Below are 144,179 nucleotides of genomic sequence, written 5' to 3'. Positions count from 1 at the left end.
GGTCTAAGGAATAACACAATAAAATGCATTGAGCAATAATATACAAGGTGTTTAATAGTCAAGCCCTGGTTGATTGAAGATTATTTTTTTTGTTGATAAACAGGGTACCAACACAAGAGGTTGATAATCCTCAGACCCTTGTGGATGCAACATGTAGATTTGAATTAGTACAGTGAAAAGTATGTAGAAGTTGTATTTAAATTGAATATAGGTGTGATGTAGAGACAAAGCATTACCTTTTTGAAGGGCAATGATTATTTCTCTAATAAGTGGGATAAAGGGGATGAGGTTTGCACAAACTTATAGGGAATGATGAACTGCAGTAAGAAATATGTCCTGATAACACCGATATTTATGTAACATGAATATTATGTTTGTCTGTTTAGAATATCGATATGTATATTTGAGTTATTGATTTTTAGATATTTTGTACATATCTTTGTATCCTGAAGAAGGTGGGGTGACCCAACAAGAATACCCCCGAAATGCTGCATCAACTGTACTTGTAATAATAAGTGCTTTGACAGGCACCCTCAGATCACTTGAATATAGATTTTTATTGTATTTCTTTTATATTTATATGATGATGCATGTGGGGTATTTATGAAATAAATGAATGTTGATGGACCCAATGATATAGATATAAAAAAGAAAGGCCAAATTTGTATGTACTGTTTTATGGAAGATTAAATGAATTGTTGATTGTGTATTGGGGAATAAACACAGACTATATAGATATTTTATATTACAAGAATATCTGGTTGTTTTTTGGACATATATGTGTTTGGAATTGTTTGTGCATTTTCATCATTCGTTTTTTAAGTAAAGCAGATCCTAAAAATATTTCTAATAAGGGTGTGAGTACGAAAGGAAATTGTTATTTTATTTTTATATATTGACCCTGTCCCTTTTAGCTAAGAAGGGCGTCTCTCTTCCTGCTTTGGTTGATGCAAAGAAATGATTCCAGTCAAACATTCATACTTCCCAAACTAATCACGGGAGGCTGGACTATGTGATCTTTCTACAAAATATTCGTCAAGATAATCTTCCACTCTTTCGGGGATTCCCATTATCTTTTCTTCATTCTCCTCTAAACCCCATGTCACGTTCAACACCAGACGCCAAAACGTTTTTGAATGTTTTTGTTTTGGTTACAATTTTGATCTGTTTGCATGCCTTACTCCGGCCCGATCGTTTCTACTCATTTCTATCTCTAATTACATCTTTTAGTGTCCTTAGTTTGGCTTGATATCTATGTAAAACAGAAGACTTATTAGTTTTACGGTGACGGCGCAACTTTTGCCTCAAATCACTGTGCTTTAGTAGAGTTTGATTAAACTACATAACTAATATTTTTTTTAGTTTTCCTCCATTTAATGTCTGTATGTTATCATGGGATCAAGGTTCTTGTGAAATGTTACTTCTTTATGTTTAGGTACCATAGCCTTCACCTTGTGTTGGCTATTCTCTCAAACTAACTTGAAACAGATTGGTAAGTTGTCCCTACTGATCCATGATCGGACATTAAGGGCCATATTTATACTTTTTGACGCAAAACTGCGCTATCGCAGTTTTGCGCCAAAAAGATTAGCGCCGGCTAACGCCATTCTGAAGCGCCATGCGGGCGCCGTATTTATTGAATGGCGTTAACCGGCGCTAGCAGACCGGCGCTGCCTGGTGTGCGTGGAAAAAAACCACGTACACCAGGCAGCGCCGGCGTTGGGGAAAATGGCGTTAGGGCGTCTTAAAATGGGGCAAGTCAGGTTGAGGCAAAAAAATCGCCTCCACCCGATTTGCGCCATTTTTAACGACGCCCAGACGCCATTTACATGACTCCTGTCTTAGTAAAGACAGGAGTCATGCCCCCTTGCCCAATGGCCATGCCCAGGGGACTTATGTCCCTTGGGCATGGTCATTGGGCATTGTGGCATGTAGGGGGGCACAAATCAGGCCCCCCCTATGCCAAAAAAAAAAAAAAAAAAAAATTATACTTACCTGAACTTACGTGAATGTCCCTGGGATGGGTCCCTCCATCCTTGGGTGTCCTCCTGGGGTGGGCAAGGGTGGCAGGGGGGTCCCTGGGGGCATGGGAGGGCAGCTGTGGGCTCATTTTGAGCCCACAGGTCCCTTAACGCCTGCCCTGACCCAGGCGTTAAAAAGAGGTGCAAATGCGGTGTTTTTTGCCCCGCCCACTCCCGGGCGTGATTTTTGCCCGGGAGTATAAATACGACGCATTTGCGTCGGCGTCATTTTTTTAGACGGGAACGCCTACCTTGCATCTCACTAACGCAAGGAAGGCATTCACGAAAAAAAATGACGCTCATTCCTCATACTTTGGCGCTAGACGCGTCTAACGCCAAAGTATAAATATGGCGTTAGTTTTGCGCCTAATTTGCGTCGAAAAAAACGACGCAAATTCGGCGCAAAAGGAGTATAAATATGCCCCTAACTTCTCTACAAGCATCAAAGGCCTATATAGCAATAAGCATGTAATCTGAATACTCCCTTTTCCTTTCAGAAATATATTAGGTGCTAGCACGTCACCAGCTAAGCGGAATTTCAAAGTGAGCAGTACCACGTTCTTTTGCCACTGACATTATTTTTCCTCGTTTTCACGGATGGCCAACCTTACATAAAAAACGATGAATGTGATGGGAATTTTAATCCTTATTAGCGTTAGTATCATCTTCTCACTCCTGTGACTTGTATATACAGATTCTTCCTAAGATTTTCAATACTCCGTGGTAACTAAATTAGTCCTTATCTATATTGTCCTGTATTGTTTCCAATTCTTCCTTTATATATGATCTTTCATATCTGATTTCAAATACAAATTCAAAACAATAAATGATTTCACCTTTTCCCTACTTCAACTTTTGTCTTTTTCGTTTATAAATATTTCCATAGCTGGACTACTCCTTACCTTGATCTGTGTATAAATCCTTTTGTTTTTGTTTTTTCATGAAATGATTGCCAAGCCTCCGGATGGACAGCCTTTAACTCGTTTCTCTCCTAGCTTTGGAATGATGCTATTCACCTAATATCTCTGGAAACTCTATCAACAACATCTCTTACCACAGCACAATTTGACAAATCTCCTTTAGCTGTTCAAATCAAATCCATTGCCCATCTTTTGAAACCAATGTTTCAAGAGCTGATACAATTATTGGTGAGCAGACTGGCCAGAAGAGATCAAAGCATTTTTTGTGCCGCAGTTTCCCTTTCCTTTTCTCTTTCCTTACTGAAAAAGTAAATTTTCAATTCTCCTTTCTTGATCAATATTTCGACCTCCACTGTGAACAGCTACTTTTATGGATTTTCCCAAACGTATTGCACTCTTTCAGATAGCACATCCAAAATGGTATGGTTGAGGACTGACATAAAACCAATCTTATTTTTTATCCTTTTAACTCTTTTTTCCTCTTCCTAACATACAGCGGGACACCAAAGCAAGGGCTCATTTATCAAATCTGTTGTTTGCCTCTTGAATAGGCCATGCCTTGTATTCTGATGCAAACTCAGGCCCATATTTATACTTTTTTAGCGCTGCATTTGCGTCGCTTTTTGACGCAAATGCGGCACTAAAAAAGAATAAATATGGGCCTCAGTCTCCTACACTTCCACGCACTTTATCGTAATAATGAATTTAACTGAATTAAAGTCCAATGCTTTATAATTATGCAGTGCATGAATTTACCCCCAAATCTCGAGGAACAAACTCCTACTATTTAAAGGAACACATATACCATTTTTTAAGGGAAGGGCTCTCTTATTGTGGCACCGATTATCAGTAATGAAGAATGCCCTACAGAGTTTCCAGTTGGGCGAGATTACCCCTTACTGGCCCGAATCTGCGTTTTGAATTCCCACCATTATGATTATATCCCAAAGAATAGTAATAACTCCGGGGGCCTGCATTTTCTGGTCAGATTCTGGATGGAATTCCTTGTTCGGTGGGGTTTGACGCAGATATTTACCACTGGGCTGGGGGAAGTGGTGGGGTGAGAAAATGAAGATGTCGCCTTGGATGGAGGAGCATTCAGGCCAATAATTATACTTATTTAGTGCCGCATTTGCGTAATTTTTTGACGCAAATGCAGCGTTAAGTTACAAAATACAATTGTAATTTGTAAGTTTGCGCCGATTTTGCGTAAAAAAACTACGCAAATGCGGCGCTAAAAAAGTATGAATATGGGCCTCAATGTCTTGATTGAAGGCATTGAGAAATGGGTCCAATATGTAATGCAGCCATTTCCAGAAAGCAATTTGACTGGCTGGATTTTCTGGTTCGATGGTGACACACCTGCAAAATTCGGGTACTAGAACAACAGACCACTATAATAGTGAGAGTGGATAGCCACAAGGTAGTTCTGCAACTTGTAATCAGGCTTACGTAGTGATATATCTCTTTCAGTTTCACCTTTTTAGAAAGTCTCCATTACTTTAACTTGTTAGCCTAAACCTTTCCTCTCTTCAGCATCCACTACCTTATCCTTTACCTCATAATTACGTGAATACAAAGCTTATTTTCTTATTCATATATTTGTCTTTTATCCGACCTCTCTTCGTGTCCTCCACTTCCTTACCATCATGTTTTGATCCTTTCACCTTGCCAAATCGTATTGCTCCTGAGTGCATCTTTTTGGGTTTTCAACTTTATCTTGTGCATCTTCTTTACAGTTTTGCCCTGTATGCCATTTTTAAACCGTTTTACCACTCTTTCCTTCATATTTCCCCTCATTGCCATTGATGATCTACATAGATGTAAATATTCCCCTTTCCTCATATCATGGAATGCATATTCAAATGTTACCTTCTTTAAATGTTCTTAGGTATTCATCCTTCCCACCATCTTTAAGTAATATAAGCATTTTTTATTTCTGGTTAATTGTTGTCGACATTCAGCTTTCTTCAATTGCTTCTTTGTGGAACATAAAACTGTCTCAATTTCACAATGTAGTTTCAAGCCATAATGTTCTCTTAATCAGAGGAGAAAGAAAGGGAATCACTGGTCACTTCTGATGCAGAGTTATCAATAACTTGGGCAGGTACACCGTTGCTCTCTGAAACCGCTTCTCAATAACAGCTGCCCACTTCTTTGGACGTTAACAATTTGCACTGACTTGGTTCATCTTTTCACATTGGGATACTTCCCAAGTCTCCACTTCAAAGATCTCATTTAGTAAAGTTGTTAGAAATAGGGTCTCTAATTGGCACAAGCAGGCAGGCTTATCGCAGAGGCATTTGTACACACACGCACACACACACACACACACACACACGAAACTCTACAAAAGGACTCCACACCAGTTTCGAAAAAATAGCCACTATTTATCTGAATGAATCAAGACCAAAACAACAAAACTCCAACATACACAAGTAAAGATATCATTTTTTAAAAGTGGAAATGAGTCTTAATCCATAGGACCCAATGACTGTATCTTTTTAGCACAATGTACCTGTGATGTGTCACAAATAAAGACGATGCCGGCCGCAGGGGAGGTGAGGCGTCGAATAGCAAAGCAATCCATCAAATCCTTACTGGCAGGGGAGATAATGCGTCAATTCTTTCCTCGCAGGAAAGGCGATGATTTGATTTCTGGAGATTTAGCCTCTGTTCCTTCCTGCGGTCGATGAGAAATTGACACATGCTGTATTGATGGAGCCTTGGTGAAGCCGGCGCTGTAGCAATTCTGCCGCTGCAAGACAGACACTGCGTTCAGTTTTCTGTCGCTGTGCATCTGTGCGTGGACTTTCTCCTTCAGGTCACTAGCTTACACTTCCAAGGACCCAGTGACTGGAGTTGGCACCACTTGGCAAGTCAGGACTCTCAGCAGAAGAGCCCAGACACTGCCAGATGAAGTCTTTGATGTCCCTTAGACTTCCTAACAGGAGGCAAGCTCAGTTCAAAAACATGAAGAACCTTGGAAAGCAGGATGTAGAAAGCAAAGACCAGTCCTTTCACTTCCAGGTCAGAAGCAGTAAGTAGCAGGCTAGCACAACAGAGCAACAGGCAGAGTGGCAGTCTTGCCTATGGTATCTAGCTCTTCTTCCTGGCAGAATGTCCTCAATCCAGAAGTGTTCTTCCTTTGTGGGGTCAAAGGTCCAGTACTTATACCCATTTCTGCCTTTGAAGTAGGCGAACCTCAAAGAAAAGTCTTTATAGTGCAAATGACCCTGACTTTCCTGCCCTGGCCCCAGACACACTCCTGGGGGTTGGAAACTGCTTTGTTTAAGGACAGGCACAGCCCTATTCTGGTGCAAGTGTCAGCTCCTCTCACCACTCTAGCCCAGGAAGACCCATCAGGATTTGCAGGGCACACCTCAGATCCCTTTGTGTGACTGTCATCCTGAGCCAGACTTGTATTCCGCGGACAGAGAGAGGCACATAATGGTTAAGCAAAAAAAAAACCACTTTCTAAAAGTGGCATTTTTAAACTTACAATTAAAAAAACAGCTTCCCAAAAGATGTATCAGAGACCCCCAACTCCATATCTCTATCTGCTCCCAATTGGAAATTACACTTAAAATGTATTTCAAGGCAACCCCCATGTTATGCTATGAGAGAGACAGGTCTTGCAATACTAAAAACTGACTTTAGCAGTATTTCACTGTAAGGACATGTTAAACACACCAGTACATGCCCTACCTTTTAATTACACTGCACCCTGTCCATGGGGCTGCCTTGGCCTACCTTAGGGGTGACTTGCATGTAATAAAAGGGAAGGTTTGGGCCTGTCTTTGTGAAGTTTTATAGTCTGCAGGTTCAATTGTATTGTGTGTGAGAGTGTCTCAGGACCACCCTGAATGTTCCCATCTTCAGTAATGCCCACTGCAAAATACCATATAATATGTCCACGACATTATGTGGTTTCAAGACCACTCATATTGCCCATGAGGCTTGGACCATCGGACACCTACACATATTTGTATACCATTTGTAATGGTGACCTACTTGTTTCATATATTTGAGTTCACTCACTGACTTCAACCCCAAACATATTTTATCCATGGCTTCTTTCAAATAAGGATTCCTGATTTGTTTTTCAGGATTTCTGCTTCAAGAAATTCCATGAAAAAGTAAAAAGCCTCACAAATAAATCTCAAGCAGAAGAATTACAGCTAAAGAATATTGGCAAAATCATCACAGAAAACAGCCAGAAATAATAACAGGGAAGCCCTATCAGAAACCTGCTTGATGACAACTACAGAGTGAAACTCATTTATCACCACCTATACCCCCATTTCAAACAAACTGGAGTATGTTTCAAAAGACACTGAGGTAGTCTGACCATAGGTAAACACCACTGTGAAAAACACTTATTTGCCTTTAAAAAGCAAGCCCTGGAGGGACCATATAGTACACACATGATCATACAATTCTAATGAGAGAACATAAACTATATTATGGACACTAGCTAGGATTAAAGGCTATTTCTTCTGTGAGAACTACAGACTATGCAAATTCACCACTAACAGCAAAGAGTTTGAGATAGTCTTCAATGCAGTTTTGTAGCAACTAATCAACACCAACTCCAATAGTGAGTTTGTAGTATAACTCATCACATGCCCAGGTAAACAGTGGTACATAAGAATGATCACACTAAAACTTCATAAACAGAATAACAGAAAATCGCAGCAGTAGTCACTCTGGTGGACTTGGGGAAAAGACTGTAACATTTTCAGGAAAAAAACTATTCAGAAAATGATTTGACTGGGACAGTAATGTAGAAGTCAAAACTTGGCAATGCACATGCACTACTGCAGAGAAGAAGACATGGGCACTGTTAGACATTGGGTCTCTAGTTGGCAGAGGTATGATTCTGTCCAAGTTGGGACCACAATCCTAGTCAGAGTAAGTCAGATACACACTTTAAATTAATCTATGCTCACCCTCTGATAGCTTGGTACAGAGCAGGCAGGCAGGCAGGCTTAACTTAAGAGGCAAAGTGTAAAGATTTGTGTGAGACACACACAGTAACACAATATAAATGCCACAAAAGACTTCACACAGTTTAGGACAATAGAGAATATTTATCTGAGTAAAACAAGACCAAAAAAATAAAAATCCGATCAGTAGACGTCAAGATATTAATTTAAAAAAAATAAACTCGAAATAGTGCTTAGAAGTCACTAGCGGTGAAAGGTTGCTTGAAGTCGCGAGCGACTGGTGCAAATCCAAAGCTCAGCCCAACCACGATGGAGGGTAGGCCAGTTATAGGCCCCAAATAGGTCCAGCTGGTAAGAGTACTTTGTATGGAGCAAGTGTCGACATTGAAAACTCAATGCGAGAGTCGAAGATGTGCTGCGTCATCACGATCCCATTGATGGAGGCGAATCATTAGTGCAGATATGCACAGTCGATGAATGCTTCGGTGTGAACCCTTTTCGGATGCAAGTGTTGTGTGGATGTTGAGCCTTACTGTCTGTCAGCGTCCAGCCATGCAGTCTGTTGAGGCAATATCGTCGAGCCGCTGCTGCATCAGTATCGAGGGAGATGTGTCATCTCTAGTTGACATGAAGGCCCATATTTCTACTTTTTTAGCACTGCATTTGTGTCATTTTTTTACGCAAAAGCGGCGCAAACTCACAAAATACAATTGTATTTTGTAAGTTTGCGCCACTTTTGCGTTAAAAAGCAGCGCAAATGCGGCACTAAAAAATAATAAATACAGGCCGAAGTGCCTAATGCGTTGATGCAGAGGGCAGGACTCACAGATGGCAGAGTTCAGCAGCACCAGCAAAGTGAAGGCAGTCTTAGATGTTCCTGATAGTGCAGGAGAACAGGGGGCAAGCCAGCAAGCCCTTGAAGTCACTCTGGGTTCAAGAGAGATGGGTCCAGTCCTTGTCCTTAGCAGGGCAGAGATTAGCAGGCAGCAGGGCACATTAGCAAAGCAGAGAAGCAGTTCTTGGAACAGTCAGTCCAGGAAAAGTGACAATCCTTACAGCACAGCAGTCTTTACTCCAGCAGAGTTTTTCCTAGGTCCAGTAGTGTACTGATTGTGTAGGGTCAGAGACTCAATGCTTATGCCCAAATGTACCTTTGATGTGGGGGTGACTTCAAAGCATCTCCTTGAAAAGCAGATGTCCCACTTTCTGCCCAGCCCTAACTCTAGACTACCAGTAGGGGGTAATCAGCCCTTTGTGTGAAAACGGGCACTTCCTTATTCAAGTGTGTCATTACCCATCCACCCTTCCTGCCCAGGAAGGCACATCATAATATAGATGAATGCAGATGAGACCTTTAACACACCGACCCTTCCTGGGTTTGTGGTTGTCTAAACGGAATGCATAAAGTGTAGCTGTCACCTAGCCCAGGGGTGTATTAGAGACAGGCTGTAAGGCACATAGAGCAGTAAGAACAAGAAAATCCCCACTTTCTAAAGGTGGCATTTCTAAATTAGTAATGTTAAATCTGACTTTACCAGTGAAGAGGATTTATCATTATCATTCCAATGATATGAAGCATGATGTAGCAACTCCTTTCTGATCAGGAATTACAACTTAAAAATATAAATTCTCAATGCCGGCCTACGAGAGGAGTAGGCCTCACAGTAGTGAAAATGACTTTGGGAGCTTTTTTCTACCAGGATATGCAAAACTTAAAAGTTAATGTCCTGCCTTTTACTTACATAGCACCCTGCCCTGTGGACTACCTTGGGTCTAAACTAGGGATGACATATGTAATAAAATGGGAGTTTAAGGCTTGGCAAGAAGTTTTAAATGCCATGTCAAAGTGGCAGTGAAACTGCTCACAGGGGCTCTGTAGTGGCAGCCCTCAGACATGTGTACAGGGCTAAATACGTGGGTGGCACAATCAGTGCTACAGGCCCACTAGTAACATTTAATTTACAGGCCCATGTTATATGGTATACCACTTTACAAAGCACTTATAAATAATTTAAATATGCTTATTGTCGCTACACCAGTGTTACTATGCTTAGGGGAGAAGCACATGCACTTTAGCTCTGGTCAGCAGTGGTAAGCTGCTCAGAGTCCTAAGACCAACAAAAAGATACAGCAAAAACAGGAGGTAAAAAGGTAAAATGTCTACAGGAAGACCACCCTAAGGCTCTCAGGTCTAACATTTACAGAGGTTGTATACACAAAACACACAAATTAACTTATGATATTGAGTGGGGACAAATATAAGAAAGTTACTGGACAATAATAGCACATTATCAGAATATTATCATCTTTTCAACCTCATGCTACCCCATGGACAAGAGAATATGCACATGAGAATAGGATGACTGTTTATCACCTTAACATTTACCTACATAACTGTTAGTGTAGAATGATGCTATGATTTCTGCAGAGATCTCTGAAATTACTCAACATGAGATATCAGGGTGAGTAAGCCTTCCCCATTCTCTATCTTTGTATTTGATGGATATTCGACTAACACTATGTGCATTTATTAAGTTTCAATTGGACTTTACTATATCCAAATTTAGCATGCCCTTGATTTGTTGGTAATGGTTTTACTATTGAATATCAACACCGATAACATTGTGATACAAGAATATTGTGGACAGAATATCAAGAGACAAAATATGGAAAGGCAAGTGCATATAGGAAAGTATAGGTGTACTATTTCTAACTTCACTTTTATGTACTTTAGATATATGTATCATGGCAGTAGATATAGGTGGGAGCTAGGTATAGAAAATCTAGACTTACTTGCCCATCAATATTTTATTTTCATATTTCGATATTCTGCCTTTGATATTGTGTCCCATCAATGTTGTTGTTTCGATATTCAGGGAGCACACCGTTGGTAATACGTTATCCTTGCCCCATTAAATAAATGCTGTTGTCATGACTACACATCATTGCTTTTCATGATCTACGTGATGCCACAGCATATCACCACATCGTGCCACATCATGGAACCAGTTATATCATCACCATTCGTGCCAAGTCACATACACTGGACAGTAGAACAGTATGAACGCAGTCTATGACCTGCCTCCCCACTCTCTATTAAGAAATGCCAACCACTTCTCAGTGATCCGGCACTGTAAGTGGGGAGGTGGATACTCACTATGAATTTAAGGGTGTTACAGCCTATTAAGGTGGATCCTCTCTCCATGTGAGGCCCATACCTAATTATTGTTACAAATATTTGCCTACAATATCACACCAGAATGGCAAAATGCAACTTGATGACAACTGGCCTTAAATCCACTAGCGAGAGAAAGCTGTTGGGACACGTTTCTTTGCATGGTGTGAAGTGTTAAGAAATTATGGGCTTTGTTATATGCTTCATTTTTCATTAGGAGAGATTATACATGGCATACCACCCATAGACAACTATAAACTAACAACTCAGGACTAATTGAAAGTGCTGATGATTACAGTATCGCCTTCATGTGATAGACAAAAAATGTAAGTTAATCATGACACAAGTGGGGCCTGGTGTCAAATTTATTGTCCAGTCCGTGCCAATTTGTCTGCTATATCATATTGCAAGTAAAGCAACTGGTTCCTCACATAAATACTACTGAAATATAAGGGGTACGACATTTATTTGTTATTTTTCTCCATATCACATTTAGATTTAGGTCTCATAGTCAGTTGGAGGAGACCTAACAACGAGGAAACTGTGCTGACAAATGCGCTTGAATCAGAGAAGGCAATTGATAGGTTTAAAACATGTTGATGATCCAAAGGGGCTTAAAAACAAAACATTTCCATGCAGTTGATTTTAATTATGTGAAAGACAGGTAAGTATGAAGTCAGAAAACACGGCAAAGCCCCATTAGACATTTTTCACTTGGTACCCATTAGTCAACCTTGCCTATAGAGATGAATGCAAGTTCTGCCAAAACACTGTTCCAAATTTGATTTTTAAACTATATCCAGAAGTGTGACCTATGTTAGGGACACTTCAAACCCCTTCCTGAAAGAAGTCCACCATGAACCAAAAGTTTAGTTGCGATGAGGAGGACCCAATGATGAACCTTGCCACTAGACGTTAGTGAGATTTTCTGTCTTCTTACCTAAAGACTGCTATGGGTTTTGAAGAAGAAGACCGAATGGATTATAGCAGGGTTGTCCCTTTACCAGAATTAGGAAGGCCCATGCAAGTCTTTTACAAAAGTTTGTGGTATCTTTTGTTTTGTAACTTATGTTGCAAAGGTTGCATGAATGTCCCAAGCCTTAATAGTAGTGGCCTTTGTTCTATCATTGCTACCCACATCTATTTATAATTTACAGTCACATATTAACATATTAACATAATAAGATGTCTCCTGCCTTTAGTAGATCCACTTTGCTCCTTCCTAAACCCCGATGCAGAGAGAAATAATTAGTTTATCCAGCCGATGGCTCTCTTAAACAAACATAGTGTTAAAATATGTGCCAACACTATACTATTTGTAGAGTTCCTCTATTACGTGATTGTTATGTATGTCATAATTCACTGCTATGACATCACAACATTTGATAACAAACATGGTTACAAATGAGCTGCCCTGATTAAAGGCTCTCAAGTCCAGTGATAGAACTCTCTGAGAGCCTGTCTGTGCAGCTCTGCTTGTCTGCTTTGACTAAAAGCAGAAAGTACAACTGCAGGAGGGGGAAGGAAGGCAGGGAAGGTAGTGTGTTTTGGTTAAGGATCACAGGTGAGATATTTATTTTTCTCATTTGCATCAGGGAGGAGAGGGCATGTTATGTATAGTTGCCCTATTATCCTCTGCTCTGCACAGTATGTGAAGTCGGGGGCAGATGAGCTTGGGGGGCATACATATCATTAAATTATACATGGGTAAAAAGTGAATTACGGGGATGATTTTCACCTTGGGGTTCTGAATGACATCACAGACAATTTGAGTTTCGCTCTTGTCTAATTGATATCACTCAGAAACCCTCATTGAAAAACATCCATATAATTCACTGTTACCCATCTATAACTCTATATGTTGCAAGGATGCCATCAGAAGTATATACTGAGGTTATCTGTGGTCACTTTTGGGGCAAGAATGAACTCATGGGTGTTCTGAATATTGTGTCAAAGAGCTGTGCAGTGTGTGTCTGAATTATCTAGTAAGACACACTCTCAATATCTTTGTTTTTGTACTTTTGCCAACACATAATGAGCAACCAATATGAATGTCCCATTATGTGAATCTGAGGGTAATTTGAGTAAGTGGTGAAACATTGTTTAGCATCACATATCCACTTTATTTTGAGGTGCAAATGAATGGGACCTTTCTAGTACTCTGAGGCAAAGTTAAGAGTGATTTCCAGACTTTTTAGTTTGATTGCAAGTTATTGTAATAAACCATTAGATTTATATTGTGCCTCAATACTGTTAATTTTATTCTGAGTCTTCATACTGATACAGTGTATGCTTGTCAACCTTAATGATGTATTTCATTCATAGATGATAGATTGACCTGTGTATCAACTACTGTGTAGTTGACATGAGTTTAACTCCGGCCATTACAGCCTCCGAGTTCTCTCAAAGCAGATACATTTCAATGCTTGCATTAACCGTTGTGGTTTATGTTTACATCTTGAGTGGCATGATCCTGTTTCAAGTCATATAAATTATATTACACTTCAGTCAGCAGCCCAGTTTGCGTCTTAGATTAGTTAAGGTGGTATATCTTTTGAGATTGAAATAGACAAATGGTCACCTGTGGGTCATATGAATGGCTGTGCATGTGTGAGTCTGTGTAGCTGGTGGCCCCATAACAAGTGGGAAGCCACAGATGTTATAGAAACAATTCAGTGGTTGTCTTATCTGATGTTGCGAGAGTCAGAAGATGACATGGCTTACCACATGTGCCTTGCTTGACATCAGTGTCTTGCTATCTGGTCATGTTGATGGATTCTTGTGAAGTGGAAATTCTGTTTCTGATTACTCCAGTGGCAGGCTAGGAATTCAGTGGTGTGGTACCGTAGTGCAGGAGGCTGATCTTCATTTTGTGTCATGCAGGGGGGCATCAGGAGTAGGTCCCTGATAGTGTCCGTGTTGAGAATGAATGTCTGTACGCATTAATCATTATTACTTTATCCCCTTAATTTAGGAAAAGGTAGTGTAATCATAACCTTCCTGCCAGCTTACTTGGTGTGTACATCACTTCCTGTAAAGAAAGACAGAGATTTGTACTACTATGCTCAGCATGGCAACTCTATACTTTGTCATTTTGCACCTGCTCAATTAGAGCTCATACATGCAATATATTTGAGAACAAAGGCTTTTACTTTGAACTTTATCAGACGTTTTCATGCAAAAAACACGGGGGTGGAAACCAATTGTAACATTCTGCATCAAATATCTCATACACTGCATTAAAACAGAGGTTAGATTTAAAGTCCTAGAAGTCTCTTGAGCAAAGAAGATGCATTTTATTTCTTTATGCATTTTTTGTTTTATTTCCTTTTATGTTTATAGTGTTGGTCTGACTGCACATGAAGCAGAGTACTTACTACAATGATAATGCTCCATGGCTGCTTGAAATGAAAGAAATCTAGGCTGCTGCGCTTGGAAGAGTACAGTATTTGATAGTGTCTCAGAATAGATAACCTCGGGCCACATGTACAAAAGTTTTTAATTTTAGCATGCGCAAACAACAAATTGGGCCTCTTGCGACCGCTAAATGCCTTTTGACATGTACCAACCCTATTTCTTGATTTGGCAACCAATTACTGTCATTTATTTGATGCAGTGGCGTCACTGTGCTAGCTCCATATTAACAATGTGATGTCATTAGCCAAATGCATCACTTTTCCTGATGTTGCATCTAAAAAAGCTGCAGGAGATCCAGCTGCATCACATTTAATTTAATGTATGCAGAGTGGGCGTTACATTGGTAAAAGTCACTTACAACTCAGTCAGTTGTATTTACAAAATTTTCCTCATTTGGTGCATTTGTCAGATGTGTCACGCATAGCCTGCAATGAGTCAGAATTCCTACACCATCAAAATCCAGGTGTAAGGATTGATGCAGTGGCTTTACAATAGGAATCTGGCCATTTGAAGCCACATCACACAGTGGACAATATCTGTCTTGGACCTCCCCACTGGTTGTAGTAGGTCTACACATGTGCCAATCATGTTGAAGGATCCCTTAACCAACCTGGGCCATGGCACCTATGATACCATCATCCACTGCAGCAGGGCTATGTGACGTTGTGTACTTTTTCCGAGGGGCAGGCCAGGATTGTCACTTCTCCATGGAAGAAAGGGCCCCAGAGTTCAGGCCTGTGTACTCCAAAGGACAAAAGGTAAGTATACACACAAGGTAGTAAATACATGTTTTTCCACTTCACATTCCAACATATACTTGTATTCACTTACATTACACTGTCACTTACTATGTCACACATACTCAGAATTCTACATACACATCAGTAGACTATACCCACTGTAATGTCACACATAGCCATACTTCATACATTACCTCCTATCCAGGACCAATGTAAAAGTGTAGAAAATGCTATTCCAACATTTTACGGTCTTTTACATTGGTCCTCACACATTAGGCTCCATGCGCAGAGCTGAACCGAAGCATCGCCTCAGATTTTTGATGCAATGCTGAAGTTGCGTCAGTTCTGAAACCTTCAGCAATGTATCAGTTTTGGGGTGGATGCCTTGTAGCATCCTTCCCTTGGATCCATCAGTATTTCTGATGCATCACGGGAACCTACGACGTGGAGTGCCTTATCGTAAATACAACGCTTCCATGGCATTGTAAACTTTTTCCAGCAGCGCAAGTATTTCTGACGTATTGCTGCCACAACGCAGTGATGTGTCAGTTCTTTTAAATGAGGCCCTCAGTGTTTTCTCAATAACCTTGTTTTTCTTTTCAATTTCTTCCTCCTCTCCCTGTGGCATTTATATCTCATGCTGAGAAGAGCCTCTTTTTCTGTCTCCATCCAGGATAAGCTTCCAATCCTCCAAGATTCTTATGTGGCTATTTATATTTCTCAGTTTTATAGTATTATCATAGTATTAGGATTATCATCCACCAACATATTAGTAGATTCCTTCATTTTCCTGATATAATGCCACAATCGCCCTGTCCCCAATTCTTCCATCACCCCTGTGTTGTGGCCCTTTTCAGTGTTCCGACCCCCTCTGTCTTCCTCTGTGCTTCTCCCAAAGCCCAGCTATTAACCCCAATCATGCCAGAAACCTGATGAGAGCGCCAGCTGACAGTGGACAGCCAGTCCACATCATTTCCACATCCAGTCCTTCGGTTCTTCCAAAGTTTGTTGGCCCCTTGGATCTTCTGAATCTTCTTTCTGGTGTTGCTAGGGCATTTCTTGGAGTCTCCCGTAAACGGATCAGGTCAAGTCCCAGCAAGGCCCTGCTTTCTCTTTGAATTCCTTCTCCTTTTCAGTTTTACATTGACTCTATTCCCTCTGCAGGAAGACAAAATGTAGCGTAACTGTTGGGTCCCTCGTGCTCTCTGCTTTGTTCCTCGCGCGGTGGAACTAGAGAACGGGGAACCGTGGAATGGAATGTTGGGTGGGGGTTTGAGCCAAGGTGGCAGTTGCAGTCCGGGGTTTATAGAAGGAGGACAGAAGTATCGAGGATGTCATATTTCTTGTTACATAATAAAAGAAGTTCAACTTACCTGTGTGTGGAACTCCTCTACTCTTCAGTGGCGACGAGTGATTCCTCGTTTGTCAACGCGAGCAGGAGCTGGAATTTCCTGGTTCATTACGCGAAGAACTTTCCAGTTCACATCGTGAATAGTGGCAGAAACGCGAGCAAACCGACAGCTTCATCTTCCGTTTCCGTTTGGACTCCTTGAAGATTTTCTATATTTAAGTTTTTATATTTGTCAATTAACTCTGTGGTCTTAGAGCATAGTCAAACGTGGGTTGAAATCCTAACTAACTATTACACAACTATAGTGTTATAATCTCCTGACATTTCCCATTTTTAAGTACCCCCTTCTGGATAATACATATTAATTTTATTTAAGTGTATGTTATCAATGCAAGTGAACAAATATCAATGTTTTAAAAGTGCTTTTGTTAGAATACATTAATGTTTTATTTGAGTGTGACCTGAATTTTCCAGGTATTCTTTTTAAATAATAAAACAAGCTTTCAAAGATATTAATATTTTGATTTCTCAGGTTTTGTTTTTTACAACATATCAATGTTTCAAGGTATGTAAGTAGGTGAAATGTTACAAAATCTTCATTATTATGTGCAGACAGAGCATATATACTAAACCATCCTCTCATCCTGAAGGTTATAGAGAAAGCACAGTTAGTCTTTCACTCTTCTTATCTGCTAATTTGAGGACACAGCCATTGAAACACAAGGACAAGAACAGCAGCTGCTATTTCTTTACTGAAAATAGCTTCCATTGTCCGGATAAGGTATACAAGTTTGATTAATTTCTGGAATTCATGTAGGTCCCATTTTTGCTGCTGAGGTTACCTTTTTAGTTTAGGAAAAGGAGGGGTTGGTATATTGGTGTAAAGAAGCCCTATAACATTGCCAGAATGTTGCAATGTTTTTTATTATTTTGCCTTTTGACAAGAATCATTGCCCAGTCATATTTGATCTTATTGTAGAAACTATTCATATTGTGTGCACTAGTGTAGGATTTAAATTCCTAGTGTTTTTGATTGTGTCTTTTCATGACGAAATTGAGTTTGGATTACACTATCTATCCAAGTGAAGCCCTGCAGGAATGATTGTTACTTAAAATGTCTCTCTCACAAGTAAAGCTCAGTGTGTTGCGAGATGATTGCAGTCCACCAGGTTCTCTGTCTCATGTTAGTGCATTGACTAAGGGCCTGATTACGACCTTTGCGGAGTGGATTATTCCATCACAAACATGACTGATATTGCGTCTGCCATGTTACAAGTTCCATAGGATATACTTGAACTTGTAATACGCTGGTGAGATATATGTCAAATTTGTGATGGAGTAATCCCCTCCACCAATGTCATAATCAGGCCCTAAGTCTTTAGAGCCAGAGAATATACAAAATTAATTTCTGACCCATGATCTTAAGAGAGCAGTCAAGAAACCATATCAGCAGGAATAGTTTTGTGAAGTACCTGTGACCATCCTACTAGACATCAGGGATAGAAGTGATTTTTAATTTTCTTTATGAGACCAGAGTTAGACCTAGGGGCTGATTTATAGATAGGCAGCTGGTCCATTTCTCCACCAGGGTGATGGAATAAATTACTCTGTCACCCTGAAAGAGATGCCACCTGCTAAATTTAGAAACAACAGCCAAGCTGGTAGTCATTTCTAAAGCTTTGGCAGGAACCACCGTCACAGTGTTCCTTTTGGTGCTTTTCACAGTTTGGGACACGTCTTCGTCAACATGACACAGCCTTCCACCAAGCAGTTTTCATTTTTTATTTTCGAAAAGAAAATCCTGTAAGGCAGATTTATTTTGGGAAAATAAAAAAGAGAATGCCCCCCTTGCCATGAGAATCATGTTCCATGGCGAGGGGGGCACTTTTTAGTTTTTTACTGTCCGTTGCCACCAGAGTTTGTCTGGTGGTGACGGACAGTAAAAAAACAGCTGCGTGTTTGCCTATCAGAATTGGGCAGATGGACATATACCTAATTCTCTGATGGCCCCTACTCCATTGGGTCATAGGAAAAGTTTGGCTATGTCAGTAACGGAGTAGTCATTGCTGTAGCCAAACCTAGGGTCCATGCAGATTAAAATTGGGTGAACGGACCACTGTGCTCGTGGGGAGAGATCTCAGTTGCCATTGCGATAGAGCTTACTCTCTGACCACACCTAAATCCCCTGCTAACAAAAGTCATCAGCAGATAGGTCAGTGTTATCTAACTACAGACCTATTTCATTGTTACCTACAGCGTCAAAAATTCTTGAAAAAATTGTCAATGTTTAACTCTCAGATTATTTGGAGATTAATAAATTACTACATCTCTCTCTGTCCAACTCTGTACAGAATCAGCATTATTGGAAATGGCGGACTCATTTATGCTGATCATATATCAAGGCCACAATGCTGCCTTTATCCTCTTAGATCTCTTGATGGCTTTTGATACGGTTTCTCATGAGAATCGGCTGAACTGCCATGCTAATTTGGGAATAGGGTGGCAGCATGAAATTGGTTCAAGTCCTTTTTGGACCATAGAGAACAGGCGGTCTGGATTAATCATTTTTCCTCAGATGTAAAAATACTTAAATTAAGTGTTCCCCAAGGCTCATCATTAAGCCTGATGCTGTTTAATATTTATATGTCCGCACTGGATGAGCTGGTGGAATCTTTTGGCATCAAAATCCTGCCAAGTGCTAATGATTCAGAGATCTTACTATCTTATGAGGGTGGACTCAATAAAGTAGACTTTTGCTGCTGGCATGGGCTCTGATGGACTGGTTGAGAATCAATAGCCATCAATAGCCATCAGTGTAATCCTGACAAAACTGAGGTGCTATTATTTGGTGCTAACCCAATCAGTGGTTGGACTGGTTGTGGGCCTAGGGATATCACTGCTCTTCCATCTCCAGCTGTAGCTGCTAGAAATCTGGCCATTCAATGTGTTCATCTTCTCTCTTTTAAGTACCATATATGTTCAGTGGTAAAATCTTGTTTTTGGATTATGAAAATGCTAAAGAAGTTCCTTACAAGGGAAGCTCAGAGAGCAGTGTGCAGGCATTGGTCACCTTGAGGCTTGATTATTCCAAAGTTCTTTATTTAGCCAGCCAGATTATCTTCTTCAGTAGTTGCAACTGGTACAGAATGTGATAATTCACCTATTATTTAAGCTTTCCCGTGGCTTAGCCATTTCATCATTCCTACTGGAGTTGCATTGGTTACCAGTGAAAAATAGGATTTTGTTCAAGATGTTGGTTTTAGCCCATCATGCTTTGTACAGCACAATGCAACAGTATTTGTCTGCCAGACTGCAGTGATGCCTTCCATCTAGGATATTTCACTCAAGTGGGCTCAGTTAATGGTGGTATCTCGCTTTAATTGTGTTAGGATGGGGGGGGTCATATTTTATGGTTCAAGCTGTGAAAGCCTGCAATAACTCATCATTTCAGCTGAGGGCCCTGCAGGATTGTCATGGTCCCAGCTGTGAGTAGGGCTAGTCATGCCTAATCCTCTCTTTTATGAGTGATATCCGAGATGTTATTTTCTTTTCATCACAGTACCAGTTTGAATCATGTTATGCCTTTGAAACCTTGTGTAACTTGGAAACTCAGTAACTAACATAATGTCAATGTCTATATAAGATCTCGACAAATGCTTGTGCTCAGGATAACTTCTGAACACCTGGGCCTCACCCAGGTAATCCAGGAAGCACGTCAGCTGTTGACAACTGCTTGTTCTTTAATTGATACTCCTAATGTAAAAAAGACAGTTGAGAAATATGTGCAATTACAATAATGACTACTGCGTTCCCCTGTTTTCCCCATGTTTTAATTGCACCTGGTTCGGGCTGGCTATAAAAGCCGACGTTTCAGACTACATCCTGCTTAGCCTCGTTTATCTCAGAAGCAACGCTTTTCTGTCTCCAGTCCTTAGCAGCCTTCCTTTCAGCAAGGCAGTCCTCTCTCCACAATAGCATCCATACCTTCACAGGGACAGCTTTTCTTGCAGAGATGCACTTCATGAGAAATAATATTCAGATCAATCTTGTGACTGAAAAGACATTAGAGAAAAGTCATATTTTTGTCATAGCTGCACCTTCCTGGATCTTGTGCTCATATTTTGTTTTCAATCCGTGTTTTCTCAATCAGAATCAGATGTTGCTGTTTTAAATACTTTTGGGACAATTGAGAACTATAATCTGATTGCCATTGTATATTTACATATGAACCTTGAACTCTGAGACTCTTGAACTACTGATGAATGTGAAGTATTTGACCCAGTTATTTTCTCTCAGTGAAACCACTGTACATGATAATTCCAGTTGATGATCATTTCTGGATAATTCTTAAATAGCACTGGGGAATGTTTCTAGTGTGAATTATTGGTATGTTGATTGGACGTTAGTTAATGCCAAGGATTTGTTTAGTTTTTTTTCTGGTAAAGTGTGGTTTCATTACAGGGAAATCACAGTCCCAACCCTTGTATCTGGATAATCCTGATTGCCTGTATCCTGAATTCAGAACCAGAATCCAGATATCCTTGAGCCCATTAGTGCCCTAAGTAGAGAAATCTGAATAGGCAAAAGTCCTGGTATTTCTCTCTTTCTCTCTCATCCCGACCCTTCTTCCCCAGGGAAACTCCTAGAGTTGCAGTGTGTCCTTCATTGCTGCCCTGTCAGTTCTCATTGGGATTCAGGGATTATTGTTGCCTCATTGGAACCACCCGGAATGCAGGTGAATGGCTTGCAACAAGGTTGACACAGGCTTTCAGAAATAGCTTAAAACTCATCTGTTTAGAACATTATGCATTCTCCCTTCCCGAGGTTACCTGTTGGATCAGCGCTGGGACACTCTCTGAGGAGCTGTGCAGTAGAGAAGCCTTTTCCTTCACTCATTCATTCATAAATTGGCCCACCTAGATGTTGGTACTTGTTGATTGAGGCTCTAACTATAAATCAGCTCCAGGAAAAATAAAAATTATGAAGAATACACCAGAGAATTAACAAGTTACTGAATTAAATAAGAAATTCTATGGAAAAATTTGCAGTTATCCAACCTCTACATTAGGAGCACCAACCACTAATTTGGGCAGTGGGACATATGGTGGTTCTTCTGTCCAAGCAAATTCTCAGTGCCACCTGTGTAATTTGGTGTCATATTCTTTTAATCGCCACATTCAAAATTCATGGTGAAATTCTAGTGTGGCAAAGAACTCATGTAGTTGAGTAAAGCTGAAAAGGTGTGACGATATTACTTGGTAGATACTGCTTCTGACACCTGCAAAAATACAAATAAGTGGAAATTTAATATTTCATCCCTGTTTGCCATAATCTCTTATGTTTCTTTCTCAGAGTATTTTCATCTTCATCATAGCAAACATCTGCCAAACAGATAAAACCTGCAGACATCTTTTTGAACATCACTGGCAACGTGATCAGGCTCCAGAAAAGTTTGTTCCCAAAATCAGTTAGTAAGAGGACTGATCGGTGAAAGCCTGGAATGCAGTACTTTTTTAAGAGCATATGTCACGGAGAAATGATATCTATCCTGATTCAAAAATCACTAGCTCCCTCTCTTGATTTAAATGTGCTCCATAATTTGTTCTCAGTCCAAAGATCATTTTCATAATGTGCCAAATATCTTACTCATTCTAAGCTGGTCAACTCGTAATCCAGGCCCCTTAAAAATTTGAAAATACATATAGAAATAATACATTTTAAAGCTATTTTTCTTACTTGCCATGGGCTCCTATCACAATTTTACATTGAGACCCTACTTGGGATGTTTTAAGCGGTTAACTTTATGCATGCAAGTGGAATGAAGATAATGGGCCTCATTCTGACTTTGGCGGGCGGCGGAGGCCGCCCGCTAAAGTACCGCCGTCAGAATACCGCTGCGCGGTCAAAAGACCGCCGCGGTAATTCTGAATTTCCCGCTGGGCTGGCGGGCGACCGCCAGAAGGCCGCCCGCCAGCCCAGCGGGAAACCCCCTTCCATGAGGATGCCGGCTCCGAATGGAGCCGGCAGAGTGGAAGGGGTGAGACGGGTGCAGTTGCACCTGTCGCGATTTTCAGTGTCTGCTTGGCAGACACTGAAAATCTTGGTGGGGCCCTGTTAGGGGGCCCCGCGACACCCGTTACCGCCAGCCAGGTTCTGGCGGTCAAAACCGCCAGAGCCAGGCTGGGAGGATTCCCCAGGGCAGCGGGAAACCGACGGGACACCGCCGGTTTTCCGTCTCTGACCGCGGCGGTACCGCTGCGGTCAGAATGCCCATGGATGCACCGCCAGCCTGTTGGCGGTGCATCCGCGGTCGTTGGCCTGGCGGTAGTCTACCGCCAGGGTCAGAATGACCCCCAATATGTTTATAGTGTTTTAGAGAAACTTTTTCCTAGACGATGAGCTCTTTATTTATTAACAGTTTTACCCTATGATTGCTGTTTCTTACACTCCCTGCACTTCTTGCTGGATTACATCTTGTGTTCGATCAAGCTACAAAAAAGGACAGTCAAAGGGAACGTAGCTAGGGAATAGCAATTTTAGAGCTAATCTCAAATAGATAGAAGTAGACACCAATATTCTACAGGCCAACCTTCCCTGCAAATATGAGTTAGTGGGCATATGGAAGTCTTGTGACTGCAGGGGATATATCCCAGTTTTTTGGGCCCTTGAATTAAACTAACTATTTCCATCAGGAAGGGTTGGGGGTGATGAATGAGTTGATGTGGTAATGAGTTCCATGATGACTGTGGACTCTGAGCCTGAGAGCAAAACCAGATATGGTTTATCTTCTTTGGTCCACCCAAAGAAGGAGATTGGGGTGAGCATTGAGGCCATCTATTTTCCCATGAATAAATGTGTACACAGCCATTTGTAGGGTCTTTGTTCTCTTTATATTTTCCCCTGTATGGTCATGGACTTTGTAAATATATTCTAAGAGTGTCTGTTTTTTCCTTGGAGTGGATATACAACTGAGGCATGTTGAGGGTCCACAAACAAGAAGATAAGCACTTTGATACATCTCAATCTTGTTTGTGAAGCAACCACAGCACTGAGACCACCCTCCTCGCTGCTACAGATGACATCCGCTCCCTCCTCAACCAAGGCGAAACAGCAGCCCTCCTCCTCCTGGACACTGTCTCCCGTCGCATCCGATGCTCAAGACTCCATGGCGCCGGCACCCGCGACAAAACACTGGAATTGATCCGTTCCTTCCGCAAAGCCGGCTTCCAAGATTGAGAACGGGGCATTGTGATTCCCCTAGGCGAACTCCTGTGAGGAGCGCAATCCATGTGGAAGACCTCCTTACAAAGAGGGGCTGGTGTCATATGTCCACGATCTCTCAGTGTGACCTTGACTTGTTATAAGAATGAGTACATGCACTTACCAGCACTTTATCAGTGCCTTAATATTCTCATTAAGTGTAGGGACTGCACCAACCTGTGTTGGGGACTTCATGATTTCCCTTATTGTTTAGGAAATTCTACAGCACACACTGATTGTGTGCTTAGTAAGCCAGCTACTAAGGTATTGTGAATTGCAGTCCCACCTTTTTACCCAGGAGCATGGACGCAGGTGGTAACACTATTATTTGGCTGAAATGTCACACAGCAGCAGGGGGCTGCCATTTGAGCATGTTTATGAGTAAAAGGTCACCAAGCGCCCTTATTGGTACTATGGCTATTTTATGTTTGCCATTTTACAGTGGATTAGTAACCTGCCTTTTAGCCCAAAGGGTGTGAAATGTGCACCTTTGTATAATTCTTTTAATCTAATGGGTGTGGTAGGCATTTGTCACTTAGGGGGTCATTACAACCCTGGCGGTCCAAGACCGCCAGGGCTGTTGTGATGGAAGCACCGCCAACAGGCTGGCGGTGAATTCCGAGTCATTACGACCGCGGTTTTCCGCCACAATGGCCCCAGCGGTTCTAATCCGCCAGGGCAGCGCTGCTAGCAGCGCTGCCCAGGGGATTACGAGTCCCCCTACCGCCAGCCTTTTCCTGACGGTTTGAACCGCCAGGAAAAGGCTGGCGGTACGGGGAGTCGCGGGCCCCTGGGGGCCCCTGCACTGCCCATGCCACTGGCACGGGCAGTGCAGGGGCCCCCTGCCAGGGCCCCACGCAGCTTCTCACTGTCTGCTATGCAGACAGTGAAAAGCGCGACGGGTGCAACTACACCCGTCGCACGGCCGCAACACCTTCCGCTCCATTTGGAGCCGGCTCCTCTGTTGCGGCCCAGCGGGGATCTCAAAATGACTGCGGCAAGAGTGCGGCTGCATTGGCGCCCGCCCGGCGGTCAGATCTAATGAGGGCCTAATTGTGTTAAAATTAATTTACGTGCAAATAGTTCAGGAAATAATGACACAGCCATTAGCATATAATATAATAACCAAGTACATAAACACAAAATAAAGGCAACTCAGACAAGAGTAAAACAAACATCATTAATCTAATGATCAGAATGAATGCTGCTTCTCCTTGACTGTTAAGTGGAGCCCAGAAGACCCCAACATGGGTAGATCTAGTCTCAGAATCCAACTACTGCATTGTGGCTATCAGTGCACACGTGGACATTCTCTTATGGAACCTCATGCTTTGAATTTGTACATGTGCGCAATAAATGCCACGTGTAAGTGGACAAGAGAAATTTCCAAGAAGGAGACGTAGTAGTTCCCGTGCACCATCTTAATTGGTCTCTTGGGCTTTCAAGGAAACTAGTCTGTTGCCGCCTGAATTTCAACACATTCTCCTGTAAACCTATTTTCATGTACATTTGCTTGAGTGGTAAATTCATAACATAAGCAAAGTGATTTTCCTAATTTCCTTAAGGGTATGCCATGTGCAAATAAAGGACCACTCACTTCTGAATATGTGCACACTGCAAGATTTGGTGAAAATTTTACAAAAAGGGAGTAGAACTGGGTGAGGGGGTTGAAACCTTACTCAAGTAGTAAACACAATTTTTGTCAAGGTGAAACACAAGCAAATCTCAAATTAAACTGTGATTGACTTGTTGCGTAGGCTCGCATTATTTTAATGAGACTACTGGATTTTGAGTGGCAGAATCGCCTTCGGTGTGGGAGACTGAGTCTGACCCACTACAGGTGACACCTGTCACTCAACTCCGGGCTCCGATCCGGCTAACTAGCAGTGCCTCATCTCTACCCAAGGGCAGGGATGATTGAGCAGCCTAGCGCATGACATAACTGGTTTCTCAGGGAAGCCGTGGTCTCTCAGGTCTCGTCCGTTTCTCTCAGTTACATTAGTCTCACATACACAATGACAAACAGAGGCAGTATATATTTCAATAATGCTTTAATAAAGCCACTGCCTCTTAGATAGCAAAGCGTGGACTGCAATAACCAGGACTATACAGCATGATAAGTTTAAAATTGTGACAAGGAGAGTAAAACATAAAAATAATGCTACCATATTGTCACTAGTTTCAATAGACTAATTCCTACCTAGGCTATAATAGAGCACAGCGTGTTAAGCTCTAATTCTGCCCTTCAGGTTCCCCTGGGAAGACATCATCCCCCATACCTGAGCAAAGGCCTGAAGTCTGCAAAGGCAGCTCTAGCGAAGCATTCAGCAATCAGCACACAGTCGTGATTCTCTGGCTGGAATCTCCCTCTAACGTGTAAGGGACAGGGAAGTGTTTTTATAATAAAACAGCTGATGTTCTTAGAAAATGTCCCTGCGTAAGGTCCATGAATGTCAGTGACTAAACTTATACCACGTTCACCGGCAACCTATCGTACTGCAGCCTTGGAAGAAGCACAGAGTGAGCAAGAATGTCTTGTTTGAGAACAGAGTGCTGGCCTAGGTGAAAACAGTTTGATAGAAAGAAATAGAACAAGAACGTAAAAGTGGCTATTGTAACAATAATAAAGCAAAGCTGAATAAAATATATCTAGGTTAAAGTGCACAGCGGCAGGCCAAGTATGTTTAATAATGTGCATGGAGCTATAACTATAATGGCTACACAACAGACCCTATGGTAACCTGGCAGAAAAGCAGTCAGGCTTAGCTTAGAGGCAGTGAGTAAAGCATGTATGTAGCACACAAACCTTAATAAAGTGAAAACAGAAAACAAGAAAAATGCCATACCAATTTAGAAAAATGTTGTAAAATTTAATAAACTATTTGACAACAAAACAACCAAAAACCAGTTACTAGTACCAGAGATATGTAATTTTAAAGATTTAGGCAAAAGTAGTGCTTAAAAGCACAAACTGCCAACTGTGGCTATCTGGTTGCCCACGGACTGGGACAATGTCTCAAATTTTGCCCGACCATGAAGGAGCACGGCCAGATACAGGGACCAAGTTAGTCTCACTGAGAAATGTACCCAAACCCTGGTTGTGGACTGTTGCTTCATGCAGTGTTGGTCCTGAGAAGCAATGCAAGGTCCTTGTCAAAGATGCGTCACCCAGCTGTGGTTCTGATTAGCTGCAAGAGCTGTGATTCAGGCTTGCTTTGAGGATGTGTTGCACAGTGGCAGTTCCGATGAGGTTTGAGGGCTGGTATGTGGGCGTGATAAGGCTGAGTTGGTACCAATGAGAAGCTGTGAGGTCTGCGTTGAGGATGTGTTGTGCAGTGGCAGGTCCAATGAGCTGTGTCAAGGCTGCACCGAGCTGCATTGGTTTCCATGAGGTGGGGCGAAGAGCTGCATCAGGTTTGTGTCACACTGCATTGGCTCTGATGAGACTACAGCTGGGCTGGCGGAGCACCTCTAGTCCCACTTCCAAGAGTCCAGAACTGAAGGTGCACCAAAGGGGCAGGTTAAGACTAACAGTAGGCAGAGTCCAGGTCTGTGGGACCAAGATGATTGGAGCCTTTTTTTTTGGTCCCTGAGGCTCTGAAAAGGCACAGGCCAGCCAACTAGCCCTTGTAGTCCCTCTAGTGGTTCTGGGTTCAAGATGCTGAGCCAGTCCTCTTAGGCAGGCAGCAGGGAAGCAGAGTAGGAGGAAAGCAGGGCAGTCCTTATTGTAGCAGCACAGCAGTCCTCCTTCTGCATCTTCCACAGTTTCAGGAGTGTACTGAAGAGGTGGGCCTGCGGATCCCAATCAGAAGCTACCACTTATTAAATGTAACAAGGCAACCAAATGGTATCCTATGGGAGAGGTAGGCCTCACAGTAGTGAAAATAAATTTAGAATTTTTTTCACTATTAGGACATGTAAAACTTAAACGTACATGTGCACCTTTTTTAAATACACGACACTGAGCTGTGTAGGGCATACCCTAGGGGTCACTTATATAGGGTGTGTGCTGTTAGCGGTTCCTTGCCTCCTTTTTATCTATAAGGCTACTTTGTATATTCCCTGCCCCATTACAACTTTGCACATTCACTGTTGGTCTGGGGTGGGACTAAGTACCCCAGATTGCTGTGTGGTCAGGCGGGGCCCTTAGCGACATGCTCATAAGCGTCAATGGAGTCTCACAGCACCTGAACAGACCCGTCTTGGCATGTCATCATCTGGAGGAGGCTGGGCCAGCGCTTTTGGTTTTTACTGCTCTAACCTGTTTGGCTGCATCTGAGTGATCCTGCCCTGTTCTGTGTATTATCTTTGCTACGCTTGCTCCCCAGGAAAGTGTCCTCTCAGTTGATTATTGAGGATGGGCCAGCAAAAAGCTACCCCAGTGGTCTTGGGGTGTTCTGAAACACATTCTGGTACCCCCATTGATAGCTTTTTGATCCGTGCAGTTGATGTCAATGTCAAGGAGATCTAATTGGCTGAAAGAAGACTTTCTTCTCCTTCTTATTAGCCCCCCCATATAAATACTCCTGGGGACGGCCAATCCACACATCCAATTGTTCGCAGTGTTTATGCAGATAATATGGAACAAGTAGGTAAAGATCATAGGCCAAAGGGAGTGAGTACCCATTCCTGTGTAGCTCTGGATACATCTCTTCTCGACCCTGGCCCAGTAGGTAAATGCAGAAAGGGGGTAACAAAGACAAAGGCAAAGATGGGAAATACCAACTCTCCCTTAGCCAGTATTAACCGGCAGCCCACGCCATCAAGCTCCACGAATCCTGATACACCAATGTAGGATTCCGTTAGTGATCATTTGAGTGAGCTACCTGAACACAAACTTCGCCTCTTGCACTACTGCTTAACAGTCAGAGAGAATGCTTTGGGCAAATGGGCAAGGGCGGAAAGCTTTGTCTAAATGACACCTTTATGGTAAGGCATAGTATGGGCACAAGCTTAGCAACTCACGCCAGCATGGCGGATGCTCCCACTAGGCATAGTCCGAGTGATGCACATGTTATGGAGGCAACAACGTCACAGGTGTAGTTGTGTAGTGAATCCTAGTTTGTTTTAATGGGATAACAGGAGTTAGCTTAGCCTTTGGCTTACAGACTCGTGCCCCCGTCACCTAGTGACTTTTAACCTACTTAGCTTGCTCTGTCCCAGACCATTTATTTAATTAATTCTTCTAAGATGGCTGCCTTGTTTATAGTTAGGCTCTTTTGTTTAGAGTTATGTTATCAGTGTCACAAACAAACTGTAGGTGCTCACATTAGAAATTACCTTCCCAAGTATGCAGTGTTATCTATTGTTTTGGAACAACCTATGTCAGGGGTCCAAGTAGATCTGTATAAATACATTACACTTTAGACAGATAACCTGAGGGATTCCGACCAGATACCATTGCTGCTATCGATGCTGCATGTCGCCTTGACGCTGACCCGGACTTTGCATTCTTCCGAAGTCTGAGCTCGAGACCTCATTCAAGGTAACCAGGGTTGGGGGCTCCTTCCAGGGACATGGCATTGGCAGATTAGGTTTAACATACCCAGCTGTCCTCTAGGTAGAAGGCTAGGCCTATTACAACAGGGTACACGGACATATGATACCCTTTGGTGGTCATTACAACCTCGGCATTTTTTTTGAAAGACCGCTGAGCGACTGCCGTGCTGAAGACCGCCAGTGCAGGCGGTTTTCCGCTCGGCGAATTATGACTGCTGGCAGCCCTCCGTCCTTTTTCGGACGGAGAGCTGGCAGCAGCCATACTGGCGGTCGGCGGGGAAGTGGAGGTTGCTCCACCTCCACCGCCCCGTCATCAGAACACCGCCCACCGAATCACGTTCCGTTATTCGGCGTGGTGGTGTTCTGGTGACGGGGTGCTGGTGGCGGAGCAGCCCCCATGGATCCCGTCTCCTCCTGGAGGATCAACGGACCAGGTAAGATGATCGTCCGTTAGGGAAGGGGGGTGGGGGTGTTGTGTGCGTGCATCGAGGTGTACGTGTGAGTATGTAGAGGGGTGTGTGAGTACGTGAATGCATGTAGGGGGTGTAGTGTGTTCAGAAATGTGTGCGTGTATGTCTGTATGGATGTGTGCGTGCATGTCTGTATGTGGGTGTGCGTGTATGACTGTGTGTGTGTCTGTAGGCATATTTGTTGGTATGTGTGCGGGTTTGTGTGTTGGTGGTGTGTGCATGCGTGTACTGTGAGTGTGACTGTGTAGCAATGTTGGGGGTAGGGGTGGGGAGGGGGGTCCTGCCACCTTTGGGGGGTGGCAGGTGGTTGGGGGGTGCGGAGGGAGGACTCAGGGGTGGTGGTGGGGGGTGTTGGAGACCCCTATCAGTGCCAGGGAAGCAATTCCCTGGCACTGATAGTGCTTACTGCCATGGATTTCATGGCGGTTCCCAACCCCATGAAATCCATGGCGGTCAGCCGGGTCATGATACCGCCGGCGGTCTTGTGACGGCCGCCGGGCTGGAGACCCAAGTCTCCAGCCCAGCAGTCGGAACGGAGAAGTGGCGGATGACCATGGTGGTAAACGCCATGGTCATAATTCAATTTTTTTTTCCGCCAGCCTGTTGGCGGTAATTCCACCACTTCTCCGCCGACCGCCAGGGTCATAATGAGGGCCTTTATGTCTTTCTATGCTAACACAAGATGGTGGAGTCTTCATAATCATGACCCTCGTCATTACAATTCTATCTCTTGCACTGTTCATTATCCTAATCATTGCAGCCCATGCGATTTACCGTATTGTATTAAATAAAAATTATTGAAACATTACTGCATCTTCGTCATTGCCTGTGTTCGGTTGAGACATGACATATCTGTTAGAAAGGGGTAATCTCTGTTTAACCACGATAATCCCTGGGATGTCATACTTCTGAGTCCATGCGTAAAGGCTGCCACAAATCACCTTTAACTGTTTGGGTTGTTGGTGAGGTACTGCTAGTGAGCCGGAAGGGTTGGGACTACAGTTGCAATTTGTTGTAGGATAGGCATAGTTGCCTACAAACATAAGTACTGTCATCCTTGAACCAGCAGTCTTGCCCAAAGCAGGAGTCCAAACTATGACAGTTGTACACCCTGATCCCCCTCCTGCTCACAACTGTAATGGCTGCCCTAACATTGTGAAGTTCAAGAAAGTTAGGCCCATATTTATTCTGTTTTAGTTCCACATTTGCACCGCTTTTTGACGTAAAAGTGGGGCAAGCTTACAAAATACAGTTGTATTTTGTAGTTTGCGCTGCTTTTGCACAAAAAAATTACGCAAATGCAGTGCTAAAAAAGTATAAATATGGGCCTTAATTCTTCCCCTCCTGTGGTGGTGGTCCATGTTAGTGGCCTCCGTACTCCTGGTAATAAATTTACCTCCAGCTTCTTGTCCCTATGTGGCAATTTTAGCTAATGTCCCAAGACTGCTCCCTGATAGTACAGATTCCACCTGTGAACTGAAAAATAAAGTCACTCACTGCTTATACAGGAATGTGGGCAGCGGTTACAATTTTCAGGAGGAAATTATTTTTGATAGGAGAGTTGGGGGAATAGGGGCTCTACCCAGTCAATCCCATGGGAATTGTGTTATGATCAATTTTTGAAGGCTCTTGGTAGCATGGAAAGTTATTTTACAAGCCAAATGGGGTGCAGCCCAGCCTGGACAAGTAATTATTGTACAGCTGGGATGTTCTTATATGCATCTTGTTCCTAGAGCAAGACAGCAGGAAAAATTCCAACCTTTCTGCCAAACACAGTGTACAGAACAGCCCCTGTCTGAGAACAGGTTTAGGGTTTTCTCTGGGTTGGAGGATAATGATTGACAAGTGGACGAAGAGAAGTACTCAACTAAGATTGTGGGTAGCTGGGGTACCGTAAGTGCATTTACTAGCTTCCCCAGTACCGTCCCTGCCTTCGATGTGGCAGCCAGTGTGGCTTTTAAAGGGTTTAATCAATGTGCATTGAACCTTCCCTCTTTGCCTGATAGGACTGGTTCTGATTAAATTGCCTGTTCTAAGGGCGAATATACTGTTGCTCATAGGTCCCTTTCCTCTATGCAGAGTTACCCTGCCAAGATTGTTTGCTTTCTGAGTCATGACAGACCTTATTCTAATTTGGATACTTTGGATGTACTGGTTCATTTTCCGCACTTTCATTGTGGCAACCTGAGGGTCCCTCAGTTTGCCAGTAATGCTACCATTAGTTTAGAAGGTAATTGTTATGTAAGGTATTTGTTATGCACTAGAGAACTACCCATATGCTCACTTTCTACAATCAACCACAGTGGGTTTCTGGAATGTGGCTGGCCTTAGCACTAAGTTGTCACAACCCCTTTGGTGCAATTGTATTGATACTTATGACATATGCCTATTCCAAGAAATCTGGTCAACAGAACCTCTGTATAAAGTAGGGTACTTATCTTATGACATTCCCACCAAACCAAATAAGTGTGGGAGGTCTATGGGTGGCCTCTTAATCTGGGTGAGTTCTTCTTTAAACTGTAAAATGTGTCCACTGGTAGTTGATTGCCATGATATCCAAGGTATTGAATTAAGCAGGAGGTTGGGCACTAGTGTGCCATTTTTTATTATCTACACACATGGGGTTAAAGGTGGACAAACCTCAGAGACTATCCAACTTCTCAAAGTCCACATGGACAAGCTCCAGTCTTGTTATAACTTGATCTTAGCTAGGGACTTCAATACCACGTTTGAGCCCCTCGATAGGGAAGATATGGAAATTACCACAGAGGAGAATGAAGCATGGGGTAGTCCATCACTGGACCTTACCCCAATTAAAAGATGGACCCAGGCTGCTCTTCAAGCTGCTCTTAAAAATGCTCACCATAGAAATGGTGGTTAAGGCCACTAATGACTGTACTAAATCAGATCTTAAGGGGGCTTATACATTCAAAAATCATTCGAATAAGAGTCACATTGGTTACATCTTGGTTGACCTAAAACTGTGGCCCCGAATTTTGGATATGGTAGTTTCGGAAAGAGCGGAGAGCGACCACAATCCCTAACCCTAATCAATACTGATAATGTTACACATTTGTCAGATTACGCTTTAAATAGCGTCAGGCTGTTGCTCACAAGGAATTTTTTTTTTACAGATCAGGGAAACCCTAAAGGTGATGTTGAGAAGAATTTCACTGTGCAAGGCAAAGGAAAGTGACCTCCCTTATCTTAGTGTGGTGCCCAAAGAGTTTTTTCAGGAAATAGCTGCTCTTTTTGTAAATGCCCCTTCACCATGAAGAAGCGCCCCGCAAAAACTATTATATATTTCAATAAGGAGCGCAGGCACCTAAGGCATTCCCTGGCCAGGGCTATTAAGTTGAAAGATCCCTTGTTGATTTCAGCTGTCAGAACAGATTATACGCGCAGTATGTTGAAGGCTAAGGAGTGGGACAATAACAGATGGAGAAGTTTAGCCAATACATGTTCTAGTAAGGACTACTCATACTTCTGGAAGTTGTTTGCCAGTGGCACCAATCCCCAGGGATCTGTACCATAGAACCATGTCCCGTCCTCAGAAAGATTTACTTATTTTTGTTGTCTTTTTATGAGGATTATATTTTAGTTCTATTGAACATAATTGTGTTGGGCACTCCTATCCATGAACGGAGCAGAGGTTATTCCAGTCTATAAAAAGGGGGAATATGTCCTTACCAGCTAAATATAGGCCCATCAGCCTTATAGATGGCACACAAAATGTTTGTTGCTATATGGTCCTAGAAAACATCTGCCTGAGAATCAGAGAATGGCATTATGAGTTCACTACGAGAGAGTTTTAGAGTGAAAACATGAACGAATGACCAGGTCTTCTGGTTTGTTTTGATCTTCTGGAAGACGGTTTTGAATGACATGGGTGACTTGTATAATGCCTTTGTCAATTTTAAATGTGCCTTCAACTTGGTTTCGCATTTTAGTTTGTGGTGGGTCTTGAAGAAGATGGATATGCCCATGATGTACTCTCCTTAATGGTGAGGCTTTGTGACAAAAATTATGCCCGGATCAGATGGGGAGTCCAGGGCCAACTGAATGACTAGATTGATGTGGCGAAAGGTGTATGCCAGGGGTCTGTATTGGTCCCTACTCTCTTTTCCCTATCCCTAAATGGCTTGGTAGAGTATTTGTCGGAATGCTCTGTGGACGCTCCTATCTCCTACGCCAAAATTCCTATTTTGTTATTTGCAGATGACACCCTATTAATCTCAATAACTCAGAGTGGGTTGCAACAACTTCTTAATAAATCTGGTGCTTTATGCCAGGACCGTGGCTTAGAAATAAACATAGCCAAAACTAAATTTATGATATTTACATATCGCAAAAAGTCCAAGGAAACTTTAGCCTTGGGGGGAAGGCTCTAGAGAGGGTTGATTCATTGAACTACTTGGGGGATTAAACTCTCGCCATTCATGTCGTGGTGCCCTCACATCAACATGGTCATGCTGACACACAGGCAGATTGCTGGTGGTTTTTTAAAAGAACATCATGTTACTTTTACTAAAGCAATAGCCCCCCGCTCTGCAGGTCTATGTGCCGAAGGCCCTTGGTGCTGTGCTCTCTGGTGCTGAGCTGTGAGTTTTTTGAGATGTTTCCACTCTGGAGCGGAATTTTAAGATCACTAGTCTCCTTCCCTCCTGCTATCCTGTTACATGCACTTTTATTGATGTATGCATCAAAAAGGTAGCCCGACAGGCTTCTTTGTTGCCTCTACTTTTTTGGCAAAGGATATAAATCACCCCAGAGGTGGAACACTATGCTGCAGCCCTACAAGATATCACTAGGGTAGATAGATTCAATCAAATCCCTTGGTTGAAGGCTGTTAAAAAACTGTTGCTTTTTCTAGGTCTTGGTGATTGTTGGTTACATCCTACTGTTGCCCATATGCTGTCCAAGGGTACTTTGAAGAAGCAATACTGGGCACTTTTAATGAGCAGGGAGGAGAAAAAAGCAGCAGACACAATGACTGAGGATTTTTTTAATTTTGAGTCATCGTGTGATCTTGAGAAATGCTGGGATCTGATTACTGCCCCATTGGACAGTAAACTCTATCACCAATTCGGAGTTGGGACACTTCCCCTTAAGTCTTTCACTGTAAAATGGGCTGAATCTGAGTCTACACTGTGGTCCTTTTGTAGTGATCATGTTGAGTCTGTATCGCATGTGCTGTTTGTATGCCCTGCATTTGCCCAGTTCCACTCAGTATGGCTGGCACCTGTTTGCAGACAACTGGGAACTACCAACCATTCTGTTGCTTTGAGTCTTTTGGGAACTTTTATGGCTCAGGCCAAAATAAATTTACTTTTGAGTTGACTTATCTGTAATAAAAAGGAAGGTTTAGGCCTGGCAAAAGGTTTATTTTGCCAGGTCAAAATGGCAGTGCAAAACTGCACACACAGGCTGTGATTGCAGGATTGAGGCATACTTAAAAGGGCTACTTAAGTGGGTGGCACAATAAGTGCTGCAGGGCCACTAGCAGCATTTCATTTACCAGCCGTGGGTATATGCTATACCAGTTTACTAGGGACTTATAAGTAAATAAGTATGCCAATCAGGTGTAAACCAATTTTATCATGTTTTAAAGGAGGGAGCACAAGTATGTTAGCACTGGTTAGCAGTGGTAAAATGCCTATAGTCCCAAAAGCCAACAAAAACGGGTTCAGAAATCAGGAGGGTGAAGGCAAAAAGGTTTAGGGATGACTCTGCAGAGAGTGTCAAGGTCCACAGAAGGCTTTACTGTCTAGAGCTGTCGTACATGCTTCTGGATGTTTCATGTCAAGCACCAGAAAATATGACCACATCACATCAGTGTTAAAATCCTTAAATTGGCTGCCCAGATTCACCTATAAATTACCATGTAGTACCCACTCAACCATTTAATTAAACATTCCAGAGTCGCTGTGTTAAAGATCCATATTGCCTGAGGCAAACCATTGGTCAGAAGCATGAAAGATGCCAGCATTTCTCAAATAGAATTAATCTTCTTAAGTCCCCTCTAGCTTTGTTTTTTATATCTGGGCTGACGTGCCTCTGGGCTCTTGCAAGTGCCATTCCTTAAATGTTTAAAAAAGAATTCACAATGTTCATGCTCCAGACATTTTCCTTTAACGTAAACATGTCTAAGCCATATTTCTTGAAATACATCTTAAGTGCCTATCAGTATTGTGAAGAATGGGGTTCTGATCCAAATTTATGGCCCTAGAGTTTTGCTATTGGACTTCTGGGTTTTAGAAACTCTGTGCGTGAATCTTTCAAAGTGTCACTCGCTGTAAGATCTGGTGAAATAGACATAAGTACTAATTGCCAGTGCCCACCTTTTAAAATAAGGTCTGTTGTTGCATATTTGGGGTAAAAGACTCTGGGCTTGTCCACATGATCATGAATACAAGATTACTCATCTGTCTGCAAGCTGAGTTATGTTATCAGTGTCACCGCGCTAAGGCGTCAGAAGCGCTAAGGCGTCAACTCATGCGACAAAGACAAACAAACTGTAGGTGCTCACATTAGAAATTACCTTCCCAAGCATGCAGTGTTATATATTGTTTTGGAACAACCTATGTCAGGGGTCCAAGTAGATCTGTATAAGCGATGTGCATCTAATTTCTGACTCAGTCTACTATTTGTGAACATGAAACCTCTTGCAGATGTGACCTTTAATAAATTGACTATGGCTTCTGCTGACCTTTTAATTTATTAGGACTTTCAAAAAGAAGTATTAGTGCTAGAAAGTGGGTCTCTAGTTGGCAGTGGTATGCACCCTATCCAAGTAGGGGCCACAATCCTAGTCAGGGTAAGTCATTTACACATCATAAATTGACCTGGGTTCCCTCTCTGGTAGCTTGGCAGAGAGCAATCATGCGTAACTTCAGAGACAATGTGTAATGTATTTGGGCAACACTTCAAACAATAGCACAGTTGAAACACCACAAAAGACTCCATACTTAGTTAAAAAAAAAAACATTATGGCTGAAACAAGACTAAACCGATAAAAATCCAATAAGTAGAAATAGAGATTTGATTTTTTAAAGAATATCTGCAAATGTAGTGCTTAGAAGCTTAAAGTGTCAACCAGGGCAATCTGGTCTCGCTAGACTCAGGTAAATCCAAACGTTCAGGTCAACTGTGATCGTAGCGTGGGCGGGCTGTACTGCTGAAAATGTATCTTGTATGGAGGGTTGCATTGAGGTTGAAGGTCCGATACAAGGAGAAGGGGGGCCGATGCAAAGGCGATGAGCTGGGGCTTATCCATGCAGTCGAAAATACATCATTGTTGAGCCAAGCAGTTGTCGATGCAATGTCCTTGAGCAGTGGTGTGGCGTTGAACCCTTTTGCGATGAAGGTGATGCAACATCATCAAGCCGTGCGACCAGTGATGTGAAGGCGATGGGTGAGGGCTGTGTACAGGGTGTCGATCCTGAGCCGCACAGTTGGTGTTGCAATGTCCTCATCCTTAGCAGCGATGCACCAGCATCAAGGGGAGATGTGGCGGTTCTGATTGGTGCAGTGATGGCGATGCATGGATTTTGCTGGCCCAGCACAGGGAAACCCACGTCCAAGGGCCCAGGACTGGATTGGCACCACTTGGCAAGGAGGACTCACAGCTGTTGTAGAGTCGCTGGAAGTCTTTGATCTCTCTGAGACTTCAGAATAGTAGGCAAGCAAACAAGCCCTTGGAGTCAATCTGGTTTCAAGTGGTGTAGGTCCAAGCCTTCTCACCCAGTGAGAGAGGTCAGCAAGCAGCAGGCAGGTCAGCACAGCAGAAAAGCACTTCTTTCAGAGCAGCAGTCCAGCAGAGTAGCAGTCCTTGAAGCAGCACAGCAGTCCTTCCTTGCAGAGTATCCACAGGTCAAGAAGTGTACAGATTTGGTATGGTTAAATGTCCAGTACTTATATCCAGTTGTGTCTTTGAAGTGGGAGTGACTTCAAAGAAAGGCCTTTGAAGTGCACAGAGGTCCTTTCTTCCTGCCCTGGCTCCAGACTCGCTACAGGGGGTTAAGCATTCATTTCTGTGGGAGCAGGACACTGCTTATTCAAGTGTATGTGTTGGCTCCTCCCTCTCAGGATGACCCATCAACCTCCAAAAGGCCACCCAGTCACACCAACCCTTCCTTTGTGTGATGCTGTCTAGAGGGAATTCAGGAAAACCGCTGTAACCCCATCACAAACGTGTATTGGAGACAGGCTGCAGGCACACAGGGCTAAGAGCATGAAATTGCAAACTTTCTAAAAGTGTCATTTTCAAAACTGAAATAATAACTCTGACTTTACCATTAAACAGGATTTGTCATTACAATTCCATAGGTACTAAACATGATATGCTTACTCCGATTTCTCCTTTTCAACTAGGAATTACAGATTATTAAACTTACTAAGAAATACCCAATGTTAACCTGTACGAGAGGTAGGCCTCACAGCAGTGAAAACGACCTTGGAAGTTTTTCACTACCACCACACGTAAAACTTAAAAGTATATGTCCTACTTTTTAATTACATTGCGCCCTGTGTAATGTGCTACCTAAGGGATGCCCTACATGTAATAAAAAGGGAGTCTAAGGCTTGTCAAAGGGTTTTAAATGCCAAGCCAACATGGCAGCCAAACTGCACACACAGACTCTGCAGTGGCACACCTAAGAAATGTTTAAAGGGCTACTCAAGTGGGCAGCACAATCAGTGCTGCAGACCCACAAGTAACATTGAATTTACAGGCCCTGAGTACTTATATTGCACTTTACTAGGGACTTATAAGTAAATTAAATATGCCAGTTGTGGATACACCAATGTTACCATGGTTTTAGGAAGTGAGTATATGCACTTTAGCACTGGTTAGAAGTGGAAAAGTGCCCGGAGTCCTAAGGTCAACACAAGCAGATCAACAAAAATGAGGTAAAGCAGGTAAAATGTTTGCGGGAAGACCACTCTAAGGCTGACAAGCCTAACAACTACCATTTCACTTTTTACTACAGTCTGTAGTGCTTCATTGTAGGTCTGTGGAGTTTGCTATATTTACGTTGTAGACAAAAGCTGCACCAAAACAGCAATTTTGCATTGGCTCAACCTAAAGAAAGATTTAGGTTCTTCTCTGTCTTTATTAGGGTCTTGAGTACATATATATTAGTTTATCCACGTTTGCACTCCTGCCCAGACTTTGGGTTCTGGACATATTTCTTTGACTCCATCCTTAATTAGTTTTGGACTTTCTAATACCGTGCTAGCCCAAGTTAATGCCTCTGCTGGCCAGTCTTCCACACACTGTAGGTCCATTTGGAGGTGATTAAGCCTGTTCCTTGAAAAGAAAGAGAGTGGGGCAGCATCTGCATGGGCTAATTAATACCAAACACTGACATTAATTAGGCATGCCTTTCCCAAACAATAGTGTCATCCAGCTCTATAGCTCTCAGATAGCTCTGACTATGGAGCACTTGAAGTCATAATCTTTTGAAAAGTCCCAAGATACTGTACAGGGGGGTTTTAAGAGAGTTGTGGTGAACCTGTGTCATATTTGAATTGGGCAGCAGTATCTACTTTCTAGAAACGTTTCCATCTCACTTAAAAGCCGTGTACAAGAGAGAAACTTTTAGAAGCACTCAACCCCATTTTCTGTGCTTTGCTCTGGAGGGGATCCCCCTGTATCCTGCTGGACACGCAGACACCCTGCAAGTAGACAGGAGACTGAGGGGCATATTTATGAGAAAGTGGTGCACCGGTCCTGATGCACCACTTTTCTTGGTCGCTCTTACCCCACCTAATGACACCATGGTTGCCCCAAATTTACAATACAGCGCACCATGGCGATCATTACCACAACAGTGTACTAATTTTTGATGCCGTTGTACTAGCGTCAAAAATGTTGACGGTAGTGCAGCAAAGCGCAGGGAGGCCCATTGATTTTAATGGGTGCGTCATTTTAACATCTGCATTGAGCAGGCATTAAAAATGATGGAAAAAATGGTGCAGTGAAATCTAGTAAATTTACCAGCAGCATTTTTTCGGGCCTCCCTGTGTCGATGCTGGCATAATGTGGAGCAAAAGGTTGCAAAGTGGCGCAATGCATGCATTGCGCCACTTTGTAAATATGGCGCCGGGTAATGACCACCTTAATGCCACCTTAGCATCATAAAAATGACAATAATATGGTGTTAAGGTGACACAAGGGGCTTGCAAATCTGCCCCTTAGGGCCTTGGCTAGTACAGGAAGGGAGTGCAACAAGCCTTGACAGCCAGCAATGCTACTGGAGGAAGCCTCTTGGGTGAAGGAGATTACCAGGAGCAGGATGCTGGAGCTGCAGGAGAAACCTTCACATGCAGACTATAAGGAGCTGAGAGTGCAGGAAAGTATGGAAAGTATGCCCTAAGTTCTCTCTCATTGGAGGTAGAAATCAGCTCTGTGAAACCAGTAAAATAATTAAGGCCAGGAGGCCTGAAGCCAAGTCTACTCAGAGCTGGAGCATGCCACCAGGAGCTAAACACAGCTTTCCCCTGGGGAGTGCCTGCACCCCTGGAGCACTGCTGTGGCCCATGTCTTATGGGAGAAGGGAGCATGCAGCAAAACAGTACCTGCTCACCCCACCTGACATCAGATGGGAGCAAAGAAGCAGTCTTCTCCCCAGCCCAGTGGAAGAAAAGAACACACCGACTCCCCTGCTGGCAGAGTAGTGTACTGGTTGGGGAGCAAGTCATCTTGGCTTCATGCACTTGGGCTCCTTCACATTTTTCAACAAGGACACACATGCTGCACAGAAGGAGCAGAGACAGGTGCATCACAGTTGAAAAAGGATCATGCCGGATAAGACATTAAAAAAAAGGACAAAGGAAATCTTTTGCTGTGGGCATCCAATTTCATATAAAACGTCTACAGGCTAAAGGTATGCTCCAGAAGTGCCACCCTAATTTACACATTTCACTCAAGGTGCTCCAAGAGGCCTCAGTCACTGCAGGAGCCACACTGTAGTGTTGAGGACCATTCAGGAGCAGTAGTGGACCTTCTAGCCTTTCCACAGGAGCCTCTTCATTCATTTTGTGCCGCCCTTAGTCTCCCAAGTCATTGCAAGGGTGAACTGGGAGGGATGTTTGGACTATGTTAAGAGTTCCTGGAACACTACTATTCAGTTTTATGCTCTGGGACTCATGGACCTTTGTTTTTAAATTCTGTGGTTGTTTTGAATCTAATATAAAAGTAAGAGATAGATTCATACAACTTATAATGCTGAGTAATGTCAACTTTATGGGCAGCAGCAATATTAAAAGGCAAGTGTTGAATGTCACTGAAAGATGGTACTGTTATGCAAGGTTTTCAGTGTTGGTTGTCCTATGTGTTGGGTTTATGTATGTTTAATTATTGTGGTAATATCCTGACAGTGAGTAGGTCTAAATTGTATTAGCTGCATTCACTATGCTGTATTGGGCAAAGTGTTGGGGGGTGTAGTAAAATGCCTCTTTTGACATTCTAACCAGGCACCAGTGCATGTGCTTTGACGCTCAAAAATATGTTGAAATCATCTATCTTCCTAATTCTCATATTTAACTTACGTATACGTCACCACCGTAGCCTGCCTGTGCAGTTTTAAAACGCAGGAACTGCTGCAAATGTGTGTAGGGTTGCTCCTGGGAACATTTTTCTTATTGGTTAGGGAGGGGCAGGAGTCTCCCCCTGGGGACCCACTTCAGACCATTATGGACCAGTGGAAGACAGAAGAAGGAGACCTGAAAAGCTAGAACTTCTCCCACTTGTACCCACTAGAAAGAAGTTGTTGTTGAGTGCCATTTGGCTGAACTGTTAAGCTACAATGACACAACAAGCTGCTAGAAGCCCTTGTTCTGAAGAGCCCACTAGATTAGTTCCAACAGGACCTTCCCTAGACCCTCCTGATGACTTACTCTGGATTGAGCCTGACCCCCTAATGCTGTCCCTGAGGTCCTGGGACCCTTGGCTGTGCCAACGTGCATTCCTCCTAACATCCTGAGAAACCTGTGATTTAGAAACTTTTTGTTGTTCTTAAACATGCCTTCCCGTATCCTTCTATTACTTTCCTAAATTACAGGAATGGCTGGCTAAGAAATATCTTTATTCCTAGTTTTTTGAAACTCTGTAGACAGAAATGGTCATTGAATCAACACAATCTCTGAATTTGTAGAAAATCACATTTCAAATGCAAATTAATATTTTTTATTGCTACATAGTGTACCCACCCCTACAAGATGTTCCTCTTTAGCTAAATCAATGGGGTTTCCCATTTTCCATATTATTTGTGTAATTGCCCACCTCCTCACTACTGGAGGGTCCATTTCTATATGTGTTATCTCTTCTTCTTATAGAGTGAATCGCTGTATCCTAAATATTGACTTGACTGAATCTCAACTCCAAAAAATATATGTCTCAAATGAATATATTGGCTTTATCATTATCCCTGGTTTTCATAATGAATAAATTAGGTATGTTAGAATAAATATGTTAAAACATTTTTGTGCAGTTTTATTAAAAAATAATAATTATTCACTTTTTCATCACATCTACATATCTCATACATATACATTTGAGTGAAAAACACATTTTAAAGAAAACTTACTTGCGGACAGCACAAACATTGGTTAATATTTTTAGAACATTCTTCATAAAGAAATAATGTGTCATTTTTAAAAGAACATTTTGTTTTGGAAGAAATGGTCATCGAATACTCTGAAAACTTTCTTCCCATGGGTTACCTATTCTTAAACACATAGGGCCTGATTCACATATGTAAACTTACACTTTTGTGTAATTTTACGATTGTTTACTATTCACAAAGGTAGTTAACTAGTAGTATATTTAAGACTCCAGAGTTTGCACATATGAAAAGATAGGACTGTCCTTTGCTCAGGAAACGCCTATCATTTTATGTGGAGACTTCTCCGCCCCAACAGCGGAGTCTCTGCAGCCATAAACTTACTATTAAAATGCAGATTTGTGAATACCAAAAAAGAGTAAACTGACACAAAAGTGTAAGTTTACCTTGGAGACTCAGTCCCTGCATTCATGAAGCTCTACATGTACTGCTCATGCAAGAAACTGTTATGCCCTAGCGTCCCTAAGGATGTTTTATAATAGTCACTTATTTTGCAATTGCCTATGACCTTAGTGTTTTTCAAAAGCCTCCCACACTCCCCATATCCTCAAGAGCCACCGCGGAGGCCGGACATTTGGCACAGTGAAGAATACCAAAATACCAAGGCTTCAAGTGCTGCTGGTCTCCAAAATGTGAAAAGTTGCTGAAAGGTTTCATCTGTAACATCCTGTAATTATAGCCAGATGTCAGGCAATTTGTGCTGTGATTGTAGGTAATTGACTGACATTAAAAAAGGACAGTACTCCATTATTAGGAGCTTATTGACATATAGCTGAATCCTGTCAGGTAAAAAAGGTAAAATTAGGGTCTCTGGGAAGTCTGCCAAAGACAGCATTAGACAAAAATGACAAATATGCTAAAAAGTAAAACAAATCCCACATATTGCACTTAAAAGCAATAACTGTTGAGAAATAAATGGATACACTCTATTTATAGACCATTGTTTCCAAATGTCATGAAGAGTGTGTCATTTACAGTGTTCTAAAAAATCTGCATACAGCATGTCAATGTTAATGCATGATAATATGCTTGTTATGTTATTAAGTGTTTCTAAGTTTCACAAAATGTAGATTTCTGCTGGCCATGGCATAGATAAGGTTATCATCATTGGCACATCTTCAGTAACACTGTTTGTTAAAGCAGGGTCATTTTCTGAAAATTGCAGGCACATAAGTGGATAGTCATGAGCTCCCAAAGTAGGATCTGGCTCTTAAGGGTGAAACAACTTCAGTACATTCCCTCCTTATATGTTTACTTAGGAGATGCTAGTCACACCGTTCAGGTACTTTGTGGATTAAGGGGTCAGCTCCCTGGAGTTCTTCAAGCCACAAAATTCTGATGGGAGGTTAGCACTACCTGCACAGCCGAAACTAGTAACTTATTAGGCTTCAGAGTAGCATTATCTGATAGAATTTGCTGAATTCATTTTCCCACAACACTGTCCTTGAGGTGGAGAACAGGTCTCTGATGAATTTTCCTCCTTTAGTGCTTTCCCCACAATTCAGAGGAGTTCCCAATGCCACCTAACAGCCAATCAAATCAGATGTCAAATGATCTGGCCAAACTGAGGCAGTATGAATTTTAGGTACAGTTTCTCTTATACTGATGTACATTTGAAAACCAATGAAAAGAAGCATAAGAAGCAAGAAATATCTGTTTCACATTCTCAGTCATTAAATGTTTGGAAGTGTCTGATTGCTGAATTCAACTCAATACTCTAACTACATTGTTTGAAATGCTAATAAAAAATACAAATTAAGAAAGCATACATGCTAATAAACATTCATTTTAATAGCATGTTTAATTTAGTTTGTTCAATATGAATTACATTTGGAAAGAGATCCATTTATGCATAACACAAAAAATATATTGGTAATTTCATCTTAGAGTTGTATGTGTATAACTTATTCCTTTACTGTAGATTCAATACTGAAACCTACAAAGTCATGTTCCTCAATAAAAGTTTGAGTAGTTAACTTCTACTTATCTTTGTAAGTATGTCACTATGAGCCTGCATCAGTGACTAATTCTACTGTTCTGAAATCTATCTCCATGGTTCAAGTGAGCATCTTTGTCCCTTTCTTTCCTTCTTTCTTTCTTTCTTTCTTTCTTTCTTTCTTTCTTTCTTTCTTTCTTTCTTTCTTTCTTTCTTTCTTTCTCTCTCTCGTCCTTCATTTTTTTACTTTACAATGCTTGCCTGCCTTTTTTACTTCCTTGATTCATTAAATAACCCTCTTCGTTTTTTATTTATTCGCCATGTCGTTCCTTCTTCATTACCTTTGCCTCAAATTTCATACAGCAACATTTTCTTGTTATTGACTTATGGAGAATGTTAATTGGAGTACTTCTACCACAAAAAATGTAAAAGTGCATGTTTTTTTGCTTTGACATATTAAACATAGATACATACAAGTAGACATTGCTCCAGGCCTTTAATTCATTTGCAAATTATCAACGGAGTACCTGATACATACTGTACATATATTACACATTAGTTAATCTTTTTGCTTAACTGGGTCATACAAACTCTTCTGTTGGGGTGTTTATTGTCATTTCAGTACATATGTTGATATGCTCTGTATAAAAAGACGTAAATGAAAGCAATAGATTGTCTACTTTCTACTATAGGCAATCATTAACCGTTGAAGGCCAGTGAGAGTGGTTACATCTGCCATTTCTAAATGGAGTTGAAATGCTGTCAGTCACTTTGAAAAGGTTTGTTGCATTTATCAGCTTTGATGGCACTGAAAAGTTATAGCCATAGAATCCATAGGAAGGATGTAACGAACACGTAAGTGCTTCCCGTGCAATGGGACTTGAGGGGAAAATGTTTCCAGATGGCGGTAATCCATATAAAATTGGATGGGATGAAGTCGGTATTTGTATACAATGCGCATTTGAGTCTTCCAATTTTGTATTTTTAATATGAATGCCAAGAGAAGAGAGCATGGGCACATCTACAAGAAATGAAGGGGTACCCCCAGAACTGCAACTCCCTAGTTTCTCATGATTTGGAAAAACAAAAGACTGCTGTCTGACAATGTTCGTTGGGCAGATCTTGTAGCAATGGGGCAACTTGAGACTCTGCAAGTATGCTTCTGGGTCTGGCATTCCAATGTTGTGCCGCGGCAAGTGAAATGATGGTGGTGAGCATGATGGTGAGAGCAAAGAGTTCAGCGGAGAGGAAGCCCCGCCGCTGGAGGTTACAGGTGACGAGCTGCAGCTTCCACCTAAAATAACAACAGTATGAGTAAATAACGGGCATTTCAGAGAATACCTCATTACACCACACAAATCATGTTTTACTTCTTTTTATGTTCACATAATGCATTTTCAAGAAATGTATGCTGTGTTTAATGTACTTTTTATACACTCACTAGTTCTCTTTGAAGCATTTTGATAAGTCTTCTGTGATAACCATCATGTGCCAGAAACAAGACCTAAAATGCACACAGACCTCAGCTGCTGGGCATTCATATTGCATTGAGGAGAATTATTGATCTTGCTTCACATTTAACTTTCTGCTTAACATTATATTCACTAAACATTTTCATTTTTCTGCTTGTCATATCATTGAGGTGAATGGCATTTCCCTCACTTCATGCTGGGATAATTTTACTTGTGAGTAACTTAATTTCTAACTGCTTAGTCATGTTTTGTGAATATTAAAGTTGAATATGCAATCATACATGTTGCTATTTGTTTATCTAAAGGGCCAGTTAACAAAATTAATTGGAAATGTGCTCCTGTAAGTTCCCCACACCTGGAGTTACATCTAGATCAAGCCATTTGCCATTTGCCATTTGTTGGAATTATGTTTTGAGCCTTGGGCCAAGCGTGAGTCGTTTTTTGATTAAGCATTCTGATTATTGTGGTGCTTTGAGAACACACTTTTTTTTTTAAAAGCCCCAAAAATATTCTCTGTGCCAGAAAAAAATCTCTCTCATGGCAGTTTCCTAGTTACCGTCTCTGAAAAAGTTCTGAATAAAGTTTTGTTTTGTCCTTTAAATGCCATCAAGAGACAGCCACAGGTGTGGAAGGGCTTAGGTTTAATAACTGATGACCTTACTCTCAGTTGACAGCTGAGAATGGCTTCACAGTTCATTGTATTTCTGAAAATACTGGACATTTTACTACCATATTAATATAATGTATTCCTCCCAAGAGAACACTGCTGATTAAATTGTATTATACAGGATTATATTTATACTTATTCTGGTTACTGTAGATGATTGGTATAATTTCAGCTTGGGTAATTGTACATAAGAATCTTGAAAGGTATCTATTCATTAGTATATAGCTCATAATGTTGCCTTCATGATCTTGTGTTGTAGTATAGTCTAATTCATGTTGCCTTGGAGAAAGTGACTTGTTCTCAGTAGTTGTTCTCAGGTCTGAGCAATTTAAATATTTTGCTCAGTCTGAGTCTCTTTCAAAGCTCCACAGATTTGTAAATTTTCTTCCCTGTGAAATGGGGGAGTTATTACCACTTGATTTGTATGTGCAAACCATGAATAGATGACTTTTCACAAATGAATATATTTCAGGTACAAACAGACAAATTTTTGTCATAAACTGATTTGTTACAATAGTGAATATATTAATTGTACTATCATGAATTGATATTTCTCTTGCCATACATCATGTTTATTGAATTTGATTGGATGCAACCGTTTTGCCAAAATAACAGAATGCAGACTTATTGGGCATTGACCTATTTTGTTTTGGTGGAAATCATACACCCAGCCCTAATGTGCTTGATAATGGAACTTTACTATAAGTCTCACTGTTACCTGAACTTCCAAACTAACACCAATACATAACTTTCAATTCAACAATATTTACAAGTTTATTTACAGTGTCAATGAGAAAGGTGCTAGAACAAACCATTGATGGTAATGTTCTTTGGTGCTCAAAATCGTACTGCAAACAAAAGTGTGCCACACAATTATGAAGCAAGGCTTACAACAAGGTGTATTTTCAGTCCCAACCTCAGTACATAAACTGCCCTCATCACAGCCACCAATGAAATCCGCATGATTCTGGGTGGAGGGGACATGGCGGCCTTCAACCTCCTGGACTTTTCATTAGTGTTTGACATGGTTTCCACCCCATCCTTATCCAGCACCTATATTACTTCAGAATGCAAGGAGATTCACTTTGATGGATCTGCTCCTTCCTGACTGGAAGGCCCCAGTCAGTTAGCCTGGCACCATGAGGTCTGTGGCCTCATCAGCAGAGCTCTGCAAAAATCCTCCAATTCCGACCCCTTCAAAGCATACATGATCTCTCTAGCCAGCATCATCTTACAACATCAATATCCTCTCTTAAGGCAATGACACACAGCTTGTTTTCTTATGCATGGCAAGATGCATAATATCTGGCTCAAGTTCAAAGCCTGCATGACCAAAATTTCTCACTGGATGAAGACCAACTGTCTGAAGCTGAACACTAACAAGACCAAAACTGTGATATTTGGGAAGAGCATTTCACTGTGGGACCTCTACCTGGTGGCCAACAGAGTGAGGACCAACAAATGCCAAGAACCATGAACATTGCTGACCAAGATTTTCATATGGCTCCCAATCAGCACCCAGAAAACCATCACACACACCCTTGTCACTAGCAAGTTAGACGCAACTACCCTCTATGCTGGGATCAAACTCACCCAAGGCTGCAGACCATTCAGAACTTGGTGGCAGAAACACACTCAACCTCCTATGATGTACTCAAACCATACCACACCTAAAGGAGGTCCACTGGCTCCCCATACACAAATGTGCAGAATTCAAACTCCTCACCCACACTTTCAAGGCACTACATAACACTGGCCCAGCATACCTCAGCAGTTGTATCTGCTTTCACAAACCCTCAAGACATCTCCGCTTCTCTGGTCTCCTACTTGCCCACGCATACAGAAAACCAGATCCAGTGGTCAAGCCTTCTCCTACATTGTTTCTAAAGCACAGAATTACCTGCTGCTACACATAAGAGCCTCCTCCTCATATCTTAATTTCTTCAAAAAGCTAAAGACCAGGCTTTTCGAGTAATCCTACTAGTTTCTAGGTTTGGCTAGACTCACACCTTCTCAATGCCAGGATACCCTCACAGATGATAGTGTGCTCCACAAATCTGCATAAAATATAATAATGCTAAACAATTTGTTGGCTGTTTATAAAGTACATAAGGAAAGATGTGGGCCACTATCTAAAGAGAATAATGGCATTTTGGCTTGCTGTGATCCAAAGAATTACATTAATTCCATGTATCCTATAGCACATGCAGCAATTCACGTGTTGTTGGAGTCAAATGCAGTGACCACATAGAACTACATCTAATACAGCTCCGTTGGGATAAGGAATTGAAATTAAAATTTGATTTATTACTTGTACAGCATTATTTTCTAGTCTAATTTTATGATGAGCTGAGAAGTGCACAGGTTCTCACAATATGAGAATCTTGTGCAAATTAGGCTTTCACATCAAACCCCTCGGAATCTGTAACTTGCTGATGGACGATAAAGGTCTCTGTATCTCTGCTCTCACTAAATTCCAGACAGTGCTGAAAAAGTTCCTATGCAAACTGTCCTAAGCAAGGTTGACTTCTCATCTGAATTTAAGAGCTACTGTTCAGTCTTCACTCCTGTTCATATCCCTTTTCTCTATTGTGTGGTTTACCACCATATTTTTTGTAAACAAAACTCCAGTAACACCTGTCCAGGTCAGGTACACTAGCAATTTAGAATAATAACAAAATTAGTTATTGTGATGGAGGTTGTATGACAAACTATTGTACCTTCCCACACTATCTAGTTGAACGATTACTGTAGTACATTCTCATACTGCCCCAGCCCCAGGAACTGGTGATTGAAGCTATAGAATTTAGCGCTTGGGTTAAGGACTATTGCAATGCAATCAAAATTATTGGTGCTTCAACTATCTGACTTTTGTGGACCCCCGCTTTATCATTACTGGAACCCAGGGACACCCACGGAGTCATTATTGGAATCCAGGGACTCCCCACTGAGTCATTACTGGAAGCCGGGGACCGTGGTCTAAACACGGTCGATGATTTGGAACACAAAACAATGCACAAGGAATACAGAAACAAGCATTCATCAAACAAACACACAAATGATAACACATTTTATTAAATTTGCAAAGAAATATAAATACAAACATATAATTTTTATAGTAATTGATTGAAGCCATTCATCGCCCATACAATATTCTGTTTGATGCACCTGCACTGCCCCCACGAATCAATCTGAGGATACAAATCAAATTTTTCGCCTTCAATTTCAAATTCCTGGACACTTACAGTACATTTTAAATTTTTCAATTGTACATTTAGCCCCTTTATATCTTCTTTATTAATGTGTTAATATTATTTCATTTTCTAAGCAGTCACGGACCTATGAGGAGGCTTTGCAGACCCCCAGGGGTCACTGGACCACAGGATGGAAACCACTGGGCTAGAGTGAATTTGTGTAGTGCTATAAATATACAGCAAAGATTGAAGCCCTCTCAGTGGATCCTCTTGCTGTAGAAGAGGGCTTGGAAATACATTTGACAAGAATTTCTTTTGCACTCTCCTGACAGGACATATTGATTGGAAAACTATTGTGCAATATAGATTTAAAGAAGAAGGGATAAGGCAGTATTTAACTACAAAACCTGACTGAGTTGTATGTGTGGATCATCTAAAACTGTATTTGGGCTTAACTATTGAGAATCATGAGGGTCATGTTCTGTAGATAAAAAGAAGATATATTATGCTTGAAATCAATATAACTGTGCTACTTATAGGCCCGTGCATAATTTGTCACTGTTTTGTACAATCCTTTGACTGGTACCTCCATACGATGTTTCAGTACTAATTGGAAAAGGTGAAACCTACAGTTGATTGTACATCACAGAGTACAGAAAATCACTAGATCCAAGTTAAAGGACACCCAGTGACACAGGCATTTATTTTATATTTATGACAATAATTGACCAGGAATTCACTTTGTAGAATCACTTTCAATAAAAACTTACCATGACTTTGCCATGACTGTGCCTACTAAACAAGAATCATGACCATGTGAACAAGTAAATAAGCAGGCAAGACTGATATGATAACACCTTTACCAGAAGCCTTTTTCTGTATTTACATTTCTAAGAGATCCCAGTAATTATCAGGAGATCCACTGTATTATTTGTCATTTTCTAATATTATTTCTGCATCTAATGTTAATTAATAGATATGCATTGAAATATTTAGAGCATATTGCCTGACATTTTTCCATTCCACTTTTCCATTCCATTTTCCATTCCATTTTTCCATTTTTCAATTTTTCCATTTTTCCATTCCATTCCATGTACTGCCTACATCTTAATGAAGAGCTAAACGTGCAGCTTGTAAAAGAGCCACCCACAGAACTCTTTCATATAAAAAATGTGCGGAAGATTTATTATATATTTATTTTAATGAGAACAGTCCTCGTTAGTTTTTAAAGCCAATTCCTGAGACTTGGGAGATATTTATCATAGTTTTGCATTGGCCTTGTGCCTTGCAAGGGAAAGCAGGGCAAGGGAGGACCAAGATTCAGGCTTACCAAGCCACACAAGGCCACTATGCATTGCCCTGTGTGGCATGGTAAATCTGATATAAAGCAAGGCAGTACAAGTCACTGCATTGTGTTACACTACATGGTGGGGGTGTTACATGGATGGTGCATGAGTGTTCCACACATGTACCTGTGCATTCTGATGCATTCCCAAAATTACCAACACTTGCAGACTGGGAATGCATCAGAATGGTATGCCTTCCCATCAGAGGTGCAACAAGGAGAAATATCTTTATTTCTCCTTGTTGTTTCTTCTTTTAAAGTGTGCTGTATTCTGCAACACATTTAGAAAGAGGAAACTGCATCTGAGGATTGTTTTCATGCTGGAAGGTGCCCCTTCCTGCACAAAAGCAGTCCTGCCTACAATACAGACACCCTTGCACAATGGTGCATGGGTGCAGGAGATGACGCAAGACAGCACATTGTGCATCAACGCAAGGAGAGGACAGGAATGCACCATATCTTGGTAGATATGATACACTCCTGCCCTTTCCATTTGATGCAGAGCAGATATATCTGCCCTTTGGTATATTAAAGTCCAATGTGTTAAGGCGAGCCTGCGTGAACCTTGATTAGAACCAGCAATGGAATATGGAGTAATATGTCCCTGTGTTCTACATTGTGAATGTAGTGTGTGGAAACATGTTATTCTTCAGAATTGCACGGTATGCACATTCTTCATAGGAACTGTCAGTTGTCACACTGGGATGGGTCATGGATGAACAATGTTGCAAATTGTATAAAAAGTTGCAGCTTATTCTCAAACTCTAGTTATAACAGAAAATGAATGAAAAAACACAGACAGAAATTGGATCTAGCATATTTGTTCATGCCATGCAAGTGAAAATAAATGTGGTCCACTAAAACTTTATTTTGAGCTAGTGTAGTAATAAACATACATTATTAGAGTAAAAGTCGAATCCCATGTTATTACCACTGTACAGATCATACTCCTGTGCATCACACTTTAGGCCATTGTAATGAGATCATGCTCTGGTTTCTCTTAAATAGTTGTGTTTATATCTAATGCATAAGTACGATCACCATGGCATAAACCATACATATAGAGGGGAGTGGCAGGAGAATCAACTTGGGAGTTTACCTTTTGTGAGTCATGGTCACTTCTGACACACAAAAACAGTAAAATAAAAATACCATAATACAATTAATTGTATTTATATAGAGCTTACTACCCCAACTACATGTTAAAGTGCTTTTTGGCAAGTAGCATTCTACTCCTGTATGCAAAGCGAATTAGAGGTGGATTAGTATTGGGAAATATGAATTGTTAATTCGTGCAGTGTACATGTGAGTCTGTTAGTTGGATTTAATAGTAAAAAGGATAGCTAGAGGAGTGAAGAGTCTAGAAAGTATTATTATGGGTGATCATAGTAGTAATTTGTGGTTTGGAATGTGTCAAAGGAGGAAGAGAGGTGGAAAAATTTTACAAAGTGTTATTAGGGAGATAATAGCAAAATGAGGTTTAAGATTAGTCAAAGGAGGAGGGAGGGGAGATTCTGGAAACAGTTATTAGGGAGATCATAGTAGTACAATGATGTTTGGGATCAGTAAAACTTGAGGTTGAGAATGTATCAAGAGAGGTATAGGACAATGATACAGAGTAGTGCATTGGAGAGAGTTGAATGCCTTTTTTGTCTTTCTACAGTAGGCGTACGGAAGGAGTCAAGTACCAAGGGAAAAATGTGGCTGCCCGCACTGCATCATTTCAGAAACGCAGGAATGTGCTGTATTTAATACAATACAGTGCACCTCTGTGTTTTCCCTAGAGCTGGTGTTAAAATTAGCTGCCTAGCGGCAATGCATAGACCCTGGAACCATAGTGCAAAAGTGCCTGCATTGCAGGGAATTATTTTTTATATGCAGGAAGGGGTCCCTTCCTGCACATAAACAATCAATCAATTAATAATGGTGAACTGCAGGCCTGTGACTGCTGCACAATCCAGCACACAGAGGAGTAGCAAATAGTTATCATTTAATGATTGTTTCTGTGCAGGAAGTGACACCTTCCTGCACATAAACAATTCATAATGGCGTTTTGCTCTTCCTATGTGTGCTGCAGGATGTAGCACACATAGGGAAAAGCAAAATCGGGGAGAAATAAAAATATTTCTCCTTGTTGCACCATACTAACGCCATCCCTGGGGTGGTGTTAGTTTTTGACGCTGCCTCAGGTTTACGAATCCTGGTAAATACGGGCAGTGTCAAAATGTAATGGGGGTTGCAGTGGAATCCCCACAGCAACACCCATTGTATGTCCCTTTCATGTAAAGTGATGCGTGTAAAGGGGCGTATATACAAAGGTGTGTTAAGCTTAACGTTGTTTTGTAAATTTGAGGCAGAGCATTGCGCCAACAGAACATCAGTAAAAGTGATGTTCCGGTGGCATAATGCCCTTGGAAATGAGGCTTTAAATTTATAGATACATAACTACATAGAAAGGTAGACATGTATATATAAAATAATAGAGACATAACATTGTATTATATCAAGTCCCATGTGTGCATGTATGGCTAATTACTTACTGCTGTAAATAAAGTTAATTTATTTGTGTATTACTACTAATTTGTTTACATAATGTTATGCATTTTTTGTTTGTTTATTGACATTTATTTATTCTTATTTGATATTTTCCCCAATGGTTTGATAGTGAAGCATCTATTGATACAATTGTTATGATTATATTTAAACATTGTAATAGATAAAATAAAATAAAACAGAGACCCATAAGCATCTAATCTAATAACATATAACGTATCACACATTGTGATAGAGAAAACAAATAAAGCAGAGACACATAAGCATATAATCAAATAACATACATGTAAACTATGCAGTAACATATACACATGCTAAGCATAAACAACATATTTTATATTTCAACCATAAGTTATATATACTAAACCATACGTAGAATATATATATATTTGTCCAAAGAAATGCACATCTAAATACATGCATATAATCAAATTATACATGTTTTCATACACAGGCATATGCTGTACATTTGTGTTTTGAGTATGGTGGTCATGTAGGAAAGAGACAAATCTTGAGTATTCTTATGAAGATAAGATAGTTATCTGTGGATTTTATGTTTGGCAGTAATGAATTCCATAGTTTTGGCTGCTTGAACAAAGAAAGATGTATCAACTGTGTTTTCTTCTTGTATGCTGGGGTTGTGAGGAGAAGTGCACATCTGGAGTGGAGGTTCCTTTGTTCTATGCATTTGGTAATTTTATTCCTGATGAAAAGTGGTTCCTGTTTTATGTATTGCTTTGTGGGTGATACAAAACAGCTTGAAGGTGAATCTTCTGACAACTAGTAACCTATTAAGTGCCCTCAAAGCAGGGGAGGTGTGGGCTTGTGGCTTGCCATGTAAGAGAAGTCTGGCAGCAGAGTCCTGAATTCATTGAAGTCTTTTCATAGTTGAGAAATATGATCCGTGGTAGAGGCCATTGGTGTAAGTTTAGACAATACAAGAGAAATAGCAGCTTGGACCTTGTATGGAAATCCTATGTCGGGTAAGATACAGCACAGCGTTTTCATAGTAGTAAAGCCTAATTTTGCTAACTTATCCACTTAGGCATTCATCAATAACTTGAGTCAATGGTGATTCCAAGGTTTCTTTTGATACTTCAGGAGGTGGTTGCGGATTGTCTGGCCAGGCACAGGACGGGTCATAATTTTTCCAATCACCATATGTTAGTATTTTAGTTATGGGTGTATACAGATTGAGATGGCTCCATGTCATCCACTAATCAATGGCTCTGAGGCAACTGAAGATGTTTTAGTTTCTGATGTCTTTGGGGCTCTCCAGTTTAAGAAGTATTTGTGTGTCATCTGGGTAGCATGTTAACTGACATTGATTAATCATTGCCAGTAATTACTTTATGTAGATGTTGAAAAGCATAGGTTCTTTCGGTGCATTTAGGTTCAGGAAGTTATGTAAGAACTTTGTAAAATCCTTTGTTTGCACATTTAGCATTTTGAATGCTGTTTGAATAACACTTGTTTAGTTTTTTTTTATAGTTGACTTGCATATTCTGTTACGTTTGTGTTGGTGTCTTTATTGTTATTTGTTTTGAGCTAAGGGCCACATGTACTAAAGTCCGATATTGCAACTCGGAAATTGCGAGTCTGTCCGACTCGCAATTTCCGAGTCGCAATATCGGATGCAGAACAGTGTCTCAGACACCGTCTGCGACTCGCTATGGGGTCGCAAAGACCCACCTCATCAATATTAATGAAGTGGGTCGCATTTTGCGACCCCATAGCGAGTCCCTGCACTCACAGGGATGGTGGCCTGCTGAAGTCAGCAGACCTCCATGTCTGTGACTGCTTTTTAAATAAAGCAGTTTTTTTTTTCATTTTGCAGCCGTTTTCCTTAAAGGAAAACGAGTTGCAAAATGAAAAAAATGACGAAACCATAGGACCACTGCCTGCTCTGAAAAAACCTTTATGCCCACATTCACAAAGGGGAAGGGGTCGCATGGGGACCCCTTCCCTTTTGCGAATGAGTTACGACCAGTGTGACACTGGTGGTAACTGCGAGTTGCTTTGCGACCGCATTCGCGGTCACAAAGCAATTCTGAATTGCGATGCGAGTCGCAAATAGGAAGGGAACACCCGTTCCTATTTGCGAGTCGCATTCAAAAATTGCGTGTCGGTACCAACTCGCAATTTGTGAATGAGCATCGCGTTAGGCTGTTTGCATGGCGCAAACTGTGATTTTCGCAGTTTGCACCATGCAAACAGCTACCTACATCTGGCCCTAAGTGTGTTGCAGCTTTGAAATTTGTTGTTTTATCTTTTTTAACTCTGCATCATTCAAGGCGCTTGTTTTCTTTTGGCCTGTTTCGTTGTTCATAGTGGTATAGGATATCAAACGTTTCCTGGAGCCACTCATGATGTTTTTGAACTGAAGTTATTGTGTCGGAAGTTAATTATGTTTCTGGGTATTCAAAATTGATGTGGTCTATGGTCAATATGCGGTTGCATGTAAGGTGGCCTGAGGTTTAGAGATTTGTGGTCCTTTGTGTTGGAGAGCTACCACATGGTGGTATGACCGGGTGACTGGAGTTATTCTTTATAAGGTAACTAGTTCTGGATTTGCAGAAATGACAGCTGGAATGTGTCCAGTGATGTGTGTGGGTTTGTGGGTGATCTGATATAGGTTCCATGTGTTTTGGCCAGTGATGATACTTCTTGAGTGAGGAATAGTGGGTTTGTCAAACCATATGTTTAGGTCACTAACAATGCATAGGTTGGAGTGCAGTGTCATATGGTTTGAAACTGTGTCTAGAAATGTGTCTGGGAATGTTGCATGACTAGGTGGTGGCCAGTAAAGAAGGAGGAAGTTACCGGAGAAAGTTTGATTAGGGTTGCATCTGGTGATGAGGGTCTTACAACCTTGTATGGAAATGTTGTCAGCTTTAGTGAGATTTATTGTTCCTTGAATATATCAGGTAGTCTACCTCCTCTTTTACTTATGCACTTTTGTGTGACTATTTGATAGCCTGGGGGAATGGCTGAATGCAACACTAAGCCATGCCAACTCCCAACCATGATTCAGTTGTGAAGAGTAAGTCAGGTTTGTGTCAGTGAGAAGGTTGTAGATGTGGTGCTTGCTTTTAGAGTGGTTGAACAGTTATTAGTAGGTCATCTAGAAATTGTGTTTTGGTGGTGTGACTTTGTTTTCTAGAAGACTGAATAGCATACTTTGAACTAGTAGCAGGTGTATTATTAGTTCAGATATAAACTGTATCAGGATAGCAATTGTTTAGATCGCAATCCTCATCTAGCAGACTAAGAAGGCCTTTTGTTAGGTCTGTTTATGTAGGTGGTGAAGGCAGTGGCTGAGAGTGAATTGGTGAGCTGAGTGTTTATATTAGATTTGGTAGCAGGAATAGGTCATAAGTGTTGTGGAGTGGTAAAAAGAGGAGGGGGTGTTGCTTGTGGATGATATGAGAGGGTTGAGTATAGGGTTAGTAGTGATGGAAAGGGGTCTGTTAGGAGTAAGTAGAGGGTAGGACTAGGGTTTTGTGTGAAGGAGTGTGTGTAAAAGGCATTGAGGTATGTATAATGTTGGTTTGTGTTGTGTTGCTGATGTATGGGTTTGTTGGACCGGCCATTTTTGCAGGGTCACTCCAAAAATCTTCCGCCTCCTTCAATTTTTTCTGATCAGATTTTGTTGGCTTTAGGTCTCTGGACACTTTACCACTGCTAACCAGTGCTAATGTGCATATGCTCTATGTATAAAATGTATTGGTAATTTGCTTTTCCATGATTGGCATATTTGATTTACTAGTAAGTGTCTAGTAAAGTGCACTAGAGGTGCCCAGGGCCTGTAGGTTGTAGTAGGTCTCCAGCACTGGTTGTGCCACCTACATAAGTAGCCCTGTGAACATGGCTCAGACCTGCCACTGCAGTGTCTGTGTGTGCAGTTTTCAACTGCCAATTCGACATGACAAGTGCACCCACTTGCTAGGCCAAAACCCTCCCTTTTTATACATGTAAGGCACCCCTAAGGTAGGCCCTAGGTAGCCCCATGGGCAGGGTGCAATGTATGTTAAAGGGGGGACATGCACTAATGTGTTTTACATGTCCTAACAGTGAAATACTGCTAAATTTGGTTTTCACTGGTGCAAGGCCTATCTCTCTCATAGGTTAACATGGGGGCTGCTTTAAATAACTTTTAAGTTCAGTTTCCCTTTGGGAGCAAATAGAAATGTGGAGTTTGGTGTCTTTGAACTCACAATTTAAAACTACGTCTTTGGTAAAGTTGCTTTTTAAATTGTCAGTTTGAAAATGCTACTTTTAGAAAGTGGGCATTTGCTTGCTTAAACCATTCTGTGACTCTGCCTACTTGTGTATTCCCTATCTGGGTCAGACTGACAGTTGAGCTGTTTACGAATCTCCACTGCACAGTGAAACAAAGGAAGCTGGGGGGTAGCCTGCATATCCTGATGGGCCATCTCGGCTAGAGTGGAGGGAAGAGTGGTCACTTACACCTGAATGGGCTGTGCCTGCCCTCCCAAAATGCAGTCTCCAACCCCCTGTTGTGTTTCTGGGGCCAGGCCTGCGCAAGGCAGAATCTTGTGAACAACAGAGGCTTTCCTTTGAGGTTTGCCTACTTCAAAAGCAGAAAGTATAAGTAGGGGACCCAAACCCCCAGGTTCTCAGATTAATTCTGGATTCAAGAGGAACCTCTGCCAAAGAGAATAGCTAATGAGCTGGCGGAGGAGTACTGCCCCCTTGCCTGTTACTGTGCTTTGCTGCGTTGGCCTGCAGTTGCTGTTTCTGCCTGAAAGAGGACAAAGACTGGACTTTGTGGTATAATCTTGCTTGTGAAGAATCTCCAACGTCTTGGATTGAGCTTGCCTCCTGTTTTGAAGTGTCAGGGCCATCAAAGACTTCCTCTGCCAACACCTGGACTCTCTGCTGAGACTCCTGCCCTGCCAAATGGTACCCTATCCAGTCCGTGGGCTCTTCAAAAGTGGAGCTGCTAGAACAAGGCCTGAAATCCACGCATGCAAGAAAACGTTTGATGCTCCGCCTGCAACGCTGCTGTAAAACAACAGGCCACCTGCCTCATGGCTGATTTTGATGCACCACCTGCATCATGGCTGGGAAATCGATGCATCACCTGAATCGTGGCTGGAGAAACAACGCAACACCCACTCGCAGCTGCTGAAAGCGACGCAAACACTGGACAGTGCAGTTTTTCCATCACCATGCAGCCGAATTTCACACGCATCATTGCTGGGCGTCAAAATCAACGTAAACCTGCGCGGACCCGAGGTGCCCTGTCCAGAAAATGATGCACAGCCTCATTTGCGAGTGAGTAAACAACGCATCGCTGACTTTTTTGGTGCATGCTCGCCTGTGCAGCTTTATTTTTTATGCAAACCAGGTATTTTGTGTAAAAGCAACGTTTCCATTGTTTTCTATGGAGTAAGACTCTTTTTATTTAAAAATTCATAACTTGACTTGTATATGTTGGATTTTTGTTGTTTTGGTCTTGTTTGATTTAGATAAAGATTGCCTATTTGTCTAAACTGATGTGGTATCCATTTTGTAGTGTTTTCACTGTATTACTGTGTGTTTTGGTACAAATACCTTACACATTGCATTTGAGATAAGCCTGACTCCTTAAGTGTTTATCTCCAGTGCCCTGACTAGAGTGAGGGTCCCTGCTTGGACAGAGCAGTGGTATAGGACAGAGTGGTGGTTTTTGTGAGATTGAAAGTGCCATTGTGTGGCAGTAGGGATAGAAGGGGGTATAGGTGTAGTTTGTGGGGTTTAGTAGTGATTGTTGAGACACTGAAATGTGGATAGAGTTTGTTTGTTGTAAATGAGCAGTATGTGTCTGCTGAGACTGTGTTATTATGTTTGTACATGTTGATGGCTTAAGGTTGTGGCTGATAAATAGTAAAAAGGGCAGCATCTCCGGCCCTAGGCCCGACCTGGTCCAAGCTGTTCCCAACAGGCAACTGCCCTTCTCCTCTCCAACCTTAACCTCAATGCTAGGGCTGAGAAGCCCTGAGTCCTAAGGTAAAATAGTCCTAGTGATCAGGTGACCTTGGGCTAATCAGAACCATAGCCCTAAACCCTATAACCAATGGGAGCCTCTGCTCTATTAATCAATCACAGCCATAGCCCTAGCAACCAATCAAACCCCTAATCAAAGTCCTAGGTTCAACAGAAACCCTAGCCCTAGGAACCAATCAGAACACAGATGCAACAACCAATAGGAAACCTATTCAAGGAGCATGTGACCTTAAAACTTAAGGCATGGGCAGGGGGGAGTCGTCAAGCCTTCTCAGATGCTGCCTGTCCATCAATCACTAAATCACAAGGGGCAAGGAGGTACTTCTGAAGACAGAGGGCCTGATTACAACTTTGGAGGAGGTGTTAATCCGTCCCAAATGTGACGGATATACCACCAGCCGTATTACGAGTTCCATAGGATATAATGGACTCGTAATACGGCTGGTGGTATATCCGTCACTTTACCGTCACTTTTGGGATGGATTAACACCTCCTCCAAAGTTGTAATCAGGCCCTGAATCTCCTTGGATACGGACAAGCTCTGCAGGTAACACCCAAATCTAAAACCACTAAAATACTGCTTTTTGCACAGTTAAAAGCTCTTTTTCTAGCCAAAATTGAGTATAAATACACTTTCCAAACACAATATAAACCTCAAAACAGAGTAAACAGTCTCTTAAAAAATACCCTTCTTAGGCTAAAGGGTGTATTTTGTTTTTTTTGGTTTGTAAAGGGGGGTGGGCTGGCTTCATATTGACTATATTTATCACAAGCAAAACGTATAACACTCAACTGTGCCAGTGCCTGCTCTTGGTTGTACCAGTCCTGGAAAATATCTTTCACTATGCTGCTGACAGCAAACAGCAGCAGTCAAAATAGTTCAAATTTCATGATTTCATTTCAGGATAAAGAGCAATTGATATACAATGACCAACCAACTAGGTGTTGGTTAAAGTCTTTTTATTATTTTTCACCATTTAAAAATTGTAAGTGGCACAAAATCTCTTCTGTTCAATGTGACCTTCCCTTTGAATTCCAGACAATGTGACCTTCCTTGACTTCTGGGACCTGTATTGAACAGATGGGTCCATATTTTTATGTATATGTCAAAAAGAGTTCCATCCATAATGTGACATACATCTTATTTTATATGTCCTTTTAATTTGATTTTTTTTTATATAAATTAATTCTCTACTTTCATAAATTCTATAATTATTTCACATATGATAACGGGCACAATCAGTTTTGAAGAATTGATTCTGTTCTATTTAATTTTACCCTTTAGGGTGTTTTGTGCAAGTTATTCCTTGAATGCATTTTGTTGGGTGCCATCAAGTTTTTTTATTTTATTTTGCTTCTTTGTGACTTTGTCATACGATTGTTCATCCAAGCTAGCAAACCTTTTCATCTTTCGTACATATGTAGTTCTGCAAACAAATTCTAGGTCCACAAACATTTCTTCTTCCCAGTTATGACAAGTGTGAAATTTGTTTCAATTGTAAAAACTACCAAAAATGCAACAGCTTAAAGGCATGCAAAAAGGCATTATTAAAACAAATATGAAGTGAATGTCACACAGTGCCTGATTACAAAACAAATGTTAAACAAAAGTAAATTTGTAGTGTGCGTTTGAGAACTTTTCTTGTGAATAATATTATGTTCAGAGTGTCATATGACCATTATAAAAAATCAAAAAAATAGGGAATTCATAAAAGGAACTTTGGTGTATTAAATATTTTTGAATGAACGAAGGGGTGTTTTCATGAGAATTACACCAAAATAAATATGTAGTATAAGAAAAGAATACTAGGTATCATATAATATATTACTGCATTATCATCTCAGTTTTGATGGCATTTCCAAAACAGTCGTTGTTGTGGTTTATAATGTAATGAGAAACCCTCAACAAAAACATAAGACCATAGTATAAGACTACCCATTACGTACACTCTACATATATATTCATTTAACGTCAAATGGAGTACTTTAAATATAGTGCTAATCATCTGCAAAACTTTTAAAAATGGTCAACGTATCTTTGTTTGGAAGGTTTATAGGCATGTTGTGCATATTACAATCTCTACCCTTATCAATATTTAACTTACTAGTAGGTGTTTCTGCTCCAAATGTCTTGAAATCTAACGTGAAAGGTGGTCTCCAGGGATAGGTTTCCAAAAGTCCATCCAATACACCTCTAGAAAAAGCAAATACATTATCAAATATATTTAATAATATGTGCACCTTTTCCATTATTATCATTTTTGTATTTGAATGAATTTGGTGATGTGAACATTTGCCTGCACAATATCAGTTTTGCATTTAAAATCCTCAATTACAATAAATGGCATGCACTCCTCATCGGTTTAGCATGGAGTACTTTTGTATCCTTGTCCAAGTTGGCTAGGTTTTGCAATGCAAGAATTAGCCTCCTTCCTAAACTCTGATAAATCAGTAGATGTATGTCTGAAGTGAACTGTAAGTGTCCTTTTTAGTATCTTATTTTGAAAACCATGTGTTGTCACATTTACACTATTATGTCTCTGTATGCTTTTAAGTATTTTTCTTTATGTGATCTGCTGCAATTGATAGAATCTAGAATTAACCCCATTATCAGTTCCTTTATCACACATTGTGCCAATCTCTGGTTTCATTTCATAGTATTCTATGCTAGTCAGTCTCCTTGCAAGGGACTGAATGTGGCAATCGGTATTCCAATGACTCACTGGCTTTATGTTATTCAGTTTCAGGTGATGCATATTGTTTGTCCGCTACTGTTACAGGGTTGTGTCAGAATATCTCATCTTGAACAAATTTGGTATGGAGTAAAATAGAGAATGCATAACTGTTACACATGGACTGAAACAAAAACCTAAAATAATGACAAAAAAATGTAATGGTTGCCTAGCATGCACATTTTCTTCTGAGTGGGAGTCAGTATAATTTTAGTGTAGGGTCTCAGCTGGTCACCAGCCACATAAAAAGAAGGACTTTCCGAGGCTGGATGGATGGGGAAGAAACAGCCAGAATTGCTCCTGGTAGTTGTCAACATTAAAGCATGTCCCCTCAGTTTACAATATACATTTCCAAAATGCAAGAGGACCAGTTCTTGTGTCATCATGGGTTTGTCACAATGGCACAATGGCTGAACTGAGAGCTGGAGGGGTAATGCATCTCCCATCCTTCCTAAACATCACTCCACAAAAATCAACAGTGGTCCTAAAGGTATGAAAAAGGACAGCAATGCCAGTGATCTCTCAGCAGTGCTAGATCTCTTTGTCCTTCCAAATATTCTGATTTTCATTGATATTGAGAAGAAATTTTAATTCAGGGGCATGGAATACAAGAGACTCCAACATAATCTCTGCACTTTTATGGCTTTCTCTTTATTTGAAAAAATTATTCTTAAAAAAAGAGTTATTAAAAGAACTGTTGCATTGGTTTCTCTTAGTAGTTTCACTGTGTTAAATGGTGTCTTCATTTATGTTAGTTATTTATGATTAATTACTATCAGTCCACATTTTTTGCAGGAAATATACATAACAGATTCAAGATGTTCTCTAAAAGTCTATCGCAGGTGTTCCATTTTTTGTCCAAAACAGCACTATAAACTTGTAGTGCTTGCAGATCTTTAAATGTATTGATCTAACAACTTTGTTGTATCTTGAAATCCAATGAATCTGCAGTTGAAATCTTTCCATTACACATGCACAAATGTCATGTTCTGAGTGACCACCTCCCTCCAGGCCATTACAGACACTGTTTCTAATCTTGAAATTAGGTGTGATAATGTAATGCAGCCTAGATGTTGCAATCTTGATTTGCTTCCATTACACTAACTAGAATAACTCAAATTTAAAAAATGGGCCTATTTAGAAACTGCATTTTGTACAACTTTTTGTAGTACTAGAAAATGTGCTCTAAAATCCTATCCATGAGCCTACATGCAGAGTTTAGGTCACAACCTCGCCTATCTTTTTCTGTGCGGACATCTCCACCCAGAGTGTGAGTCCCCACATACATAAGTATATGTAATGAAATGTGGGAGGGACGCAAGTGAGTGGCTGGAAAGTGGGGAAAATTTCCTTTTAAAGGGGAGTGTATAAGGTGGAGTTAAAAGCAGTTAAGGGAGGGCCACAGAGGGGGTTTGGGAAGGGCACGTATCCACACACAAAAGAAGGCATATTGCTATTCACAAACTGCACTTCTAACGTCAATATGGCCCAAAAAGGGACCCTAAATGCCAGTAAATTACACCAGGTCAGAGCTGAAATAAGGCAAGCACCACACATGACCCTCCTGTTAAAACCAATCAATGGTGTTAGTGACTTAAACTAAAACACAATAGGAAATCATGTTAAATTAAATAAAATTAATTTATGTAGTACATATTTAGTAATTAAAATATATTTAACATTTTAATAAGGTTTTTCAAAGATAAAATAATTTAACAAGGCATTCTATAAATTATACTTAAATGACTTTTAAGTAATTCTAAATATCACTCAACACTTTTTATGCATAATATTTTATATTGCTTTATGGTTTATTTTTTTCCATTCAAATCAGGCCCAGAGTCAGTAATGACCTTGACAGAGGTGATCACCTTATATCATCTATATGTGTGTAACATATGCAAAGGGTGTGTATCTATTTTTCCTTATGACTATAAAGCAAACATACAATGTGAGAAATATGGTATAGGAATTATATTGCCTGTGGGCAAATCTGAAAGGGTTTTGCCCTAGTGTGCTTCCGATCTGAGGAATGGTTCTCAGCCTGTGTATCCAAACTGTCCAAAGATGAAGGGTTCATCATTGGAGAGGGTTTGGCAATATGGTTTTGTCCTATGACTATCACTATTAAGGGACAATTTGGTTGGCTCCCCATCGCTTGAAGGCAGACAGTAGACTATCCATCATATATTTTATCTTGATATTTTTGAATATTTTTGACCTTCGCCTTTAGGGTCTTTAGATTTGGTTTTTGGCAGGTCTTATGTTATTGACGCTTGTAGAGGATTCTAAATATCTCAAAAATGCCTCCTAGCACTGGTATGAAGACTATTACTCACAAACACATCTTGGATTATATAAACGAATACTCCTGTAGTACTGATTTATATAATACTCTTGCAAGCATGGTTTATGTAATACTCTTGCAAGCCTTTGTGAATTAGCCCCAAAACATATAACATGGAAATAAAAGCAGAGTAGTCAGGGAATACTTATATACAACTATACAAACAGAATGAACTGTGACCTCTTTGCACATATTATATTCATTGAGAGTTGGACGTTTGAGGGATAATTTACAGAGGCGTGGAAGAACATGTAAAAGAGTATGCCCATAGTCCTAATTCTGTTTCTCATACATCCTTTTGTAAATTAGTCCATAACATTTTAGAGGAAGTTACTTGTTTAACTGCCCCAAATGGAAGAAGCACTTCTTCAGTATGTCTCCATTCTGACTACACAGTGTGAGCTAACAGTCAGCCAACTCCATGCAAAAAGCTTAATGAAGGTGCCAAAAGGCAAATTTACTAATTTTACAAACCATCCTGGTAACCTATGCATGTAGTTTGTCTTGGCTATTTTCTAATTTTTAGGCATGTAAGTAACCAGCTTACTCCCATAGTTGGACATTGCCGAACAGGCTTTTTAAACGTGTTATTTCAAAGAATGTTTTGGTGAATATGACCTCAAGAAAAACATGTTACTTTACCATAACTAATTTGTTTGGACGGATTCCTCAATGGTTGATGTTTTCCAAGACCATGATTGTCATTTTGTCTGGGTTAATGGAAGTATTGTTCTGAATGTACATCACTGAAGCTGATTAAGCTTTCTATTTGTATGTTGTCCAGTATAGTGGTATCACCTCTACCCATCAGATTTGCTTTGCTCAAAACAAACGCACTCTTTTGATGCATGGAACTGGAGAGCAAAGTGCTAATAGTATAATACTGTAAAACACAGCTACATACAGTTTGCAATTAACTAGCAGCCTCCCTAAGCTACATCAAAATAATGAAAGACTCACATATTTAAGCTACTAGGATTGCAATTACATAAGGTGAACATAGCTTGCTAACTTTTATAATAAGCTTATTAGCATATTGTGTTAGTAAATGTTGGGCAAACACAACCATGTTAGTTATCATAACTGATGGATTTGCCTCAATTTTTCAAAGATAAGTAATTATTTGTTCCTAAGGCAATTATTGTGATTTTGGCTGGGTTAATAGAAATTAGCCCTAGTTCTCTTTGTAGATATGTCTGCATGATCTTCTCAATATATCCCTTCAGTCCTTGAACCGCCTCTCATATGATACATTATTAACCCATAGAGCTCATTCAGTGGTATACCACCACTGGCTACGGTCCTTCATTCTTGAATGAACTGCTATAACAATCAGGAAATCCTGATTTTGTGTGATTTCAACTTGCAGGCCAATGTATCAGTGAAAACAAGCATCAGATAACATTGGTAACCTGAAGGCACTAGACTTAAATTTAAGTAGTGTGTAGCCCGTTCCTAAACCTCTTCAACCTATCACTGTTTTGAACTACAAAAGTATAAGTGTAGTTGTTGAGGAATTCAAACCACATCTCCACATGCATCTCTGACCCTGATGACTGGAAACTATTTATCACGCTATTTCCTCCACTTTGAGCAAAGTGGAGGAAATAGCCAATAATCAAACATTAATAACAGGTATCAAGGTCTCAATATAGTGGTTAAATGGAGAATAGACTGAGATGAAACTTATCATCTGTAACCCTGTATATCAATGCAAACAGAAATAGTGGTAGTGTGTAAGAAGCCTGTTCAGTGAGCCACGGGACAAGCAGGAATTACTGGGCCCAAACAGTGGTGGTTGAGGTATTTTACTCCTGATGTTCCAGGGCTTGGCACACTATGGTCTCTGAACAACTGAGCCTAGTACCCCTTTAGCACTTGACTCTAAGGGGTAGCATGCGTTGAGCTGTTTAAGGCTTCTTTCGGGAGGAAGTAGGTTAAAGACAAGCACAGACTCACAACTCAAAACACATCCAGCAACCTCAATAAATGACTGTCCAGGTAAATACCTACTTTTGTGTGAGTGGGTATTTACCTACTAACACAAAGTACAGTACAACACACTGCAAACAAAATATACAGCCTTCTTGAGGCAATCCCACCAGCATTACCCAGGACAGATTTCCAGTCCCACTTCCCTGTTCATGTCTGATAGTTATTCTCCATTCACGTGTAGCAATATCCAAGCTAGACCCCCACTGTCAAGTCTAAGAAGATCTATAGTAGCTCTTTAGCAAGATCCCTGACTCCTCACTTGAGCATGTTAATTCAGAGCGCATTCCCGCAGGTGCCATGTGTCAGTCTTACGCGCTCTTGTAGAGTGCCAGTTCCGAGTCCCCAGGAAGCCCTCGGCCACCAGGTGGTGCCCAAACAGCTGTAAGCTGCAGTTGTGGTGGCCGCCATCCTTGGTGCTCCTCCAATGTAGTAACTCTCTTGTGGGTTCCGGCGGCCTGTCTCTGATGATCCTCAACGCAGGAGTTAATGATGTTATTGTCACTCTCCATGGGTCATAGAACCTGTGTCTTCTCTGCTGTAGATGGGGGTAGGACTGCTGCAGCACATGCAGGGTGATGCTCCTTAAGTCTTTCTTGTGGCCCCCACCTGGCATACAAGGGTCACCAGTGGCACAAGCAGGTGGCAGCCCCTTGCAGGTATTGGCGCTGTGTAGGACAATGGACCTCTATCTTTTATAGTACAGTACCAAGTGCATTAGCCCTTATTCTTCACTGCAGCTGCCACCTGGCGAAGGGGTTGCGTATTTTGGCACACAGGTTGGCAGCCCGATCGGTGCAGCAGTCAGTGTGGATGAGAATTTCACACTCCATTCCCGGGATCCACGCAACTGGAACTCGCTCCTTCCAACTGAACTCTTTCACCTTACAGGACCCATTGGTCTTGGGTCGGACAAAACCTAGTACCACAGGCTCCAAGTGAGTGTTCTTGGTCCTCCCGGATGATGTCCCCTCAACCAGCATGGGAGACTAGCAGACCCGTAGTCCCCAGGCTTGGTCACAACAGGCAGAGCTCATACTGAGCTTCTTCTTGCTGCTCTATAACTCTAGTTTGATGATTTGGGAGTCTCAAGGTCCCATTTTTATATTCCATTTCCAGACACGCTTATGATTTAGCGTCACTGTATTCGACTTTAAAGTGCCTACTCCTTTCTTGTGTTCTTTCTCCAGAAAGCAGTCTATCACAGCAGGAAATTTTGCAATCTAGAAAGCCCCAAACACAAGTCAAGGGAGTGACTAGAAATTCACACCTGGATATCAACCTCAGTGATATCTGCTTCTAAAGATTACCAAAGGGCCCAGCTCTATTCTTTATGATTCTCTTATCAGTCTTATCTGCCTCCTCAGATGTGCTCAGGCCCTTTTGACCAGTGACCTCCTTTCAGAATCAAAGTGCTCTTATTGACATTCACTGATGAGCCTTTGTGTCTTCTTTCCTCCCATGTGTGTCCTACCCAACTCTCAGCAAAGCAGCAATCCACAACCTTGTCTGGGAGAAACCTCCACCTCTCCCTGCTCCTCCAGCAAGGCCTGGGTCTACCAAAATGGTACCCAGTGTCTTACTTGTATTGTGCCCTTCACAAGCACACACATTCTCCTGTGCACACACTCATTCAGATTCATGCAGTCTCCAATGTACTGTACCTCTTCCTGGGCACACATACACTCTAGTAGGCTCATGCAACATCATGGGCTATCTCCTACATGATGCACCTTCCCATAGACACATGCACATCTTAGCACGCACCCGCAACTGCTTGTGCTATTCTTCCTGCACTATACCATCTCTCAGGCACTGTCAAGAACCCTCAAACTTGTCATGTAATAACAACGAAAGGTAAAGGAAAAGCAATAGGAGTGCTGATAAAGACGTACCCACAGTGGAAAAAGCGATGTTCTTATTGGAAGAAAGTTTGCTGAGTCGTGCTACACACCTTGCAAAGAAAATGCAGAAGAAAGGAATCCAAGATGGCTGATGAGAAGTTCAAATGTTAAGTTGTAGTTCTAGTGTTGCACTCAGTTGTGTTGCTATGATACGTGCACGTCACTAGAGAGCTTCGCAATTCAACTGTGACCTGACAGGAATCCAGATTCATTGAGAGAGCGCTTGTTGTGAGGTAAACGTTTTTTGAGGCAAACTTGGCTTCGCATGCATTTCACGGACTATTCGAGTTAACCACAGATAATATTTAATTGTTTAGAAGCAAATACAGTGACAGAAGGCTTTAGCAGCACATAAAAGAGTCTCCGGCTGGAATTCACTTTTAAGGACATTCAAAGAATATAAAGATATTATCGACATCCAATTTGATGATCTCGTATCAATATGAAAAACAACCAGAGTTTTAAAAAAATGATTGAAGAATGTTAACACGACGATTTTAAAGAAGCATACAGATTATCAATAACAGAAAAGGTTAATATAAGACAGACAAAAGGAAATACAATTTTCACGCATTATGCTACCATATTTGACTCATATATATATATATAAATCGCAACTATTAAAAATTATTTAAGAACGTGCAGACAAACAAACTCAAAATATTTATCAGCACGAAGGTTGAAAAGCAAACTAATATTCATATAAAAAGGAGAACAACTTCTAAGAAACTAATTTACTATTAATTCTTATCAATTCAATATCCAACAGTAATAGAGAAAGAGAGAGGCAATTCCTCAGGGAACTCAGGGTAAGAGAGTGTGACATAATTGTCAGTGAAATTAATCATTAGTAAATGTTAAAGGATGATGTAGTTAAACAGTGTGTCCCTAGTAATTGTAATTGTGATCTTTCAGGTGCTGTTATTCAGTTAAAACAAAAAGTGAGTGGCAGACTGAGTATTTGAAGAAACACTATCTCTGAAGCAGTCTCTCTAAATCCCATTCCCCTTTCCCCCTCCAGGGTGCTCAAAATGGAGATTCTATTTTGTTGCAAGTAGTCTGAGTTGGGACTGAGGATTTATCTTCTGCTCCTGAGGGAATCAAATCAAGATACTCTGACAGGCACACATACATCCTCTTGTGCACACGCAATCACTCACACAATTTCTCCTGTGATGTACCATCTCTCAGGCACATGTACCAAATTTGAGCTGCACACAACAGAATTCAGGGCAAGTGTTGAGTTAAGTACACAGCAGCTGAATCTTACTGAAGTGGGGCAGGAAGCCACTCTAGTGAAACAGGCACAATGGACTAGTGGCACAGACAAAACAGACCTGTTCACTCTACTGACCACTAAAAATATGGTATGCTGCCACCACTGTGCTTGTGCTACTAAATTGCAGGTAATGGCAGTAGCCTCACACCCCCAGAGGTTAATGGTCTGGGCGCCCCTCCTGATCTAAGCAGACTGCAATCCATGAGACAGGCCTATGTCATAGTGCACATGCATAATCCATGTTTGTTCATGGCCAAAAATCAGTAGAAAGGATCCAGATATCACCTCAACTGGGGAACTCAGGGTTAGCATTAACGTCTGTCACCATGCAAGGGACTTTTCTGTCCCATAATTCTGATAATGAGAAAGCTAATTTGAAAATGCACAGGAAAAATGGTCACAAAGCTGCTCTATACACCAATGCCAAATGCATCACTGAGACAGTAGACCTTCCAAGTATGATTATTAAAGTCCACCACAAATCGAGAACCCTCAATGCTTAATAAATGGTCCATGTGTGAATCATAGCACTGAGGACTTTCTGTTGTACTTCAAATTCAAAGTTACCAAATTCTGGGACACTATTTCCTCCAAAACCATACCCTCACATTCTCGCCCATCCCCCATCTGTGATTCAAACCTCCTTCATCACCCTTCAGTTCAGTCCAAGAAGGACATACTCTGGTCTCCCCAAAACATCAAAGGGTATAACTTTCCACAGAGCCCTGCCTTGCTGCAAGATAATCAGTTCCTGCCTTCTATGGATAAGATGTAATTTCTGTGATCAATGACTTTGTCCTCCTTGTAGTCATTCCTAACTCTCTTAAAAATGTCATTATCACCGAACTCCTCAAAAACATTGGATAATCCAAAAGAACTGTTCAATGGACTTATATTCTGCTTACCATTCCTTAGCAAGATTATGAAAAAGAATGTGCCTTCAATACTATAAGAGTATGCAAAGCACCACACACCTCATGATTACCCCTTGGTTGAATCACAAGGAGCACTTAATTCACCATTACTAACTACTGTAAATAACTCCTAAGTCTGTAGACAACAAGGAGAATTAAGTACTCATACTCCTTAGCAGTAAGTAGATTTAAATCATGTCTGTGGAAATGTCATCCCACGAGGTATCCTGTGGTATGCTTCAAGGGACATCCATATCATGGCTGTTCCTCAACATAAATATGTACCCTTTGGCCAATTTTCTGAAGATATTCCAGGTAAAACTCCAACTACATGCCAACGGCACTCAAATTGATTTCAATCTGCAAAACAGCTTACCAACCAGGCTAACTTACCTTTTTGCCAGGAACACATATTCCATTAAATGAAAGTGAGGTTCCTATGTTTTCCTGAGAGTATTTTCTCGGGTTGAATAGAAATCTGGCTCTACCCCCCGAATGGAAACCTGGGGTTAGATGCAACATCAGTCATATGTAAGGTATTGAAAGTCATTGGAGTTTCAATAATATTGGAGCCATTTTTGGTACTAAAATTTGCTTTGTGCCTAAGCCAGAGAGGCAGTCAAGGGCATCCAATTGCAACTCTCTTTTCTTCTGGTAATCCTCTCAATGCCAAATGCCCCACATGATGAAGTTAATTAGATTCTTGGCAATGGTATGATTAGACTATTTGAACGTATACACTTAACTTCCCATAACAATGCAAAGATGCAAAGGCTGCAAAATCATACAGACAGACTCAGCCGGGAACACCCTCTATGTTAGGATCAACAAAACACTCACCATAATGCTGCAGACCATTCAGAACTTGGGGACTAGAATCGTCCTAAATTTCCCACTCTGCATTCACAACACACCACACCTGAAGGTGCTTCACCCACTCCCCCCACACAAACACAATTCAAACGCCTCACCCACACTTTCAAGCCTTCCCTAACACTGGTCTAGCATACCTTAACAATCGCATCTGCTTTCACAAACATTCCAGATACCTACTTGCACACATCTCATGCATATGGGAAACCAGATTCATCGGTTGATCCTTCCCCTACATTTCTCCTAAAGAGCGGAACAACCATACATGTAAAAACTGCCTCCTCACATCTTGATTTCTGCAAGAAGCTGAAGACCTGGCTTTTTAAGTAGTCCCACTAGTCGCTGGGTTTGGTTAGACTCACTCCTCTCAGTGCCAGTATACCGTCCCGGGTGATAGTGCACCCTACATTTCTGCATAACATAGCAAGGGGCAAGACCACTTTAAGCCAACATTCAAAGAAATTCTCTATCTTTCAGCAGAAGCTAGAATTAGTTTCAAGTGAATGCTCTGTGCAGTCAGCAATTTCTATTGGGAAAAGCCCCAATATACCTATAAGGACACAGTACCTATCGCATGCCAAATAAGGGGATGGATTCAAGTTACAAAAATGGAATCACTAAAAACATTGCATTGAATCAGACATGGAGGCGGCACTGTTGACGTTCAGGGTTTGAGATTGAGGACCATATTGTATCCATGCCAGGTGGCAGATACGAACTACTTGCATTTTTAGGTGGGCCTGAAAACTGAATAAATTTGATTTACCTTTAATTAAACTTTTTTTGCATCACTGCATTATGAACACCATTGGATTAGGCCTTGCATTGTGAAAACACAAACCTACAGTAAACTGTTAGTAAAACAGAATTAGCCATACCGCAATACAACACACTTCTTATCTGCTGAAACACACTTTACATCTGTACCTCTCTTTTACTACTTACTGAGTGCCTGATTAAATTTCTTCAAAAAGTGTTTTGTTTTACTATGTTTTAATTTCTCTGGAATTTCTACCATTGAGATATCCATACTTAGAAACAGAAAACTTTGTGAATCAGGTCTAAGAATAAGCATGTCTCACTGTTGGAAATTTATGAACAATAACTACTCACAGAAAAGGCTCCTGAATTGGGACCATAATTAGTGATCTGTTTCTTTGTATTGTGCATACAACAGTTTGAATCACAATAGTATGTATTGCTTGTGAAATTTATGAAAGAGAGAAGCTTTTTAGAAAGTAGTCCTCCATAGTGCCTTTCTCCCTCTATACTGCTTACATATGTAAACGATGATGAGGAGAATTAACCTTTTAAATAACCTATTGCAACACTAGCGAGGCACACAGTGATAGCGCCAACTAGTACTAGATGGCTATTTTCAGACAACAGGACCGCTACCCACTAAGAATTCAGCTGAGGACCCCATTCATTTTGCCCAGGCATCAACATACACACTAGCGTTGTGTTAAAGCATGGTATCATGATTAATGATAGATATATCTTTTTGTGAGTTGTTTAAGACTTACTATGGATTTGTGTCCCCAAAGTTTCATGGCATTTTGAGGTATCTTTATAATTCATATTGTTAGACCTGGCATCCTTGGCATTGGTTCCCCCTGTCTTTTTGCCTCTGCCTCCTGTATTTTTGATGTGTGCTAGATTTTGTTTTTGATGGTTTTGGTACTCTGGGCACTTTACCACTGCTGATCAGTACTAATGTTCAAGTGCTCCCTCTGTAAATTGTGGTTATCCATGATTGCCACATTTGATTTACTAGTAAGTCCCTAGTGTAGTGCATCATGTGTGCCCAGGGCCTGTAACTCAAGTGCTACTAGTCAGCATGTAACGCTGATTGTGCCACCCACATGAGTAGCCCTGTAAACATGTCTCAGACCTGCCATTGTAGTGTCTGTGTGTGTAGTTTTAAACTGCCATGTCGACCCAGCACGTGTGCTCACTTGCTACGCCTAAACCTTCCTTTTTAGTACATGTAAGGCACCCCTAAGGTAGGCCCAAGGCAATCCCATGGGCAGGGTTCAGGGTATTTAAAAGCCACTACACGTACTAGTATGTTTTACATGTGCTGATAGTGAAATACTGCAAAATTCGGTTTTCACTATTGCAAGGTCTATCTCTCCCATAGGTTAATATGGGGATTGCCTTGAACTATCTCTTAAGGGTAATTTCCCATTAGGAGCCGATAGGGATATGTAGTTTGGGGTCTCTGAAGTCACAATTTAAAATTACTTCTTATAGTGAAGGTGGTTTTTAAATTGTGTGTTTGAAAATGCCACTTTTAGAAAGTGGGCATTTTCTTGCTTGGCCATTCTGTGCCTCTGCCTGGCTGTGGAATACAAGTCTGGGTCAGGGTGACAGCTGGACTGGTTGTAAATTCATTCTGGACAGTCAAACAAAGGGAGCTGAGGTGTGCCCTGCATATCCTTGTGGGTCTTCCTGGGCTAGAGTGGTGAGAGGCGCTGACGCTCTCTAACCCCCGATGTGTGTCTGGAACCAGGGCAGAAAAGCAGGGTCTTGTGCACTACAAAGACATGACTTCGAGGTTTACCTACTTCCAAGGCAGAAATGAGTATAAGTATTGGACCCAAAACCCCAGACTTTTAGAACACTTCTGGATCAAGAGGAGACTTTGCCAAGGAGACTAGCTGAAGAGCTGTGAGGAGGAGTACTGCCCTTTTGCTGTGTGTGCTTGTTGAGTTGGCCTGCAGTTGCTGATTCTGCTTTTAACAGGACAAAGACTGGACTTTGCTGTGTACTCTGCCTGTGAAGTTTCTCCATGGGCTTGGACTGAGCTTGCCTGTTTTTAAGAAGACTTCACCTGCCAGCCCCTGGGTTCTCTTGCTTGCTGAGGACTTTGACTTGCCAAGAACTGCACACTCCAGTTCCTGGGCCCGTGGGGGTGAGGTCTAGCATAAAACAAGAAGAACCAGGCACATCAACTCCAGACAACTCCAGAACCGGCTTTGCTGCTTGACTCCATGCCGCTGCCTGCACTCGAAGCCATGGTCCTCGCTGAAGTGTGATGACTTCAACCAACACCACCAGCCTGCCGTCACCACAGCGCCTCTGAAGTCCCGCAACACTGTGAGTCCTGAATGGTGTTAGACCGATGTCCATGATACCCGACTCCGCCGTGGTGCCTGTGGCCCCGTGGTGTGACCGGGACCCAGAGAGGTCGCCTCATCATGTCTTGCTCACTGGATTCATTAACCCCGCTGGATGGTAAGAAACTAACAACGCCGACTCACCTCCCTAAGAAACCAACACCTCACCTCCTGTGCAGCAGCATGGAACCGACGCCTCACCAGCTCCAGTGATGCCTCACGTACCGAACTCTGTGCCACGTCTGTGACTCCACCACATTTCTAAGGCACTGCACCTGGAGTTCATGCAACCACGTGACCGGTGCCACACTCCCTCGTGAGTGGCATCGGACTACTGGGAATGACTCCATCACAACACTTTGATAGCACCAGTTGAAGCTATTGTGTTTCTAAGCTCTTTATTGTCATTTAATCTTTAAAAATTCATATCTTTGCTTGTGTATGTTGAATTTTTGTCATTTAGGTCTTGTTTTACTCACATAAATATTGGCTATTTTGCTAAACTAGTGTGGTGTCCATTTGTAGCGTTTTCACTGTGTTACTGTGTGTCGGTACAAAGCCTTAACACATTGCTCTGAGTTAAGACTGACTGCTCGTGCCAAGCTACCAAGGGGGTTAGATGGGTTATCTTAGGAGTGTGACTCCCTTACCCTGATTAGAGTGAGGGTCCCTAATCGGACAGGTTGTAAACTGACGGCCAACTAGAGACCCCATTTCTAACACATATTGTTAGGAAGAAAGTTAGACGCAAGTTAAAGAATCCTTGTAAACGCACTATACACAGAAAATAAGGAAGTTAAGTAGATTGAACCAGATTTGACCCATTTGTTACAAATTCTAAACTTGACAAACACACAATAGAAGCTGGAGTTGCCATTCAGAATTCTACAATGGCTTTTATTAAGTTTTATTTTGAAAATGAAAACAAGTACAAAAATGTTTGGAATTTTCATAAATTTAAAATTAACTATGATTATCTAGAATATTTTATTTAATGAAATAAAAATAATGATTAATTAAAACGTTGCATCCAGTGAAATAAGATGTGTTGTTATGATAGAAACGCTTAATAAACAATTGCATTTGATAGTTACTATGTTCCAAAATGTGTTTCAAACCAGAGGTAATAGTTTATTAAATATGCGCTAGATACAGAAATAAGTTCAAACCGTTTATCACAATCATTGCAGCATACTCTGTTTTTCAACCAATTGAATTAGTCTGAAATGTTCCTCTGCTTTTTTCAAACATGGGCATTAGTTGACACCACCGCAAAGCAATTTACACTCAGTATTGTTTAGGGTATTTTCAAAAGCTATAAATGTTTAAATGGATTTATGGATTTTTTGCTCAAATGTTTGTATTTTTAGTATAAGGATTGAAAGGCTTCTCAGAATCTAGAATTTGCAATAATTTAAAAATACATTACATTATGTCCTAAATGTGTGTGCTTGCTTTGCTTTTAAGCAGTAATTTTACAAGCTGGTGTAGTTAGTGGTGAGCAAAATAACGATGGATTAAACCTAGATCTGTGACTGTGGGTGAGTGTTTGAAAAGGTTCAACACTCCGTCCATCATTTTATTTTGTTTTGTGATGTTGCTTTGTGCGCCCTAAGTGGGAGGGTATGCCCAGATGTGGGTCCCTTGCTTGCTGCGCCACTGGATTCGAGCTAGCCTGTCTGATGAAGGGTGATACCCTGAAACCGGTCCCACGATGCTTGTTTCCTGTCCAGGGAGGACTTGGCCTAGCAGTTCGGGCTGGACTGTTCTCATGGGGAACAGGGCCAAGACTGATTTGCATATGGCTGGGTCCAAACTGGGGTGACGTGGCGAGCAAAATAGCGATGGATTAAACCCAGATCTGTGACTGGGGGTGAGTGTTTGAAAAGTTTCAACACTCCGTCCATCATTTTATTTAGTTTTGTTATGTTACTTTGTGCGCCCTAAGTGGCAGCGGTATGCCCAGATGTGGGTCCCTTGCTCGCTGCGCCACTGGATTCAAGCTAGCCTGGCTGATGAAGGGTGATACCCTGAAACCGGTCTCAAGATGGTTGTTTACTGTCCAGGGAGGACCTGGCCTACCAGTTCGGGCTGGACTGTTCCCATGGGGAACAGGGTCAAGACTGATTTGCATATAGCTGGGTCCAAACTGGGGTGATGTGGCAAGCAAAATAACGATGGATTAAACCCAGATCTGTGACTGGGGGTGAGTGTTTGAAAAGTTTCAACACTCCATCCATCATTTTATTTTGTTTTGTAGTTAGATAAACATTATCAAGCCTTTTTATATTTTTAACATGAATTATTTCCTTTATTAATGGTTTCAAGTACAATGCTAGTACTAATAACAATAAAAAAAAATATTATTATTTGTTTTTATTATTATTATTATTAGTCGTAGTAGTGGTCATAATATTAGCAGTAGTAGTTGCATTAGCAGTAGTTGTAATAGTTGAAGTAGTAGTTGTTTTATTGTTACTAAACTAATAGGATCAAATATTGTTAAAATGACTAAAGGTTATCAAGCCTATCAAATGTACAACTTCCCAAATAGCCTATTGGGTCTTTCTTCACTAATTCAAACAAGTCCCAGGTCTAATATCACCAACAAGGCTTGAAGTTGAATAAGTGGTAATGAGCAGAAAGGCTCTACAACCTCAGTAACAAACCAATGAGACAAACAGATCCCCCGCTTTCCTATTATATTGCTTGTGACTGGAAGTTACAAATCTGCTATATTGCCAAATGCAAGAGAGGGATCTTTTGCTACCATCCTATTTATTTATATTTTCTAATAACACTGCTGAACAATGACATTTCCTGTGTTTCTGTTGTTATTGTTTAATACCAGGCTGCAAGAGCAATCTTTATTGTGATAACTGATGCATCAAACATTTTTCAAGAACAACAATAGTGATAATCAATAAAAAAACACATTTTAAACATACATGCTTAATTTAAAAAATAATTTGCACATCTGCAAAACCTGTTGTTTGTGCATGTATAAGTGTATGTGTGTTCGGTTTCTTCTCCAGTTGTAACATAGGGCATATTGACAGTTTGGCAAGTGCAGATTTTAGCTTATCCCTCATTTAACAGTAACATCGTGAGAGAGCTGCACATGACACGACTCCTGTTCACCTATTGCATTGGTGAAATAGTGCACGGCTTGTGCAATGAAAGGTGCAGGGCAGAAATCAACCGGCAATCTATCACCATCATTTGTACAGCACATTTAGGGCGTGATTAATGAAGAGTTATATAATTATGTTTTGTGAGTTTGCACCACTTTTGTGTCAAAAAATGCCTCAAAGGCGGCTCTAACTTTTCATAAATCAGGCCCTTAACGTGATGATAGACTACTAAGAGCACTTGCTGTTGCACATTCTATCAACCACCAAAATGTCGCACACCCACTTCCCCTGCTGAGGAAATGCTTGTGTGGTGGTGTAAATAACGGGACAGAAATAAAATGTAATATTAATGAGCTTCTATCTGCACAGCACCCCCTTACATAAACATGGATTATCAAAGATACTGCATATTAAAGCAGCAGGAGTGAACTCACTTCTCTAATAAGCATAGAGGGCTGGACTAAAACAGTAAACACAATATTTAGGTTTGTGACCTACCATCCCCCTAGCAATAAGTCGTTGTTGTAATTCGGAGCCAAGGGCAGAAGGAATGCATCCGCACAATGGTTTGATGCATGCTGCCACTTCACAAATGCATGGCTGTGTTTCAGTGAATCGGTCTAATAGTTTTGCGAAATGTCGACGGGAGGGACTGACGCGGTAACTTGTAAGATCTCATTCTAATTTATTTTTTCATATGTTAAAATTAAAAATGTCAACCAAAAAAACACCTCCAACTTACTGCACATTATATCTGCTTTGCCTTTTACATTTGTTTACCATGAAGCAGCCATTCATGATCTTCATTAACTCACACAGTTCATTAAATACGCATCTCTTCTTATTTATTACCTGTTCCTTCCGGGGTCTCTAAAGCCTTTAGCAAAAGGATTCCTGTCAATTTTCAGTTTTGTAATCTATCAATGTTAAAGAAACAACATGAGTGTGAATTGCATGAGCTGTACAAACAAATCAAGCTCATTTTGTACTTACTTGCGTTTTGAGCTTTCAAATTATATATTCCAACTTATAAAACATGTTTAAATTGCTGATTTATTTTTTCATTATCCTAGCATAATGGCATCCAATCACTTTGCAATCGAAGCATACATTCCCGCTGCTGTGTATCGCAGTATAATTTTATTTCATTCATTATTTTTCATATATGTAACACATTATTCAGAATCCTAAAGATTCTTATTGAAGTGCAGTATCCTATATAAAATACATGTAATCTGCATACCTCAATAAAAAATCATGAATCAAATTCCAAATGCAAAATAAAATCTTTATAATAATCTTTATTTACTTTTAGGTTACACACCCACTGAAAAGCTTACACGTTAATTTAAGTTTACCACCAAACAAAATAAGCTTTCTATGGCCCAGATTTAAAAATAATTAAGACCCAATTATTAAGATGGTGCATACAAAATGCGCATAGCCTTGTGGGGTAAGCTTGATAAGCTAAAGAAATTCGTAAATGCAGTGTGGAACACCTGTCACCGTTACATCTACAGGAGTTGGCATTTCTTCAAAAGGAAAAAATGTTTTTCATGCAGAGAAAAAAAAAGGAACAAACGTTATGGTACATTTGCACCTTATGAAGAAATATAAACAAGGTTAAATGTAGAAAGTCGACTGAATATCAAGTTATTTGAATTTGAGTATTTAAAGTAGGGTGTTATTTTTCAGGTCTCATGGCTCAGTTGACTAAAGTACCCACTGCAGAAAAGTACATCTGACGCCATGGTCACAGGATTTGAATCACGGCTTAAAGGAAAAAACTGGATGTTTCAGTTTCACTTTTTCAGAGTAGGCAGTGGTCCGTGGGACCACTGCCTGCTCTGAAAAAACTTTGACGCCCCCATTTACAAAAAGACCCCTTCCTGTTTGCGCATGAGTTACCACCAATTTGAAATTGGTGGTAACTGCAATTATTTTGCAACCGCATTAACGGTCACAAAGCAATCATACATTGGCCTGTGATTCGCTATTAGGAAGGGACGTACTTGGGATGCCCCTTCCTAATAGCAAGTCACAGTCCCTATTTTGCAAGTCAGTAACAGGTTACCGACTCGCAAAATAGGGTCGCTACAAGGCCACTTTGTGGTTGCAAAAGGCAAATTTCGCCATTTGCGACCTGAAAATAGCTATCTACATCTGACCCCTTATCTACTAATTACAAAAATACATTTGTAATGCCTAACAAAGGTCAGAGGCTGTTTTTTTTGCCATCACTTTTTTATCAATGAATCTCTAGTACCTTATTGAACAATCCTTCCTGTTTAAATGGTGCTAGAGCAACAGACCTGAGGCCATGAGAAAGGAGAGCAGCTATATATGTTTTACACTACTGCCGTCACACAGATAATGTCTTTAGACATAGAAACATTCAAGGGATATCAGGGTTTGTTCTGTAATGTTCCTTTTGATATCTGTGGCCACAAAAAAGTAAACTATGGATTTGTTTATTTAAAATATAAACCATACAGACACTCTTTTTCACAATTTAGCAAAAGATGTATAATAGGTGGTAAAAAGCCCATATAAGCAGGTTTTCAGTAGTGTTCTGTTGCTGTTCCCCCTAATGTGAAAACTTGCTCTGTAATCTGACAGAAGAGGGTGTGTCTTAAAATATTTTCAAAGAGATCTTTCATTTTTCTCTTGTCACCGTCTAAACCTAATCATATACACTTTTGTCTGGATTCTGGTATGACGTGAATAGCTGGTACGCAAGGAGTTTTGACTCAATGGGTGTTTAGAGTATATTCAGCAGCTTTTAAAGTCACAGTACGATATTTTGAATGGTGACACCCCTCAATCTTACCTCAGGAGGTTGGACAGTGAACAAAGCACGGTAATCTTATGTGCCATGTTCTTGAATGCTCTGCGTATAAGTCATCACACTTGCATCACATCATGGTGAGAATTACATTCCACTTTGCGTGGCTTCCGGCTACGTCCCAAAAGATCGCCATCTCACCTGCTGGTTCTGATAAGCGGTCACAGTTGTGAATTCCGTTTCCGAGAAGGAGAAGCTTTTAACCCCTTCTGCTGGCAGAGACGGAATCTGGCACAGATCAAATCTGGAATCCTGGACAATAACGTGAACTCTTGGTTTGTATTTGTGCATGGACTGAAGAATGATCTAGAGGACAAAATGCATGACACGGTTATTTTGTATCCAGTTACATGGTTACATTCGACAGTATTGTGTCTGTCTCCCAACACGACCTGGGATGCATTTCTATATTCCTTTATTTAACAGATTGTGCATGTTGGGTAGTATCAGTTCATTTTAAAGCAATAGATATGAGAATTAGTGACTGTCTAGCCATGGAATTATCTGACAAAAAATGTTCGTCTAAATTTCAAACACATCTTCTCCTTCATTTAAAAAAATACTCAATTGGCAGTAGACATAACAATATCTGCCTGCAAAATATTAAATGCCCTGTTTCCAAAAGGCCCAGAACACCTCTGCTAAGTGGAAGATAGAAAAAAGTGCTGGGCCGCCGCCGCTGACCCTGATGTCAAAGCTGAAACGTCTAAGCAACGTTCAAGTCACCTTCAAAGCATTTTCTCTGTCTACAGCACCACAATGGGAGCGACCAAAATTCATCTCTGTATCCCTGAGCCCCCCATGCAGTTAGCTAAGCAGCTCCAGGCTCTGAAAACGTTTTCCATATGAATATGACACTTTGGTGTCCTAGAATGGCTGATTTAGAAAGCTGTTTGCGTCTACTGTTCGCAACTCCCTTATGTCAACTCTAAAAATGAATGGGCACTTAAGTATATTCATTCATGAAATGTTTAATTGATGCAATAAGAAAAGCTGTAGCTGAGACAAATTTCTCATCTTTCCGGTCTGCTGTCTGATTCTGCAAACATAACGTAAATAGTAACTGATTTGAAATCATTTGTAAGCCACGAATATTTTAGTGTCCAAAGAACGTTTTACTTGAGGATTTATGCAGTGCAGTACAAACTGGATCTTGGTATGTTCTGAACATAGCTGTGCATGATGAAGAGCTACGTCTGTATGAATATTAAACCCATTGTCAAACTGCATGAAAATCTTTTTTCTAACTTTAATAAGAATAGGCTTCTTTTACAAAATGGCTTCAGAACTATTACAGGTTGTGTAAAACATGTTCTTGTTTGTTTAAGAAATATAAACTTGTTTAGGAGTGTTTAGAAAGTCAAGATGTTCTAAAATCAGAACTCTTTCTGGAACTATAAAAGGTAGAAAGACGAATGGAATAGGTGCTGGAATACAGCGGAAATATACTGTTCTGTAGTTTAGAAAAAAGTGCAATGCTTGTGGATGAGGTTTATAAATATTGCTCAGAGTATTATACAAATGTCACGGTATCTTGTCACGGTGTCTTGCTATAAGTATAAATGGTGATGTGGCTCATGAGATGTTGATAAATATATATTTTTTAAATAAGACACATTTCCCATCAACAGAGATCACAAACAAAATACATTATTGACAATCATCAAAATAAAAAAGGTTAACCATCAGAATATGCTATAGAGCATAGGTTGTGCAAAAATCACATTTAAATAGCCACGATTTAAATACATAAATTTTATGAATCAGATAAAGTGCAAACATATCCTCTTGGTTAAGATAGTTGGACATCAAACTAAGCTGGAGAGCAAAAAATTGTCCAAACTTTGAAATTACAAAACACCTGAAAAATTATAAAGTGCAGGTCTACTTTACAGCCGTGACTAATTGAATTTGTACACCCAGGTGCTGCCATATTAAAGTGCATAAGTGCCAACTATCTAACATGGAAAAGTGTGAAGTATATTATCGACAACCATCGAAATTTTCTTTTTTGAGATGGTTAACCAGCAGACTCAACACAAAAAGACTAATTGTGCAAAATTCGCATTTAAATAATGAAGAGATAGATTCACAAATCCAATGAATTTTGATGAAATGCATACATGCATACATACTATAAGTCTGTAAATCCCCCTACAACTAATTGATCTCGTATTGCCTATCATAAATCCCAATTCACCCCAATCTATTAACTACCTAAATATATTTATCTACAATAAAAGTGCAGACATAATATAGAATCCAAACTAAACAAATTCATCCCACAAGCCAACACCCTGGTGCATTGAGTACATGCCACCTTACTAGCAATTACATTAGTGTAGAATGTATACAATATATCTAAAGTATTATGACAACTGTCAGGGACAAATCCTATCACACTCGAAGAACTTCCAGTATAATATATTCATGTTAACTGGAAGCCCTGACAAAAAGGCAGGGTCAAGACATCCTTCAACCGTCTTCTTGAATTCAGTCAAGAAAGCGCCAAGAGGCATTGACTCTCCTCAAATCCCCTACCAGTCTTGCACAGGCTTCCTCAAACTTCTTGGTTCAAAACAATTTGTTCAACCAATCCTGATATGACAGAACCTTATCAGTTTGCCACAATTGTAATATCAAAGAACGAGCAATGGAAAATACAATTGATAAACATATCTAACACCATTTCCCAATTGTTAAGCACTGGTTTTGCTTGCTAAATCCAAAAAGTACCATAGAAGGATTGATTTCCATTCTTACACCAAAACCCTGATGCTAAGCCGAGGAAAGCTGCTGCCAAAAAGGCGCTAGCTTTTGGAAAGTAAAAAAAGTATGAAGCCAATCCCCTATGGCCAGATTGCACCGAAAGCAAGAATCGTCAATCAAAGGAAAGTTTCTGTTTATGGCCGCCGGGGTACAATAAGCAATCCAACGAGATAAAAACAACATCCTTTTAAAGTTTGCCGCCCTCAAAGATCTATGGCCTACTGTCACAATAATCTGCCCATCCCCCAACGAGAAGTGACACTGTGTGGTTACCCCTATCTTCTCTAGAAAATTAATCAAATACAGCTGTGGCCCTCATTGTGTAGTAGCCTGTACCAATTACCAGTGCCCAAGAGTTCAGACCTAAAGATTGAGGGAAAACTGGATGCATTTCCTGACTAGCATCTTTAAACTAAGACCGCAGAAAGTAGGCAATCTGTTGGTAGCCTAGAAAAAAATGCTTACACTGATCACCACACCGGGCACAAGTCTCATGCCAAGTAGTGCATTTACCCTACAAAAGAAAATGTGCCAGCGTCTTAAATCTGCAGGGATTCAAATATCTGATCTGGGCCAGAGGAATCTGCAGGTCAGCATGCCTTGGTTCGGAGTGTGACCAATGTACATCTTGATGTAATATGATAAAAGTGATATATAGTTTTCAGGGGTGCACTCAAATCTTGCAGTTGTTTGTACAAAAAATGTGGAACCTTAATAAAAACTGGATGCTGAGTTCCAGCGTCCTGCATTATTATATCTAAAAAAAGAAAAAAATCAGTCATCCCTCTTCCATCTATTGCTCTCACCAACAGATCCATATAGGCTTCTTCATAATATGTCGGAACACAGGGAAGGGCCAATCCACCCTGTGTAGTGTCCAACTGAAGTACGGGATATTTGTCCCTAGGTGCCTTTTTATTCCAGATAAAATGTCTAATACGTGGATCTATATCATTAATGTAACTATGATTAATTTTCATAGGGACATTCGGGAAATGGAACAGAAGTAATGGCAAAATAGACATTTTAATAAGGGCCACCCCACCGACCAATGTCGAAGGAAGAACAGCCCATCTATTGAGTAGCCCCCTGATCTTGTGAAGCATTGAAGCATAGTTTAAGTGAAAGAGCTGCGAATAATTATTTCTCACATAGATTCCCAGATATCGTATCAAGCTATGAGATCGAGCTTGTGGCTGCAAGGAGACAGGAAGATTATTAACTGGAGTGTTAAAAAGAAGTTTGTTTTTCTTTTGATTGATTTCATATCCCCCTATATTTTTAAAAAGATCAAAATCATTGAGGGTCTTCTGTACATTCTCCATGCAAAGCCTCAAGTAAGAGTAATGTCATCTGCAAACATTTTTAGCTTAGCCATACCCGGAATGGAGCCCAAATCCTGGTTGCCAGAGGTTTTATAAGAAAGTAAACAAGATAGGAGGTAAAGGACACCCCTGGTGGGTCCCTGTATTGATTGTCACTGAGCCAGCACACTCAGAATGAGCAAATATCTGTGCTTGTGCGCCGTGATAGAAATTTGCCAACATTCTGATGAACTGAAAAGGAAAAACAAATTTCTTCAAACTAAAAAACAATGCATTCCGGTTAACCAGATCTAAAGCTTTCTCAGCATCGACCATAATAACTGCTGCACTGATCTGGTTAACTGAGAAGTAATCCAGCCCCTGCACAAGGAAACCTGTATTGCATCCATCAACCTAGTCGCCACAAACCCAGTCTGGTCCTGATAGATTAACACCCGGGCAAGCGGAGTAATGAGAATTGCCCAATCTTTCCTCAGAAGCTTGTAATTGGCATTAAGCAAGCTGATAGACTGATATGAATTAAAATCGTTAGGATTTTTACCTTTCTTTAAGAAGCTATTGTAGACTCATTAAAAAGAGAAGGAATTTTACCTCTCGTCTTGACTAAATTAAACAGATCAGTCACAAAAGGTATTAACGATGAGGTAAAAGTCTTCTGGAAAGCCATCATTGCCGCAAGCCTCCCCCCTGGGCATAGTGGTGAGAGTTTCTTGCACCTCCATCTCAGATACAGGGGAGATAAACTCTTCTGCCTGCAAAGTCGAGAGACATATCTCAATATTTCCAATCTATAAAGCAACCCCTGCTTTATAGATTGGAAATATTTAGATATGTTTGTCTGTGAAGTCGCAAAGCTGGTTTCATTAACAGCTTAATAATGTTGTAGAAATACTCAAGAAATCCTGGCTATTTTTGAGACTATTTCCCCTGTTGCTGAATTATCTTACTCCAAAACCACCAAAGCCTCCCACCTCACCCGTGTAGATCAAGCCAAGAACTTCCAAATCTGTTGATTCTCCTGATATAGTCGCTGATGAAATGCCCTGGAGCTATTAATTTAGCCCAAAATAAAATAGTCCATCAACTTTGGCTTAGCTTTTTCAAGATGGTCCTTTATAGGGGGAGAAGAGGTGCCTTGAAGCATATTCCTGCTCTGTAATGGTCGATCAACTGCTGATTGCAGCTAAGATTTTTGCTCTCTATGCTTTCTGTGTAGCTGTGCTTTGTAGGCAATGATGTGGCCCCTAGTCACAGCCCTAAATGCTTGCCTAACTGAAAACAACAAAACTCTGTCCCTATTTAATTGAAAATAAAACTGGCTAAATATGCCTCATTTCTATGAGCTAGTCCTGCTCCAGTAGAAGTGTCCAGTTCAGCTGCCACCTGGGCCGTTCACCTCATGGAGTCCCCAATTCCACTATAATCATGGTAAAAGAATGATCAGAGAAAGAATTGGCCAAAATATCTGAACTCATCCTTTTAGTGGACTGGGAAATTAAAAAATATATATATATCAGAGAGGCAATGTGGTACCAATGCAAGAAACAGGTATTTTGAGAGATACCTGGGTGATCACATCTCCATGGATCAATTAATGCAAAATCCTGCTGAAGTACATCAATAACGTTTTTAGTATAAGGTTTCAGTTGTTTATTCGTTTTAGTCGAGGTATCCAGGGCTAATTCCTGAATTAAATTAAAATGTCCTCCTATTATTAAAGGCCCTATCGCTCCCAGGGCGATGTTATAGATTTGTAGCAAACATCTGTTCCATCAAAAACAGGGGTATAATAGCTGACCAGATTTGGAGCTGCCCCATTTACTTTGACCTTCAACCATAACTATCTAGGCATCACTACTAGCCAATCAAATCTCCTACCCAAAACAATTGCTACTTTCCTAACTGACAACCCAGCTGAAGCAAAATAAGCATGAGTACTGCTTTGAAATAAAAATATTCAGCTAGCTGTCTTTAAAATAGGTTTCTTGAAAAAACAATACTTTCGGAGAAAAAGAACCCAGCCACCTGATCAACCCCCCATATTTCTGCCTAGTTAGCATGCAATTTACATTGCACAAAATAAGTTTGACCTTATATTCCATCCCAAAGGTATCTTTTACTGGTCAATAATATTGAAATATCCCTCACCCCGATAATTTAAAGTCCTGCTTCAAGTCTGCTCATTTTCACTTTATGTGACTCCCACCACCCCGAATCCTACCCAGAAAAAAACACGTGTCCAAAAAAGGAAAATAAAAAAGCTAAAAAAATAAAAGGTCCCTAAGCCCAGCGAGAGAGGAATTGCCCACAATACCCCTGCCACAGTGTCTGGGGCTACACTAGGTGCCATGACATTGCACCCTGTCACACGTGTCCTCCGCTGTCGCTCATCAAAAACACAATGTTTAGCAAAGGGTTCAACAATCTAAAAAAAAGACCTTAGTCGCTGAATACCAAGCTCAGAAGCCAGATGAAGTAAATCTTTCAAATTACATTGGCCGTTAATTGTTATTCGCCTTATATAAAACCAGGGACTAAAAAGTTGAAAAAGAGTACATCCTCAGTCCACCCCCCTTGGCCCACTATCAACCCTGACCTAGCCCAGCTCCAGAGCTCAGCAAGGATAATCCTTATGATGGCATAGTACACTCTGGACTGACCAGAAATCTGCTGTAAAAGCTTCTGAGCCTCTGAGACATTCGCAAAGAAATGAAACTGCATCTTAACCAACACTTTCATATAATAGATGCTTGGAAACCCTGTACTTTAAATAAATACATCATTTTTACAAACTCCTTTCATCATTGTGCTGCTGAAGCAGACATGTCCGAGAAAATACAACAGTGAGGTATTTCAGGCATGGAGAACTCTTTTGTTTAATTGCCTTAGCTAAGACCAGTTCTTTACTTGGATATTTCAGGAAGTTAACCAAGATGGTACCTGGAGATTTTAAACTAGAACCTAATGTGCTCTTGTTACTGTTAAATGGCAAGAATGTTCTGGAGTTAATGAGTTTTAATAAATGTGTCAACCCATTGGAGAACATGTTGGCCTTCCCATCTCTCAGGGATCCCTACTATGCGAAGATTAGCATGTTGTTATTGATTTTTCAGTTACTCTATCTTAAACTCAAGTAGAGATTTTTGTTTGTGGAACTGTCTGACTTCTTTCGGCAAGGTAGTAACTTTATTTTCCAGATCCATATTCTGGACTTGGCCTCCTTCAACCTCTCTGGGAGCTGGGCCAGCACACTCAGAATATTGTTTTTTCAATTTTAGAGAGTCTGGCATGGAAGGTCGATTTTTCAGATGATTGCGAAGCCTTTAGTTCTCTGCTCTCTTCCAAAATCAGATTAAGCATGATTTTAGCCTTCCACTGCACTGTGGCTGGCTTAGGACACAGACCTTGTTGGATCTACCGTCTGCTGTGTCCCTCCCAGAGGGTAAGAGAATCAGCCAAGCTCTTCTTCTTAGCAAGACTAGTAGGCTCTGGGCCACGGGGCAATACTGTCTGGACAACAAGAACAAGCTTTTGCGAAGAATCAACACTCACCATGGAATTGGGGGCTGTTATTGTAGGAGAGGACTGTATAACTGAGATCTGTTAAAGCCTCCAAGCCACGCAAGACTGCCTTGCCCTTAAAAATCTAAGGATATTCCTTAGCTTTGCACTGACTTGAACAAGGCTTTGAGGAACTGCCACCATTGAGTCCCCAACAGTCTTACTATTACAATCAGGGGATTCAACTGCTATGATGGTGATCATTGAGTCCGCTAGGCACCACCCCACCTCTACTAATACACCATCTGCCTTGACTGTATCCTTTATAGAAAAATGTGTCCTCTGAGCTCACTGAGAGTGCTGTCATCCTTCACTATTTTCGTTGCTGTGAGCTGTGATTTGCCTGATTGCCCTGCTCGTTTTTTAACTCGTTGCACTAAGGCTGATGCTTCTAAATAGCCAATACCTGCTGGCTTAAAGTGCTTTCTCATAGTTTACAGTGCTTTAGACCAGTTTGATATGCCCCCTAAGCGTGCCAGCAACACATCACAATTTATTATTTTGGTGAAGGTCTGATTTTCGAAAGGATAGCCAGCGACCCTCAACCGGGTAGTCGAACAGCACCTTATAAATTACGCACTGAGCTCCCAGGACACTTACCCCTCTGACAAGAAACCTGGCAGCTGAGTCCACTCACAGCTGGTTCGGAAGAAGACCCCTGAATCTCCCAACATGGGTCACCTCAGCCTCCAATCAGCATGGCAATGCCAGCATCATTATATGTGTAGGTTTGGATGCAATGTTGCATAGTATTCCCTTAATGTAGCAGGGGCCGTGGGATCACCAGCAACCTCTATAGCCCCTATAGCCTCTATAGCCCCAGGACCCTCTGCAGCATCATTGCGAAGCATTATACAGCTGCTGGTCAGTTTAAGTCAAAGAGCACCAGTGTGGAGCCGACGCCACTCCGAAATGCTGTTCAAGCTACCCCAGCTACTTGGGTTGCAGAATTCCCTGGCAAAATAACGCTATCACAAGGACCTTCTGTAACCTCAGAGCAATAGGCAGCGTCTCAGAAACAATATAGACAGCTGCAGGTCAATTTTGCATACAAACACCATCACAGAGCCTCTCCAGCTTCTCCAGCATCACAACACAGAAGAGGAAACAGCATAGAAGGAGGTAGGAGCCATGGGTTCTCAGCAGCTGATCATGTGGGATCCATCCACCACTGAGACGTTGATAAATAGTGATGCAGAGATATCACTGCTACCGGGAAGAGACACGGCAGATCATTTTGGCAGCACTATCATAGTCTATGAAAGACTCACTGCATTGCATATATATATTTTTATATATATAGATATCTTTATTATTGACTCTTGTGTCCTATTTCAAATATATATCAAAGCTGACGTGAGAAAGTAGCATGAGGAACTAAGGGCAGAAGTCCGATTTGAAAGGTTAAGAGGCAGATGCTTTGCTTCCACTGTACCTGCAATGCAACATCGACAATTTTTGTTGCACTGTGTTGGACGTTATGTTGTGTACATTTGTAAAGAGCTTTATAACCCATGAGGGTAGCCTGGTGCTGAGCAGGTGTGTATGTCTATTTCTGCCTAAGTTAGGTTGGTTAATTGAAATGCCATGTCTCCAGCTTCTTGTCGAATTCAAGAAGAGAAGATACAATTTTGATGTGGAGTGGGAGGTTGTTCCATGATTTAGGAGTGGTGTGAGAGAATGCCCATCCTCCTGATCTTGATGTTTGCATGTGTAGTATGAGGGCGAATAAAAGTCCTGAAGAGCAGAAGTGATTGTGGGGGTTGGTGGAAGGAGATGCAACTGTTCAAGTAGTTGGGGCCTAAATTGTATAGTGCCTTGAATATATGTGTGAGGAATTTAAAACGAGCTTATTTGTGTCTTGGGAGCCAGTGGAGCTCTCTGAAGTGTGGTGTGATATGGGTTCTGTGTGAGAGGTTGAAGATGAGTCTAACTCACATTCATTCATCACACAAAAAGTCAAAGAGACCATGTACAAGAATTTGCAGAAATCTGCCTCATTGTTATCCATGAAAAATTATTTTCTCAGCAAGTTCTTGAAAGTGGCTGAGGGTGCATATCCGTGCAAGTGGCCTTCAAGGACCAGCAGAAAATTCTTTCTGCATTCATGTTTGGGGAGTGCAGAACCACAGGCACTGCCACTTCTGCTTACTTAAAAATATGTTACATTATGAGGCACATCAGCAGAAACATGAGGTGGTCTATGATGGTTAAGCAGAAGGTTATAACAAACAATGCCAATGTTTTAAACCGCTTAATATAGAAGATGCTGAGAAAAGATGTTCAGGCTAAAAATAATTTTCCCCACTTGGTCAAAGAAATGTTTTTCAACCTTTTGCCTGTGCCAGATCCAAATTTATTTGAAGGAAAATTCTTGTGCCATAGGAATTCAGAATGTTTATTGCAATTAATAAATTACTACAGTTAAAAGAGGATTCATATTTTACAGCATTGTCACAATGATCAACAGTTAGATGTTTTAATTTATATCCATTTGATCTGTTCTTTTAAAAGCAAGTACACCTACAATCAATGTTCTAAGTGGGCTAGGGCTTGTCCCGCCACGGAAATAATGGACAGTGAACAATGATCCTAGTGAGCCCCCCATTTAGGACCTCTGTCAGATGGAGAAAAGAAAAACTACTTGCTGGCCTGTCAGAACTGTAATGCAACGCCAGGCGTCCTAATCAGGCCACTGTGACGAAGCGAAGTGACGAAGCAATATGGTGGCTACTGTTATATACTGTTGCTGTCCCATGGTCTAAGATAATATTTCATTCCAACTGAATAACAAAGTTATTCCCTGTGCACACTCGACTCTCCGAGTATAGTGATAGTAAGCAGCCAAGATTGAGGCCTGCGAAGTGTTCTGTTGCTACAGGCGTAGGATAATGGTGCCATATAAACTGTTACAGAAATATTCTGTTACCTGCTGATTTCTTTGATTCCTTGTTCAATGAAACTCAATTTATGAATTTGTCCAGTGCAGGATTTGATTTCACATATATTAAACTTCACCCTTAGATACATAGTACACACTACTCGCAAAGTTTTCTTGGATACGTTTCTTAGGCAACACCTTTTTTAGAGACCCACAAATTTTTCATGCCACTTAGAGCACAATCGATCACCATACAAAGTAAAAGATTTCACAAAAAGGATGTAAAACTAATGCTACAAAAGGTTTGGTTTGCTATATATTTAAGAACACATCAGATCAGAATGAGCTGCATTGCAAGCCACACAAAACTACAAACAGTCAGTGATGATGCGCAGTATGCTTAGTATCTTGCATTTACATTACCCCTGTTTTAATGCTCTCTGTTTTCAGAAAGCAAGAGTCATTTTAAATCCTAGACGCAATGTAATTTTCCTTTGGCAGCTTACAGTTAACAGAGACAACTGGAGAAACGAAGACCTTTAATAAAGATGTACTTAAGAAATAAACTGAAAGCATTAGTCTGCTTATCTAATTTGTCTCTGTATGGTTTATCATGTGAATGAGGACAACTCGCCTATGGTTTCCTATTCAGATGTTCCATGCATGGGCGTTCTCTAATGACCCTTTGACTTTCATGTGTTATGATTCAATTGAAGAGGTCGAGCCTGCTGTACATAGGCCTGATTCACACCCTGCTTTCTCATAGCTGAAGATTAGCCCTGGAATCTCTCGGGTCTAGTTGATCCAATATGCGTTACACCCAGGTAATTGCTGCGAGAAACAGCAGAATCAGCAACATCGGAATATTTTCTCACAGCAAGATCTCTCAGCCGGAAATGGTTATTGGTCAAAGGATGCTTTCTACCTTGAGCTATCCCTCTATTCAGATAAGAACGTTTTCCTGCAATAGCTTACACATTCCAGGGTATGAAGGCATTAAACAAAACTCCTCTTTATCACTGATAGGTGATTCTTTCAGCCGTCAAAACTACTATCTATTGACACCTGAGGTTCATGGGTTTGTGTTACAGCAAAAAACACGCATTATTGCAAGGATGAGATTGGGTGACAGCAACAGATGTTATTTACAGCACCGAGAAACTCCAGAATCTCCAGAGAGTGTGGAAAGTGTGTGTGTGTGTGTGTATATGTGGACAGTGAGAGAGATGAATAGATGAATAGATGAATAGACATCAATATAGATAAAGATAAATACTGGTTAATTATCGTTAGGTTCAGATTTGAAATGGATGTTTTGGTTTGCTTAGAACAGTGGTGTTGTTTGACAAATCTTCACAAAGCTTTCCAAAATAGTCTATCCACTTCACCTACTTTCTGGAAGGTTTTTGGCTGAGCATCAATCGGGGGCCAAGAAAAGAGGTGGTCCTAAAATACGTTTTCCCCCACGCAATCATTCATTCGAAAATTAGACAGAGCTACAACCAAAATGGCTGAACGGAATTAAATCACAATTGGCAGAAAGCTAGATCGTGGTCCTGAAAGTGTGTTTTTTGTGACCTGGTGTACATCCGTTCAGTAGTTTTTGAGAAACTAAGGTACAAAATGTATAGATATTTAATTCTGTGGAGAATCCACGGATTTAACAGATCAAAAGATATAGTTTGATTGACTGCCACCATTTCAACAAAGATGTACTGGAAATCATTTTAGGACTTGGGGACTTAGTCCCGTGTCCTAAATAAAAAAAGAAGAAAACCACAAGGAAGTGCAAGGCGGTCATACTCTGCACCCCCGAGGCCTGATGGTGGGTTCCTGAGGAGCCTCCTTGGGGCCCAATTTATTTATTTTTTATCTCTGCCGCAGATCCCCTGCTCTGATGGAAAAGAAATATAGGCTCCTGCCCATTTTAAACTTACCCCCCTGGGGCAGGCCACAGCCTAGTGGTCTACAGGTTTAATTTTTATAGGGGAGGGAGTTGCTTTAAATTAAGAGGTACATGCCCCCCACCCTGAGCCTTAAATAAACTGCAGGGACTCCACCCCCCATGGTTAACATAATTAATAAGGGGAGGGGCATGTCACCCAGGAGCCAGTATTTCATTTTTGAGGGGGTGTGCATGCCCCCTTCCCATCCCACTGATCTGTCCCAGGGTCCCTATCTTCCAAGGCCCAATAGACCTGCAGTGTCCCGGGGACGCCATCCCCAGGACACTTTTGTTCCCTGCCCGGGAGAGTGCAGGCATACACTGAGCTCACTTGCCCAGGCAGGGAACACAACTTTGCTTCTGCCAAGGTGGTAGCAGAGAAAATTGCTGCCTCCAAAGACGCCAGTAATTTGGCTGCCTGTGGGTGCCCCAGAGTGGCACCTGGGTGCACACTTTAAAAATAAAAATGCCAACTCCCGCAAGCACTCAGTATAGGTGCCAGTGGGGAGACATGATGGGTAATGGTGGCCCTTGGGCTCCCCCATGGCTCCCAAGTTATAAAAAAGAAAAAACAAGCATGGGTGCCCCAGGTGGCCCCGGGGCATCAAATCTTTTTGTATTAAAAAAAAGAATAAATAAATGTTTGTCAGGAGCTGGTCATAAATTATTATGCACTTCTCTCTCTTCTTTGTGGTGGCCCTTGAAGAGGAAGGGGCACCACCAACCAGGCCTCGACAAACCAAAAAGTTTTACTAGACCTGCAGGTTGAGTAGCTTGAATAAACTACTCGACCTATCTGTAATGTAATTGACTCGGAAAGGGGTCTCAAATTGTGGGAACCTAGGCAAATCTTGTATTTTACAGTCACCTTTTTCTTTATTCTCACATGAGTGCACCTTCAAATATGCAAGTTCAGCATTTCTGCTGTAAACAAAAATCCTCTTTTGTTTGATTAAATACACTAAATGTTTTCTGCATGTATAATAAATCTAGCCCACATATGGGGTACACATGATCCATGCATGACTTGCCTCTTAGTTTACTAATAGCTTTGCCATCAGGGCACAAGTGTTTCTCAGTTTATGTTTAAACACTCACATTTAATAAATATATTACTAAAGCATGATGTGGTAGCGCACTGTCATTTACAGACAGTAAATTTCCAAAAAATGTCCAAAAACCTTCCCACTAACTTGCAGCTTTACTGATACAACTATATAGTGTATTACAATAATCTGTGAAAATTGGGTTTCAGAAAACATTTATCATTTGCACATCACCAAGTAAAGTGTTCTGTATTTTTTCATTCTATTAAAATATTGTTTTCATCACACAGAAGTACAAAAAATGGTCTTTCACAGCTACTGAAATATATTTTTAAATGTTTGTAAAGTTGACTTAGTTATATAAATGTGCGTTAGGAAAAACCTAATACCAAAAGCCTTTCATTTCATATAGGTCAGACAGTTCACCTTACAAAATCCTGGAACTTTGTAGTCACAAGGAAATGTATTTGCATTGCAAGAAGACAAACTGACTTTTGACCTCTGTCTCTGAACATAGAGCAAATGTGACAAAAATAAGATTTAAAGGCATCTTAATTGCTAATTCAGTTTCTGACTGAACAGAACACCTCTTCTTTATCCACTCCCCAGAAGGGTGGAGTGGAATCTAAAAATGGCTCCACCTCATAAAATAAAACCAGTAGCTTTTTTGAGCCCTGACCCGTTAAGAATCACAATTTGGCTTTGTGATTTGGTATTAGGAAGGGGCATGTTTAGGGCATCCCTTCCTAATTCCGAATCGCAGTGGTATGTGTATTGCGACTGAAGTGCTGTTGCAAAACTTTTGCAGGTTATCACCAATTTCAAATTGGTGGTAACTCATTCACAAATGTGAAGGGGTCCACAAGCAATGAACTCCTTCCCCTTTATGAATATGTGTAATCCCATTTTCCTTTATGGAAAACTGGCTGCATTTAAGAAAAAAAGATTGCTCTATTTTGAAGCAGTCACAAACATGGTGGTCTGATGACCCCAGTAGGCCACTATCCCTGTGATTTTTGCTATTCCCAAAGGGTCACAAAGCGAGGCCTACATCATGAATATTAACGAGGTAGGTCTATTTGCGACCCACTGGGAATCATAAATGAAGCTTAGTAGAGTTTTGTACATTTGAAATTGTAATTTCCTAATTGCGATTTGCATGGAATCACAATAAGGAACTTCGTAAACTCTGAAAACACACTCACATCTTCTGCTCTTGTACTTCTCAAACTTTCTGTCATTTTTTAAACTATCACCTCAATCTTTTAGCCACCCTAAACATTCTTAAGATCGAAAGGCCACTCCCAGCTGGTTCTCATCCTATCCCTTTGATAGTCTCTTGGAGCTCCTCTTTCTCCGTCTCTATAGTTGTTGTCCCACACGGCTCAGTAATGTATCCACTTCTCACTCTACACCTCACCTTGGCTCTGTTATCACTTTCTTTATTTTTTCCTAAACATTTTACTCACTTCCAGCTTCCAATTGTCACCCTCTGTCAAAAATTTCAAAATGTGTCAGTTCACTCAGTGCTAATTTCTTCCTAAAAGAAAACAATGTACATTTCGTCCACCTCAGCATCTGCCTCCTTCTTTACTAGATACATTTCTATATCATGACCGTGGTATCATCAACAAGAAACCTAGGAATATATCTCAACCGTTCATTGAACATGGAAACATTGATAACCAAACATCCAAAGGAGACAGGTTTCAATTACAGCATATATGGAAAACATGTTCCAAGATTTCCTCACTTGTCTTTAACAACGTTGACCACTATAACCCTCTATTAGCAGGTCTCTCCCTAAATTCTATTACCCCAGTGAGAGAAGTTCTGAACTTTCCACAAGACCTCTCGTAAATTTCCACAAACCCTCGTCTCTCTCACCACACTACCACTAATGTGTCAGGCTGACATATCACTTACTGATCTAGGTATTCAAAATCAGTAATGGTGGATCCCCAAACTACCTGTCTGCAATCCTGAGTTGAAACATGCTCACTCGTAAGTTACACTCTGCCAACAAAAACATCAAAGCTTCAATCAACTCTCAGTGTTCTATCTATGTCACTTAGTGGGGCTACTTCCCTTGAATTCCCTATTGATAAAATCCACTTAATCACTCGGCTTGACTCACTTAAAAATTCTATCAAGGAAGACCCATCTTGCAAGAATCCTATTAATTACAATGTACACACTCTAACCTGTCATGGTAATTTGTATAACTGTATATCATTAATTTACTGTTGTGTTCATCATAGCAAGTGCTCATCACTGAGTAACAACACAAAACTGCTACGATACCGTAGGTACTGTGTTCTATTCCTATGAGCGGCATTAATTGTTGAGATGTTCTATCATATGCTAATCAATACATAAAATTAATCAATAAAAATGTGAGTACACAGATCTAGTATTGACCTTAGTCTTGCCTGTTTTCTCAAACATTATGTGGATCCCTGCAGAATAAATTAATAATGTTTTATTGCTAACAAGAATAGTCCTGCCTTGTACACTGTGTTGTTACTTCCATATTGCAAATAAACTGTGGTGTTCTGTTTTAAGTGTCCTATAAGCGTTCTGAGGGTAAAGAGGGGGATGTGGGGTCTCCATCCTGTGCATGCCAAAAGAGTTACTGATTGCCGGTCCCCTGTCTGATATGGACTATGTGAGGTATATGGTCTGTTGGCTTCCATGGCCGCTCTAACACATAACTAATTGTATTCAATATACAAGTTAGTAATTTAAGAAATAAACCTATTGTGTCCACCACGGCATGAAGCCTGTATAGAGGAATTTGCAACAATGAAGAAATGATGATGGAAATAAGACGCTGTCATGGGAAGCTGCAGTAAGGTGTTTGTGATTCAGAGGAGAAAAGGAAAAAGTGGGCAGCGTTTGATTAAAACTAGTTGCAGTCTAGTTAAAGATGTGGTGCTGCTGGGAGAGGGAGATAAATGCAAAAGTAGTGCCTACGGCCCATAAATCCTCCTTTGGCTTCTGTGGATAGCAGCGGGACAGAAGCTCAGAGATAGGGGCAGATAAGGCAGGTACTGACATAGCATGGACGGTTTGTCACTTCAGGGACTGGTGGAGATCTTTATGGGTGACGTCATTGTCTGACATTTTGACTTGTCTGGTGGATTTCTATTTATGCAGTAATCCTATGCAGCACTTTTGTAAATATTGATAGCAACTTGATTTATGTTTTTGTTTTAATTAGTGGCCTAATTTATATGCAACACAACCTTTTGCTGAGTCTGCTGCAAACTGCAACATCTTTAAACAATACTGTATGAATGGAAAACCAGGCAAGTAACTTCCCCTGCTTGACTGCATGCACACTCATCATAACATAATGGGGCTGACACACTCATACAACATAATGAGCCTGATTCACAAAGGTAACTTACGCTTTTGAGTAATTTCCACTTTTAAATGAGTTTACTAGTAGTGTAAGTTATTACTAATAAAAAAATAGTCAGTTCTGCACCACACACGGCGATCCACTGGTACTGCAACACCTTTAATAGAAAATAATGGAGGTGGGGACTTAAATAATGTTACACCAAATATTTAAATTAGTTAAAAATATAAATAAATACACTGTAACGAGAATAATTATAAAATATTTCCATTACCATAGATTTATTTCAAAACTAAATAGTGCTGCAACATTTTTAATTTTGTTCTATATTTAAAATAAATATATAAAATGAATTTACATTATTATTTAACATAGTAATATTTTTAATATTAATTTTTGAGTTAAATAAACTTTTCTATTTTTCCCTATACTTCACAAGCAGAGATTTTCACCCGGAATATGAAGTCTCCCTATGGCAAAAGTATACAAACATTTTTTTAAAATGAATACCTTGAAAATAAATATTAAAAATGTTTTTTTATGAAATATCAACGTAAATTCCTTGACTTTTTATTTGAGTAAACAATGGTCAAATACAAAGTCAATTGCCAGTATAGAGAAAAAGTCACCCAAATCTCACCACACAAAGAACAAAAGCTCCATTCACTGTAGGTCCTGGTGCTTTTGGTGTTGTCCTGGTGGTCCATTGTTCAGTCACAAATATCCACATGCAGAGAATCAAGTACGTGGTGTCCTGTAACCAGTTAAGGGCCCACAAACTGACTGGCTGGACATCCACGGGGACCAGGGCATGCACAGTAGGTAAAGGTAGCACCAGTATCCACTGGCCACTGATCATTTCAAAGTTATATTGCCCGCAGCCTCAACTAAAATATCTCCAGAACCCAATGGTTATGGCATAGACAGCCTCCTCCTGCCATTGAAATCAAACACCTTTGCCAAGGATTTGAAGTCCACTTGTCGCTTGGTCCCTCTGGGACAGAGAAAATTGCCCATAGGCACCATAGAGGTACAGGATTAGTTGGGTGTGATGCAAGCCCACCCTTCTCGATCTGCAAAGGTGATGAAGTAGCTTAATATTCTAGATGTACTTTTTATTTCTGCTAGGTAGCTGGGCTAGTCTCATACTACAGCCCATGCACTGTCTTTATCCATTGAGCTCTCCTTGATGCATTTGCTTCCACTGAAGTGGGCCCTGGGTTTGTCTTCCCGGAAATCAGGTCACTCCTCCTGGAAGGGCAATTTAGCGCCTTGACCAGCACATGGGTCATCCAACTCTTCCAAGGCAGAGCACAAATGACTTCACAAGATTTTCCATACTCAGACCAGGTCTAGAGACATGGTTTCCTTCTTGCTGCAGTTCTACCCTTGGTCTTGGTCTTGGTCTTGAAGTCTTCTCTTCTTCACAAATGTTAAGGCCTCCTCAGTGATGATTTGAAGATGGTGGACAAAGTACTGGCTGAGGAATCCAGTGCTTATACCACTCTCATGGTTTTGATGAACTGCCAGAACTACTGAGTTTATGTGCCACATTCAAATGTATGTGAGATGCGTTAGTGCAGGAAGAGCATTCTGTTGTGGCCTGATTTTAAGGGTTTCTGGGCCACTGCTCACATGTTGAGTTGTTCTGATTGACTTAGGTGTGATGTGTTTTAGTCTCCATCAGGAGACTCATGCTGCTCTTGTTGCAAAGGTGGGTTGCCACAATACAGGAAACACAAGGGGATTGGGTTTCACCAATGCAAGGGAAACATACACTTGGAACAAAGTGAATTGGCTGGAAATCTCACCCACACAACAGGTAATTAAGTTTTAAGGAGCGGAAGCAGAACCTAGAGACTTTATGTGCAGACTGGGTTTTATAAGATGAACATCACCAGCACAAAGTACATTGCCATTGTGCAGCACTGACATTTAGATTTCAAAATGCCCCAGCACTAATCAGTCCATTCAGGCCTCACACATGATGAGTCATACAGCAAGAATCATTCATACGTGTCCTAGACATGATGAAGGCAAGGAACCCCAGTTAAGGGGAAATAATAAACCTTTCACTGCGGAGGGCTGTTAGGCAGTCTCCTCACAAGCCTTTGGATAAAATGGTTTTTACTCCTGATTAGAATCACACTGCCGCTGCCATAACTCACCACATTGCCTAGGTTGAGAAGTTAGTGTGCACTGAGAGTGGAGGTACATTTCACGTTTCCCTCTGACATAAAAGTGCAGCTCTGTTGTCATTTAAAACAAATTACAGGCATCACCTTCAGCGTGCTGGCATGATTGCAAAGTTAATTTTGGAGTAAAACACGGGACTGTCCTGAAAGCATACAGGTGCAAGCAACGTTGGCTTTAAAAAGCCTTGCATATAACTTTTTCCCAACAGCTCCCTACACTTAGTTATTCTAAATATCTCCATGTCCATTCGAGACCTGTGGACTAGTAACATAAATATTATCCTCTTTTCCTTTCAAAGATATTTCTTGAGCCTCTATGTTCCCTTCTTTCACACGGGAAACAATTCTACTTTAAGCTGCTCTCACTTTATACACAATTATGATTAGATGTGTGCTAGTGTGGAGAGACAACTGAAACTACGCAAACACGTCTCTAGGAGATAAGATTCTACAGTACATACTACAATTACAGTATCAGGCATTCATATCAACAAAATAATTACGTTGATATGACCTTGACTTGACCCTAGCATCCAAACATCTAAGAATTGGGGACTAAATCTTCATTACAAAGTCAGGGTATGTCATGGCCATGGTCACGTAAAAATAAAGCGTTTGTAAATGTGAAAGTCATATCACTAATAACGTTGTAAAGTGGAAACACACATACACTTACAGACACACACAATACACATATAGGAACCAATGTACGACGCGATTTTGTGGTCGTAAAAGGCGAATTTCACCTTTTGAAACCACAAAATGCCTTTCCTAATGTGCCAACCCTATTTTGTGAGCCAGCATGCAAATACGGACTCGCAAAAAAAGGATTGCAACTCGCAACTAGGAAGGGGTGCCCCTTCCTAACTGCGAGTCGCAGTGGCATGTATGGTTGTTTTATGACCGCAATGCGGTCACAAAACAATCACAGTTACCACCAATTTCAAATTGGTGGTAACCCATTCGTAAATGAGAATTTGTGAATGGAAGCGAAAATATTTTTTCAGAGCAGGTAGTGGTCCTATGGCTCACTGCCTACTCTGAAAAAATGAAAAGAAAACTTTTCATTTTTATTTTTTGAATTCATCCCGTTTTTCTTTGAGAAAAACAGGATGCATTTAAAACAAAATCCGTTATCAGCAGGCCACCATCCCTGTGAGTACGGCTATTCCCAATGCATTTGCAAATTACGACCTACCTCATGAATACTGATGAGGTAGGTAATTTGCGACCCCATTTGGAATCTGAAACAATGTGGTTGACACTGTTGTACATTTGGTTTTGTGATTCACAATTTGCGAGTCGCAAAACATACGGTTCTGGCCCATAGCATTGAAAAAAAACACTTTGTGAAAGGGAAGGTATGCTTCTTTCCTAATAACAGAAAAGAAGAAATAAGATTTGCTGGTTATGTTGGTACATGTACCCATAACAACCCCAATGCACTACTGTTGGTCTCACAAATTATGTCACAGATGACACCAAACATGGCATAATCAATAGCTTAACTTGCAATAACAAATAATCATTGGCGGCATTTATGACACCACCAAAGCTTTTATCAGATTTATGGGAAGAGGGTCTGGCTCTGTGCTAGACCCAGTACCCACTGTATGGTGGGCACACTAAAGGAGGAGCCTAGTGAGTTTTAGGGGAAGGGATGCTGAGCCACAACATGTGTCCAGTACCCACAAGGGATGGTTGGACTAATGGACGCAGTGTTAACAACCAGAATCTCCTCAGTGTCTGCTCAGAATAGTTGAAGGTAGGGCCAAACAGATACTGAGGCAGTTTGAAGAGTGCATGAACAGTGTGGCTAAATGCTTCACACTGTGCCCAGTGGTTACTGGGGGTGAGACACGGGATGAAGGGTGTGTGTTCAATGGCCCCAGCCTATGAGCTCATGGTAGATCACTGTGTTCTGCTGGCTTGACGTTTGGGTGGGCTAGGTATAAGGCATGTCCAAATGCCATACCATATGGGTTCCAGTTGCAAGGGAACCAAGGGGAATATTTATTCTCTGTTTGTGCCGGATTTGCGTAAAAAAAATTTACGCAAATCCATCGCAAACTTAACTCCATATTTATACTTTGCCGCTAGACCTGTCTAGAGCCAAATTTATGGAGTTTGAGTCATTTTTTTACAGTGGAAACGTACCTTGCTTTAATGAGATGCAAGGTACGCGTTCCAGGGCAAAAAATGACTCTAAGGCCTTTGCTCCTTATTTATACTCCCGTGCAAAAATGACTCACGGGAGGGGGAGGGCCTTAAAAAATGACTCTAAACAAGTTTAGAGTCATTTTTTAAAACCTGGGTCAAGGCAGGCATTACGGGACCTGTGGGCTCATTTCCATGGTCTCTGACCATGGAAGCAGTCCACAGGTGCCCTTCCCTGCACCAGGGACACCCCCTGCCACCCTCGCCCACCCCTGGAGGACACCCATGGATGGGGGCCCATCTACGGTAAGCAGAGGTAAGTATTATTATTATTTTTTTTAAGTGGCATGGGGGGCCTAACTTGGGCCCCCCTACATGCCATTCTGCCCAATGGCCATGCCCAGGGGACAGAAGTCCCCTGGGCATGGCCACTGGGCAGGGAGGCATGACTCCTGTCTTTGCTGAGACAGGAGTCATTTCCATGGGGGTTGTCCGTCAAAAAATGACGCTAGTCAAGTTTGAGTCAATATATTTGACTCTAACCTGACTTGTACCATTCTTTGACGCACAACCCCCATTCTTCCCTATGCCTCCGCTGCCCGGTTAGAGTAATTTATTTTGATGCTAACCAGGCAGCAGTGCCGGCTAACGTCATTCTATAAATAAGGTGCCCATCTGGCGCGTTGGAATGGCGTTAGGTGGCGGGAAACATTTTGACGCAAATCTGCGCTAGCGCTGATTTGCGTCAAAAAGTATAAATATGGGCCCAAGTTTAGGGTGTAGTTAAAGACCATACCTTGCATTCATAGCCTACTCAGCATGACTGCAGACCATGTCCATTGGGCTTTGGGGGTAGTCATACTGAGCAAGGGTGCAACTAAAACCTATACTCGGCCAAAAGCCTACTGAAGCCACTGCGAAGGCCCATGCCATTATGTTCTGTACTGCAAAGATTAGGTGTAAGATATGGTCAAATTCAATCCCCTGTGCTCAGAGTTTCTGTATGGGCACTAGCAAAGGCCATGCAGTATGTACTCTGTGGGACCACAGAGGTGGAGGACAAGGTCAATGCTGAAGGCCACATACTGAGCACAGAGCACTCTGGGTGCAGCAAAAGGTCTCGAATTATGGCTAAAGAGAGAGGCCATTAAGGCAAAGGCATGGCCAATGGCCACAACCTGTGAAGACAACCTTCTTTACATATCCATAGACTGTTCACGGTTCGTCCTGGTGACAGGGATTTTGAGTGCAGAGGTGCAGTTCATCACCGAAGGCCACCACATTTGCCCAGAGCTGCTGTGCATGGCTGTAGCTAATTCACAGAAAGATCTTGGTATGGAATGCTGGGCTTAAAGTGTGTCTGAGGTCCACATACTGCACCCAGAGCCCGCTGCCTGTGCACAGTAGGCTTTTGAGGCAGGAGCCCACTGTATACTGTGTGACTGAAGTTCACCCCATGTGTACAGATGATTCTGCTCTGGACAGAAGGCTGTGGGCAGTGTGCTTTGGGGACAGGGCCAATAGGCAATAAACATTTGGCGCAAAGCCAAAGACAATTTAAATTATAAAATTATGACACCACATACCAATTTACCATTGCGTTCATTACACAAAGTGTTACCATAATCGCATGATAACTTAGAAGTCACTCAAATAGAAGCAACAACTAGCGGTGAAACATGTATTAACTGTGCTGAGTAAGATCATTATTTTATTTTTAAAGTTGTCTTTTGAACAAATGACGAGTGCTAAATTAATTGAAAAAAGGGAATGATATTAATTCAGAGAAATTATCTCCAAACGTAAAAAACTGGGAAAAAAACGTACCTGGAAAACACCACATAATAAAAATATAAGTTGATTAATTTCCCACAAGCAAAAACAAAAGCGTCCTTATTCAATGTAGTTTAGTTTACTTCAGGGCACTTCTAAAAGGCAACGGTAATGAAACCAGCCGCTTAGCAGGATATGGCGAGATGTTGTTTGTTTGATTGCAAGAATTTTCTAGGCATACACGCCATTTCGAACGAACCAGTGCTTCACACCTTTTTATTCTGTTTTGTACGGAATGTGGACAGAGCATTCGATTCTTTTTATCACTGGTGTCCATTGCTGAAGACCTGCAACCCAGTATGTAGGGCAGCCTAATTGCGTCCTGTTGACATACCAAATAATGCCAGGAAAATTGCCAAAACAGCCTTTATGTTTTTTATTGGCCTTCAAGAGGGTAAATGACATTCACCACATGGGAAATGTCTTCTCCCCCTGGAGAGATCCTGATCGATGATGGATTTCTTTAAAAAACAGATGGGCGGTGGGAGAATGACCATCAGTTTTAGCTAGATCTCTCTGAGAAGACTGTTTTTAGGGCGCTGACCACCAAACCCTTCATTCTACTCATCTTGGGATTGATTAAGGGCAAGGAGAATAGTGAGGTGCAGATGAATCATTTGTTAATGTTGTCAGTGCTCTCCAATCAGCGAGGTTCCAGGATGCTCTACAACTCATAGAGGCATAAGACATGATTTATTTTAACATTTTATTTACAAAATGCATTATATGCAAATAGCTCAGGAGAGAGGTCTAGAAAAGTGTTCAAGTGTTCCATTCTCACTAAGACACATCCTGCAAAGCCTCTCATTTCAGTGAGTGACACGATCTGCTTTTAAATCTTATACCTAGAATATAAAATGCATCTTCATTTGTTGAGAGACCCACATTTGCCTGACTCAAACAGGCCAATCATGTATGGCGTGCCTCAGTAATGAATCTACACCTAGGCCCTTATTCGCAAAGCTTGTGGCACATCTAAGGTGTACTTGAGGCCTATACAAAGTTCTATATGAGTAAAAGCTGAAGCTTTGTATTCACAGAATCTGTACACATTTATACTTACGATGGAATAATTAGCTACACACAACCGGCAAGAGTGAAGGATATTCCACAATTGTTGGACGTAGAGAAATGGTGGGGTCATTGGTACGCTCAAGGGGGCAATGGGCAGATCTTCAGAAAAGTAATGAGCAGTCACAGCATCATAACTTTATGGTTATTTGGAAATTCTTTCAATGGATCTTACACCTAATTTGTGCACCAACATTTGGTGTCAATCGGTGGTGTAAGTGTACACGTTGTATGTCAAAAATATTCAAGCACCCCCACATTTTCTGGAGATGTTGTGCAAGAGATTTGTTCCCCTCAAAAAATATGTTCTAGTATGCCTTAGCCCTATATATAAACTGATGTATTATATTCTTATTTAAAATCATTCAGTTTACAATAAAACATGCACGAAAAAATCTCTGACTGCCTTACACAGGTTCTGGGATGTCTGTGGTAACAGAAACGTTACCTCAATCCCAAATTTAGACTTAAAAATCATAAAGTCACTTTTTTCTTTGTGCGTTTTTTTAAACTTGTTGACAATTGCTCAGCCAAGCGCTGCACTTTCTTGGATTATCAAAACTCTTCTTATGGTAATTTTACATGTCTTCAAGAAACAATGACCCACTCTTTATACAGTACATGGCTGTTTCTATTATCCCCATATTTTTTTATTTAACCCTCACCCTTGTCAACTAGCCCCCTTGATGAAGAGCTTAAAAATGGCTCAAAGGGTAAGCCTTCTCCATAACATTTTCCCTGTTGCCATCATTCTCAGTAGTCAGCATGTACTCAGAAGTGATGAACCATACAGGTCAGTTTTGTCTGTTTTATTGTTTGACTATTGGCAAAGGACTTCACTGCTATCCTATACCAATATGTGTTGAGACCATCTATCATCCCACCCTTTCACACCACCTCCAGGGAATAGCAGGAACCTCCTTTGAATCTCTTAAGCTTTCAGGTTGGGAAAAATGACGAGGTTCCTCCTGACTTTCCCTAGATACATTTACACAGTGTCACTGCATGATCTATCACCCTCGCATGTATTTGATAGCCATATACATGCTTATGACACTTAATTGATTTTACGGTTGCGTAAAAACTAGGAGTAACTATTCTGATTGAAGACGTCCAAAGGTAAATGAAGGGGGGCCGTTTAACTCTCAATTTCAATACTCTTTTGCTGCTGGTAGGATCTAAAGCATCTGCAGATAAGCTGTTCACTAAATATGAGAACAGGTCCGATAGAGGCCCAGGGAAAACTTGTGAAAAAGGCCAAGTCCTCAAGAGTGTTACTTAATAACCAACTTTTCTATGGAAGAACAACTAATTCCATCACTAGATATTGTGTTTTACATATTCATGTTAGAAAAATACAAGATGTTCCTCTCAGAAACAACAGAGCTACCCTGATTAGGGCTAATATAGAGGCCATGCTGGACTACTGCGGTTCCTTCTTTGCAGGTGCTTCCCATAACACCATGACTAAGTTTCAGCAGATCCAAAATCCCCCAGCCAGAGCCATAAAATGATGGTAATACATCGGTCCATCACTTCCTAGATTATACTAGTTACCCATCGCTATAAGGGTGAAGTGAATGAATGAATGAACCAGCCTTTACAAAGCACAATATTCCCCATTTCAGGCATCACAGCGCTATAGTGAGCACAGCGAAATAACACTATTAGTACTTAGGCAAATTAATACATGTACCTCCTGAAACCTCTCTGTCATACCGTCAGCCCATTTTGGAAAATGCCAGATTTTAAGGTCTTTCCCAAAACTGGTCAGATTCCTATTGGCCCTACGTTCTGCTGGTAATTTGTTCCATAGCAGGGAAGCTCTGATCTTAAAAGCCCATCCCCCCACTGTGGCCTTCTTATATTGTTGTGTCAGGTTTGCTGTGGATGAGCGTAGGTTTCTCTTTGGCCTATAAAAGTCAAACTTCTTTTGCAGCAGTACTGGTCCCATTCCATTTATTGCCTTGTGGTCTATGCAAAGAGACTTGAATATTATTTGTTTCTCCAAAGGTAGCCAGTGTAATATTTTCAGGGCTGCTGATGCAGAGTACATTCTAGTTTTGTGTAGAGCCAGTGTGGCTGCAAACGTTTGCACCCTGTAAAGTTTGTTGATGGGGTATAGCGGTGCTCCCAACATCAATGCATTTCAGTAGTCCAGTCTACTCAAAATAGTCCCTTGGACTTCCAATGTTATCTGCTGGCTGAGGCAGCAGTGGGACATTTTTCCTCAAATATCTCAGTTTGCTGGTGTTTTATTAATGTGCGGGTGAGTCTTTCATCCATATATATACCTAAATTGCACACCACTTGGGAAGGCTGCAGGTTTTTAGTGTTTGCCCATGGCCAGAAATTCTTAGGGAGTTCCTCGGAGTGAGAGGAGGAGGAGCAGGGGAGGAACTCTGTTTTACCTTCATTAAATTTAAAGTAGTTGTTTTTTTTAGCCAATTGGCCATCTCTTGTATACATAGTTGAAAATTCTCTATTGACTTGAGATTATCATTCTCACATGATACCATCCGTTGTGTGTCATGAGCATTATTCACAAAGGCAATCCCATTCGATCTTATTAGCCTTAGTAGCAGGCAAATATCTATGTTAATTAGAATGGGGATCAAAGCGGAGCCCTGCGGTACCCCTTGTTCCACTTTCTTACACGCAGAGTGAAAAGGAGGGGTAAAGATTGCTTGGTATCAGTCCGTCTAGAAGGACTCAAACTATTGCAGATAACTGCTCTCCACTCCTATTTCTTTGAGTCTCTGCAACATTATTTGATGGTTGACGGTTTCAAAGGCTGCAGATAGATATAACAAAATTAGAATGGCAATTTGACCTCCATCCGGTGTCATCCTCAGTTTGTCTAGTGTCCTAATCAACGCTGACTTGGTTCCATGGGTTGGGAGGAAGCCATTTTGCTCGGACTCCAGAATATGGTTATTCTCCAGAAAATGTACCAATTTTTTACTCACATATTTTTCCACTATCTTTGAGGGATAGGGAAGAAGGGATATTGGGTATTGATCCTGATTAGTAAAGCATGTTATTCATGTGCGCCCAATTCTGGGCCATCTGCACTGAAACTCTCTGATCCCTCTGGATGCCTGATGTCCAGTGATGTTGCTTTGATGTCCTTTTCCAAACTTAAGAATTCTGCATTGGCAGGAAGATGACTCTGGCTCACTTGGTCAAGAGGGTGGAACAATTTCCCAAAGGATCTAAGACAAACCCCATACTGTGATAGGTTCCGAAAACACCTAAAGACCCTTCTGTTTGACCCAGGCTAATCTTGACATTCTTTGAGCTAACTTCAGGGTACCTTTGGGTTAAGGCACCTTACAAATGGCTTTTGACATAACTGGACTAGGTATTCAGAACACCTCTGCTTCAAGCCTCCAGAACTTTGATGTAATTCACAAAGTCCTGCATTGTGTATGTGAGAGTCAGATATCCACTGTCTGAGTCATTATGATTCCATTTGTACTTTGAAGTACTTGGCCACTCTGGATGGTGGCTTCTCTGGTGTTTGTGGCCTTGTTCTTGTGGCAATTAAGATGTGTATAATTTCTAATTATGAGACTGAACTTTCTTACTGACATCGAGTTTTTCTCTGTGGCCGTTAATTGTATATATGTATGTACATGGTATTTCTATAGCACAAACCTAACCAAAAAGCTAGGCTCATCCTAGAAAGCCTGTAAATGCGGCAAAGCCCAAGACTGTTTTGCTGACATTGATTCTTCAGCTTTGGATTTGAGGCTCTGTCAACTTCTTCAGGGTGGAAGTATGTATACCGAGAGGAAATGTGGGATGTTCTGGCACATGTACGAGAATACTTGGGGTTTCCATCCTTTATGGTGGATGGGGAAGCCCTTTTTCCCCAAAATGTTAAGTCCTCTAAGCTTGACGTGCCCTTTAGTGATGTGGTAATGAAGGATTAGAAGGATGTGGATAAGATTCAGGTCCTTTGTTTTCTGCAGAAGTTGTATCTGTTGGAAGGGGAGGATGTTCTTTCTCAGTCAGCTCATGTGGACTCTATTCTGGTGACTCTGATTGGTAATTCTGCCATTAATCCTGACAACGGTACCACCACTGATGCCACAGATAGAAAGGTGGACTCTGGTATTAAGAGGGTGTTTGCAGCTGAGAATTTGGCATTAAAAGCAAGTATTTTCCTGGCTTATTCTGCGCATTCCCTGGTTCAGGACTTTGATGGCTGGCTTTGGCAATTCAGGAGGATTCAGAATGATCTGCTCTGTTGGCAGCTATGAAACAGCAGGCAAGGTACTTTCAGACATCTCTTTGGATATCATATGTTCTTCAGCCATGTCCACTGGGATTTGGTTGTGGCTAGAAGATCTTTCTGGCTAAGAAGAGTGGAAGGAAGGTACTGGAAAGAACTCCTCCCTGATGAAGATTCCGTTTGAGGGTCAAACAGTTGCCTGCCATGATCTCTAATACTTTCAAGGAACAAAAGCATGCCTTGCCCTATAAGGGTGGTTCATCAGCAGAGCAATGTGCCCACTCAAAAGGGGAATGCAAAGAAGGGCTCCTGACAATAGGGGATCTGCCATTGGAAGGCAGGATTCAGCACTTTCTTCCAGTGTAGCTGCAGGATGTGTCGGATCAATGGGTCCTGAACATTGTGGCCAATGGTTACACCAATGAGTTTGAGCACATTCCCCCAAATACTGGTGTCTGTCTGACTCCGATTCCTGATGTTGGGGAGAAGAGGAAGGCTCTGCTGACAAAAGGGGCTATCTGCAGGGCACCAGCCACAGAGCAAGGTCAAGGGGCCTACTCCATTCTGTTTTTGGTTCAAAAAGTGTCAGGGGCATTTTGGTTGGTCCGAGATCTAAAAATGGGCCAATTATTGGATAAGATTACCAATGCCAACAATTCAGGCAATTCTTCCTCTGGTAGGTCCAGGTGTTTTTTGGCCTCAATGGATCTCCAGGATGCCTATCTGCACTTCCTATCGCAGTTTCCTTTCAGTAGTATATGTGTTTTTTGGTAGTAGACAATAATTTCCAATTTTGCACGAGTCCCTTTGGGCTCAAGTTGTTGGCCAGAGTGTTTACAAAAGTTCTGGCTCTTTTGATGGCTATTCTTCACGCAGAAGGAATTTTCGTTCATCCTCATTTAGGCGATCTGTTGGTTCAGTCTCCAATTGGTGGTTGATGTGGCGAGGGTTTTTCAGGTCGTCCAGAAGCACGTTTTTTTAAAAAATTATGAAAAATCTCATTTGGTTCGACCCCAGGACATCGTGATCATCGGGGCTTGTTTTCAGACTCACAGAGGGCTGGTGACTCTTTCAGAAAGGAGGTTGTTTGGCTTGCAGGCTCAGTTCAGGTTCTGGCTTTGGTGGCTCAGAAAACTCCAAAGGCAGTGGACTGGGTGTGGGTGCAGGGTCACTTGGTGTCAACTGTATTTCTAGTTACTTGGGCCATGTTTCACCTGCACAAACTTGTTGGCTGGATTCTCTCCCTTCGGTCTCCAGGTGTGCACAATCTTCAGGTCCGCATCCAGATGTTGGCACAGGTCTCTGGGGATCTGTTGTGGTGGCTGGAGCAGGATCATCTCAAGAGTGGGATACCCCTTTTACCACAGGTGGTAACAACAGACTCAGGGAGAGGGGCTTGGTTGGAGTCCGGGCAAGTTCAGGGGTTCTGGTCTCTACAGGACTCTCGGAGGTCATCGAAGTGGTGCTGATTCAGACCAACAATCTGGTGGCAAAATCTTATGTCAACAGGCAGGGTGGCAACAGTTCAAGCCCCTGAACTTGATTGCACAGGACATCTTCATCTTGGCACAGGATTATGTTTTGTTTCTGAATAATGCTCTTTACATTTGAGGGAGGAGAATGTCAGGACATAACTTTTACGCAGGTAATTTCCATACTCCAAGAATTTCTCTCTGCACCCGTGTCCATTAGATCCGATTGTCCTGTGGTCGTATCAACCAGAGTTGGACCTGTTTGCTTCTCCAGAGAAGGATAAGGCTCAGACGTTTTATTCAAGGGAAAGGTGTCCTCAGGCATGGGAAATGGATGGGTTGACATATTTTGGGCCTCAGGCTCTGATATATGCTTTTCCATCATTTCAGTTAATCCTGTCATTTCTGGTGAGGGTGAGGAAAGAGAGGTAGTTTTGATTGCTCCATGATGGCCCGAGTGAATTGTTTTCCTCTCCTGCAGCAGTCAGGAATGGACTCTACTGGTTGTCCTGCCTCATTTAATCTTTCCATTTCTTCCTCTGGGATCATTGAGGAAGTTGCACTTGATGGCTTGGAGGTTGAATATAGAGGTTTAGCTGGTTTTGGCGGTTCCTGGGAAGTTGGTAGTGACTTCACAGGCATCTAGAAGGTCATCTACTCTACATTCTTATGCCAGGCAATGCAAAGCCGTTTTAATTTGGTCTCTAGGGAAGCACGTGGATCCCACTTTGGCTAGTCTTTTTCTGACTATGCAATTTTTGCAGGATAGTGCTAGCATGTGTTTGTCAGTAGCTACTTTAAGGGTTCAGTGAGTGGCTTTTTGTGGCTCCTTGTGAAATCTGAAGGATGAGGAGGGTCTGTTGCCTAGGTTTTTCCACAGGCTGTTGAATTAGTTTCCCAGGGCTGTGCGCTATTTTCCTACTTGGAATCTGCAGTTGGTGTTGGAGGCTTTGACTGGTCCTCCATTTGAGCCCCTTGATCATGTGGATTTGAAACTTTGAACATTTAAGACTTGTGTTTTGGTGGCCTTTACTTACGTTAGGCACTTGGGAAAGTTGGGGGCCTTGTCTTGTAAATATCCTTTTTGCAAGGTGTTCCAGAATAGGATAGTCCTGGTTCGGTCCCATCATTTGCGCCTAAGGTTAATTCAGCTTTTCATGCCATTCGGGAAGTGATTTTACCAGAACTTTTCCCAGAGCCTTCTTCCGACAAGGAGTGCAGATTACACTGTTTGGATGTGGGGAGGTCTTTACTATGGTAACTGGGTACAGTGAAGTTGTTTTGGAAAGGAGGTGCATTATTTTGAATTTTGGTGCAGCAAAGAAAGGAGAGAAGCCATCTATGGCTACTGTGAGTAGATGGATATGTACTTTTTAACGCTGGGTGTGTTTGCGACTCAGTTGTCTGTTTCTATGTACTTACTATGTCCCATTCGTTATGAAAGAAGACGAGGCAGGGATGGGAAGTAATGCGTCCATTACTTACCGATAATGGCATTACTCCTAGTCCTTCTCTCCAGCCCTCCCAGTATGGAACAATTGAATGTCTGGTCTGGCTTGTTTACATACATGTTGGGGAGGGGTGGGAGGCATTTTTATTTTAGGGGGAGGGGTCTAACTGGACACAATGACCCTCTTTCATTATGAAGGAAGGCAAGGGAGAAGGACTAGGAGTAATGCCATTATCAGTAAGTAATGGACGTAATACCTACTCTCCCAAGTCTGGGAAATAACATACATGATGAATCACAGATAAGAGATACTAAAAATTACACGTTCAGTCAAATGGAATTCTAAAATAATAGGTATGTATTAATTAGTTAAGTCTGAATATCTAGAAGAAGCAATTAAACTTCATCCTGTAATAAAGGATTGAATGCTAAGCACTTGCTGCTGGTAACTATGAATAAGCTCACGTCACATGTAGACACAAGGCAGGATTCGCTACGGTTTTCTACCTTCTGATGTTGAAGTTGATTGCTGTTAAATTGGGACAACAAGAATAACGGCTGAAACTGTGTCACAAAGTAGTAAATAAAACAAGAAAGTTATTTGTTATAATCACTGGGAAGAAAATAAAAATAAATGTATTTTATGATCCATTTAATGTTCATGTTTAGAACATGTTTATATTATTTTTATTTTATATTATAGAATGTTTTTATATTTTTCATTCATTTGGAAGCTATGGAATGGTATACAGACCACAAAAATGTGACCATTGCCGTGAGTGACGTGTGATACATCATTTAGCAGACGAGCCCTAATCAATTCACGTAAGCCAAGCTTTGATAACAGTAGTGGATACAAGATAAAGTTGTTGGGGCACACACAATAAGAACACAGGCCCACAATTTACTAGGGTTCTGAACAGGACCTAGTGTGCTGCAAAGCAGCATAAAGCAGCAGCTGTGATTAACTATCCAGAGCAAAAGGCGTTTTTTTGCCAATAAGGCTCACTTTTCTCAGTGCAAAAACTGCTTTTCACCGCTTTATATTGAGGGAGCATTACTGGGCATGGATTAATGCAAACCTCCATATGTTTTGGCGTTAAACCCAGTCTACTAAAATAGCCAGATTTGGATTTGCTTTGAATGAAATGCTACAGAAAGCTGGCAGGAACCAAGGAAGATGTGTTGCTTGTTCCCAGATTTCCGCATGTGTGCCGCAGCACACATCGTGTGCATCCGAAGGTACTCTTTTTGTCTACTCATAGGAACTTGCATTGCAAGTGTATGCTTCCAGTACAAATTCTAGGTTATTCAGTGGACATTTGCCTCTGCTCCATCGTGAGTGGATGTGTTGCACAAGGACTGCTGTTTGTGCATCAGTGTAGGCAGGTCAATTTTTGTAAAAATGCAGAGCACTGTGTTTCCCTTTCATTCAATCAAGCACAGCAAATTTTGACGCTGCACCTGGCTCCCAAAATTTTAGACAAATAAAAAGACGGCTGTTTTTTACTTTTCTTTTACAAGTATTATCTGTAAGTGGATACGGTGGGATAATGCAGGTAAACTTGAAGTAAAGCAGATGTGAGGCTGAAGTCAGACAAGGCAAACCGGGATGGTGCAGATGTGGTAGAATTTACTATCGTCAGTAAGAAGTGTAGCTTGGCCTGGTGGGTACACGGAGTATGGATTTTTATAGAGCGGCCCATAAGGCATTGCCCCGATCAACAAGGTAAGGAGCAGTGTTTGAGAGGTGGTTGCTGCTAGGTAGAATTTGCTGTAGATGACCCTGTCATGAATCCTGACACCAGGGGAAATGTGCTTCTAATGCAAGTGGTGACTCAATTGAAAGCTTACAGCCTATGTGAAAGACAAGTGATTTTGATAAAGGAGCTACCGTGGTGAGACGATTTCAGCGCTATATTATCTAGCGTTCTTCAGCTCCCACAAACCACACTGCACATATTCTCAGAGAATAATGTACACAGGCTCTTCGCAGTGGTGCTGGTGAGGATAGTGACAATAGGAAACTGCTTACAACTATCTCCAAATATCGCCCTTCTCTTCAGCACCAAAATACTCACCGCACACACCTTTTCTAAAGGGTTCACATTCGAGGAAAGGTGCTGTGGTGGGTATTTTACCAGGACAAATGTTATGGGTTAGCTTGCTGAATGTCATGTTTATGCTTTGGGACTTCACAATAGATAAAATGATAAATCGCGTTGGAAAGTTAATTCTTTGTTTTGCAGCTGAAACAAGACACAACCTTAGATGGTGCCCACTCTTAAAAGGGTTTCAGAGAAATCAAAATGTTCTGGAAGAACCACTGAAATGCAGGGGGGTCCTTATGGTCCCTTTCCATGCAAATCTCATATATTGCAACAAAGTAAAGAAGAATTTTCCTTATTACACCAGATTTATTTTGCATATTTTACTGTGCTGATTGTATTGATCTTCACCAGTAGAGGCAAAAAGCATAAAACCAAAAGGGTGAGTATTGTTCAAATCCCGTTACCACTGATGCACGAAGTGGTGTGACTAGTCTGTTTGGATCACTGCAGTCCCAAATTTTATTAAATTGTAAAATAGTGTGACAATATATGACAAATGATGCACAAGTGTTTCTATAGAGCACGCCCTGCAATAAATCTTTATTATACCTAATGCAATTATATGTCCTACACTTACAAGTCAATATACCATGCACAATAGATACCTAATTGCCAATACAGTTCATAAGGGGTCAACTAAATTCACACATTGAGCGAGAAATGGAAAATTCAAATTCCACTATACTACTTCAAACTGTTGTGACTCACTCATACACAACCATTCTTGGATTTTAAGACGCATTTACAGTGACCATTTTCCACCAAATTGATTTTTTTCTTGCGTCGCATTGCCCTTAATGGCTATGGTTTTGGATGAGATGACGTGTAATGGAGTGGATGCACGGTAAAATGGAATACTGACACTATCGATACACTACAGGGTGTCATAACATATCTGACTGATTTATTTATAATTGATCTAGGCATGTTTTTCACTTGTTACTGAACTGGTAAGTAAATGGAGGCAAAGTCTATTACACAATGTTTAAATCAACAGGGATTTCCAATGGTTTAATAAAGAGCGCATAATAACAACAAAAAATAAAGACCAGGCACTCGTAAGCTAATTTGACACCTTCTGTTTTCATAATAGGTCGAGCGAACTGCAAACTAAATAAATGAAATAGTAAACTTTAAAGAGGAGATAAAATGATTATACCAAAGAATGGATTTAGGAGGTAAAAGGTATTTATTTTCTATGGTATTTGGAGATGTGCTAAGTTTGAAGCATGAAAAGGACAACTCGAGCGCAGTACTTAGAAATATGGAAAAACAGATGAGAGATATGCATAGTTTCCGACCTACAGAGGTAAATAAGTCACATGTGCACAGATTCCATACGTCACATAGCTTATATAAATTAGTCAATGATGTGGCATGTGAATATAAGTACTTTAAAAGAACATAATTGCATAGGCTTGCCACAGTCACTGAAATTTAAATCTAAATGTTAGGCAATTCGAGATGTGTGATGAGCCGTTGTTAAGTTACAGGGCAGAACTGAGGGGTAGATTTCTGAAATATGGCGTTGCACATAGTGCAGCGCCACTTTTTCTGCACCCCTTAGTGCCCCCCCATAACACCACCATGGTAGTCCCGTATTTCAAATACCGCGCATCATGGCGGTATTTAGGGTGACTAGCGTCATAATTTTTTATGCTAGTCCGGCGCAGTGCAGGATTAGCGTAAAACAATTATGTTGCTAATCCTGCAAAGCACCCAGAAGCCCATTGGAATCAATGGAAGCCTCTTTTTAACGCCTGCACTTAGCAAGCATTAACAAATGCAGATAAACATAGCGCAAAGGAATCTCCTAGATTCCTTTGCGCCATTTGTACGGCCTCCTTAGAGCCAAAATGCCCCCCTTGCATACATTATGCCTGGCACAGGCATGATGTGGGGCAAGGGGTTAGAAAGTGGCACAATGCAAGCATTGCGCCACCTTGTAAATATGGTGCAGTGTTTTTACCCTTCCAACGCCACATTCGTGTAAACAAAGGACAATAATGTTGCGTGGGAATGGTGCAAGGCCACCATAAATCTGGCCCCTATGGTCCTGGGGAGGCCATAGGAAGATGAGACGGCAGGAATAAGCTGAATGGGATCAATCTAGTGTCCTCATGGCCATGAGGAAGAATGGAGAAAGGGTTAGATGAAGAGAAATGTGACTCAAGAATAAGTGGGAGTCGCAGAATAATGGCTATTTTCATGTTCGAGCCTTCTTAGTTCTCTAGATTTTTAATCGGGCAGTGTCCAGTCTGTGGTTTGAGAAAATGATTTAGATGAAGTATTTTGGCCCGTATTTATACTTTTTTAGTGCCTCATTCGGGCCGCTTTTTGACGCAAAAGCAGCAGCCGCTTTTGCGTTTAAACATGACGCAAATGCGGCACTAAAAAAGTATAAATACGGGCCTTTATGTCCTAATCACTAGAATTGTTGAGACCCATGATCACGGCAACTTGCTAGTATCTGTGGACCTTGTGTTAGCCACATACAACTCTCAGTCATTCATTTAAAATTAGAATCCTTCGAGTCAAGTGATCCACGTTTTCAGAGCTGGTCAAAAAGAAATACTTAAGGCACATTCACTTATCTGGGCATACATTTCTGCATCTTGCTGTGTCAGACGGGTAATTGGGAATGATGATGCTTCTTGGAAGAGGGACATATTGTTTTTAATCGACTATCGATAACCTTTTTACTAACCTTTGGTCAAACCAGTTTATTTGCCATGGGTCTATTAGAAATTATCCAGGTTTTGGATAGTAGAACAATGTTATTCTTTTTATTGAAATAGCAGCTCAATTGATTTTTTAAACAAATGACAAAATATTGACATTGACATTAAAAGTAACTGAAGAATTAATATTATTTGGGCAATCTGCAGGATTCTTTTGCTGATTATAGTTCAACATTTAGCATAATACACTTCCATTGGCTCCAGGCATGATATACAACATGTGCAATCTGTCTTAGTTTGCTTTAGTAAATCATACTCTACAGATGATGCATGGGTTAGAGCGAGGGTCTCTTCTGAAGGACTAATGTTGGAAAAGATCAAGGTAAAACATTACATTACCCAAGGTAAGGTAAGGTGAATGATTAGGGCGATTACCATTTTAGTCTTTATGATCCTTTTCATTTACTCCATTTATTATGTTGCTGCTTAGCCGCATAGGCTGCATCTTTTATTATGTATTGTTTTAGTCATTTACAAAATGCTATCAGGCATAAAGTTTAAATAATATTGAAATATTAGCCAAGTTGGACCTTGACACTGATATGGAGAGGGACAATAATGTTCTAAGGGATCAGACTCCAAAAGAATTAACAAGGCTGACGAAGAGTAATGCCTTTAACGTTTCAAAATGTAATATCCCTAAAATAAATATAATGAGTATTGTTAGGAGGTAATATTTCTAAAAAATAGAGTTATCATAATAGCTGACACATAAACCGCGAATTTAAAACAAGTAAGGAACTATCGATGTCCTGTGGTTACTTTATTGAAGGCAAGGTATTCTGTACCCACCAAAATGTTTGGTGCTTTGGTGCATAATTGTGCCAATGACTTTACGCTTTTAAAAGGAAATGTTCCCTCAGATGCTCTAGTAAAGTCAGCCTTTACCAGTGCTTTAATACAATTGAGATGTATATGACAGAAGGGCTACGGAGAGCTGAGGGGCACTTTTGCTGGGTGGTAATAAGGGAATTTGAGGATGAGGTAATGGAGGTGAGGGCGCCAAAAAATATTGTCGCACAGAGCACCACCAGCGCTAAACCAGCCCTGACACTTTGCATAGCGTAAAACAACTCCTCTGTTATTGAAATAAACCTCTTGGTGATGACAGGGTCTTTACACTCAGATGACCTTTTCACATAAAGAGGGCACTGGCAGTTCTAATTTAAAATATGGGGCCAGCCCATAATACTTTTTGGGCCTGTACTGTTACTGGCAATATCTCCTGCAAGCACCTTTTACCACTATGTTATGATGGCAGATTTGTGGAGATGGTAATGTGTGACAAGAATATTTGTGCATCTTCATTGTGTTGTGTTGTGTTGCAGTGGTGATTTTGTGTGATTTTTGTTGTGCTGTTTTGTTTTTAGGCTCCAAGTGCATTGCTGTGTAATTGTGGTGTACTGTGTTGTTTTCTGTTTTGGTTTTTAGTGTTGCGTCATGTTAGGTTTTTGTTGTGCTGTTCTCTTGCTTCCTGTTGTGTTACTGGTTTGTATTCTACTGTAGTCTGTCACTACTTTAACAACATCAGCAAACGTTGCTACATTGTTTAAAATTCCGATGGTACAACAATCATTGTCACTGCCTCAGGTGGTGAAACAGTGCTGCACCAGCTCTTTAACCATTTAAGAATCCAGTCAGCCCAAACTCGTGGCAGAGGCCATGGGTCGCAGGCCATATTACATTCAGTGAGCACTGGAAGTGTTCATTTAAGAGAGGTCTCTAAATATTCCTTATAAAATACAGAATATACAATTGACTGCCTCGTAATCTGTAGAGAATCGTGCATACAATCCAATGCATTGTCGTAAATAACACCTAAATTCCAATACACCCTCAAGGACATGCTGCCATATACCATACATGCTACAGAGAATATATGCATATATCTCAATATAATACTGAGAACAACTTGATGAACGTATACTACAGAAAATCAACACTTACTTATCCATATCCTATAACGAAGGCTTGTAAATGTACACGCACATCCATATAGAATAAGGAATACACACGATCAGCAACATGCTTTAGGTAATTTGTGCATACATGCCCATATATTATAGAGAATGCACAAATAAGTGTCCATATACTTAAGAGAAGTTGCACTTTAATGTCCATATGCTGTAGGTAAGTGTAGAGTATTTTCCCTTTTATTCTGATATAATACATAGAATGGTCGCCTACACGAAAAATATGTTAAAGAACAAACACCTACATGAGCATATCATTATGAGAAAGACACATGCTCTTCTAATACTATAAAGAATTCGTGCCTACACGAGCATATACAATAAAATGAACACCTACAAGTCCGTATACTATAAGGAATGCACAGTCATATACTTCAGAGAAGTTGCATCTGCATGACCATATAATATGAAGGACTCACACTTACACGTCACCTTGAAGAGAATTCACACCTACGTGTCCATATAACATAGAAAATGCTATATCCTAGAGAACATACACCTATATATCCACATATTACATAGAATGTCCGCAGGGATGTCCATAAACTATAGCGTGTGTACATGTACATGACTGTTTACTTTAAAAAAGTTGCTCCTGTATCTCCACATACTGTTAGGAATTCACACCTAGATGTCCATTTAATGAAGAGAATTCACACCTACATTTCCACAGAGAATGCCCCGCTACATGTTCAAATAACACACAGAATATATTCCTATATCCAATGCACACATAGATGTCCATATATTGTAGAAAGTACACAAATACATGACCATACTCTTTAGAAAAGCTGTTCCTGCATCTCCATATGCAATGAAGAATTGACATCTAGGTGCCCATTTCATGAAACTCACACCTACATGTCCACATAACATACAAATGCCCAGCTACATGCCCATATAACATAGAGAATATTTACCTACATGTCCAAATATTATAGAGTGCATGGAGAGGCACAAATACATGACCATACACTTTAGAAAAGTTGCTCTTGCATATCCATAAACTATGACAAATTCACATCTAAATGTCCATTTAATAAAGAAATGCACACCTACATGGCCCTTGTCATCCATCTCGTTGTTGGTGAGTTTCACACGATCAAAGCTGATGATTTGCCTCATCCAGGTTTCTCCAGAGCATGGTGAGTCAGGGTGGATGTAGAGCCGGGGCGTTATACACGAGTGGTCGGTGTTTCCAGCCACCATCCACTGGGAGCTGTGATAGACATACCTACAAAACAAAACCACACACAATTTTAAATATCCGCCAGCAGCGAGAGGGAGGCCACACTGCGTGCATCAGTTGACATATACTGGCCGATTCAAGAAGAATGCAGCTGTGGATGGAGGTGTTATGGAGATTAGGTAAAACGAGGTCAGATGTATTCTAAATGCAGCAGGATTCCAGCCAATTAGATCAGTTTGAGACTGAGGTTTATTGATGTAAGTTAAAATGAAGCTCATCCTCACATAATCACAGTCGCATTTACAATCCAATAAGTACATTTCAGTTTTTGAAATGTTTAGCATCCATCACTGTACTATATGGTAACTGCTTACTACTGTAATTCTTTCTAGACGTTCGTCACTCACCTCATACGTCCACCCGTTTGTTCATCCATCCTTCCATCTATCCATCAAAATCCCACCATCGTTCCACACAATATACATACCCATACATCCGTCCTCCCACCTGTCCTTCCATTCATCAAGCCACTTGTCCATCCATCTGTTCATTAATTCACCCATCCATGCATACCTCCATTTATCCATCCACCAATCCTTCCATAAATACGTCCATTGTGTACCCAGTAACATTTCTATCATCCATCGGTCCCCTATAATGTACTTATGTCCAAAATAGAATTGTATTTTTCTACTAGCTCTCAAACAGTATAGCTGTATGTGATGTCATTATCTCTTCTATGTTTTGCCAGGCAGTTGACGAATATCACTTGTGCATTGAATCTTCTGTTTCTTAAGTAATTGTAGAAATATAATTACCCTTACTGTGCGTGTGTTCACCAAAATTACCCTTGCATTGGCACACTACATACACACTAACTGCTGCCCTCTGTGTCTTATGACAACAATCTCACTCCCACTCCTCTATGTACACCCAATTCTGCTTTTGTAAAACGCTTCTGATTGGACAGACGCTGCTAAATAAATAAATACATTCTAAGCTGTCCAGCGTCCCTTGATAAAAAAAAAAATGCTGGTTGCCTCCCCTACAGGTTACCCGCCTTCCCCCCAGGGACTTCCTAAGGATTTTGGGGACCCAGGGGCGAGCGTACGTGAGGGCCCCTGTTCGGAACCGGTTTACATTTACAAGCCAATTTCAGCTCTTTCATGCTGTCTTTGGTCAGGCTAATGACAGTGCACGGGAACACTTATCCAAATTCTAAATGTGTTCACATTTACTATTCAGAGATAGTAATGTGTGCTTTCAATGTTGTAGGAGCAGCATTTCACTAATATTACTGCAAATGCTCTGTACGATACTCCCCCATTTCTCATATGTGAGGTCCTATTTTGATCTAAAAGAAGCATTTTTTATGGATGTTGCATAAAACATGAACACAACATAATGCTGAAAAATGTAATGGACTCTCACACATCACTCACATTAAAATAAATTAAAGGGAAACAGTATTTAAAACAATCTAAGAATTATTCGGGGTCATCAGGGAAAGACTCTCAGCAGAACAGAACTAGCACTATCGCTCCGCACCCCTCCCCCTGGAAGGCTGGGGCCTTGGGCAGAATCCACTTTGCCCATACCTTAAAACGTCTCTGCGCTCCTCCTGCCCCACAAAAGACGTGTACACTGCCATCTGAACACTCCTTCTAGTTTGTTCGGTATCTTGCAGAATTTCTTGAGCTACCTGCGAACTTCTCTGTTTTAACAGATACTGTGTTCGCAGTGGCAGCGTCAGTTCATCTCGTATGTCTCTGCTGGGGTGTCCTCTCGATCTCCCTCCCACCCCCCACCACCGCCAGCAGGGGCCCCAGAGCTGAAGGGGATCAAAAGCTGACGCTGCATCCCTATGACTGGAGACATGGAGCGCGCATCAAGGGCCTGAGAGCAGGCACAGAACTAAGAAAAGCTGCACTATTTATCCCTTCAGACAGATAGAAATGGATATATTTTATTTTTAATGATATAGCATCAAATCTTCCTTATCTATCCTGCTTTTGTACTTATCCAAAAGAATGGGCCAATTGCTCCTAATTTCCCAAAACAGCATAAAGTCTGCAAGGCGGCACGATTTCAGTTTATTGAACCGTTTGTTAAGCAGAAACGGGAACAATATGACTTAGGCAGATCTGTGGAGAAAGTGGTTCCTGAAAGTAGAACTAGCATATAACGGGGAAGTCATACTTGTGAAATTATCTACGATTTTCATATGGAGTTTGGAACAGTTAATTCTAGTCTTAAAATGTTTAGTCAAACCGAGGAGATGTTTTACTTTTATCTTTAGCAAGTTACACAACGATCTGTGCAGCATGCATGTCAACCCTTTGAACTATCTTGATAGATTGTGACCTCATGAAAAGTCAGGTCGTGCAGAGTTACATTCGACATATGCGTCAGTTCTCCCTGTGAGTATCTTTTTAAGAAAAACAATCTAATTTGTTAAATTGATGGTACTTTCTACTTAATACGGGCTCCGGGGAGTAGCAGAAGCAGTCAGTGGGGCAGAAGGGGGACTACAATGATCTGCAGGACCCACGCGGGACAGGCTTCTCTGGAGGGGGAAGTCGCAGTTCTAGAGAGACCTTCAATAAACAGCCGTGCACAGCTCCTTCAGATGGGAGGTGCGAGGCTCAATCTAGTACAGCTCCCTAATGACCGAGGAGGCAGAAGCAATGACGAGCAAGCGGTGGTCCGAGCGGAGGACCTTCAAACAAGGTGCGATGACGCAATCCTACTGTGACTCGAGCCTTGACGTAAGAGCGGCTAGTTAGGAGACTTCCGTGCAGCCATCTTGGAATGGTGCCTCTGCTATTTCATAGAGGCGGAAGAACGAACAGCGGAGCTTTTTTTAAAAATTTGATATTGAAAGTAAAAACAGGAATACATTGGGAAAATAAAGCCGAGGGCCGCTCTGTAGTATTCTATTACCATGTAGTGTTCATGAGATTGTTGTAAGTGCTCTTTATTTTTCTGTCTGATTATGGAACATGTTATATGTTATTCTGGTATCTTGCTGGGGTAGAGCGCTGGCGCTAATTCGGGAATGTACAGGCTAGTGTCAGTGACCTGTTCATCTGTGCAGTGACCTGTTCATCTGTGCGGTGGACGGCGTTGTCGTGAAATAACTTTTTAAATTATACTTTGCCTCGTAGAGTTTCACTGGAGTCCTGGACACATTTCTTACATCTTCGATGCGACTACAGACCTTTCCTTGGTCTTCGTGACACGTTTCAACGTTGTCGGCAGTTTGTTGTCAGGGCATTCACTGAAGTTCTTGAACATTCAATAGTTTCACTTTTTTACTGAGTTCCACCCCCACTGGCGCATTACATCCTCTACTGCTCCCTTCGTTTCTCAAAAGGAACTGAATCTTGCCACCAACAGAGAGGTGGACACATCTTCTTCACCAAGAAATGCAAAAAGTATGCGCTCCAGGCCAGATGAGGGGTAATTGAAAGAGTGGTTTGAATACAAATAATTTTGAATATGTGATGCCCCAATATCGCCCTGATTGCACTGCTATGTTCCACACAGGAGTGTTTTTCTCTGTCATGGAATGTCCACATCAGCACTACTTAGACTGTGTGTAAGAAACGTCTGGTGAAAAAATGAACCAAGCGCAACGCATTATTTCTAGCCTCTTTCAAAATTCCTCCTGCTGGGGTAAATGTGTGTCTGATTAAAATAGTTTCTAGTCCCAGGGCAGGCCGCTGCACCCTCTGCTCACAATATATAAAGTTATGTTCAGACTGGCTAAAAGTAGACTACTATAGTGACGGAGCACATCATTTTGACCCCCCTGCTTCACTGATATTTAAATATTAGTCTCATGTAGGTGAATCTAAATATTATATCAAGAAGCCAAATATAGAAAAAACGCTTTAGAAGAATTCGGAACTAGACACGCACACGTATTTCTCTTAATATAGATAACCATTTAAAACACGTTCTCGTATTTAGATGTGCTAATTCTGCAAATAAAACGGACACTCTCTCGTGTGGCTAGAACCCTCGATCAGAAGAGCCAATTTTGATATATGGTGTAAATTATTTTAGGCTTACGTCATCCACCCGAAATAATAGTCCGATCTATATTACGGGACCCCTGCTAGGAGCATAAACGTACTTGTTTACTAGTTTTGTTTCCAGTTTAGAATAACCTTGCATAAAATCCCAAACCCAACAACTCAGAAAAAAAGTTGATTGCCACTCTCAGATCCATACGCAGATGAAGAAAGCCTGCACAAACACAGTGTACTGTCACACACGGAGTAACATAATTAGAGTGAATATTGGCTGTGGCCCCTGCTGTCAGTTCCCAATGACCTGTGGAAGGAAGGGTGTGGAGCAAGAGTGCTTGATTAAACAGTATTGGACTTGACCCTCAAGCATGCAGATCAAAGATGGCCCTCAGGTGTCCGCCTGGTTGTTGAAAATGTCTCAATTGATTGTTCATGGGCCTGAAGTCAAGGTTAAGTCCAAAATGTGGAGTTTTCATGAGTAACGTCCCATGCAGGCTCCGGTCTAATAGGAAAGCCTCCCAGTACTGCCATCTCTGCAGCGTGCTGTGTCCAAAGCCCTCGTCTGCTGCTGCCTGCTGCTCTACAAGGGCATTACCGAGGTTATTTCAGGCTTCCTCTGCTGCTACAAGGATATCACCGAAGCTCCCTCAGGCTACCTCTATTATCCCAGGATTCCTCTGCTGCTTTACAACATTATGACTTACAAAGTTATTATCAAGATTAAGGTTATTTCAGGTTTCCTCTGCTGCTACAGGGGTATCACCGAAGTTACCTCTATTATATGAGGCTTCATCTACTCATGGTTACAACGTTATGGTTTACGAAGATATTACCGAGATTAAGGTTATCTCAGGCTTCCTCTATAAGGATATTTCCGAAGTTATCCCAGGCTTGTTCTGCTGCTTTACACGATTATTACTGAAGTAATCTTAGGCTTCCTCTGCTGCTTGACAAGGTTACTACAGACGTTACCTCAGGCCTCCTCAGCTGCTCTACAAGATTACCAGGGAAATATCAGGCTTCCTCTGCTCCATTACAAGGTTATCACTGGGTTTATCTCAGGCTTCTTGTACTGCTTTACTAGGTTATTATCTTTGAGGTTATTTTAGGATTCTACTGCTGCTTTGCAAGGTTATTATCTATGAGGTTATTTTAGGATTCCAATGCTGCTTTGCAAAGTTATTATCTCTGAGGTTATCTCAGGATTCCTCCGCTGCTTTACCGGGTTATTACAGACGTTACCTCAGGCGTCCTCTGCTGCTTTACAATGTTATCTCCAGGGTTATCCCAGGCGTCCTCTGCTGCTTTACAAAGTTATCTCCGAGGTTATCTCAGGATTCCTCTGCTGCTTTACAAGGCTATTACAGACGTTACTCAGGCTTCCTCTGCTGCTTTACAAGAGTACCAGGGTTACCTCAGGCTTCCTCTACTGTTTTACAAGGGTATTATCTTTAAGGTTATCTGAGGCTTCCTCTGCTGCTTTTCAAGGTTATCACCAGGGTTATCTCAGGCTTCCTCTGCTGCTTTCCAAGGTTATCACAAAGGTTATCTCAGGCTTCCTCTGCTGCTTTCCAAGGTTATCACCAAGGTTATCTCAGACTTCCTCTGCTGCTTTACAAGGTTATTGCCAAAGTTGAATCAGGCTTCCTCTGTTACTTTATCTCCAGGGTTATCTCAGGCTTCCGTTGCTGCTTTACAAGGTTATTATCAAGGTTATCTCAGGCTTCCTCTGCTGCTTTGCGAGGTTATTATCTACAGGGTTATCCCAGGCTTCCTCTGCTGCTTTACAAGGTTATTACCGATGTTGCCTCAGATTTCCTCTGCTGCTTTACATGAGTACCAAGGCTACCTCAGGCTTCCTCTACTGTTTTACAAGGGTATTATCTCTGAGATTGTCTGAAGCTTCCTCTGCTGTTTACAAGGTTATTACTGATGTTATCTCAGGCTTCCTCTGATGCTTTGCACGGTTATCACCAAGGTTATCTTAGGCTTCCTCTGCTGCTTTACAAGGTTACTGCCAAGGTTACATCAGGTTTCCTCTGCTGCTTTACTAGGTTATTGCCGAAGTTACCTCAGACTTCCTCTGGTGCTTTATCTCAGAGGTTATCCCAAGCTTCCTCTGCTGCTTTAAAGGTTATTACTGAGTTGAGGTTATCTTTGACTTTCTCTGCTGCTTTTCAAGGATATTATCTCCAAGCTTACCTCAGGCTTCCTCTGCTGCTTTGCAGGGATATTATTTCTAGGATTATCTCAGGCTTCCTCTGCTCCTTTCCAAGGGTCCGTGAAAAGGCTCAATATCACTAGCAGTCCCATAAGTCCAGGTAAGACTTAATTTGGAGCACCTACTTTGTAATGACTATAGTATTTGAGGACATTCTAGCTCCCTTTTAGTGTCAATGTTATTTCTTTTTTATTGTTCACAACTTCATTTTCAGGTCACTATGCCTGCTTATGAAATGGTACATGTAGTTTGAAGGCGATATACTTCTTTTTGAAGGCACTATAAAGTACCTTATTTTTAGGGCACTTGCAGCATCTCTTTCCAAGGCGTAATGTGCTTTATAATACATGGGGTTCTGGAATCTTATCTCTATTTCTTTATAATCAGCGAGTTGTAAAGCACCTAGTTGCTGATTATAAAGAAATAACAGCAGAACTCAACAGTAATTACAGTTGAGTTCTAACTTCACAATGCCTGCTGCCTGAGCCAACAACTGAGGGGAAAGGCAGGTCAGGTCTCAAAGCAGAATCCAAACAGCTATTTAAAGCAACAAAAACAGAATGTTGCTTTTCTTTTTTCTGCTCAGTTTTTCTAGCTTAATAGTGGCAAGCAGAAAGAACAGGTTTATTTGTACACTCCTTGATTTTAGATATGTTAAAATCTTTCTGCATGTCTCTACACATTCCGAGCTACTGCAACAAAGTTCCATTGAACTGATTCTAATATGTTTTTGTAACAAATACCTAACAGGTTTTTGATGTGTTTAATTTTGCACTGGAGGTTCTTTTTTTATTCTTCATATTTGCAAACATGCTCTCTCCCTCATATAATAGAGGTATTCACCAAGGATGTAAGTGATTAGTGAAAGGTGATGTGCCATAACCTTATAACTTCAGAGTTCCATAACCATCTAAAGGAACTCGACCTTCAGCCTCGTTCCTCTATTTGGTTATAGAGCTCCTCTGTGACTTGCAATATCCTTATCTTATGCAGGAGCGGATCCCTTTTATAATGGTAAATGCAATAGGTTATGATGAAAAACAAAAATAAAATAAATAGGAGCTCTATGCAGATGACTGAGCTTCGCTGATGGTCTTAGGTCGATTTCTGAGTTTAAAACACTTTATGTTAAATTTGAAAGGAAAATCTACAACGCACAGCAGGCACTCACGACTTTAAAAGCAGAGACTGACAGAAGGCCTTGTGTGCCATCCCACAATAAGAAATAAATGAATAGCTGAGGCAAGGACATATATGGGTGCTGAATTAAAAAAAAAAAAAAACAATACAGAGTACTTTCCTTTTATGTATACCACGCCAAAAATGTGTTTACGGGTCCAGAAAATGTCTGACCTCTTGCTTGCATTGTACAATGGAGCATGTAGGTTCTGCCGCTAGCAGCTGTATCTGTGGGGCAACCCTTGTTCGTGGAGGGTCAAAGGGCTCTGCACTCATCATGTACAGTCCTAACCATGTAATGGGACTGTGACCTGCCCATGTCTTGAAGACCCTGTTAGGCTCATGGGCAGGGGTCACTGCTCGGTTCATGCCTCGAGAGCTCACCCCACCGCTGCCTTGCAGCCTCTACCTTTCCCATCTTGAAGAGGAGCCTGCAGGCCATGCTTCACCTCAAGGGCTTTGCTCTGTCCATGTATAGACGTGTGGAGGGTGCTCGGCAAGCCTGCTGAAGACTCACCTGTATCTCTTGGAGTCCACAGGGACCACGTCCATGGCAATGTAGTACTGCTTCACCGGGTCCAGACCTTTAACCTTCACCCTGACTGAAGGGAACATGCGCCTGTGGGGAGAGCAAACAGTTTACAGCAGAGCGGAACCAAACCAGCACACACATTAGACTAAAAGACACACACACATCTAGACCTAGCGAAGGTAAATCTGCGAAGAATAACAGCCAGACACTGAGACAGCAAGAATGAACCTTCAAAGAAAGGTTCTCACTGATCTACAAGAGGGAACATACAAAATATAACCAGCACACATACTTAACTGCAATAGAGAACCAACGACACATTACCAGCGCAGACACTGAAATACAAGAGAGAATCTTTGCAACATAACCCAATCACACTGAACTACAAGAGTGAACATACAAATCATAAGCAGTACACGCAGAAGAACTACAAGAGAGAACCTATGAAGCATAATCCGCACACACATTGAGCTACAAGAGAGAAGCTAAGAAACGTAACCCACATACACTCTGAACTATGAGAGGACATACGAAACATAACCAACACAAATACTGAACTACAAGAGAGAACCTACGAAACATAACCCACACACACTCTGAACTACAAGAGAGAACCTACGAAACATAGCTAGAACACACTCTGAACTACAAGAGAGAACCTACGAAACGTAACCCACATACACTCTGAACTATGAGAGGACATACGAAACATAACCAACACAAATACTGAACTACAAGAGAGAACCTACGAAATGTAACCTACACACAGAACTACAAGAGGGAACCTACGAAACATAACTAGAACACACTCTGAACTACAAGATAGAACCTACGAAACATAACCTACACACAGAACTACGAGAGGGAACCTACGAAACATAGCTAGAACACACTCTGAACTACAAGAGATAACCTACGAAACATATCCCACACACACTCTTAACTACAAGAGAGAACCTACGAAACAAAACCAGCACAAACACTGAGCTACAAGAGAGAACCTACGAAACATAACCTACACACAGATCTACAAGGGAGAACCTACGAAACATAACTAGAACACACTCTGAACTACAAGAGAGAACCTTCGAAACAAAACCAGCACAAACACTGAGCTACAAGGGAGAACCTACGAAACATAACTAGAACACACTCTGAACTACAAGAGAGAACCTACGAAGCATAACCTACACACAAATCTACAAGGGAGAACCTACGAAACATAGCTAGAACACACTCTGAACTGCAAGAGAGAACCTACGAAGCATAACCTACACACAAATCTACAAGGGAGAACCTACGAAACATAGCTAGAACACACTCTGAACTACAAGAGAGAACCTACGAAACATAACCCACACACACTCTTAACTACAAGAGAGAACCTACGAAACAAAACCAGCACAAACACAGCTACAAGAGAGAACCTACGAAACATAACCTACACACAGATCTACAAGGGAGAACCTACGAAACATAACCTACACACAGATTTACAAGAGAGAACCTACGAAACATAACCAGCGCAGACACTGTACTGCAAGAGATAGCTAACGAAACATAACTAGAACACACTCTGAACTACAAGAGAGAACCTACGAAGCATAACCTACACACAAATCTACAAGGGAGAACCTACGAAACATAGCTAGAACACACTCTGAACTGCAAGAGAGAACCTACGAAACATAACCCACACACACTCTTAACTACAAGAGAGAACCTACGAAACAAAACCAGCACAAACACAGCTACAAGAGAGAACCTACGAAACATAACCTACACACAGATTTACAAGAGAGAACCTACGAAACATAACCAGCGCAGACACTGTACTGCAAGAGATAGCTAACGAAACATAACCAGCACAAGCACTGAACTACAAGATAAAATCTACAAGACATAACCAGCACACATACTAAGCAAGCAAAGGTGAACATACGAGGAATAGGAACAGACACACACTGCGTTAGAAAGAGTAAACCTAAGGAGTATAATACCAGCCACACATTGAGCTAGCAAGAGTAATCCTTCGCAAAATACCAACACACGCACACAAAATGAGATAACAATAGTAAACCTTCGAAGAACACCAGGCAGACACCGAGCATGCAAGAGTGAACCTATCGAGGAATGTCAGTATGCTCACTTAACTACAAGAGAGAACCAACGAAATATATCTAGCACACACAACGGGCTAGCAAGAGTGTACCTACGAAGAATACCAACACACACGTACACACACACACAATGAGCTCGCACGAGTAAACCTATAAAGAATATTACTAGCTAGTCACTGAGCTAGAAAAAATGAACCTACTACACATATCCAGCGCATACTCTCGGCTAGCAAGAGTGAACATACAAGGAATACCACCACACGTAATGATCTAGCAAGAGTAGATCTACGAAGGATATCACCGTACACACTGAGTTACCGAGAATGAAACTAAGACGAACACCACCACGCTGAGCTAACAAGATAAACAAAGCAAACAAGAAGACTAGCACTCATACTCAGTTAGCATGAGCGAATCTACGTCAGTTATTGACACACTGACAGACCTAGTGAGAGTGGACCCATAAAACGTACCCACCACACTCACCGAGATGTCAGGATCGAGCAGCTGCGAAAAATACCAGCACGCACACCCATCAAGTGTGAGCATCCACCAAAAGCATCATAAAGGACACAGAGCTTGCGAGAGTGAACACGCGAAGAATTAGTCACGCCCACTAAGCTAACAAGAGTGAACCCACAAATATACAGTCACCAGAGTGAACCTACAAAAATACAATCACAAACGGTAAGCGTTCAAAAGTGAGCCTACGAAAAGTACCACAATAATCACAAGATACTAACAGTAGGCGTCGACGACGGGGATACTCTAAATACTGAGCCACCAAGATTGGGCACCTTTCAAAAGTACCAACGCGAACACCGGGCTGGCAAGAGTGAACTCACAAAGAATTAGGCACGCTCCCTAAGCTCCAAGATTGAACCTACAAAAATGCAATCAACAGAGTGAACCTACAAAAGTACAATCACAAACGCTCAAATGTGAGCCTACGAAAAGTACCACCATAACATAATCACAAGCTGCTAAATACTGAGCTAGCAAGAAAGGGCACCTTTGAAAAGTACCAGTGCCCACAGCGGGCTGGCAAGAGTGAGCATCTGCGGAAAATACCAACACGCATACGAAGATAACCAGAGTGATAATCTACGAAACACAGCAGCACCCACATTAAAATAACAAGAGGCCATCCAGGAGATTTAACAACACTCACACTGACGTAACACATCTATGTATCTGTGTGAAAAACCGCTCACACACGGGATGACAAGCATGGACATCTACCGTAAAACCAGCACACGCATCGATGTAACGAGCGTGGGCACCAATGAGTAATATCGGCACACACGCTGAAGTAACAAGGGTGAACATCAACCAACGATACTGCAAGGGGGCCAAAGTAGCGAGAGGACATCTATAACACACATCTGCGCACTTCGCGGTAACACGAGTGGGAATCTATCCGCCGGCGAAAAGAAGCGCGCATCTGTGAGAACAGACACACGCACGCTCAGGTGCACACAGTAAGCCAGCACGAATGAACATCTAAGAGAAATGCAACACACGTGCGAGCGCGGGCAAGACGGACACACGAATGCATGCATTAGTGTGCACGAGGCAGCAAGTTTGAAAATCTACCACAAACACCACTGCATCAAGGGGAAAACGACGAGCATTTTAAGAAATGAAAGCTCACATTTTTTTATGGACCAACATAATCCACGGTGTAAACAAGAGGGGCTTTTATAAGAACCCCGGCTATAGAATGGTGGTGCTCCTTAAAAACTGTAACAACTTTACTCGAATTGTGCAAATGCGCATGCACGTGTTGTTGACTTAATTTAAGTCAATTATTCTATTGCTACTATATTTAAGTATTGGACCAAATTCGAGGTAATCCTAAATAAAGGATACTATTATGTGCGGTATTTTCAACATTGCGTAAAGCTTTCGGCTCGTGGATTCCAGCAAGCAGTGAAAATGGTTTGACTCGTTATTCGCATGGACATCCACTTCCCACTATTAGGAAAATAAGTCTTAATAGGGCATTGTTTGTGGACACCAGTCACACATTATTTATCCACACACCCACAGACTGGTAATGTGAACGGAACGCGCCGAGCGTGAACGCGGCGCTTGTATGTGTTAATTTCAGTAGAGGCTGGGAGACTGGCGGGTGGTCCGGGGATCCGCGGCCCTGAGAGGGGGCGGGTGGAGCAGGTGCCTACCTGCCGGCCTTGGTGATGATCATCTCGGTGCCGATGTCGTGGAAGCGCTTCCAGAGCTCGGAGCCCTGCAGCTCCACCTGGGTGACGGGAGTTGGCGCGGCAGCCCTGCCCTCGGCGCCGGACTCCGACTTCGGGCGCTTCTCTGCAAGAGACCGAGGGAGGCACAGTGAGTGAAACAGAGAATGTACCCATCGAGGAGACAGCGTGCAGGGTCCAAGGGCGCCACTAATAAGGGGAAAAGCTCCTGGCACAGACGGGGCACTCCCAGCCACTAACAAACGAAATGCCACCTGTGCCTGAACCGCGAAATGGCATGAGCAGGCTTATATCGGGGGCATAATGCAGATATTATGAGAGTCCTGCTACTAGGCACTAGTCATTTTAAGCTGGTCCTGGCCTCCCACCCGTCCCTTCTTAGGACGCTCACAACTGACAAGGCCCCTGTCCCAAGGAGCACCTCTGTTATGCTATGTTTTTCGTAAAGCGCACTATCAGCCCCGGGGGAATCCTGGCGCCCAACAGGGGTGTGTGCCTAGCCATGGCTATGGTGAGCGCGTGTGCTTTTATTAACTAAAAAAGTCATTTAATAGGGGCCAAACTGAACCGTAAACAACCCACGCTGAAATAATCTTCTCATTACGTCAATAGTGAGACAACGTGAAAGTGTCGGACTCGAATTCGAACCATTTATTAGTGAAAGACATTGATAGCAAGTGTCAGAGAAGGCGCTATAACCACCTCCCACTCACTGCTGCCCACCTTTGCCCCCGGGGCAGTCTTTCAGTGAAGGATAATGGGTAACCGCTACAGCAACTGGCACAGCTCGTATCTCACTCTGTGTAAGGAAAGGGTCAAATGGCTACTGTTTTAACTTTACCACCCATTGGCCGCTCTAGCGAAGCGCCGTGAAGTTGTCCAACAACCCGTGGCACTATCAACAACCAGACATTCATGCTATACGCCGGGAGTCGACGAAACCTTTTAGCATATATGTTTTCTTATTCTAGAACAGTGAAATCCCAGTACATCAGTGGTGCAGAGAAGTGATACAGAATTTTACACCTGGGAACCACATTTCAAACAAAGGCGCGAATGGAAGATATCACCATCGCATTGCCTTGTTACGTTCTTTACATTGCAGATGCCCAGACGTTTCTCCACTGCTTTAAAAAGAAAAAATGACCAATCGAACAAAAATATATAAATTCATATCGCTCCTGTGGCCTTTGCTGTACGTTGTGTTTGCGCACGTGTGTGTGGACAGGCCCTTAAACATTAATATCTATAAACATTTATTTTGTTTTAACATATCGGCAAATATATATATTTAATGGAACAACTGAGAGGAATTAGAACATAATTAATGCTCTCCACTCTCGAGGTTTGTTAAATGCGTTCTCGTTTCTGATTCCAGTTTCGAAAATCTTTGTCTGTAAATGGGTTGTGTAATTGCCCGATCAAACAACCCCTACTAACAAAAAACAGATACCTGTATTTTAGAACTAAATACATATTACGGTCTTTATTCGAGCCGTATCAATTGGAAGATAGGCTGATTCAATGCACAAATTTTCATAAGTCCATCCCAGAAGCATCAAATTCGATGAAAAGGTTTCTATACATAGTTGCTATGAACTGAACACGAATATGAATCACATTGAGCTTTTGTAATAAAGGAAACACAGAGGGTTCAGTAAAGCCAAGAACGGTCATGATGTCTTTACGAACGCACTCCCACCCGCGCTTAACACTCTTCTCACCTTCTTCGTCTTTGGTGCTGCCGGTGCATGTTCCTTCTTCTTGGCCCAGCTGTTTCTCGGCGCTGTGATCTGAATACTTCCTTTTGCTCGCTTTGCCCACGAGCGCCTCCACGGAGAAGGCGTGCGCGCGCGTGCTGAGGGCCATCCCGGGCCAGAGGGAGAGTCCCCGGACGTGGCCGACAGCCCCTGCGCTGAAGACCGTTGTGCTAAAACGGAGTAAACGCCGCGGATGGAGACTTGCAGCTCCTCATGGCGGAGGTCGCGTGACGGAGGAGTCCCTGTCCCGGCCCGAGAACGCGTCTGTCAGTGGAGCTCCAGGTTTCACGCGTCCCGGGACCCTGAAGGAGGAGGGCTGGGGCAGCGGCCTGGCCCGGTGTCAGTCAGCAGAGCTCCAATGAGGAGGCGCCCTGCACCCAGCTGAGGCAACGTGAGGCTGAAGGCTTCAGTGTTTGTTTTGGAAACTGTGGTGGACTTTAAAAACACTCACTGACTGACACTTCAGAAGGGTCGGGTGAAGGGAGCAGGGACTTGAGAGGCAGGGGGCGTGTGCAGAAACCGAGGGAGGAGAGACAAACATGGAGGGATTGCAATATGAAAAGGAGGTCACGGATAAATATCAGCAGGGGGCGAGGGGTCCCTCAGGTTGGAGATCTGGTAGCTTGAGGCAAAGTGAAAGGCCCGACCCACAGTGCAATTAATCAGACAACATCACCTGCAGCGAATGACATATTGTATATTCAATGAAAGAAGAGACCGACACGGGAATAACCGGGTTAAATATTGAGGGGAGTTAGGCAGACAAAGAAACGAGACGAAGCTATAAGACATAACCAGGGTTAGAGAGCGGGGAGGAGTGAAAAGTTTACTCTGGGACAAGAGAACATCTCTGTTTTACATTAAAGCGTCAAATAAAAAGAAATCTGACATAATTGTACACCAGAGGCTACTTATCCATCAAAAGTAGAGGTATTGTTCAATTGTTCAACTAGTTCCTACGCATCCATGTGTTAGACATACTCCTGCCAAACTTCTAGAACGGGCTTTCTTCATATTCAACACCACAGCTAAAAACTGACTCAAAACAGCACCGCGGGAAATTCACAGTTAGCATCAATGAATGTATTCAGAATTACAATTCTAAACCCGAATGCTGCAACGAAAATAGAGAAACACAAGAAGAAATGGAGAGAGAAAGAAAAAAAACACGATTATGAGGCTAAGAGCCGTAAAGAAAGAGGAATGAAATAAGAGAGACCTGAAGGACAAGAAACAAGGGGTAAAAGAAAGAACTAAGGAAAAAAGAGAAAGAACAGGAATTAAAAGAAGAATGGATGACAAAAAGAGGAAGGCATGCTGAGATAAAGAAAAAAAGACAGTATGAGAAAGAGCAAAGACAGAGAAAGAGAGAGGTCAGAAGGGAAAACCTTTGTCGTGTATGGTATGCACATCGAAGTTTAGAACGAAACGCATATAAAAAAGATGACCAAGGAGGAGCTGAGAGAGATGAACAACAGAAAATATAGACTGGCGAGAGGACGAGAGGAGGAAAAAAAGAGTAAGATACCCAAATTGCTTGATGGTCCCGGAAAAATGAACTACATATATGATCTTAGGAAGACAAAGCTGTCTTTAGAGTAATTTATGGGCCTAGAGCACCTAAGAGTATTCCTATAGGCGTTATTAGAATGTGGCGGGCGATATACTCGCTCAAAACGTGGCAGATATCCTGTCCCCTATAGCACAAGTGCTATAAGCTTCAATGCACTTGTACTGTGGCGGACCGGATATCCACGACCTTTGTGATGGAGTATCTTATTTGCTAAACTCCATGCAAGGCCCTAAACCACTGCTTAAATGGCCTATGAAAACAGTGCCTTTCGCCTAGAAATTGCAGTACCACCCGTCCAGGTGAAGGACCATAGTCTCTTTTACTGTAATCAACAAAATAGCGTTTAAAACAGGCTGCTGTCAGTCCATCGTAGCTCGCCCACAAGTGGGGTGCAGATAAAAAGAACTGAAATGTTCTCACAGCTGACTCATCTCTGCATGTTAAGATATTCTTCCAGAGACTGCGTATTCAATTTACCTCCTTAGTTACAAGGATAAACTAGCAAATGCAGAGCCTGGTAGATATTTGACTAACAGCCGAGGGATGATTTTGTAAATAAAAAAACATATGCTCCAACGTCCAGAAATGCATGTTGACAAATGGGACCCCCAGATTGTTCCACTCCCATCATAGCCGAGCTTTGCGCACATTCAACAATGCTAGAAAGAGGCACACAACATATTTGAGTGATTCTTCACACTGGCCACAGTCCCTACAGGATGTTCACTCCATGGAAGTTGGCATGGTACTTCAGGAACAACCACTCTCCTAGCCTAAGGTACACACATCTTGCCTTTAGATAGTTAGAATATGTACAGGCCAAAGAGGGTGAGAGAGATGCTGTCTGGTACATACTGATGACTACCCAAACGGGCTTGTGCTTGGCTAGAGCAGCCATATCAGTGTGATATAACCAAAGACGGACATGTTTTTAAACTCCCACTTTGAATACTGAGTGACTGTGGTTGCTGACCCAGAATTCCTTCATGTTCAGGAGGCGCTGATAGGCCTCATGAAAATGGTGATGCATTTGGCTTGGGCTGCCAGAATTAATTTTGGACTATAGCAATGCCTCTAGGCACTCATGCCTAGCCCCCACAGCTTATGACACAAATTGAGGTTGGCACCAGCGCCGACTGCCAGCAGGTCAAGAAGGCCCAGTTCCAGCCTGGTCTGAATAGGAGAAAAAGACATTGGCAGCTGGAGGACACATTTATATATCCTTATTATAAGTTGGTTTAATAAACTACTGTCCTTGCCCAATAGAATTTTGTTGCCGTAGGACAATGAGGGAGACATTTTAGTCCTCATTACTTCAAGCAGAGGGGACAGGCTGGGGTCTGCTAAGGATTTTGATAGCTTTGATAAAGACATCTGAAGGGTCAGGGCCTTTGCTTTGACTTCCGTCCATTGCCTTATGAAGGATCCCCTGGCATCAAATAAGAAACAACTGACTAAATAAGCGAGTTCTAGTGGGAAATGTAGATTTTCCTAGTAATTTATGACGGAAAGTCTTAATTTTACTAAAGACACGGAGGCGAGTATTATGCTTCTCGATCTTGCTTTATTCTGAACAGCAGCAGTCAAGAAAACTACATTTCCCATGAGGCTAGAGGAACAGAAAGCCAATGGGAAAAGAAAACGTATCGGCATGAACACCAATAGAGACACAGAACGTACTATAAACACTATACTTGACTGCGACCAGCTCTCTTTCTTGATGCGAGAAGGCTAGTCTGAGTGAGAAAATAAAGGAATAATAGAAACAACAATGGCAACTGCCAAAATTAAAGAACACAGTTCTTGGCAAAAGTTCATCCATGACTTGAGGAGAGGGAAAATCCAGGGAGATGAGTGCAGCTTGTGTTGAATTTTAGGAAGATAGATGATCGAACTTGGCGAAGTTGGAGGTATCGTCCGATGATCAAGAAGAGTTCTGAGGTTGAGTGGATGTTGCTGTGGGAGGGAAAAGAATCGACAATGATTAAAGAATCTGTGGTGGGATAATACTCGCCTCCGTGTCTTTAATAAAATGAAGACTTTCCGTCATAAATTACTAGGAAAATCTACATTTTATGGCAAGACCGGAGGCTCCTATTATGCTTTTTTAAAGCATGTTAATTATTACTGAAGTTGCTGTATGAACTGGTTTACAGTAGAAAGTTCTGAAAACATAATCATTAGACCAGTCAGCCGATCTCAGAATGTCCTCAAGTCTAGAACCTACCCAAAAGGATTTGGAAGCCATGGCTCCTCTGGAAGAGTGAGCACCAAACATTGACGTGTCTATACCTGCTAAAGTCATGACCCAGAGCACCCATCTGGCTAGAGTAGCAGATGTCACAGGTTTATGAGGTTTGCGAAAAGAAATGAGGAGTTGGGACGAGGACGTTCTGAGGTTGGCTGTGGGGCCTTCATAGACTTTGAGACATTGTCCTACACATAGTTTGGGTTGATTAGGAAAATAAGGATAAAATACTGAACGTATATTTGTTTTGGTACGTCTGTTAATAGAAAACAAAACACCTGTAGGAGAAAATTGACGGGATGAAATATCTAGCGCTTTGACATCTGATAAATGTTTAATAGAGACGAGACATAGCAACATTGTGAGTTTGGCTGAAAGCATTTTTAGTGATAAATCTGCATTGTCCTGCCAGTAAATAAATAAGTTTAAGAGAACATTAACATCCCATAGCATAGAATATTTGGGTAACGGAGGGAAGGAAAATTGTACTCCCTTAAGTAGGCGACAAATCAAAGGGTGTTCCCCGATCGGTTTTCCGTTGATGTGGACGTGTTGTAGAGAAAAAGCTGACCTATAAAGGTTGACTGTCCTGTAAGACTTACCTGCACTGGCCTGGGCAGCGAGGAAATTTATAATGTGATTTATATTGGCTGAAAAGGGATCGATATCCCTTCCCATACACCAGCTTGACCAAAGTGACCATGCAGAATTGTATGCCTTCCTTGTACCAGGAGCCCATGCTTTGTTAATGAAGTCTGAAGCTTCTGACAAAATCGGGATGGGAGGTTGGGAATACCTGAAACCTTCCAGGCCGATATGGTGAGGGTATTGTTGAGAATGAGAGGATGGAGAGAGCCCATAGGGTTCCGAAGAAGTGAAGGGAAAATCGGAAGCAGAACTGGAGAGTCGATAGTCAGTTCGAGGAGGGGGGGAAACCACACTTGGGATTGCCAAAAGGGAAATACCAGAATTAAGGAAGCTTTTTGGCGCCTGACTTGGGCGAGAACTCTGGTAATCATTAGAAAAGGTGGAAAGGCATAAATGAGCGAGGATGACCAGTCTTGAAGGAAAGGGTCGGAAGCCAGAGCCGAAGGATCCGGGCACCAACTGAAAAAGAGAGGGAGTTGGGTATTTAGACGAGACGCAAATAGGTCTATTCTGAAGGGACCCCATTTGTGAAAGAGAGCTTGGAAAACTGAGGGGTGAAGCTTCCAATCGCTGGAATCTCTGAGATAACGAGAATGCCAGTCTGCTATGTCGTTGAGGGAACCGGGAAGATACTCTGCCGGAAGGGAAATTTCGTTTCGAAGGCAGTACTCCCAAAGGCTTTTAGCCAGATCTGCCAGCGGTTTTGATCTGGTGCCCCCTAAATGGTTTATGTAGCGGACAGCTGACACATTGTCCATGCGGAAGAGGATGGTACACTGAACCCTGTTTTTTGCAAGGCTTTTGATTGCAAAGGAGCCAGCAAGCATCTCTAAATAATTGCTATGCAATTTGGACTCCTCTGAAAACCAGAAACCTCCAGTCGAGATTGCGCCACATCAGGCTCCTTAGCCCGTCAGACTTGCATTTGATTCTAACACAAGATCTGGGGCTAACGGAAAGATAGTCCTGCCATTCCAGGCATCTAAATGGTCTATCCACCATTGTAGTTCTGAGCGAGACTCTTGGTCCAGGTTGATGGTTTCTGAATAAGAAAGTCCTCTTCTGAGGTGGTGGATTTTTTATCTTTGAAGGGCCCGATAATGAAGGGGACCGGGAAAAATGGCTTAAATTGAAGAGGCGAGGAGACCCACAACTCTGGCTAGGGATCTGAGGGAGATTTGAGAGCTGTGAAGAAGTTTCAGAATCTCTGATTTCGTGGATCTTACTTTTTGTTGTGGAAGCTGAAGAATAGCGGCTGAAGAATCGATTATGAATCCCCAAAATTCTATCCTTTTTGAAGGAGTAGTGATATATTTTCCTTTGTTGATAAGAAAGCCCAGTTAGGATAGGAGAGAGCAGGTGATTTGGAGGTGACGTTGAAGGGAGAGACAGTCTTGATGCATTAGTAGAATATCGTCTAGGTAAATCAGCAACCTGATTCCCAGGGACCTGAGATGAGCAGTAACCGGTTTCATTATCTTTGTGAAGCACCAAGGTGCTGAAGAAAGGCCGAACGGAAGGGAAGAAAAGTGGTATGTTTGCCCTTGCCATTGGAATTGGAGGAATTTTCTGTGAGATACGTGGATAGGTACGGATAAATATGCGTCCTGAAGGTCCAATCGAACCATGTAATCGTGAGGGAGAAGAATATCTCTTGAATGGACAATAGTTTCCATTTTGAAATGTCTGTATACGACAAAGCGATTGAAATTTCTCAAGTTGAAGACTGGTCTTAATTTTTTGTTCTTCTTTTGGACTAGGAAGAGGGTACTGAGAAAACCGGAAGGGTCCGGACGAGATATCTGCATGGCTTGTTTGGAAAGGAGTGACTGAATTTCTTCTGAGATGAGGGACGCCATTTTTTAAGAGAAAAAGAGGGGGGGAAGAAGGGACTGTTGATGAGGAACTGAATAGAGTTCTATGGTGTAACCCTCAATTGTGTTGAGTACCCATGGATCCAGAGTAATACTTTTCAATATTTCTATGAATAAATGAAGTCGGCCCCCAACAGGAGGAAGGCCAGAATTGGGGCTTACCTTGTTGATATTTGAATCTGGAACCACGTTGTCCACGACCACGGACGCCTCTGCCACGTCAGGGGTAGAACTGAGGATTGTAGGATTGTGAGTCGTAATTGGAATTAAAGGAGCCTCTAGATCCTTGTGATCGGAGTGATCGGCAGGTAAAGCGGCTCCTGCCTGTACCGGCCTTTCCAAAAACCCGTTGGTGGAACTTTTTTTAATTGATTGTTGCGCCTTATCTATGGAGGCGAAAGTGGAAACAAATTTCTCTAAGTCTTTTATGAACGAATCCCCGAAGAGAAGTCCGTCTGCCTTAATGCCAGGGTCGATGAAAGTGAGGTTGGCCAATTTAGGGTCTAATTTAAGTAAGAGACCTTTCCGTCTCTCGTGTATGATGGCTGAATTGGCGTTGCCGAGGAGGCAAAAGGCTCTTTGGATCCACAAGGACAGTTCTGAAGGATCAATAGCTGTATTTTCAGTTCTGGCTGATTCAGCCATATCAAAGATTCTGGCCAACGGACCCACCAGATCTAAAAGTTTGTCCTGGCAGTTGCACCAGGCTTTATCGACGCCCTTGCGGGGGTCCTTACCGAATTTGGAGAAAAAAGTAAGAAGGGATTGGTCGATAGAGGGCGTAGAGATAATGTTAGAAGAAAGTGAAGGTCTGGGACATTCAGATCTTTATTTGGCCCTTATGGGTTTGTCTAAAGGGAGTCTTAATCTGGAGGAAATATAGGGGGTCATTCTGACTTTGGCGGGCGGCGGAGGCCGCCCACCAAAGTACCGCCGTCAGAATACCGCTGCGCGGTCAAAAGACCGCCGCAGTAATTCTGAGTTTCCCGCTGGGCGGGCGACCGCCAGAAGGCCGCCCGCCCGCCCAGCGGGAAACCCCCTTCCACGAGGATGCCGGCTCCGAATGGAGCCGGCGGAGTGGAAAGGGTGCGACGGGTGCAGTTGCACCCGTCGCGATTTTCAGTGTCTGCTGTGCAGACACTGAAAATCTTGGTGGGGCCCTGTTAGGGGGCCCCACGACACCCGTTACCGCCAGCCAGGTTCTGGCGGTCAAAACCGCCAGAACCAGGCTGGCGGTAAGGGGGTCGGAATCCCCATGCAGCGCCGCCATGGAGGATTCCTCAGGCCAGGGGAAAATCGGCGGGAAACCGCCGGTTTCCCTTTTCTGACCGCGGCTTTACCGCCGCAGTCAGAATTGGCCTGGATGCACCGCCAGCCTGTTGGCGGTGCATCCGCGGTCCCCGGCCCTGGCGGTCTTTGACCGCCAGGGTCGGAATGACCCCCATAGTCAGCTACGTGAGAAGAAGGTAACCATTCAGTAGAATTAGGGTGGTGAAGGAAGGAAGGGTTAAACATAGGATTGCCGTCGGGATCTAGAATTTGTTTAGCTGTGAACGGGTTAGTAGGCAAATCAAGCTTTGTTTTCTTGGGGGGAGGGGAGGATTGAGATTGGGAGCCCCACATATCTGTGTCGTCATCCAGATCATCTAAGTCACCCATGTCATCGTCTGTGTTGGAGATGTGAGAAACAATAATCTTTTGTGGCGCAGCCATAACGTGCTTGGTCTTTTCAGAACATTTAAGCTTAGGTTTCCCCTCCTTAGAAGGAGGCCTTGGAGGAGACTTGTCCTCAATCTGGGGTGAAGAGGCTTCACCAGTCAAGTTAGCGCCATCAGGGGTGACTGTATTGTGGGCTTTTTGGGCAGATAAATCCTTAATTTTTCTTTTTCTGCATTCCCCCGCAGAATGGGCCAGTAAGGATTTGGAAACCATATCCTTTATAGAGGATTCAAGGTTTTTTGTAATTTTGCCCATTGAATTGGAAATGACTTTTGCCACTGAGTCATTAATAAAATTATCAAGGTCTTGGTTAAAGACATCCTCATCGTTATTTAGTTGTTCAGGCATGTTGTTTTTGGACATATTCTGGAAAAGAAAGCGTTAAAAGAGGGAAACAGAGAAAGAAGCAGAAAGAACACGCCTCCGGGGGCGTTACTGGTGTGGAAGGAGGCGGGATAAATTTGGAGGAGGAAGGAGAGATGAGGCAGCTGCTTTGGAGCGACGCGTTCATTGTGAAATGCTGCCGACTTTGAAGGGCGAGTCCGTCTGAGGTAAGGGACGGAGAAAGAAGCAGCGGCGTGAGGAAAACGGCTGTTAGAACGCTCGTGCGTTCCTCAGAAGGCCGTGGATAAAAGAGGAAGAAAGGGGGCGCTACATCGGCGTTTAGAAAAGCGGCCACGAGGGAGCGAAGCGGCACACAAAGCATGCAATGAGCAAACGATAAACCCACTAATTAAAGTAGTAAATGCGCATACATTTTAAATAAGAGAAATAATGGAACACTTATCTTGACTGCGAGCAGCAAGAAAGAGGGCTGGTCGCAATCAAGTATAGTGTTTATAGTACGTTCTGTGTCTCTATTGGTGTTCATCCCGATACGTTTTTTTTTCCCATTGGCTTTCTGTTCCTCTAGCCTCATGGGAAATGTAGTTTTCTTGACTGCTGCTGTTCATAATAAAGCAAGATCGCGAAGCATAATAGGAGCCTCCAGTCTTGCCATAAAATAAGAAAACCTGTGATGATTTAGTACAAATCTTCAATAGGTACATGCAAGGAAATTGGGTGTATTATATGATGCGGTTGTGCGACTTCACCGTGTAATACATTCACCAAATCCTTTATGACCCATAGGTTTCATTTCTCAAACACTCAACTCAACCCTGAGTAACTGTGGCTTACACAATGAACAAGTGAAACGCATTTACGCAGCACAAAAACAATTGAAGAAAAAGCTGATTGCAATTTATAAAAAGAGACTGTATTTTATGTAATTTTAGACACCACAATGAAAAAGATCCACCAGAGGGCTCCGGAGATATAGATTTTACAAGGTATAGTGGATCATAGCATTTCACTCAACCACAGTCAAGCATAGGCAAATTCAACACATTTGATACTTAGAAAATCTTTGAGTAAAGCATTGGGCAAATTATAATGCAGTCGGTTAGAGTTACTTGGAGCGACCAATTACAGCAGTGAGCCAGTCAGGGGGACCAGAAAATGTTATCTTCTCAGAAGCAGCCTTCAAGGAGTTCTATGTGCTTTATCCTTATCCAATGGATTCCTATAGAAGTCCCCCTGATGCTGAGGATATATGATGCTGGAAGAAGCTCAAGGATTCTGCAGAGACTCCTCAGTCCACAAACGTGATAAGGGGGTCTTGAAAAAATCTTTCAATGCCCCACGAGGTCCTCTTTGGTCTGGCCGAAGTCCAGTTTCCACTGAACTACCAGTTGTTAGGTGTTGTGGTCACAGCCAAATCCTCCAGGCTGTAGTTTGCCTTCTGGGTGACCAAGCTGCACTTCAGCGGCTATCCCGGGTTCAGCAAACACAGGTCCAACCTCTGAGCATTGGGTCTTGGTCCCTGGTGCTGCACGACAGAAGGGAGCAGTGATCCAGGGATGTGGGTTACCACGTACCATTAGCAGGATTCCTCAGCTCTTGTGTCCCTGTGCTGCGAACAAGAGGCCA

General features: G+C 41.6%; 1 protein-coding gene across 1 annotated transcript; it reads right to left on the bottom strand.

The window, feature by feature from the left end:
• Positions 1-44,845: 44,845 nt before the first annotated feature.
• On the bottom strand, positions 44,846-134,582 carry TBX22 (T-box transcription factor 22). Its single transcript, XM_069212574.1, has 8 exons — positions 134,111-134,582; positions 132,351-132,492; positions 128,030-128,131; positions 119,946-120,120; positions 80,891-81,055; positions 78,757-78,821; positions 61,713-61,801; positions 44,846-45,658 (listed from the first exon to the last, which is right to left on the bottom strand). The coding sequence occupies exons 1-8, from the start codon at positions 134,253-134,255 to the stop codon at positions 45,051-45,053; spliced, it is 1,491 nt and encodes a 496-aa protein (XP_069068675.1). The 5' UTR covers positions 134,256-134,582; the 3' UTR covers positions 44,846-45,050.
• Positions 134,583-144,179: the final 9,597 nt, after the last annotated feature.

Source organism: Pleurodeles waltl, chromosome 2_1 (genome assembly GCF_031143425.1).
Source record: "Pleurodeles waltl isolate 20211129_DDA chromosome 2_1, aPleWal1.hap1.20221129, whole genome shotgun sequence".
Classification (NCBI taxonomy): Eukaryota; Metazoa; Chordata; class Amphibia; order Caudata; family Salamandridae; genus Pleurodeles; species Pleurodeles waltl.
The sequence above is the reverse complement of the archived record's forward strand: the minus strand, read 5'-3'. Positions and strand labels throughout refer to the sequence as shown.

Excerpts from the sequence above, each read along its gene's own strand:
- TBX22 (XM_069212574.1), bottom strand. The coding sequence starts at position 134,255 with ATGGCCCTCAGCACGCGCGCGCACGCCTTCTCCGTGGAGGCGCTCGTG. Across the intron at positions 120,121-128,029 it reads GTGGACTCCAAGAGATACAG|GTATGTCTATCACAGCTCCC; the intron begins GTGAGTCTTCAG and ends TTTGTTTTGTAG. Across the intron at positions 78,822-80,890 it reads CCGCTTATCAGAACCAGCAG|ATTACAAAACTGAAAATTGA; the intron begins GTGAGATGGCGA and ends TAACATTGATAG.